Below are 144,179 nucleotides of genomic sequence, written 5' to 3'. Positions count from 1 at the left end.
GAAAGTACTGGACTGTATAGGGAATAGGGTGCCATTTGGGACTTCCACTAGATACCTACTGGCACGTGCATCAAATCAAATCAAATTTTATTTGTCACATTCATGTGTTAATGTTATAGCGGGTGTAGCGAAATGGATCAGTGGTCAACAATCCTGGTCCTGGAGAGCTACTGGGAGTGCAGGCTTTTGTTCCTGCCCGACACTAACAATCTGTTTAAACCAACTGCATCAGATGTTGTGGAGTTGAATCAGGTGTGTAAGTGCTGGACTAGAGCAAAAGCCCACAACACCAGCAGAGCCACAGTTGGTGACCACTAAACTAGGTGACTCAGACCTATGCATAGAGAGCATATAACACATGCTATATGCCTAAATGTCCCTTACTGGTATGTCCTTGTACGGTTCAATCAATTCAACACAAATGTCTCTACTTCATTTCAGAACACAGCCGTTCTCTCCAGTGCCATAATCATCACCCTGGTCGGTATGATGGTTCACATCCACTTTGTGAAGGTGGACCACGAGACGCTGCTCATCATTGGTTCCCTGGGTGTCCAGGTGTCGTCTAGCTACGCCTCCGGCAGGGAGTCGACAGACTTCATAGAGATGGGCAAGATCAAAGACATAGTAATCAATGAAGCTATTCACATGGTGAGGAGATATTAGTTTTTTCCCTGCCAAGCTACATGTCCACAGTTGATTTGATCATCACAAAAGTCATTGACTGCGTCTCGTTCAGGTGAAGCTAGGTGGATCCTGCTATAACGTGTCTTAAGGGGTGATGATTGGCAGGGCAGTCAACAATGTTAACCTAATTTGTTCCAGCAAACAGTCGTCTACTACCTGTGCATCCTGCTGAAGGACCCCACAGATTCTGATGCCGTGTCTTGCGTGGTCCCGCTGTTTCAGGTGAACTTCAGGGTCATTACTGACCTATAAGATACTGTTTACGATGCATTTATGTGTGTAGAGTAAACAACACAAGTGTTCTTGCTGTTGATTTAAAGTTGAATGAAAATGACTACTTTCACCTTTTGAATTGAGGTACTTTTTCCCCTGTTGAATCCTCACCCTATTCTACCTGTTTAATTATAACCTACCTATTGTTATACTTTCAGAGCTCAAAGCCAAGACTGAGCTGCCTTGTCAAAGTGTACAAGAGCTGCCAGGATATTCTAGCAAAGTGCTGATGGTGATGACAACATCCTGGTCATTTGGTAAACCATCTGGGTAAAGCACACTGACGTCATGCTGGGAAAGCACTGTCACTGACTTCACTGCATACCAATGCTTCAAACCACTGACTTCACTGCATACCAATGCTTCAAACCACTGACTTCATTTCATACCAAGTCATGCAACATGTTTAGAATATTTATTTGGTTATGTTATCAATTCTCAATGGAAAGAAACTGATGATACACCTGTCGTCATCAACTGATTGTTTTCTCTACATTTCTCTCTTGAAATATTTTAAGATAATTTTCCGCATGCCAGGTTTCAGTAAAAGAAAAAACCTTTAGGTCGGTCATCCCACTAAAATACGAGTCTCGTAAGAGAATAGTTTATGAATGTAAGTCCTTACTTAGTGTTACCTAATGTTATTTTTTACTCAGATGCCTTAGTATTTATAATCCATCTACTTGAACAAAGTGTTTCCTGTAACCATGTCCTTACTTGATAACTTTAAGGATTTCTTATTGAAACAATCTATTTAGAAATAGTTTTTTGTATGCCTTAGATGCTCTTTTTTATATTATTGTATATTTACAAATAATATTGTATTCCATTTGAAGAGTTAATAGTGTTTATTATCATGTAATAAATTGTTACCATCACTAGCTGCTGTTCTTTCGATCGCCATTAGAGGACAGGACCTACCATCTTTGACTCAAGCAGAACCACTTCCACCTCAGAACCACTTCCACCTCACACATAGGCCTATGGTTGTCATTATTTGGCCAAGCTGCAAAGCTGGAAGTTCTACACTTTTTTTATTTCTGAAAATCTGATTTTAAACTGAACCCTAACCTTAACCAAATTGCTTACCTTATGCCTAACCTTAACCAAATTGTTTACCTTATGCCTAACCCTAACCTTAACCAAATTGCTTACCTTATGCCTAACCCTAACCTTAACCAAGTTGCTTACCTTATGCCTAACCCTAACCTTAACCAAGTTGCTTACCTTATGCCTAACCCTAACCTTAACCAAGTTGCTTACCTTATGCCTAACCTTAACCAAGTTGCTTACCTTATGCCTAACCCTAACATTAACCAAGTTGCTTACCTTATGCCTAACCCTAACCTTAACCAAGTTGCTTACCTTATGCCTAACCCTAACCTTAACCAAATTGCCTACCTTATGCCTAACCCTAACCTTAACCAAGTTGCTTACCTTATGCCTAACCCTAACCTTAAATTAAGACCGAAAGGCTATTTTTGGTTTCCATTATATATTTTTACAATAAAGCCAATTTTGACTTTGCATCTTGGCCACATAGTGGAACCTGGACCTACAGCCACAGCATGCAGATGGTTTAGAAAAGGAAAATACAAAAGGATAAGCTGATCCAGATGGACACTGTGTTAATGATCTAGATAGCCAGCTGATCCAGATGGACACTGTGTTAATGATCTAGATAGCCAGCTGATCCAGATAGACACCGTGTTAATGATCTAGATAGCCAGCTGATCCAGATAGACACTGTGTTAATGATCTAGATAGCCAGCTGATCCAGATAGACACCGTGTTAATGATCTAGATAGCCAGCTGATCCAGATGGACACTGTGTTAATGATCCAGATAGCCAGCTGATCCAGATGGACACTGTGTTAATGATCCAGATAGCCAGCTGATCCAGATGGACACTGTGTTAATGATCCAGATAGCCAGCTGATCCAGATGGACACTGTGTCTGATTGGGAACCACTAGTTGGGACAGTCAGTGCAGCCCTTACATTTTTTAAAATTACACAATATATTTTCTGTCCAAACTGTCCTCTCAGTGTGTTAGTTTGCATAGCAACAGTACTGAGCTTATCTCCCCCAGGGTATCCAGAGGCACATGCTTAGTCCCAAATGGCACCCTATTACCTACATAGTGCACTACTCTTCTGCAGCACTATATAGGGAATAGGGTGCCATTTGGGACGCATGAACTTTCATAACACTGATCACCTCTGGCTCTGTTCTGTAGGCAAAACCAACCTGCTTCATTGACATAACAGCAGCGCTATTAGCATCCCTGTGGCTGTTAGCTTTAGATATGTTAGCCTACTGTTGGTATTTAACACAACAGAAACTGATAAGGACTTAAAGAGGGTCAGAGAGGTTGGAACGCTCAATTAACAAAGATTTAATGAGTGAATGATTAGCTAGTTTGGTGATAGAACTTGTGGAGGTGTGTATGTGTCTATTATACACATGACTGTTTTCATACTAATTTAATATAGCCTTTGTAATTTAATCTAGCCTTTGTAATTTAATCCAGCCTTTGTAATTTAATCCAGCCTTTGTAATTTAATCTAGCCTTTGTAATTTAATCTAGCCTTTGTAATTTAATCTAGCCTTTGTAATTTAATCTAGCCTTTTACCATTTATTTCTAAATGAATAAATATACAGTTGGGACAAAGCTACACTGATGCGTGTATCATAACAGTTCTCTTTTTGTGTGTCCCAAATAGGACCCTATTCCCTATATAGTGTACTACTAAAGTTGTGCACTAAACGGAATAGGATGTGATTTGGGAAGCACCCTATGGCCATGTGGGCCTACTTTATTTTGAGCTCTACCGTCACAGGAGGCTGTCTGATAATGACTGTGGAGAAGCGGCAGTCTGTGGAGAAGCGGCAGTCTGTGGAGAAGCGGCAGTCTATGGAGAAGCGGCAGTCTGTGGAGAAGCGGCAGTCTGTGGAGAAGCGGCAGTCTGTGGTGAAGCGGCAGTCTGTGGTGAAGCGGCAGTCTGTGGAGAAGCGGCAGTCTGTGGAGAAGCGGAAGTCTGTGGAGAAGCGGCAGTCTGTGGAGAAGCGGCAGTCTGTGGAGAAGCGGCAGTCTGTGGAGAAGCGGCAGTCTGTAGAGAAGCGGAAGTCTGTGGAGAAGCGGCAGTCTGTGGAGAAGCGGCAGTCTGTGGAGAAGCGGCAGTCTGTGGTGAAGCGGCAGTCTGTGGAGAAGCGGCAGTCTGTGGAGAAGCGGCAGTCTGTGGAGAAGCGGCAGTCTGTGGAGAAGCGGCAGTCTGTGGAGAAGCGGCAGTCTGTGGAGAAGCGGCAGTCTGTGGAGAAGCGGCAGTCTGTAGAGAAGCGGAAGTCTGTAGAGAAGCGGCAGTCTGTGGAGAAGCGGCAGTCTGTGGAGAAGCGGCAGTCTGTAGAGAAGCGGCAGGCTGAAGAACAGCTCTGTGCCATTTAATGTTTTCAGAGTCAGTTGCGCGTGACTGAAAATGATATTATTATTATTATTATTATTATTATTTTCTGCCAAGCTGCTGAGGTTGTTAGTCATGTCTGTCTCTTCATTCAAATGTGTTTTTATCAGAGCTCTATCTCTGCTTCATAGGATAATATTGTTTGGAAAGATACCTGTAGTTTTTAAGGGAACTTCTCCAACAGAACTGGTATGAACCATAACAACATCCCCTGTAGCACATCAGAGCAGGAATAGACCTGATACCATAACACCACTTAGCCTGTAGGTCAAAGTTCACAAACCTCATTAACTTTCTCAACAGGGGCTTTCCCTCCCCTGGCAGCTCCACCATTCCCTCTTTTTCCCTCCTTCCTGGAGACCATCTGATGCCCCCCAGGCCTGTGATCCCAGACTCCACCTGCCTCCCTATTCCTTCCCCTGTGTTCCCCCCTGCTCCAGCCCTGTGAACCGTGACCCTTTCTTTCTCACCTGAGCTACAGCCCTGCTCTAAGGGCGTCAAAACAAGCAGAAGGGTGTGAGTTGATATCAGTTCAGGTCTAATCTGCCCCCTGCTTGGGAAAGCCACAGCCCCTTTCCTCTGCCCTCCCAGCCTCTCTACCAGCCCTAACCCCCTATTGGTCCTGGTTTAGATCCAGGGGGTGTCTGTAGTTTACAGTGCCTGTTCAGAGGGCCTGAGGTGTTGCTCGGTCACTCCCAGGTTGTCCCCTCTGTCCCTGTGCCTCTGGTTCCTGACTGCTTCACACCTCTTTCCCCCACCTCTCCTCTCCCCCACATCCCCTCTCCCCACCTCTCCTCCCCCCCTTCTCTCCTCTTCCCCACCTCTCCTCTTCCCCACCTCTCCTCTCCCCCACCTCTCCTCTCCCCCACCTCTCCTCTCCCCCACCTCTCCTCTTCCCCACCTCTTCCCCTACCTCTCCTCTCCTCTTCCCCAGCTCTCCTCTTCCCCCACCTCTCCTCTCCCCCCACCTCTCCTCTCCCCACCTCTCCTCTCCCCCCACCTCTCCTCTCCCCCCACCTCTCCTCTTCCCCACCTCTCCTCTCCCCCACCTCTTCCCCTACCTCTCCTCTCCTCTTCCCCCACCTCTCCTCTCCCCCACCTCTCCCTCCCCACCTCTCCTCTCCCCACCTCTCCTCTCCCCCACCTCTCCTCTTCCCCCACATCTCCCCTCCCCACCTCTCCTCTTCCCCCCCTCCCTCCCCCACCTCTCCTCTTTCCCACCTCTCCCCACCTCTCTTCCCCCACCTTTCCTCTCCCCCACCTCTCCCCTTCCCACCTCTCCCCTTCCCCACCTCTCCTCTCCCCCCACCTCGCCTCTTCCCCCTACCTCTCCTCTCCTCTTCCCCACCTCTCCTCTTCCCCAGCTCTCCTCTTCCCCCACCTCTCCTCTCCCCACCTCTCCTCTCCCCACCTCTCCTCTCCCCACCTCTCTCCTCTCCCCCACCTCTCCTCTCCCCCCACCTCTCCTCTTTCCCACCTCTCCCCACCTCTCTCCTCTCCCCACCTCTCCTCTTCTCCCACCTCTCCTCTTCTCTACCTCTCCTCTTCCCCCATCTCTCCTCTCCCCCCCTTCCTCTTCCCCCACCTCTCCACCCCCCTCCCCTCTCCTTCTCTCCAGTAGAGCCCATTATCCTGTCAGAGACCTCTCAGCAGCGTAACACACCACCCCAACCTCCTCTCAGCAGCGTGAACACACACACACACACACACACACACACACACACACACACAGCGCCTCGTCAACTCACACCTTTCTGTTCGCTTTGATGGCCTGAAAAGCTAGGTTCAAATTATGCAATGACTCTTCAATTGAAGAAATAGTGTCACATGAGGTATCCGCGCTGTAACCCAAGAATACATATTATCAAGGTGTTGTTGTTTATTTAGGAATTGTTCAGATTGATAGTGATATGACATCTCAACTTTCATCGTACAGAGAAGAACATCTGTGGTGTCACATCCAATCCGCCTTCTCCTCTCAGTGCCACTCAATGCCTGAAGGGTTTTGGCATTCTTCCATAGGAGTTACTATTTGTTTTACCATGGAGTCCCTTCTTTACTGCTCTGACTGGCAGGCAGATACAGTGAGGGAAAAAAAGTATTTGATCCCCTGCTGATTTTGTACGTTTGCCTACTGACAAAGACATGATCAGTCTATAATTTTAATGGTATGTTTATTTTAACAGTGAGAGACAGAATAACAACAAAAAATCCAGAAAAAAACGCATGTCAATTTTTTTTATCAATTGATTTGCATTATAATAAGTATTTGACCCCTCTGCAAAACATGACTTAGTACTTGGTGGCAAAACCCTTGTTGGCAATCACAGAGGTCAGACGTTTCTTGTAGTTGGCCACCAGGTTTGCACACATCTCAGGCGGGATTTTGTTCCACTCCTCTTTGCAGATCTTCTCCAAGTCATTAAGGTTTCGAGGCTGACGTTTGGAAATTCGAACCTTCAGCTCCCTACACATATTTTCTATGGGATTAAGGTCTGGAGACTGGCTAGGCCACTCCAGGACCTTAATGTGCCTCTTCTTGAGCCACTCCTGTGTTGCCTTGGCCGTGTGTTTTGGGTCCTTGTCATGCTGGAATACCCATCCACAACCCATTTTCAATGCCCTGGCAGAGGGAAGGAGGTTCTCACCCAAGATTTGACGGTACATGGCCCCGTCCATTGTCCCTTTGATGCGGTGAAGTTGTCCTGTCCCCTTAGCAGAAAAACACCCCCAAAGCATAATGTTTCCACCTCCATGTTTGACGGTGGGGATGGTGTTCTTGGGGTCATAGGCAGCATTCCTCCTGCTCCAAACACAGCGAGTTGAGTTGATGCCAAAGAGCTCGATTTTGGTCTCATCTGAACACTTTCACCCAGTTCTCCTCTGAATCATTCAGATGTTCAATGGCAAACTTCAGACGGACCTGTATATGTGCTTTCTTGAGCAGGGGGACCTTGCGGGCGCTGCAGGATTTCAGTCCTTCACGGCGTAGTGTGTTACCAATTGTTTTCTTGGTGACTATGGTCCCAGCTGCCTTGAGATCATTGACAAGATCCTCCCGTGTAGTTCTGGGCTGATTCCTCACCGTTCTCATGATCATTGCAACTCCACGAGGTGAGATCTTGCATGGAGCCCCAGGCCGAGGGAGATTGACAGTTCTTTTGTGTTTCTTCCATTTGCGAATAATCGCACCAACTGTTGTCACCTTCTCACCAAGCTGCTTGGCGATGGTCTTGTAGCACATTCCAGCCTTGTGTAGGTCTACAATCTTGTCCCTGACATCCTTGGAGAGCTCTTTGGTCTTGGCCATGGTGGAGAGTTTGGAATCTGATTGATTGATTGCTTCTGTGGACACAGGTGTCTTTTATACAGGTAACAAGCTGAGATTAGGAGCACTCCCTTTAAGAGTGTGCTCCTAATCTCAGCTCGTTACTTGTATAAAAGACACCTGGGAGCCAGAAATCTTTCTGATTGAGAGGGGGTCAAATACTTATTTCCTTCATTAAAATGCAAATCAATTAATAACATTTTTGACATAAGTTTATCTGGATTGTTTTGTTGTTATTCTGTCTCTCAGTGTTCAAATAAACCTACCATTAAAATTATAGACTGATCATTTCTTTGTCAGTGGGCAAACGTACAAAATCAGCAGGGGATCAAATACTTTTTTCCCCTCACTGTAGGTGGGTAGGTGGTGGGCTGGAACAGTGAGCGCCCCAGGGTTGGAGTGGAGTGTGACTCGGTAGGCTTAGTACCCAGCTGGGCTGGGGAGATTCCCCCTACTTTCTACTGCACACACATCCCTGACCCCCCACCACACACACACACACACACATCACACTCTATGGGCACCCCCTCTCTGTGTGACATTTGCAGGCTTTGAGTTAGGCAGAGCAACAGAGTAGCAACGCAGTGGTGACAGGGTATGAACATGGTATGAACTCTTGGGTATGAACATGGTATGAACTCTTGTATCCACTCTGCTGTCACTTTACGAGGTGCAGGAAAAGGTCACAGTCCTGCGACAAGCCTCCTGAACAGACTCCTGAACAGATTCCTGAACAGATTCCTGAACAGACTCCTGAACAGATTCCTGAACAGATTCCTGAACAGATTCCTGAACAGATTCCTGAACAGATTCCTGAACAGCTAATCATGGCTACCCGGACTATTTGCACTGCCCCCCCACCCCATCCTTTTTACGCTGCTGCTACTCTGTTAATTATTTATGCATAGTCACTTTAACTCTGCCCACATGTACATATTACTTCAACTATCTCAACTAGCCGGTGCCCCCGCACATTGACTCTGCACCGGTACCCCCCTGTATATATAGCCTCCTTACTGTTATTTTATTTTACTTCTGCTCTTTTTTTTCTCAACACTTTTTGTTGTTGTTGTTTTATTTTAAAAAATAAATGCACTGTTGGTTAAGGGCTGTAAGTAAGCATTTGACTGTAATGTCTGCACCTGTTGTATTCGGCGCATGTGACCAATAAAATTTGATTTGATTTGATTTGACATTGTTTTGCTTAGTTAGAGAGTGATAGAACGCTTTGGATAAAAGCGTCTGCTAAATGGCATATTATTATTATTATTATTGAAACCAGTGTTGTCTCTCTCCCTGAGCCCCCTCCCTCTGTCTCTCTCTCTCTCTCTCTCTCCTCTCTCTCAGTCTCTCTCTCTCTCTCTCTCTTCTCTTTCTCTCTCTCTCTCTCTCTCTTTCTCTTTCTCTCTCTCTCTTCCTCTCTCTCTGTGTTTATCTCTCACTATGTTTCCAGTCTATGATGTCTATTAAACTTGTATAAATCAATTCCCTGATTGGCTCATTCTTTTAATGGTGTCCCATGATCATGTGGTGACTGTAGTCTTAACTTATGATGACACATGGTATTGTTTCAAATGAGTCACTCCATTCAAGTCGTTCTGTTCGTCTCCTGATTTGAATTGAGGATGTGTTTACACTCCAAATCCTGTAAACTGAAACTCCCATCTCCCCCCTCCTCCTCCCTATGGCAGGTGTAGCTGAATATCCAGTTGATATTTGGCTCAGGGATTTGTGCATCTCTAAACTGAACTCCTTGTTTCACTGAATGTGAGAGTAAGCTATTGTGCACAGGTTACCGTCTCTCTTTCTGTGTGTTGGGTGTGTGTTTCTCTCCTTCCCTCTCTCCCTTTCTCTCCCTCCCCCTCTCCCTTTCTCTCCCTCCCCCTCTCCCTTTCTCTCCCTCCCCCTCTCCCTTTCTCTCCCTCCCCCTCTCCCTTTCTCTCCCTCCCCCTCTCCCCTTCTCTCCCTCCCCCTCTCTCTTTCTTATTCTCTCTCTCTCTGTATTCACCTGAGCTTGCCTTGGGGATTCAAATACTGTTTCACTTCCACTTTTCTAACTGCCATCACTGTCATCTATTGTGTTCTATTATGTTTGGCTGGTAGCCCAGCGGTTAGAGCGTTGGGCCAGTAACCGAAAGAGCTGACAAGGTGAAAAAGCTGTCAGAATGTGGCACTTAACCCTAATCTGCTCCAGGGGCGCTGTACTGCTATGGCTGACTGTAAAACAACACGTCACTGCTCCTGTCCGGTGTTGTGACAATACAACTATTCTTGGTTTGTTTGTTCTCTCTTTCTCAAAATACATTTGCTTCCTGATTCTAATAATCCCTCCATGTCTCTCTTTCTCTCCTTCCTCCTTCCTTGTCTCTTTCTTCACCTCCATTGTTGGTGAATAGGTATGTCTGTCAGGGCTCTCTAGTCCATTGTGACAGAGAGGCTCATTGAGCACCCTGCGAAGTCTTCATCACCCGTCTGTCTCAACACCCAACTCTCCTCCACATCCTCTCTTATTCAAATGATGCAACTGCTGTCCGACGTCCCAGTACCAGATCAGGGCGTGTTCATACAAGATCACTGAACCTCCACTTTGGTCTGGTGCATCAACATTGACAATATGAACTTTAGAGGAGACAGCTGATGTTTAAATTTTTTTATTTTTTATTAACGTGTGAGTGTGATGACATCATTGTTCGCAGACGGTACGCTACATACAGACAATATGGTTCATCAGCTACAATATTAGGCTTGTGGTACAACAGTAGACCTGGGTTAAATCCCAGTGTGTCACATTGAGCCATAGGCAATGTTCTGTCAGGGATTGAGAGATGAGTCTTAGTAGATTCATTGTTTTCAGAGAGCATAGGTGTATATATATATATATATAGGGCTTCTGTATATCTATGAGCCACAGCAACCCCAACGCCTATGGCCTAGTTTACTTTAGCAGTACAATAGCCTTAATACCCTTGTATTGGTTTTAAACCAGGGTGGTTTTAGTCCTGGGTGATTAATGGGTTGACAGAGGGATTTGGCCTATGTTTACCCAGAGATGGGTTCCCTTCACTTGGAAAGGACAGGAAAGCCTAGTGGCCCGCTGTCAGTCTCAGTGTTGGTCAATGCGGATATTGACATACTGTATTTACCCAGGGTTCTCTGTTCAAACCTCACAGGCTCAGCCTGCTCCACCCACAGTGTCCTGATGTCCAAAGTATACCATTCATTAAGAAGTGTGTGACAGAAAGTTATTGTGATGAGATACGGTAGGGGACTATGTTGTCAGGTTGTCCTTGTGTAGGTCTTCGTGCTCACTGCAACAGTTTTAAACCCTGCCTATGTACAGTCAGGAACCCTTTGTCTAATGTCAGTGTAACTGCCTCAATTGGAATGTAAATTAAGTTGAAATGAAACCCTTCTCAAATAACCTGTTCCTCTCTCCCCACCTCTTCCTTCCCTCCCTCCCTCCCTCCCTCCTCTCTCTGTGAGCTATACCTGTCAGACGGGCTGGGTTACCTCTGTGAGTCTCTGTTCTGCCGGCTGTGGATGGATGATACCACTCAACCTGCCCATCCAGTTTGGTGAGCTGGAGAGAGGAGTGTGCAGCAACGAGGGGCCATAGAGATTAGCCTCATTCTCCATTAGTATCTATGGCAAGAGGCTAATGCTAACGCTATGCCAGCTGAAGTGTAGAACACGTGTGTGATACAGAACTCCTTAGGCACTCCGTCTTCCCCAGACAGTCACATTATTGACAAGCTCCTTATTTGGAGTCGTAGGCCTGCCCACCTGTGCAGGGACTATAGGTGTAGAGCAGTGACTGAGAGCCATACAAAACCCTCCCAGGTCACTCTGGTGAGGAAGTACTGCCACGTGTAAAGCCTGGTCAGATCACTGCATTCTGTTACAGCATAGGATAACGTCAGTGGTGCTGTCAGTCTTTGTTTACGTCCCAAATGACATCCTGTTCCCCGTAAGGCTCTGGTCAAAAGTAATGCACTACATAGGGCCCTCAAACTCAACTCTGGACCTCGACCAGTTCCGCTGCATTTTTTCATTGTCCCCCTCTAATCAGGGACTGATTTAGACCTGGGACACCAGGTGTGTGCTGTTAATTATCAGGTAGAACAGAAAACCAGCAGGCTCCGGACCTCGTAAGGGTCAGAGTTGAGTACCCCTGAAGTAGGGAGTGGGATGCATACTTTGCCTTGAGATAACCACCGCCAAGGACTGCCAAGAATGACTTGACATCAATGACATCATTGACTTAAGGTGAAACCATGATCGATGACTTAGAACACAGGTGTGTACCACAGGGGGTTGGTGGCACCTTAATTAGGGAGGACGGGCTCGTGGTAATGGCTGGAGCGGAATGAGTTTGAATGGTATCAAATACATCAAACACATGGTTTCCAGGTGTCTGATGCCATTCCATTTGCTCCGTTCCAGACGTTATTATGAGCCGTCCTCCCCTCAGCAGCCTCCATTTGTGTGTACCTCAGGTGTGTTGTGGAGCTATTGGGGTATTTCAGTACAGGTGTGTTGTGGAGCTATAGGGGTATTTCAGTACAGGTGTGTTGTGGAGCTATAGGGGTATTTCAGTACAGGTGTGTTGTGGAGCTATAGGGGTATTTCAGTACAGGTGTGTTGTGGAGCTATAGGGGTATTTCAGTACAGGTGTGTTGTGGAGCTATAGGGGTATTTCAGTACAGGTGTGTTGTGGAGCTATAGGGGTATTTCAGTACAGGTGTGTTGTGGAGCTATAGGGGTATTTCAGTACAGGTGTGTTGTGGAGCTATAGGGGTATTTCAGTACAGGTGTGTTGTGGAGCTATAGGGGTATTTCAGTACAGGTGTGTTGTGGAGCTATAGGGGTATTTCAGTACAGGTGTGTTGTGGAGCTATAGGGGTATTTCAGTACAGGTGTGTTGTGGAGCTATAGGGGTATTTCAGTACAGGTGTGTTGTGGAGCTATAGGGGTATTTCAGTACAGGTGTGTTGTGGAGCTATAGGGGTATTTCAGTACACGTGTGTTGTGGAGCTATAGGGGTATTTCAGTACAGGTGTGTTGTGGAGCTATAGGGGTATTTCAGTACACGTGTGTTGTGGAGCTATAGGGGTATTTCAGTACAGGTGTGTTGTGGAGCTATAGGGGTATTTCAGTACAGGTGTGTTGTGGAGCTATAGGAGTATTTCAGTACAGGTGTGTTGTGGAGCTATAGGGGTATTTCAGTACAGGTGTGTTGTGGAGCTATAGGGGTATTTCAGTACAGGTGTGTTGTGGAGCTATAGGGGTATTTCAGTACAGGTGTGTTGTGGAGCTACAGGGGTATTTCAGTACAGGTGTGTTGTGGAGCTATAGGGGTATTTCAGTACACGTGTGTTGTGGAGCTATAGGGGTATTTCAGTACAGGTGTGTTGTGGAGCTATAGGGGTATTTCAGTACACGTGTGTTGTGGAGCTATAGGGGTATTTCAGTACAGGTGTGTTGTGGAGCTATAGGGGTATTTCAGTACACATGTGTTGTGGAGCTGGTTCATTGAGACTGTTATAGAAGTCCCTGGTTCATTGAGACTGTTAAGGAAGTCCCTGGTTCATTGAGACTGTTATAGAAGTCCCTGGTTCATTGAAACTGTTAAGGAAGTCCCTGGTTCATTGAGACTGTTAAGGAAGTCCCTGGTTCATTGAGACTGTTAAGGAAGTCCCTGGTTCATTGAGACTGTTAAGGAAGTCCCTGGTTCATTGAGACTGTTAAGGAAGTCCCTGGTTCATTGAGACTGTTAAGGAAGTCCCTGGTTCATTGAGACTGTTATAGAAGTCCCTGGTTCATTGAGACTGTTATGGAAGTCAAGTGACTGCCGCCACAGTCTGTTAGGCCTTCAGCATCTCTCTCTGCTCCTGTCTCTCTCTCTGCTCCTGTCTCTCTCTCTGCTCCTGTCTCTCTCTCTGCTCCTCTCTCTCTCTGCTCCTGTCTCTCTCTGCTCCTGTCTCTCTCTGCTCCTGTCTCTCTCTCTGCTCCTGTCTCTCTCTCTGCTCCTGTCTCTCTCTCTGCTCCTGTCTCTTCTCTGCTCCTGTCTCTCTGCTCCTGTCTCTCTCTCTGCTCCTGTCTCTCTCTCTGCTCCTGTCTCTCTCTCTGCTCCTGTCTCTCTCTCTGCTCCTGTCTCTCTCTGCTCCTGTCTCTCTCTGCTCCTGTCTCTCTCTCTGCTCCTGTCTCTCTCTCTGCTCCTGTCTCTCTCTCTTCTCCTGTCTCTCTCTCTTCTCCTGTCTCTCTCTCTGCTCCTGTCTCTCTCTCTGCTCCTGTCTCTCTCTCTGCTCCTGTCTCTCTCTCTGCTCCTGTCTCTCTCTCTGCTCCTGTCTCTCTCTCTGCTTCTGTCTCTCTCTCTGCTCCTGTCTCTCTCTCTGCTCCTGTCTCTCTCTGCTCCTCTCTCTCTCTCTGCTCCTGTCTCTCTCTCTGCTCCTGTCTCTCTCTGCTCCTGTCTCTCTCTCTGCTCCTGTCTCTCTGCTCCTGTCTCTCTCTCTGCTCCTGTCTCTCTCTCTGCTCCTGTCTCTCTCTCTGCTCCTGTCTCTCTCTGCTCCTGTCTCTCTCTCTGCTCCTGTCTCTCTCTGCTCCTCTCTCTCTCTCTGCTCCTGTCTCTCTCTCTGCTCCTGTCTCTCTCTCTGCTCCTGTCTCTCTCTCTGCTCCTGTCTCTCTCTCTCTGCTCCGGTCTCTCTCTCTGCTCCTGTCTCTCTCTCTGCTCCTGTCTCTCTCTCTCTCTCTCTCTGCTCCTGTCTCTCTGCTCCTGTCTCTCTCTCTGCTCCTGTCTCTCTCTCTGCTCCTGTCTCTCTCTCTGCTCCTGTCTCTCTCTCTCTCTGCTCCTGTCTCTCTCTGCTCCTGTCTCTCTCTGCTCCTGTCTCTCTCTCTGCTCCTGTCTCTCTCTCTGCTCCTGTCTCTCTCTGCTCCTGTCTCTCTCTCTGCTCCTGTCTCTCTCTCTGCTCCTGTCTCTCTCTCTGCTCCTGTCTCTCTCTCTGCTCCTGTCTCTCTCTCTGCTCCTGTCTCTCTCTCTGCTCCTGTCTCTCTCTCTGCTCCTGTCTCTCTCTCTGCTCCTGTCTCTCTCTCTGCTCCTCTCTCTCTGCTCCTGTCGCTCTCTCTGCTCCTGTCTCTCTCTCTGCTCCTGTCTCTCTCTCTGCTCCTGTCTCTCTCTCTGCTCCTGTCTCTCTCTGCTCCTCTCTCTCTGCTCCTGTCTCTCTCTCTGCTCCTGTCTCTCTCTCTGCTCCTGTCTCTCTGCTCCTGTCTCTCTCTCTGCTCCTGTCTCTCTCTCTGCTCCTGTCTCTCTCTCTGCTCCTGTCTCTCTCTCTGCTCCTGTCTCTCTCTGCTCCTGTCTCTCTGCTCCTGTCTCTCTCTCTGCTCCTGTCTCTCTCTCTGATCCTGTCTCTCTCTCTGCTCCTGTCTCTCTCTCTGCTCCTGTCTCTCTGTCTGCTCCTGTCTCTGTCTGCTCCTGTCTCTCTCTCTGCTCCTGTCTCTCTCTCTGCTCCTGTCTCTCTATCTGCTCCTGTCTCTCTGCTCCTGTCACTCTCTCTGCTCCTGTCTCTCTCTCTGCTCCTGTCTCTCTCTGCTCCTGTCTCTCTCTCTGCTCCTGTCTCTCTCTCTGCTCCTGTCTCTCTCTCTGCTCCTGTCTCTCTGTCTGCTCCTGTCTCTCTCTGCTCCTGTCTCTCTCTCTGCTCCTCTCTCTCTGCTCCTGTCTCTCTCTCTGCTCCTGTCTCTCTCTCTGCTCCTGTCTCTCTCTGCTCCTGTCTCTCTCTCTGCTCCTGTCTCTCTGCTCCTGTCTCTCTGCTCCTGTCTCTCTCTCTGCTCCTGTCTCTCTGTCTGCTCCTGTCTCTCTCTCTGCTCCTGTCTCTCTCTGCTCCTGTCTCTCTCTCTGCTCCTGTCTCTCTCTCTGCTCCTATCTCTCTCTCTGCTCCTATCTCTCTCTCTGCTCCTGTCTCTCTCTCTGCTCCTGTCTCTCTCTGCTCCTGTCTCTCTCTCTGCTCCTCTCTCTCTCTGCTCCTCTCTCTCTGCTCCTGTCTCTCTCTCTGCTCCTGTCTCTCTGCTCCTGTCTCTCTCTCTGCTCCTGTCTCTCTCTCTGCTCCTGTCTCTCTCTCTGCTCCTGTCTCTCTCTCTGCGCCTGTCTCTCTCTCTGCTCCTGTCTCTCTCTGCTCCTGTCTCTCTCTCTGCTCCTGTCTCTCTCTCTGCTCCTGTCTCTCTCTCTGCTCCTGTCTCTCTGCTCCTGTCTCTCTCTCTGCTCCTCTCTCTCTGCTCCTGTCTCTCTCTCTCTCTCTCTGCTCCTGTCTCTCTCTCTGCTCCTGTCTCTCTGCTCCTGTCTCTCTCTCTGCTCCTGTCTCTCTCTCTGCTCCTGTCTCTCTCTCTGCTCCTGTCTCTCTCTCTGCTCCTGTCTCTCTGCGCCTGTCTCTCTCTCTGCTCCTGTCTCTCTCTCTGCTCCTGTCTCTCTCTCTGCTCCTCTCTCTCTGCTCCTGTCTCTCTCTCTGCTCCTGTCTCTCTCTCTGCTCCTGTCTCTCTCTCTGCTCCTGTCTCTCTGCTCCTGTCTCTCTCTCTGCTCCTGTCTCTCTCTCTCTGCTCCTGTCTCTCTCTCTCTGCTCCTCTCTCTCTCTCTGCGCCTGTCTCTCTCTCTCTGCTCCTGTCTCTCTCTCTCTGCTCCTCTCTCTCTCTCTGCGCCTGTCTCTCTGCTCCTGTCTCTCTCTCTGCTCCTGTCTCTCTCTCTCTGTTCCTGTCCCCAGTCTGTTGGGCCTGCTGTCTCTCTCACTGATGTTGACAGTAGTATAGACATTGTGCGCTGGTAAAAGGAGTCCCCTGATATGTCTAGTCGCTGCAGCATCCCAGCTTTGACCCCGTAGGCTCTCTCGCTCACTACGCCCGAGGCCATATGAGGGGACTCCTTTAACATTGGAGACTGCGATGCGTCCCAAATGGCACCCTATTCCCTTTATAGTGCACTACTTTTAACTAGGGCCCAAATGGCTCTGGTCAAAAGTAGTGCACTATGTTGATGTGTGTCAGTGTTTACATGACACACGCCAACATTATTTACCTGGCTTTATTTCCTCGATGCTATGTTCTGTTCTCTTCTATAACTGACTGTATAACTGACTGTAAGCTACTGTAGGCTACATTATGTTATTTGTTGAAAGCAATCGTGTTGTTTTTTGGTCGCTGTGTTCTTCGTTTGAATTTGTGTTGCCGTTCTTGTCCATTAGTGTATTTTGTGAAGTTCTCTGTTTTGTGTGGACCTCAGGAAGAATAGCTGCTGCTTCTTCAATAGCTAATGGGGATCCCATAAAAATCATAAAACATGTGTGCTTATGTTAGAGTTACCTCTATGAGAGTGAAAAGAGATCTAGTCTATTCTATTCAGATGTTCTGTATTGTATTTTAATTGCCTGCCTGCTGATCATCTAGTGAGAGACAATCAATATCTTATTATACTGTAAGTCTATAAGCTCTGGATAAGAGCGACTGCTAAATGACTCAAATGTAAACGTAAGAGGCTGTAGATTTTGTCACATCACTAATCATGACAGATGACACAATGCAGAGACAGAGAGGGAAAGACATGAATCAACCAGAGGAATATGATGTTGTATGAGTAATGTTCACTCAACCAGTCAGTCACAACATGTCATAACATGTCTTTATGTGGAAGTGGGGTGTGTCCTCTCTAGGATGCCGGTTGTTTCGGTCGTGGTGGCATCATGTCCTTACTTGCTGCTGTGCCACTTAGCTAACGTGTGTCCCGAGTTTATCTCACAACACACACACACACACACCCACACCTCATCCCCCAGTGTGAGAACATCACCCCCACCTGATTCCCAGACAAGGACACGTCCAATCTGGGATCTCCCAGCCAATCACGTCCCAGAATGCAAATGTCTCATTATATATTCACAAATAAACATGCATAACTGTCATTTTTCAAGACCCAAGGATCCAACAGACACAAAGCTTCATGTCCCAACAGCTTCCTAGCCCTCGTCTCCTCACCACCTTTCCTTCACGACCAGACACAGAGCTTCATGTCCCAACAGCTTCCTGTCCTCGTCTCCTCACCACCTTTCCTTCACGACCAGACACAGAGCTTCATGTCCCAACAGCTTCCTATCCTCGTCTCCTCACCACCTTTCCTTCATGACCAGACACAGAGCTTCATGTCCCAACAGCTTCCTGTCCTCGTCTCCTCACCACCTTTCCTTCACGACCAGACACAGAGCTTCATGTCCCAACAGCTTCCTATCCTCGTCTCCTCACCACCTTTCCTTCATGACCAGACACAGAGCTTCATGTCCCAACAGCTTCCTGTCCTCGTCTCCTCACCACCTTTCCTTCACGACCAGACACAGAGCTTCATGTCCCAACAGCTTCCTGGCCTCGTCTCCTCACCACCTTTCCTTCACGACCAGACACAGAGCTTCATGTCCCAACAGCTTCCTATCCTCGTCTCCTCACCACCTTTCCTTCACGACCAGACACAGAGCTTCATGTCCCAACAGCTTCCTGTCCTCGTCTCCTCACCACCTTTCCTTCACGACCAGACACAGAGCTTCATGTCCCAACAGCATCCTGTCCTCGTCTCCTCACCACCTTTCCTTCACGACCAGACACAGAGCTTCATGTCCCAACAGCTTCCTATCCTCGTCTCCTCACCACCTTTCCTTCACGACCAGACACAGAGCTTCATGTCCCAACAGCTTCCTGTCCTCGTCTCCTCAACACCTCTGGTCTAAATGGACCCGATGGTTGAAGTAGAAAACCCTGATGTAAAAGCGTGTCATTGACCTAGCAGTTGGTCACGGAAGAGCAAAGATAAAGGAAAGAGGACATCTCTATTATTATTATCTCTGTATTTTAGGAGAATAATGGCTGATATTACAGTAGGAGGAGTCTTTCTCCTAATCAACAACAACCGGTGTGTATCTGACTTCGTTCCCAGAACCAATAGGAAACCAAAAACGTACATTCCCACAACTTCCAAGGAACCAAATGTGCTAGCTGGGGAGTTAGATTGTCATTGTTTCATCATCACCTAGGTGTCAGAAAGTGGAGGCTGCTGAGGGGAGGACGGCTCATAATAATGGCTGGAATGGAGTCATTGGAATGGCATCAACCACATGGAAACCATGTATTTGATGTGTTTGATACCATTCCATTGACTCCATTCTAGCCATTATTATGAGCCGTCCTCCCCTCAGCAGCCTCCACTTTCTGACACCTAGGTGATGATGAAACAATGACAATCTAACTCCCCAGCTAGCACATTTGGTTCCTTGGAAGTTGTGGGAATGTACGTTTTTTGGTTTCCTATTGGTTCTGGGAACGAAGCCATACGTTTCCTGAGCGGTAAAAAGTTTTGTTCTGAGAAGGGAAGTGAAAATATAGCCTGTTCTGAGAACGTTTTACTATGGTTCCCTGAAAGTTTTCCTGGGAGGTTTTACTAACATTTTGAGAATGAAAATTATAGGTTATTTTGAAGTTTTTGAATAACTTCCTTAAAACGTTCACTGTATGTTTCAGTAAGACTAACACTGCTAGCTTAAGGTTAACTGTTTTGAACTCCAAGTGCAGAGAGGACACGTGGAAATTCTATTGTGGCACGGCATCAGTGAGCTTCGAACCTATGATCTTCTGTTCTCTATATATGGAATTTGTCCACTGCCCACCAGCATGGAGCATGCCATGTTTTTTTTTTTTTACTCATACAAAGTTGTTCAATTTAGTCTATTCTAACAGACCCCATTTCAAAGGAAACAAGCATTCATTAAGATCAGGTGTGGCCAATTATTGGGCGCGGCCAACACGCCTAAACACACTTCACAAGATAGAGGATAGAGTTTTGTTGACGCTGAGAATGGAATGTATATGTTTTTAAATAACATTCTTAGAACATTCTTTGAATGTTACTAATGTTTTCTTGTGGTTTTTATGGAAAGTTTTCTTAATGTTCTAAGAACATGAGTTTAAATAGAACCATGAGGAAACCTGTAGGAAACATTATGCTGAAGTACTGAAATTCCCACAGAAGAACGTTGTTTCTCAACGTTCTCTGAACTATTTGAGAACATTCCTAATGCCAAACCAGTTGGAGACAATTACCAAAAAATGTCATTAAATGTAACCATGTTTGAACTTTTAGGAAAGGTTCTGTTAATGTAATGCAATACCATGAAAATATTATATATCGTAAAGTTCCTTAAAGCTGCAATATGTAACTTTTTGGGCGACCTGACCAAATTCACATAGAAATATGTGTTATAGATCTGTCATTCTCATTGAAGTGGTAGATACAGTATATTCTATGTGTGCTGTTTCTATGCTTCCCATTCTTATGTTTCGGTTTTGCATATTTTACTTTTGGTTTTGTACACCAGCTTCAAACAGCTGAAAACACAATATCTTTGGTTATGGAAAATATATTTCTCAGCGGGTTAGATGGTACAATGATTCTCTACACAATACTTGCTTGTTTTGTCACATAAACTGACATTTAGCTAACTATTACAATTTTAGCAACCAGGAAATGTCAGAGCAATTTCTGCATAGTGCATTTTTAAATGTGCTGAGAATGTTCCAAAGCCAAGTATCTATCCTGCACCATTCCCAGAATGTTGTGGGAAGATTGTATGCAAAATAACCATAGGACAACCACGCTTTCACCAAGCACTAAGAAACGTATGGTTCTCAGAACGTTGTGTGCTAGCTGGGTCAGGACAAGGACTCCATACAAGTATTTACATTCAAACACTCTTCAGGTCCCAAGTGTCAGTTCCATCTCTTTCTCTCTGATCAAACTGTCACTGTTCAGGAGCCAAGGTGTCAGGGTCAGAGTTTAAGCTGAGCATAGTTACTGAACAATCTGAACAATCACTGATTAATGAGCAAGTTATCTGATTTAAAGATGTTGAGTGGTTAGATTTGTCCTTTTGGATTGAGGTACTCAGTGTCTGCTGATAAGATTGTGCTGCCATTGAAAGTGGACAGTGTTTCACTCAAACCATGGTTATTCGTTGGTGTTGGGGGTTATGAAAGCTAGGTTGGGGGTAAGGGTTATGGATTGGAGGGGGGTGTATGGGGGTTGGGGGGCTAACAGTAAAATACCATAGATGAGGGAAAACTGGGTGAGAATGTTTTTAGGAAAACATTGTATGATTAACCTTGTGATTGGTTCATAATACACAATAATACAACCATGTAAGAACATGTGCCCTCCAAAAAATAATCCCAGTCATTCAGAATCACGCTTGCCTTGTTATTCGTGTTCTGTTTTCAGCTTTTCACATTGGGTCTGTTAATGTGTTCAATGTCCTTTATATGTCCTTGAGATGTCCTTGGGATGTCCTTGGGATGTCCTTGGGATGTGTGCCCTTGAGCAAGGCACTTAACCCTAATTGCTCCTGTAAGTCGCTCTGGATAAGAGCGTCTGCTAAATGACTAAAAAAAATGTAAAAATGTCCTTGGGATTTCCAGAGATGTCCTTGGGATGTCCAGAGATGTCAGTGAGATGTCCTGAGATGTTCTTGAGACGTCCTTGGGATGTCCAGAGATGTCCTTGGGATGTCCAGTGATGTCCTTGGGATGTCAAGAGATGTCCTTGGGATGTCCAGAGATGTCCTTGGGATGTCCAGAGATGTCCTTGGGATGTCCAGAGATGTCCTTGGGATGTCCAGAGATGTCCTTGGGATGTCCAGAGATGTCCTTGGGATGTCCAGAGGATGTCCTTGGCATCCAGAGACACAACTAAATAACATGTATTCTCAGTGAGTAGTATTGGGACAAATTAATGTGTATTAAAGTAGTAAAATGTTTTGTATTTGGTCCCATATTCCTAATACGTAATGATTACATCAAACATGTGACTCTACAAACTTGTTGGATGCATTTGCTGCTTGTCTGATGGTTGTTTCAGACTATTTTTGTGCCCAATAGAAATTAACGGTAAATAATGTACTGTGTCATTTTGGAGTCACTTTTATTGTAAATAAGAATAGAATATGTTTCTAAACACTTCTACATTTAATGTGGATGCTACCATGATTATGGATAGTCCTGAATTAATCATGAATAATGATGAGTGAGAAAGTTACAGACGCACAAATGTCATACCCCCAAGACATGCTAACCTCTCACCATTACAATAGCAGGGGAGGTTAGCATTTTTTTGGAGAGTATGATATTTGTGCGTCTGTAACTTTCTTTACAGTATGTTCTGATGAGGGCTACAGCAGCTGAGACCTTGTCTGTGTATTGTGGTGCAGGTTTATTGATCACAACACGTGGTAGCAGCATATACAGTGCTATAAAAAAGTATTTGCCCCCTCTCAAATTTTCTCTACTATTGAATAATTTTTAAACTGAATGTTATTAGATCTTCAACCGAAACCTAATATTAGATAAAGGGAACATGAGTGAACAAATAACACAACAATTACATAATTATTTCATTTATTTCATAAACAAAGTTATGCAACACTCAATGCCCCTGTGTGAAAAAGTAATTGCCCCCTTACACTCAATAACTGGTTGTGCCACCTTTAGCTGCAATGACTCCAACCAAACGCTTCCTGTAGTTGTTGATCAGTCTCTCACGTCGCTGTGGAGGAATTTTTGCCCACTCTTCCATGCAGAACTGCTTTAACTCAGCGATATGTGTGGGTTTTCAAGCATGAACTGCTCATTTCAAGTCCTGCCACAACATCTCAATTGGGATTAGGTCTGGACTTTGACTAGGCCATTCCAAAACCTCAAATGTGTATTTCTTTCTTTCTTTCTTTCTTTCTTTCTTTCTTTCTTTCTTTCTTTCTTTCTTTCTTTCTTTCTTTCTTTCTTTCTTTCTTTCTTTCTTTCTTTCTTTCTTTCTTTCTTTCTTTCTTTCTTTCTTTCTTTCTTTCTTTCTTTCTTTCTTTCTTTCTTTCTTTCTTTCTTTCTTTCTTTCTTTCTTTCTTCCTTCCTTCCCTGAACGATGCCTTTCACAGCAACCTGTCTGATGGTCGTGATGATTCATGCTGTGTGTGTGATCAGTCGTGAAGTGCTGCTGAGTCTGGGGGTCGTTCAGGGTCGTCAGTGGTCAGCATCTGATTGGTTGTTTGAAGTGGTAATCAGCTCATCGGTATCTGAGTGTTAAATGTCAAGTAGCCATCTACAGCCTGGGTGGCATACTTATAGCACCACTCTGTTAAATGGCAATTAAATGGCAGTCGTGGTCAAAAGTTTTGAGAATGACACAAATATTAATTTTCACAAAGTCTGCTGCCTCAGTTTTTATGAAGGCAATTTGCATATACTCCAGAATGTTATGAAGAGTGATCAGATGAATTGCAATTAATTGCAAAGTCCCTCTTTGCCATGAAAATGAACTTAATCCCCCCCAAAACAATTTCCACTGCATTTCAGCCCTGCCACAAAAGGACCAGCTGACATCATGTCAGTGATTCTCTCGTTAACACAGGTGAGAGTGTTGACGAGGACAAGGCTGGAGATCACTCTGTCATGCTGATTGAGTTAGAATAACAGACTGGAAGCTTTAAAAGGAGGGTGGTGCTTGAAATCATTGTTCTTCCTCTGTTAACTATGGTTACCAGCAAGGAAACACGTGCCGTCATCATTGCTTTGCACAAAAAGGGCATCACAGGCAAGGATATTGCTGCTAGTAAGATTGCACCTAAATCAACCATTTATCGGATCATCAAGAACTTCAAGGAGAGAGGTTCAATTGTTGTGAAGAAGCCTTCAGGGCGCCCATGAAAGTCCAGGACCGTCTCCTAAAGCGCCAGGACCGTCACCTAAAGTTGATTCAGCTGCGGGATCGGGGCACCACCAGTGCAGAGCTTGCTCAGGAATGGCAGGAGGCAGGTGTGAGTGCATCTGCACGCACAGTGAGGCGAAGACTTTTGGAGGATGGCCTGGTGTCAAGAAGGGCAGCGAGGAAGCCACTTCTCTCCAGGAAAAACATCAGGGACAGACTGATACTCTGCAAAAGATACAGGGATTGGACTGCTGAGGACTGGGGTAAAGTCATTTTCTCTGATGAATCCCCTTTCCGATTGTTTGGGGCATCCGGAAAACACCTTGTCCGGAGAAGACAAGGTGAGCGCTACCATCAGTCCTGTGTCATGCCAACAGTAAAGCATCCTGAGATCATTCATGTGTGGGGTTGCTTCTCAGCCAAGGGAGTGGGCTCACTCACAATTTTGCCTAAGAACACAGCCGTGAATAAAGAATGGTACCAACACATCCTCTGAGAGCAACTTCTCCCAACCATTCAAGAACAGTTTGGTGACGAACAATGCCTTTTCCAGCATGATGGAGCACCTTGCCATAAGGCAAAAGTGATACCTAAGTGGCTCGGGGAACAAAACATCGACATTTTGGGTCCATGGCCAGGAAACTCCCCAGACCTTAATCCCATTGAGAACTTGTGGTCAATCCTCAAGAGGCGGGTGGACAAACAAAAACCCACAAATTCTGACAAACTCCAAGCATTGATTATGCAAGAATGGGCTGCCATCAGTCAGGATGTGGCCCAGAAGTTAATTGACAGCATGCCAGGGCGGATTGCAGAGGTCTTGAAAAAGAAGGGTCAACACTGCAAATATTGACTGTTTGCATAAACTTAATTGTCAATAAAAAGCCTTTGACACTTATGGAATGCTTGTAATTACACTTCAGTATACCATAGTAACATCTGACAAAAATATCTAAAAATACTGAAGCAGCAAACTTTGTGAAGACCAATACTTGTGTCATTCTCAAAACTTTTGACCACGACTGTATATAGCCTGTTGCGTATTACAGTATAGCACTCTACCACGATGTTGATGGGCAGCTTGATGGTCAGTTTGATGGATAGTGTGCTTGATGGGCAGTTTGATGGATAGTGTGCTTGATGGTCATTTCCAAGTGGTTTTTCAAGTGGTTCTGTTTCTTTCACTATTCATGTATTGGATGACGGTTGAAACAGAGAAAAAAACACTACAATTCATGCTTGACTATTTCCTATTGTGATACAAATCATGTTCCTAACCTTGTGTACCACCTATCCAGAGTTACTGTGTTCGTCATCGATGGGTCATGTCATGAATATGTCATATCACTAAATTAATGTTAGATTGATATTACTCTTCATTGATTGTTTTATTCCCATTAATCACACATAAAAACTGTTCCCATGTATCAACTCAAAGACACCACTTAAAAAGATGACAGTTACCACATCACCCTGTGTCAAAACTGGGGTTTCTATCCTTCAGAGTTAGAGAGAGAGGGAGTAGGAGAGGAAGTGGGAGAGAGGGAGAGGGAGAGAGGGAGAGGGAGAGAGGGAGTAGGAGAGGAAGTGGGAGAGAGGGAGAGGGAGAGGGAGAGAGGGAGAGGGAGAGAGGGAGAGGAAGTGGGAGAGAGGGAGAGAGAGAGAGGGAGTGGGGGAGTGGGAGAGAGAGGGAGAGGGAGAGGGAGTGGGAGAGAGGGAGTGGGAGAGTGGGGGAGAGAGTGGGAGAGAGAGGGAGGGAGAGGGAGAGGGAGTGGGAGAGTGGGACACTAATGAATGTTATTGCCTCTAGTCACAGTGAAACTTCCCATGGGCTGTAAGGCAGAGAGAAGAAACTGACAGTGTTTAAAACAGGGTTGATTGTGATTCCAACCAGGACAGTAGATATGACAGGGTTGATTGTGATTCCAACCAGGACAGTAGATATGACTGGGTTGATTGTGATTCCAACCAGGACAGTAGATATGACAGGGTTGATTGTGATTCCAACCAGGACAGTAGATATGACAGGGTTGATTGTGATTCCAACCAGGACAGTAGATATGACAGGGTTGATTGTGATTCCAACCAGGACAGTAGATATGACTGGGTTGATTGTGATTCCAACCAGGACAGTAGATATGACAGGGTTGATTGTGATTCCAACCAGGACAGTAGATATGACAGGGTTGATTGTGATTCCAACCAGGACAGTAGATATGACAGGGTTGATTGTGATTCCAACCAGGACAGTAGATATGACTGGGTTGATTGTGATTCCAACCAGGACAGTAGATATGACTGGGTTGATTGTGATTCCAACCAGGACAGTAGATATGACAGGGTTGATTGTGATTCCAACCAGGACAGTAGATATGACAGGGTTGATTGTGATTCCAACCAGGACAGTAGATATGACAGGGTTGATTGTGATTCCAACCAGGACAGTAGATATGACAGGGTTGATTGTGATTCCAACCAGGACAATAGATATGACAGGGTTGATTGTGATTCCAACCAGGACAGTAGATATGACTGGGTTGATTGTTATTCCAACCAGGACAGTAGATATGACAGGGTTGATTGTGATTCCAACCAGGACAGTAGATATGACAGGGTTGATTGTGATTCCAACCAGGACAGTAGATATGACAGGGTTGATTGTGATTCCAACCAGCACAGTAGATATGACAGGGTTGATTGTGATTCCAACCAGGACAGTAGATATGACAGGGTTGATTGTGATTCCAACCAGGACAGTAGATATGACAGGGTTGATTGTGATTCCAACCAGGACAGTAGATATGACAGGGTTGATTGTGATTCCAACCAGCACAGTAGATATGACAGGGTTGATTGTGATTCCAACCAGGACAGTAGATATGACAGGGTTGATTGTGATTCCAACCAGGACAGTAGATATGACAGGGTTGATTGTGATTCCAACCAGGACAGTAGATATGACAGGGTTGATTGTGATTCCAACCAGGACAGTAGATATGACAGGGTTGATTGTGATTCCAACCAGGACAGTAGATATGACTGACAGCTTGTTTTTTTGTTGTGTGGCTTCTTTCATTGGTTTCCCTGAAACAAAACTCTTATGCAAATATGAGTACAGCAGGGAATTTCAGAGGACTTTTTTAAATTTATTGGCAAATTTCTTACCGATCCCCATAAAAGGTAAAAGACGGTTGCATAAGATTCCCTTAAATGTATCTCTTCATCTGGGCAGGTAAACTCTCCAGCCAAATTAGCAGTGAACCAACCACCTTCCTTACACCACCACCCTCCCCTCTCATAAAGAAACAAACTAGCCTCATATTCCCACTGTCACATGACTCCATTAGAACATCACAGCATCTGTTGGTTCAATGTGGTTTGATTCCAGGCTGTATCACAACCGGCTGTGATTGGGAGTCCCATAGGGGCGGTGCACAGTTGGCCCGGCGTCGTCCGGGTTTGGCCCGGTGTAGGCCGTCATTGTAAATAAGAATTTGTTCTTAACTGACTTGCCTAGTTAAATAAAAGTTAAATAAAATAAACAAATAAAAAATGTCTCTCTGTGTATAAGAAGGTGACGTCAGTGCCAAGTCCAGTCATAACGGTGCCTTGGGGTATAACTGTAACAGTGGATTTGAATGACCAGGTAGTGGGTAAGTAATAGGTATTAGCCAATCGTCTGGAGCCATTGCTAGATATACCTCTTGTTACACCTGTTGTCTAGAGGATGACTGGAGTGAAACTGGAGTATCACACACACAAACGCACGCACGTACGCGCACACACACACACTCATACACACACACACACAAGTGAAACTGGCGCATAGCCAGAGGAGTTGCTTGGGGAGAGGAGCCCTGGGAAAAAGAAAGAGAGGGGGGAGGAGGGAGAGGGGTGGCCCTCCTTGTGGGAGAGGAGAAGAACAAAGGGATGACTAACAGAGAGAGAGAGAGAGTGAGAGAGAGAGTGAGAGAGAGAGTGAGAGAGAGAGAGAGAGAGAGAGAGAGAGAGACAGAGAGAGAGAGAGAGAGAGAGAGAGAGAAACAGAGAGAGAGAAACAGAGAGAGAGAGAGAGAGAGAGAGAGAGAGAGAGAGAGAGAGAGAGCTCATGGGAACCTAAAACCTGTCCGACTTGGCCTTGATTGCTCAATGCGAGTTTGTGTGTGTGGGAATAATGGTGTCGTGGCTGTCAATATGAAATCACATTATTATTGTCATTATTAGTGGCCATATCTTCATGGGAAAACTGTTAACGTATGTTAGGATAATGATGTATGTGTGTGTATTTGAGCCTTTGCCTACTTGTGGAAGTGTGTCATGTATTAGCTGGGACTTCCAGGTGTGGTCCACTCTCTCATGGCCTCTGTGAGCCAGGGTTAAGAACCATTAGAGGGGTTAAAAACTTTTAGAGGGGTTAAGAACCTTTAGAGAGGTTAAGAACCTTTAGAGAGGTTAAGAACCTTTAGAGGGGTTAAGAACCTTTAGAGAGGTTAAGAACCTTTAGAGGGGTTAAGAACCTTTAGAGAGGTTAAGAACCTTTAGAGGGGTTATGAACTCCCTCTGACCTGCCCTCTCTGTAGCCTACAGCTCCAGGTGTTTATAATGGTCATATCAAACAGCATTTTATATTGTCAATCAAATACTGAGGGCATTTGCCTTTCTAAATGAAACATGTTGATATAAACCATAGTGAGAGAATGGCATTCCTACATATGTTTGATTCAAACTTGAAGAGTCCTACTAGTGGTGGTCTGTTTTAGGGTGGTCTGCTTTAGGGTGGTCTGTTATAGGGTGGTGTGAGAGTGTGATTTGAAGGAGTCAGGCGCAGGAGGGTAAATCACCGAACACAGAGTTTATTCCGTAGTACACAGTTACGCTGGATAGCGTCAACAGCACAGGGCGTAATACAGGCGCACTGGAACACAGTACAGGCACACGGGGAGAAATAACCCCGGCAATACGAAGTATGGGTAGCTCAACCGAGCTACACTCATCTTCACATAAAACAATCACCCACAAGGACAAGGGGGCAGAGGGAACACTTATACACAGACTAATGAGGGGATATGAACCAGGTGTGTGTAATTGACAAGACAAGACAAATGGAATGATGATATATGGAGCGGCAGTGGTTAGTAAGCCGGTGACGACGAACGCCGAAACCTGCCCGAACAAGGAGGAGAGGCAGCCTCGGCGGAAGTCGTGACAGGTGGTCTGCTTTAGGATGGTCAGGTCATAGCTATGCTATCTGTCAACAACTGATTTGACCTCTAGCCTAGGGTCAAACCCAGTGCAACATGTGTTCACTTGTGTCAGAGGTGTAGAGTGACACAGTGATATGGTCTATAACCCCTGACCTTTGACCCCTGACATCTCTCGATTGGCTATCTATTGGCTGCGATATCTCTCTGTTGGCTATCCTCAGGTCATCAGCGGTCAGAGGAAGTGGAAAGGTCTGCTTTTCCCCATTGATAACTTAGCCTGGATCCCAGTCTGTTTCTGAGTTGGCAAGAGACCAGAAATAGACTGGCACCCAGGCTACAACTATCCTTTAAACAAAACTGTGACACATTAACGCCTGTTGTGCAAGATGGATCGTACACAGAGAGACAGTGATGATAGCCAGATTGCAGTGATAATGTATGAGAGGTGGGTGAGTTTTCTTCTCCTGTTGTATGACTCATCCCAACAGTCCTTGAACCTTACACAAGGTCTGTCACATCAAGATGAACACACACACACACACACACACGCACGCACACGCACCCAACCACACACACCTGACATTTCACTACCCTACCCCTTTGAATACACATGCTTACCTCTCTGGACAGGAAATACACAGCAGTGTTCATGGCCATCCATCCATCCATCATCCCTCCATCCATCCATCAAACCCCTCCATCCCATCCTATCTCTCAGTGTGAAAACTGGCACAGGATGTTCTCCTAATTTATACATGAAGTGTCAACATTATCATCACAATCAAATCAGATTACACTGGTTGAGTCCCAAATGGCACCCTATTCCCTATGAAGCGCATTACTTTAGACTAGGACCCATAGGACTCTGGTCAAAGGTAGTGCACTATGTAGGGAACAGGGCGCCATTTGGGACTCATTCTTTATTTATTTGTTACGTAACTGCACTTGGTCAAACGTTTATCACTATAAACACGCTGATTCTTCTCTTACCGCTCCCTCAATAACCACTCCCAGCGTGGCATAGCTGCTCCCAGCGTGGCATAGCTGCTCCCAGCGTGGCATAGCTGCTCCCAGCATGGCATAGCTGAGTTACAATGTAAACTCCCCATGTGGATTCCACCCAGCATTTACCCTCTCACCCCCTTCACTCACTTATTACCACATCCCAAGGTAACGTGATGGTCCAGGTATACAATATAAGGCACCTGGGGAGTTTCTACGGAATACTCAGGACCCCCATAGAGAACAATGCTAAACACCCATCAGACTCCAGGTGTGCTCTTCCTAAACAGGCCTTTTACTTGCTTCAACAGTCATTCGAGGTGCTAGACTTGGTTACAGAAGTCTCTGGAATCACAAAATGGAATGTCAATATACACGTGTTTTTTTTTATTCAAATGTAGCAGCGATAAATTGTGACAAAGAATAGACTTTTTAGATTTTCCCCCCAGAATATATTTCCATCACTTTGTTCAAACACAGTATGAAAAAGCATGCTGACAGAGGGTTTGGTTTGAGATTAGTGACAAAAATAGACTGTTCACAGATCTGTAAAATTGCAGACAAAAAAAACTTTCAATGAACTGTTTAAAACAAACAGAAATAGATATCAAATTTACATTCACTCTTCCACAAGAAGCATATAGCCTGGGTGCCAACCCTCATCTAGCCTGGGTGCCAACCCTCATCTCTATAAACCAGCTAGGACTGACTGTCACCAACCATCGGTCGGGCAATAACATCACTGTACAAAAACAACACAGAACCAGACGTGCACGCAAGCTATTTAAAGTGAGTGTTAACATTCAAGAAGGTGCTATTTAGCCTCCTATAATGTACACGTTGTACCCTATAGATTGGGCAGGCTGATTCGTCTGGAGACAGTAGTGTGGTCAGTGTCAACTAACAGAGAATCAGAGACGGACAGGAGTGTCATTCACTGGAGGGTGGCTGGGCTGTCTAGTGTCTACTCCCCACTAAACAAAGAAAGAAATAAACAAATGAGGTCCCAGTGACAGGAGTGTCATTCCCTGGGGTGGCTGGGCTGGGAACTGGGGCGGGGGGACTAGGCTGGGGGTCTCCTCCTCTCTCTACACCCCGTCACAGGCTGGGGCGGGGGACAGGGGCTGGGGCGGGGGGACTAGGCTGGGGGTCTCCTCCTCTCTCTACACCCCGTCACAGGCTGGGGCGGGGGACAGGGGCTGGGGACTGGGGCGGGGGACTGGGCTGCGGGGTCTCCTCCTCTCTCTACACCCCGTCACAGGCTGGGGCGGGGGACAGGGGGCGGGGGGACTGGGCTGCGGGGGTCTCCTCCTCTCTCTACACCCCGTCACAGGCTGGGGCGGGGGACAGGGGCTGGGGACGGGGGGGACTAGGCTGGGGGTCTCCTCCTCTCTCTACACCCCGTCACAGGCTGGGGCGGGGGACAGGGGCTGGGGACTGGGGCGGGGGACTAGGCTGGGGGTCTCCTCCTCTCTCTACACCCCGTCACAGGCTGGGGCGGGGGACAGGGGCTGGGGACTGGGGCGGGGGACTAGGCTGGGGGGTCTCCTCCTCTCTCTACACCCCGTCACAGGCTGGGACGGGGCGGGGGACTAGGCTGGGGGTCTCCTCCTCTCTCTACACCCTGTCACAGGCTGGAGTTGATACTGACAGCTCATTACATCAAAGCCTAACACAGTAATCAACACATAGGCCTGGGAGCCATTCCCAGTTCACACACAGGTAAGACGTTAGCACCTAGCCTAGCGACTTCAGCCTACATACACTGTTGCATATGAATAGGTCTGGGTCTGTTTGACTTGGCAGCACTGAACACAAAGGAGAAAAGGCTAACAACCAACAACCAGCCTTCTCTCTCTCTCTCTCTCTCTCTCTCTCTCCACCTTTTAGCAGACGCTCTTCTCCAGAGCAACTTACAGTTAGTGAGTGCATACATAAAAATATTCATACTGGTCCCCCGTGGGAATCAAACCCACAACCCTGGCATTGCAAGCACCATGCTCTACCAACTGAGCCACATGGGACTATCACACAGAGAAGGTGCAGTGAAGTCTCAGGTTGGAATGGGCACCAATCCAGACCATGTAAATGAGTTCATAACATTTACATGACGGCAGGATGCTTGTGATGTACTTGGTTTAATATTCTCTCTATTCTTTCGCTTCTTACTTGGTTACCTAAACCGTGTAGGCCTACTTGACAGATACTGTACTTTCGTTAGTGACTATCTGTCAACCTGAGCAATCAGGCATGATAATGTGCGCATGTTTTGGTGTAATCAATGTAATCACTAATCAAAGCAGCTCCATCCACAGTGAAAGAGAGCCTGCTCAGACCAGCCCAGAAACACAACCACAGCCTTTTGGCTAAGTGAGAATATCCCAAGCATTTACATTATTATTACATTTTAGTCATTTAGCAGACGCTCTTATCCAGAGCCACTTACAGTTAGTCAGTGCATAAATTGTTTTTTCTTTCATACTGGTCCCCTGTGGGAATCGAACCCACAACCCTGCCGTTGCAAGCGCCATGCTCTACCAACTGAGCTACACGGGACTACTATACCACTGTCCTCAGACCAGGAGTGAAGTAACAAGTTTCATAGGCCCATAGAGCTCAGTCCATTCACCACTGCTGGGATGATTCCAAAGCTCCATCGCTTTTACAAAGTCTTCATAAGTTAATAAATACTCGTCTTTCTGTCCATGACCAATGGGGTCTGTATCTCAGATAAAACAGAAGAACTTCTTCCAGCTGCATTTAGAGAAGGCCTTGGTGCGTCTGTCCGACAGCTGCCTCTTCTTCTCCTTCCTGGCCTTGTGTTTGATGGCAGCAAAGATGGCCGCGTCGAACGCCTCTTTTAAGTTCTTCTGCGTCAACGAAGAACACTCCACATAGGCCGCTGCTCTGATTTTATCTGCCATGCTCTGTGCCCGAGGGGTCAGCACCGGTTTGACCCCGCAGTGGTCCAGGTTGATCAGGACGTTGACGTCCAGCAGGAGGTCGGACTGGGTGCCCACAAGGATGATGGGAGCTGAGGGGTTGCAGGCTCGGATCTCGGGGATCCACTTGTTGGTGACATTGTGGAAGGAGGCGGGGTTGACCACACTGAAGCAGAGCAGGAAGACGTCCGTGTGGGAGTAGGAGAGGGAGCGGAAATCATCAAACACCTCCTGGAAATGTCAAGGTAGAGAGAGAGAGAGCGGAGAGAGGGGTCGGGTTAGCTGATTCAGCAGAGCGTGTGAATGCTGTCTTGGGGGTCTGAACAACAACAATGGACGCCGTGATAGAGAGAGAGAGAGACGATGTCTCACACAGTATGACATGTGGTAGCCTTTAGAACTAATCTACTGCTGCTACATGTGAAAGACTGATCGTTTCCTGTCACTAAATCTGTTTGTCACATTTGTGACTGATTCTACAAAGCACACGGATGTTCCACTCCAACACGTTTCAAACGGTTGTCGTTAAATTGGACTAATGAGATTCAAGAATAACCTATTCAGGCTGATATTCTTACCTGTCCAGCTGTGTCCAGTAGTTGTATTCTGACTGGGGCTCCCTCTACTTCGACTTGACCTGTTGAAGAAAACAGAAGAATACAATTATTTTACAACTCAAGTTTGTACATAGTCTGGGTTTGTAAATCATAGGCCATATTTCCATAAACAATGATCATTTACAATGAATTAACCTAGTAGAAAACAATACATTCAGTTATTAAATTCTTATAAATTAGGCTATTATAAGGTTATAAACTTAGGCTACAAGGTTTATTTTATTTTATGTTTTTGAGTAATTTAAAGGTACTCACCAGAAAAGACGTCAAAGCCTGTCTGTTTGTAGTCCGTGGGGTATCCATTTGTGGTGTAACTGACTATCATGCTCGTCTTCCCCACAGCCCCGTCCCCCACCAGCATACAGCTGATGGCCGCTGGCTCCCTCTCCAACCTGGCCTCTTGGCTCATCAGTCCGCAAGAAGAGGGGACGCGGGATTCTTCACAATAATAATCCATTTGAGGTGGCATGTCCAACAATTAAAATGGAAGAATAGTACCTTTGCAGTGCAGAAGAGATCGGTCTTATTTCGATGTGCGATTCTCTAGAATAGTTTATGTTTCTCCTCAAGCACCACGTTGATGGTTAGTGAATGACGGTGTGAGGCGACTTGGTTTTGAGGGAACTTTTCTGCTCAGACAGGTTGTGATTTGCATAGCCCCGCCCCCGCTGAACGCAGATCAAGAAAAGGTGTGGTCTGACACCTAAGTGATAATGAAACAATGACAATCTATTCCCATGCTAGCACATTTGGTTCCTTGGAAGTTGTGATATGGTTGCCAAAGAATATATATTATTTTTTTGTGGCCCCCACCCCCATCAAAGTTGCCCATCCCTGATATATACCGTCTGACAAAGAACCTTAGATGGTTGGTTAAGTTGTTATATTGGGTGCTATTTTGAGATAATAGGCTACTTCACAAATATTTGCTGTGATATGTGTTTTGAAAGAATTAAGGTAAAAATGCAAAGATAAGGAAATTACAAGAATAAAGTTTACAGAGAAATCTATTTTGCAACGAATCGAAAGTGCAATAATTGATTTGCAGTTGTGTATTTTGACAACGTACTATTGTTATCCATTTAACTGTCTCTTCTTGAAAAACATGTTGGGAAAATGATTTCACCTTAAATTCCTATTGCTAACAACTTTTAAAAAAAAACTTCCATTTGTTTTAACTTGATAACAGAGCTCTACCAAGCGGTTGAGAAGTCAAAAGAGGTCATACCATATTAGAATGGCAGTTTGCATAGCATTTTTACTCATTTCGACGATATTACAAAAAGTACTTTAGGTCTGCTTCAATGGCTTTTTATTGATTCATATTGATTAATGGACCCAATGGGTCATGGAATGTGGTTTAACCAATTTATGTTGCCTAGTGTCAACAATTAAATCATATTTTTCTGCAAAAATACGTATTAGAAAATAAATACAAATTACATAGGGAGTCCACCATACTTTTTCCTGACATTTCAACCGCCTGGTTGAGCACAGTTTTACAAAATTCTTGCTTTTCAGCCTTTTTACATTTTAACTATTTATTTTCATATTCCTACTCTTCAACGTCTCTACTAACAGGAATGGTGCGATATGAATCCCTCACAAACTGAATTCCTGCCTTTAATCCCATACGTTTGGTGACTGATTGTGAGTTTTCTTACAGCCCTCTAAGTGGGCCACAACACTGAACTGCAGCAACCTAAAAGGACACAAATAATGTAAATTGATGCAGGAGGGCTGGGGGAGTTGACCAATGAAGTACAAGTGAAGATTTTTTCATATCTACTTCTAAATCTATTGTCAAAACATGCTCTACCAGCCGGTTGAGGATTGGGTTAAAGTACAATAATGTATATATTTTTTCTTATATGATTTTGCAGTGAATTCAATGTATAATCATTATAAATAGATGGCAGCCCTTTTTGAATATTGGACAAAGTGCGTGTCCTCGTGTCAGACATTAGAACTACAACAGTGTCCTGATCACATGATGACATCCGTGGATCACCTGACTAAACTGGCCCTCCCTTGTTGTGCGTTTGTATATTTTCAGGAAGCTTCACCAAATTAGCATGTTTTGACTGTTTTTAAATGGATGAGATTATACCGTTTTCTTTCTTGTGGGCTACTCTTCTATTCTGAAACATTTCTCACGACACGCAGGCAACCGAATCTGTTTTTTGCAGACTCTAAATAGCTAGCTAGCACAGTCATGCCATCGCATGATCTGAAATTGTAGAAGTTAGCTATTAGCTAGGTTTTCTCTGCTTTAGACGTTTTGCAATGTCTTCTATCCTGGATGAATACGAGGACTCGCAGAACAGCAGACACCCTGTGCAACACAGTAGCCGCCTGTCTGCTGCCAACATCGGCATAACACACTCCGGTACTGGGGAAAGCTACGGGCCTCTCAATTGGGTTTTGTTTATGATAAGGCTAGTTGGGACCATCTATATGGTTGAATCTGCGCACCACATTGCTTTCATATATAGCCAATAGAATCATTATCTATATAATGTTTAGTTAGCTTGCTACCGGGACTCGATTATGTTGGCGATGATGATTGACATACGTAATTCATGATTCGTTGTAGGGTTCGTGAATGTGAGACTGGAGGAGGAGAAGCCGATATTCAACAAACAGAGGATTGATTTCTCACCCCCAGAGAAAATCAACCACTTCGCTGTCTGCAACAATCAGCTATGCATGAGTTTAGGGAAGGACACTCTTCTGAGGTAGGGGACACTTTTATCTGCAACACCCCCCTAGTGATCCAGCGTTATCAGGGTCTTGTGAATAGCCCTGTCACCCATGCCTGTCCATGCCTCTCTGTGTAAGACGAGCAGAATGTGTGAGTGGTGCAGTTTGTATCTTGACGTGATTGCTAAATGATGGGATTAAAAGCCAAATGATGGATTAAGAGTTGACCATGTCAGTCGTTCAGGGTGATGATGTATATTTTTGGATTGGTGTAATGATGAATATTTAATGTGTTGTTGCACAACTTTAAAATATCTTCTGAAATAGCTGTGTGTGTTTTCACATAAGATTGTATACCGTATTGGTATCTAAGATAAGTGAATTTTACTTAATAAAGGTGTTTATAAAGTTTTCCTCTGTATGTTGTTCCAGGATTGACCTTGCCAAGCCAGACCAGCCCAACCAGATAGAACTGGGGAGGAAGGATGACAGCAGAGTACACAAGCTCTTCCTGGACCCCACAGGTGAGAACGAGGGAGCTCTTCCTGGACCCCACAGGTGAGAACGAGGGAGCTCTTCCTGGACCCCACAGGTGAGAACGAGGGAGCTCTTCCTGGACCCCACAGGTGAGAACGAGGGAGCTCTTCCTGGACCCCACAGGTGAGAACCAGCGAGCTCTTCCTGGACCCCACAGGTGAGAATGAGGGAGCTCTTCCTGGACCCCACAGGTGAGAATGAGGGAGCTCTTCCTGGACCCCACAGGTGAGAACGAGGGAGCTCTTCCTGGACCCCACAGGTGAGAACGAGGGAGCTCTTCCTGGACCCCACAGGTCCCTAAAGTAGAATACCTGCACAGTACTCATTTTACATTTACATTTTAGTAATTTAGCAGGCGCTCTTATCCAGAGCGACTTACAGTTAGTGAGTGCATTCATATTTTATTTAATTTTCATACTGGCCCCCCGTGGGAATCGAACCCACAACCCTGGCGTTGCAAACGCCATGCTCTACCAACTGAGCTACATCCCTGCCGGCCATTCCCTCCCCTACCCTGGACGACGCTGGGCCAATTGTGCGCCGCCCCATGAGTCTCCCGGGCCGCGACCGGGAGTAGCGCTGTTGCTACTCCCAGGCAGTAGCAACAGCGCGACTTTAGATCATTAGAAAGCATTTGCCAAAAGCCACAAAATACACCTGAATGGATTTCTGCAAATACTGTATGTAAATATAGAGGGAGTCCTCTTACATTTGGGAACTTTACAGTCCTATTGATCAAACAACCATGAACTAGGTAGGCTCTCTCTCCCTCAGTTATGCACATCAACAACAACAAGATCAACAACTAATGTTAGCCAGAGCGAGATGAGCTAAAATCTAACCAGATAAACCCTCACAAACTTTTTTTGTTGTTGTTGCTTGTAGTTGGCCGTCAAAATTGCGCTGATAAAGATGAGGAATAGTCGCCTCCTCGCCCCTTCTGCAGCTTCTCTGCATGCATGCCCAAACCCACGTTCTGACAACTGAATGGGAAATTGCCTGCCCTCCCATTTGATCGATGCCAAATGCATTTGGTTGACAACTAAGAGATATGCTAACTGTGGATAACAGTGATTCACATTTCTTGCTAGCTAACCAAATGACACTTGCATCTCTAGCTGTAGGCACCGAAAAATGATATGAGGGGGGGGGGGGGAAGTCGGCCACTCACCCACTGGTCCAATGTCATGACATCCTCCCAGCAGTTAGCTAGCTAACGTTAGGCTCCGTGATTTTAGCTTGCTACATAAATAGATACGCTAGCCTATTAGCCACGTTATGACTGACTGATCATTGCCCTTGTTAGTTTGATTGTATTGACATTCCCAGCCTTAGTTACATTCGTCCGTTTTTGTCCAAAATATTGAGTCATTGAAACTTAAACAGTGCATCCCGAATGGAGGCAGCAAACAATGTACCAGGCCAGCTGTGATTTATAACCTGATAGCAATATTTTTTGGACTACCAAGAAATGTATTGGTGAATTATATGAATCATGCATTGATCTGCATCCATCTACTCTGCCAACAATGCCTTAGTGTACGTCATGGAATGTTGAGTCAAAAATAACCTATTTTTAAAACCTCTTATGAAGTTGGTTTTGTAGCATAAACTGGGAACTTGATATTTTCGACTGATATTATGATTTTCTGTCTGTTTCATAACTGAGAAGTAGTTAACGCTGTCAGTTCCACTTTAAATGGACTAACACTGCTCTCCCCTCTCCTCCCCTGCAGGGTCCCACCTGGTGATCTCTCAGTACCAGATCTAACACTGCTCTCCCCTCTCCTCCCCTGCAGGGTCCCACCTGGTGATCTCTCAGTACCAGATCTAACACTGCTCTCCCCTCTCCTCCCCTGCAGGGTCCCACCTGGTGATCTCTCAGTACCAGATCTAACACTGCTCTCCCCTCTCCCTCCCCTGCAGGGTCCCACCTGGTGATCTCTCAGTACCAGATCTAACACTGCTCTCCCCTCTCCTCCCCTGCAGGGTCCCACCTGGTGATCTCTCAGTACCAGATCTAAAACTGCTCTCCCCTCTCCTCCCCTGCAGGGTCCCACCTGGTGATTTCTCTCAGTACCAGATCTAACACTGCTCTCCCCTCTCCTCCCCTGCAGGGTCCCACCTGGTGATCTCTCAGTACCAGATCTAACACTGCTCTTCCCTCTCCTCCCCTGCAGGGTCCCACCTGGTGATCTCTCAGTACCAGATCTAACACTGCTCTCCCCTCTCCTCCCCTGCAGGGTCCCACCTGGTGATCTCTCAGTACCAGATCTAACACGGCTCTCCCCTCTCCTCTCGTGCAGGGTCCCACCTGGTGATCTCTCAGTACCAGATCTAACACTGCTCTCCCCTCTCCTCCCCTGCAGGGTCCCACCTGGTGATCTCTCAGTACCAGATCTAACACTGCTCTCCCCCCCTGCAGGGTCCCACCTGGTGATCTCTCAGTACCAGATCTAACACTGCTCTCCCCTCTCCTCCCCTGCAGGGTCCCACCTGGTGATCTCTCAGTACCAGATCTAACACGGCTCTCCCCTCTCCTCTCCTGCAGGGTCCCACCTGGTGATCTCTCAGTACCAGATCTAACACTGCTCTCCCCTCTCCTCCCCTGCAGGGTCCCACCTGGTGATCTCTCAGTACCAGATCTAACACTGCTCTCCCCTCTCCTCCCCTGCAGGGTCCCACCTGGTGATCTCTCAGTACCAGATCTAACACTGCTCTCCCCTCTCCTCCCCTGCAGGGTCCCACCTGGTGATTTCTCTCAGTACCAGTGAGTGTCTATATCTGAACAGGAACACCCAGAAGGTGAGGTCTCTGTCCCGCTGGAGAGGACACCTCATAGAGAGTCTAGGCTGGAACAAGCTTCTGGGGACCGAGACCAACACTGGGCCCATCCTAGTGGGAACCAGCCAGGGAATCATCTTCGAGGCTGAGATCTCTGCTTCAGAGGGAAGCCTGTTTAACACCAACCCTGACCAGTACTTCAAACAGGTCAGTGGTAGGATCTGGCAATAAACATATGAGATTATACAGGATATCTTCAAGTACATTTAGAAAAAAATACAACACACCCCCAAAATAAGAACTGCTGTTAATACTGTATGCTTTTTTTTAAATATTGAAGTTGAACCCATGGAAAGCCATGCTAATAAAACCTCTTGACATTCTAACTAATCAATCAGTGTTGATATGGTTACATTCATTGGTTACACTCCTTCATGTGAACTTATCCGCAGGCTGCAAGCTTTTGCTAACATCTTTTGTTATCGTATTTGATGTAGCTTTTTGAAAGTACGTTTGCAAAACTAGTTCCTTTATTATGATGAGTAATGTATGTAATTGAAACACAGGTCCATTCCCTGGAGGAGGATGGGAAGCCAGCTCCAGTATGCTGTATAGAGGTGGAGCGAGGTCTGGAGTCTAAAGTCTTCATCATCGCCACCACCAGGAAGCGCCTGTTCCAGTTCGTAGGTCGCGTGGCAGACGGGTCAGAGCAGCAAGGCTTCAGCTCCATCTTCTCACAGAACCAGGTCTGTTAAAACAGCCTTTTTAAAACTACATTGCTGTGTCAGAAATTGCACCCTATTCCCTATATAGTGCACTACTTTTGGTCAGAGCCTGTGAGGTTCTTCATAACTTGTTATAACCGTATATGAACCCTTTTATTGTGTCTTATGACAAGGCTTATAATATGCTATGTCTACTACTACTACTACTAGGAGCTGCTGCCCAGCTTCCAGGAGTTTCCCTTTAACATGGGCTACAGTGAGATCACCTTCTACACCTCCAAGCTCAGGTCCTGCCCCAAGGCCTTCGCATGGATGATGGGTAACGGAGTTCTCTACGGTCAGCTGGACTACGTCAAGCTGGACTCGCTGCTCAGTGATGTGCAGGTACTGTTTTCTATACTATTCTAATATTTTTTTGGCTAGTGTACTTTAAGGTTTGATGTGTTGTATTTATCATGGGCTGTAGTGGTAAGCTCCCCGCAGTTGATATGGGTGTTCTGAAGGTCTATTTGTCACTGGTCTTTCAAAAGAATCCTATTGTATTCTAGAAATTCATATTGCTGCTGCAGTACTTTTTTATATATATATTTTATAACACATTCTTTCCATCTGTCTTTCTCTCCCTCTCTCCATCAGGTGTGGGATTACACCCCAGACATAGACTTCAGTTTCAACAAGCCCATCTCCATCGTGTTGACTCAGTTCCACTTTCTACTCCTCCTCCCTGACCGCGTCAAGGCCATCTGCACACTCAACGGACAGGTGGGCGCACACACATGCACGGACGGGACAGGACGGGACGGGACTCTGCCTTTGCTGCTGCTTGCTCTGTGGGGTCTAGGTCAGGTTACTGTGGGGTCTAGGTCAGGTTACTGTGGGGTCTAGGTCAGGTTACTGTTGGGTCTAGGTCAGGTTACTGTTGGGTCTAGGTCAGGTTACTGTTGGGTCTAGGTCAGGTTACTGTTGGGGTCTAGGTCAGGTTACTGTGGGGTCTAGGTCAGGTTACTGTTGGGTCTAGGTCAGGTTACTGTTGGGGTCTAGGTCAGGTTACTGTTGGGGTCTAGGTCAGGTTACTGTTGGGGTCTAGGTCAGGTTACTGTGGGGTCTAGGTCAGGTTACTGTGGACGGACGGACGGACGGACGTTTTATGAATACATTCAGTTGATTGATTGATTGACAGGTGGTGTGCGAGGACGTGTTCCCTGATAAGTTTGGCACCCTGAAGAAGATGATCAAGGACCCAGCAGGAGGCCTGGTGTGGATCTACACTGAGAAGGCCGTCTTTAGGTATGTTTTGCATTACATTTAGTTTTGTAGTCATTTAGCAGACACTCCTACTCAGAGAGACATACAATCACTGCATTCAACTAGGATCGGTAGAACAACCACATATCACAGCCGTTGCTAATTAAACCTTGTCCAGCCACTATCTGTGAAATCAGACTAGATCTGCCATTGCTAGTTAAACCTTGTTCAGCCACGATCTGTGAAATCAATGCTAGAAACAAAAGACAGGTGTTTTTTTTTCTCTCTCTCTCAATCCAGATACCACATCCAGAGAGAAGCCAGGGATGTGTGGCAGATGTACATGAGTATGAACAAGTTTGACCTGGCTAAGGAGTACTGCCGGGACCGGCCAGAGTGCATGGACATGGTCCTGGCTAAGGAGTACTGCCGGGACCGGCCAGAGTGCATGGACATGCTCCTGGCTAAGGAGGCAGAGCACTGCTTCCAGAACAAACGCTACCTGGAGAGTGCCGAGTGCTACGCTCTGACCCAGAACTACTTTGAGGAGATCGCGTTGAAGTTCATCGAGGCGAAACAGGAAGAAGCTCTGAAAGAGTTCCTTCTAAAGAAACTCAACAACCTGAAACAGGTAGGATGTTTTTGGTGACTTTAGTGTGTCCAAAATGACATCGTATGGGCCCTGGTCAAAAGTAGTGCACTATATAGGGTTCTATTTGGGATGCAGACTTATTTTGTGTGATCTGAGGTAACTTGTAACAACTCTTTTGTGTGATCTGTTTTTAACTCTTTTGTATGGACTGTATTAAAAAAAAAAAAATCATGTTACCCCTGCTTGCAATTCAAATTTCCCCCTGGGGACAAAAACATTTTGATTGATGAATTAAAACAGAGTGAGAAGACCCAGATCACCTTACTGGTCACCTGGCTGACTGAGCTCTACCTGAACCGCCTGGGGCTTCTGCAATCAGACGAGGGGAAACATGGGGTGTTCCAGGAGACGCGTGATGAGTTCCGGAAGTTCCTCAGTAGCTCCAAACACAAGGAGTGTCTCTATAACAACCGTACGACCATCTATGACCTGCTTGCTAGCCATGGCAACGTGGACGACATGGTCTACTTCTCTGTCATCATGAAGGTATCTTATGACGCTATCTATCCAGGCTTGGGCTCAATTCCATTTTCAATTCTAGTCAATTCAGAAAGTGAACCAAATTCCTATATATAGATGGATATACTTGATTATTTAAAACACAATACAACCACACGTGTGGATAATGCATTTAAAATCATTTGAGGATGACAAAAAATAGTTTGAAAACTTCTTTCCATTGGGATCCTCTTAAATAAATGGCTCTAATCATTAACAAACAATAGCATAGCAGGCTGAAGACCTGAAAGTCTCAGTCGGCTTGGGATGAAGTTGAGGCAATTTGGGTTGGAAAGGCTGTGTAGGTTCAGTGGAGAGGGCACCGATGGCACAACCAAGGAGAAACAAAGACGGTCTGAAAGAAATGGCCAAGAGGTCTTCAACACCTGCTTTTCTGAATGGTCAGTCACTCCATTGGAGCCGCTTTTCTGCTACTGGTCCTCCATCGCCAGGAATGTAGCACATTTTACATTTTACATTCATTTTAGCAGACGATCTTATCCAGAGCGACTTACAGGAGCAATTAGGGTTAAGTGCCTTGCTCAAGGGCACATCGACAGATTTTTCACCTGGTCGGCTCGGGGATTAGAACCAGCGACCTTTCGGTTACTGGGCACAACGCTCTTAACCACTAAGCTACCTGCCGCCCGGGTGATGTCACAGCTGCTGAAAAGCGCACGAAAAGCCACCACATCTTGGCAGTGGTTAGGAGCGTTCCCTGAACAGTCCCCGACTTTCCTCTGCTACCTCTGGACACAGCTTGCAGTCCCTGAACAGTCCCTGACTTTCCTCTGCTACCTCTGGACACAGCTTGCATTCCCTGAACAGTCCCCGACTTTCCTCTGCTACCTCTGGACACAGCTTGCAGTCCCTGAACAGTCACTGACTTTCCTCTGCTACCTCTGGACACAGCTTGCATTCCCTGAACAGTCCCCGACTTTCCTCTGCTACCTCTGGACACAGCTTGCATTCCCTGAACAGTCCCCGACTTTCCTCTGCTACCTCTGGACACAGCTTGCAGTCCCTGAACAGTCCCCGACTTTCCTCTGCTACCTCTGGACACAGCTTGCATTCCCTGAACAGTCACTGACTTTCCTCTGCTACCTCTGGACACAGCTTGCAGTCCTTGGTGTAATACTTCCAAACAGATGAAACAAAAAGCCACAGTACTTGAATCCAAACAGCCAGCCAGCTAGCTAGCTAGCAAGCCAAAATACTTTTCATCATGATCCTGCAACTCTGAGAGTCAAGACCATAGGATATAGTGATCAAACCCTAGAGAAGCCAGAACCACCCAAAAACGATTACAAAATGCAACAAGAAACACACAAAAAAAAATAATAGTATCTACAGAGCTCGCCTATGCTGCTTTACGGTGCCATGGCAACCACGGAACCAAATTCAAATTCCACATTGAAAAGCATTGAAGAGAATTGGAATTTCAGTGTACTTCCTGAATTGAAATAGAATTGACCGCGACCCTGCTGTTCATTCATGGTATTGTATTGTAGGATTTATTGCTGCTCTCTATTGGTTGTCTCTAACAGTGTTCATTTTGTCAATAACTATGACGAAAAATACTAATCAACAAGCTATTTTTCCTGACTAAAACTACGGCGATAATGAGACGAGACGCCCTGGAAAAAATTCATAACTATTACAAATGACTTCATTTTAGTAGACAAAAAATGTGACGAGACGAGAATTCCACGGGAGACTAATGGACATTTGTCCCTCGGACTGCTAGATGGTGAAGCGTGATTCATCACTCCATAGAACGCGCTTCCACTACTCCAGAGTCCAATGGCAGCGGGCTTTACACCACTCCAGCCGACGCTTGGCATTGCGCATGGTGATCTTAGGCTTGTGTGCGGCTGCTCGGCCATGGAAACCCATTTCATAAAGCTCCAGACTAACAGTTCTTGTGCTGACGTTGCTTACTGTATAGTGTATGTACATGAAGGCAGGGTAAAGTGACGAGGCATCAGGATAGATAATAATAAGGTGTTTGAGGTAGATATGTACATGAAGGCAGGGTAAAGTGACTAGGCATCAGGATAGATAATAATAAGGTATTTGAGGTAGATATGTACATGAAGGCAGGGTAAAGTGACTAGGCATCAGGATAGATAATAATAAGGTATTTGAGGTAGATATGTACATGAAGGCAGGGTAAAGTGACTAGGCATCAGGATAGATAATAAAAGGTATTTGAGGTAGATATGTACATGAAGGCAGGGTAAAGTGACTAGGCATCAGGATAGATAATAATAAGGTATTTGAGGTAGATATTTACATGAAGGCAGGGTAAAGTGACTAGGCATCCGGATAGATAATAATAAGGTATTTGAGGTAGATATTTACATGAAGGCAGGGTAAAGTGACTAGGCATCCGGATAGATAATAATAAGGTATTTGAGGTAGATATTTACATGAAGGCAGGGTAAAGTGACTAGGCATCCGGATAGATAATAATAAGGTATTTGAGGTAGATATTTACATGAAAGCAGGTTAAAGTGACTAGGCATCCGGATAGATAATAATAAGGTATTTGAGGTAGATATGTACATGAAGGCAGGGTAAAGTGACTAGGCATCAGGATAGATAATAATAAGGTATTTGAGGTAGATATGTACATGAAGGCAGGGTAAAGTGACTAGGCATCAGGATAGATAATACGTGTAAAATAATGAACAGAGTAGCTGCAGCAAATGATGAGTGTAAAAGTGTGTGAATGTGCATGTGTTGTTACCGCTCTCGGGCCCCGGTCCACAAATGCGAGTTGTGGTTGCTTTTTCCAACGGAAAAAAAAAGAGAATGCTATTTGTTGAATGTTAGGTGTACAGTAATATTTCTGGCATTTTTGTAAAGCTCAAATTCTCCCCCTTTTTTTCAAGGAAACCACTGTTATTTATCCCCCCTTTGACGGTTATGATGGGGAGAAAATCAGAGCTGTAAAAAATGTTTAACCTGTAGCCAAGGCTTTATAGCCTTTACGGTTAATAATGTCTGGCATCGGTTACAGTCTGCCACAATATCAATGTTACCAGCTAAGGTATAGGAGGGGTATTAGGCCTAGTTGGACGAGGCTATCTGAATGTTCACATGATGGAAGATAAAGGAGTCATTATTATGTCTGTGACTAAACTTGTCCAGAGTTTTAGTCGATTGATTATAACTAAAAGTAACGGAGGATGAAATGACTAAAATGTGACTTAAGACTAAAAGGTATTTTAAGACTAAATCTAAATCTAAAAATAGCTGCTCAAATTTAACACTGGTCTCTCTAATGGTACGGCAATTTTCTGCCACTTTATTTTCCGTTTTGTATAATAAAACTTGCTGCTGCTGTTTTGACATTTTCTGGGATTTAAGAAAGAATCTACATCTATTTATCTCTCTCTCTCTAGGACTATGAGAGGGTGATCTCCCACCACTGTCAGCATGATGACTATAGCGCCGCCCTGGAGGTGCTCTCTAAGCACTGCGACGAAAAGCTCTTCTATAAGTTCTCCCCCATCCTCATGCAACACATACCTAAGAAGGTGATACGGTGATTTTGCGTTGAAATGTTTTGTTGTTGTTATTATTATTGTCTTTGTGTTCAAGTACAATGCAATTCAGTTTGACATGCCATACATTACCATACTTTATTTTACATTTTCACGGAAATTCATGGCATGTAAAGTGCCGATTTTTGTGTATTTGTGAAAGGGAAATTGAATTAATTTAATGAACAATAACCTTTAATAATCACAAGGTGGTGGATGCCTGGATCCAGATGGGCAGCAGGCTGGAACCTAAGAAGCTGATCCCAGCCCTGGTCAACTACAGTCAGATGGGTTCTACACAACAGATCCACGAGACCATCCGCTACATGGAGTTCTGCGTCTACCAGCTCACGGTGACAGAAGAGGCCATACACAACTACCTGCTGTCCGTCTACGCCAAGTACAAACCTGAGAGTCTCCTGTGGTACCTGGAACAGGTAGGTTCAAGGCTGTGTCCATCCCAAATGGCACCCTGCTCCCTATATAGAGCCCTACTTTCGACCAAGGACACGCAGACCAAATGTCTATTGCTAACTTTAAAAAAAAAAAAATTACCTGTTTATATTTTATTCTAGTTTACTCTTGAGTGTCCTTGGGTATCTTGAAAGTAAATCAAATATAATACATTAAAATGTATTATTATTAACACATAAACATAGGTTATTTTATGATTAATAAATCAAATGTGTTATTGTTATTGACAGGCTGGGACCCACGCTTCAGACATCCACTATGATTTAAAGTATGCCCTGAGGCTGTGTGCTGAACATGGCTACCTCCAGGCCTGTGTTCTGGTCTATAAGATCATGGGGCTGTATGAGGAAGCTGTCGATCTGGCTCTACAAGTGAGTGTCTTGGCTAGTTTTGATTAACATGTAGCTAACTGTTGATCATTTGATATTAACAGGATATTGCAAGATAAGAAAGTGCAAATAGTGGGCTACACCATCAATATATACATACGTTATCTCAATATATATACATACATTATCTCAATATATACACATACATTATCTCAATATATACACATACATTATCTCAATATATACACATACATTATCTCAATATATACACATACATTATCTCAATATATACACATACATTATCTCAATATATACACATACATTATCTCAATATATGCATATATTATCTCAATATCTGCATTAATTATCTCAATATATACACATACATTATCTCAATATATACACATACATTATCTCAATATATACACATACATTATCTCAATATATACACATACATTATCTCAATATATGCATATATTATCTCAATATCTGCATTAATTATCTCAATATATACATACATTATCGAATTTTATTTGTCACATGCTTCGGAAACAACAGGTGTAGACTAACAGTGAAATGCTTACTGACGGGTCCTTCCCAACAATACAGAGAGAAAGAAAACAGAAATAATAGACATTTAACTATTTAGCAGTCTTATGGCTTGGGCGGAGAAGCTGTTCAGGGTCCTGTTGGTTCCAGGCTTGGTGTACTGGTACTGCTTGCCGTGCTGTAGCAGAGAGAACAGTCTATGACTTGGGTGGCTGGAGTCTTTGACGATTTTTAGGGCCTTCCTCTGACACTGCCTATATAGAGGGCCTGGATGGCAGGGAGCTCGGCCCCAGTGATGTACTGGGCTGTACGCACTACCCTCTGTAGCGCCTTGCGGTTGGATGCCAAGCAGTTGCCATACCAAGCGGTGATGCAGCCAGTCAAGATGCTGTCAATCTTGCTTTTTGTATAACCTTTTGATGATCTGAGGGCCCTCTTTCGTGCCCTCTTCACGACTGTGTTGGTGTGTGTGGACCGTGATAGATCCTGAGTGATGTGGACAACGAGGAACTTGGAGCTCTCGACCCGCTCCACCACAGCCCCATCAATGTAAATAGGTGCGTGCTCAGCCCTCCGTTTCCTGTAGTCCACGATCAGCTCCTTTGTCTTACTGACGTTGAGGGAGAGGTTGTTGTCCTGGCACCACACTGCCAGGTCTCTGACCTCCCTATAGGCTGTCTCATCATCGTCAGTGATCAGGCCTACCACCGTCATGTCGTCGGCAAACTTAATGATGGTGTTGAAGCCGTGCACGGCCACGCAGTTGTGGGTGAACAGGGAGTACAGGAGGGGACTGAGCACGCACCCCTGATGGGCCCCTGTGTTGAGGGTCAGTGTGGCGGATGTGTTGTCTACCCTCCCCAACTGGGGGCGGCCCGTCAGGAAGTCCAGGATCCAGTTTCAGAGGGAGGTGTTCAGTCCCAGGGTCCTTAGCTTAGTGATGAGCTTTGAGGGCACTATGGTGTTGAACGCTGAGCTGTAGTCAATGAACAGCATTCTCACGTAGGTGTTCCTCTTGTCCAGGTGGGAAAGGGCAGTGTGGAGTGCAATAGAGATTGCATCATCTTTTGGATCTGTAGGGGCAGTATGTGAATTGGAGTGGGTCCAGGGTGTCTGGGATGATGGTGTTGATGTGATTTAATGACCAGCCTTTCAAAGCATTTCATGGCTACAGATGTGAGTGCTACAGGGTGATAGTCATTCAGACAGGTTACCTTGGCGTTCTTGGGCACAGGGACTATGGTGGTCTGCTTGTAACATGTAGTTATTACAGACTGGGTCAGGGAGAGGTTCTAAATGTCAGAGAAGACACTTGCCAGCTGGTCAGCGCATGCTCTGAGTACACGTCCTGGTAATCCGTCTGGCCCTGCAGCCTTGTGAATGTTAACCTGTTGAAAGGTCTTACTCACATCGGCTACAGAGAGCGTGATCACGCAGTCATCTGGAACAGCTGGTGCTCTCATGCATGGTTCAGTGTTGCTTGCCTCGAAGCCAGCATAGAAGGCATTTTATATCCCGAGTGGCACAGCGGTCTAAGGCACTGCATCTCAGTGCTTGAGGCGTCACTACAGACCCCCTGGTTCGATTCCAGGCTGTATCACAACCGGCCGTGATTGGGAGTCCCATAGGGCGGTGCACAATTGGCCCAGCGTCGTCCGGGTTTGGCCGGTGTAGGCCGTCATTGTAAATAAGAATTTGTTCTTAACTGACTTGCCTAGGTAAATAAAGGTAAAATAAAAAAAACTTTGCTCATCTGGTAGGCTCGCTTCATTGGGCAGCTCGCGGCTGGGTTTCCCTTTGTAATCCGTGATAGTATGCAAGCCCTGCCACATCCAATGTAGTAGGATTCGATCTTAGTCCTGTATTGATGCTTTGCCTGTTTGATGGTTCATTTTAGGGCGTAGCGGGATTACTTATAAGCGTCTGGATTAGTGTCCCGCTCCATGAAAACCGTTCCCCAAGCGGCTGGTGCAACTCTTCTCCTGTGCTGTTTTCCCTCTCCTTCCAGGTGGATGTGGACTTGGCCAAGTCGTGTGCTGACCTGCCTGAGGATGATGAGGAGTTGAGGAAGAAGTTGTGGCTGAAGATCGCCCGTCACGTGGTGCAGGAGGAGAAGGATGTGAAGAAGGCCATGAACTGTCTGTCCAGCTGTAACCTGTTGAAGATAGAAGACATACTGCCTTTCTTCCCAGACTTCGTCACCATAGACCACTTCAAGGTAATACTGGAATCAAATGTTTAGGTCCAGAATCTAAAACAAATGAACAAACAAACAAGCACACACACACACACACACACACACACGCACACACACACACACGCACACACACACACACACACACACACACACACACACACACACACACACACACACACACACACACACAAGACAGTATTTGAGGTGCACTTAATTTACCTTGGAGCTTGCACTTTTGGGACTATTCTATTGGTTCCATTGTACCAGCCAAAGTATGTAATCTCGGCACCCAGAACCAAATCTCAGCTTCTATGTATTTGTGTTTCTATGTCCCTCCACACCATCTCCCCCCATGCCCCCCCCCCCTCCTCCTCCCTCCCTCCCTCCCTCCCTCCCTCCCTGCAGGAGGCTATCTGCAGCTCTTTAGAGGAGTACAACCAGCACATAGACGAGCTGAAGCAGGAGATGGAGGAGGCGACGGAGAGCGCCAAGCGGATCAGAGAGGACATCCAGGAGATGAGGAACAAGTACGGGGTGGTGGAGAGCCAGGAGAAATGCGCTGCCTGCGACTTCCCCCTCCTCAACAGACCCTTCTACCTGTTCCTCTGTGGTCACATGTTCCACTACGACTGCCTTTTCCTGGAGGTCAGTATGCAAACCCATTTTATTTGACCTTTTGACCCTATTTCAAGAACAGTTGGCTAACAGTCTCCCGAGTGGCGCAGCATCGCAGTGCTAGCTGTGCCACTAGAGATCCTGGTTCGAATCCAGGCTCTGTCGTAGCCGGCCGCGACCGGGAGACCCATGGGGCGGCGTCGTCCAGGGTAGGGGAGGGTATGGCCGGCAGGGATGTAGCTCAGTTGATAGAGCATGGCGTTTGCAACGCCAGGGTTGTGGGTTCGATTCCCACAGGGGGTATGAAAAAATAATAATAATGTATTCACTAACTAACTGTAAGTCGCTCCGGATAAGAGCGTCTGCTAAATGACTAAAAATGTAAATGTAACAATATATACCAGTAGGTCAGTAGCACATCATTTTGATCTTGACCTTTGACCCTATTTCAATAAGAGTTAGCTAACAATGTATTGCAGCAAACAGAGGGGCATTGGGTCATTACTACGTATATTTGTAAATTATGTACGCTACACACACAATGAAAATGGCTTGGAGGAGGATATCCCCAAAAATGTACACTAGAGCCAGAGATGTCTTCTTCCCCCAGGAGATTCAATAGTTCAATAGCCTTTTTTAAGTTCACTAGTTACCTTATATAAGGTGAGCCCTCACCTGTCCATCTACGAGCAGACTAAACTAGGTAGCTTTCCTCAGGTGAGCCCTCACCTGTCCACCTACAAGCAGACTAAACTAGGGATCTTTTCCTCAGGTGAGCCCTCACCTGTCCACCTACAAGCAGACTAAACTAGATGAGATGCAGAAGAAGCTGGCTGCAGCCACTCAGACCTCCAAGTCCCGCCACCGCCCCGCCCCCAAGGAGAAGGAGGAGGGGGGTGACACCGCCAGCCTGGGGAAAGGAAGCGCCGGAGTCAGCCGAGAGCAGATCAAGTCCGACATCGATGACATCATCGCCTCCGAGTGTGTGTACTGCGGTGAGCTGATGATCAAGTCAATCGACAAGCCATTTATTGATCCACAGAAGTTTGAGGAGGAGAAGTCCAGCTGGCTCTGAAATGGATGGTTGGACCTGCCTGAAACTGGACAGGCTTGAAATGGCAGACTTGAGGTGGCTGTCTGAAATGAACGGGTCTGAAATGGACTTGAGCTGCCATTCTGAAATGACAAGTGAAATGAAGTGGGACTGTAATTGGTCTGAAATGGGCTTTAACTGTCTGAACTTTTGAGTGAAATAAGACTTGTCTATTTCATAAATGTCTGAAATGATGACTGAGATGCGCTGCTCGTGCTGTCTGAAATGGAAAGGAAACGAGCAGTGAGTACATTGCTGTGTGAGCAGTGAGTACCGTATTCTCTGTGATGATGGGAAGTACACAGCGCCTGGCGATGGATACTCACAGGAGAGGGGAAGAATGCAGGAGCTCCTTTATAACCTCTTAGCCCCTATAATAATATTATTATTACTTCTCTGTAATATCATATGTTCTAGTCTCTCTCTCTCTCTCTCTCTTCCTTCTTTCTCTCTTGTTTTTTCAGCGAAGCTTCAAACTGCACTATGATCGGTTTACTGTCTTTACACTCAAATCTGTCTGAATTAACAAAATAACTCTCACATTTTTCTCTGAAATTAGATTTAGAAATTCAGATTTATAAATATCAACTGGTATTAGTTAATTCCACTGGCTAGTGACATGAATGGTACTATGGAATGTATGTTTATGAATTACTTATGTTTTTGTTGTTAGTGACAGTTATGGCGTCATGACAACTTCCTTCACACCTGTTGCATTGGCTGGCAGTTTATTCTGTTGTGACACCCTCTGAGATCAGGTCAATGTAACCCCACTTTGCTATGGTTTGCTAAATGTGCTTTATGAAAATTAAAACAAATGCTCAAATCGGTCTATGGAATTGTTATATTTCGTGTGTTTGAATGTTATGAATTCCTCTGATGGTGTGAGGGACCTTCTGTCTGAATGCCGAAAGGTGAATATGAAAAATCTTAAGTTATGATATTATTCTGGGGATTGAGTGAGACGCCTTCCTCTCATAAATATGCAGCAACTGACAAGGACAGGGAAATGGCCTAGTACTTCAGTTCAGTGTTTACAGTGTCATCAATGCACAGCAGACTGAGATTTTCACTCAAGCATTTTCTCTGCACTGTTGCACTGCTTTGAAAAGTGAGTGTGAAGGTTGTTTGGGATAAAGTAAAATATATTATGCACATGAGGCTTCTGAAGAACCAGTATCAGGTATATATTGATGTTAACAGTTAAATTGTAACATGTCTTGTGTGCAATGTATAGCTCATATATCAAATCAGTCCTAAAATCGACAAAATAAATTTAACGAAAGAAACCGGCTCGCGATACTTGTTTTACGAGGTTCCCTTTCAGTGACGTAACACGTAGCTCGGTAATCTTCGTGAGTAGCAGACTCCACCAATCGAGTTCGGCTCGGAAACGATAATGTCGTATAAATCCCCTCTAATGGGCAGTTTTTTTTTTTGCCACAACTGACTAGAAAATACTTGTTACAATGTTTCTGTTGATATATTTTACATTTACATTTTTGTCATTTAGCAGACGCTCTTATCCAGAGCGACTTACAGTTAGTGAGTGCATACATTTTTTTTTTCTTCTCATACTGGTCCACTGTGGGAATCGAACCCACAACCCTGGCGTTGCAAGCGCCATGCTCTACCAACTGAGCTACACATTTGAATAAAAAAAAAAAACTGACTGGGAACTTCTAGGCTAATTAGCAAGCTATTTCAAATGTCAAAAACGCCCCAAGATTGACAGTTAACAATTCAAATGTAACGGATCTGATTTCCAGTCAGAAATGACAAAGCTAGCCTGAACTTTTAGGAGGAATTCGTGCCCCCTACTTGGCTGGCCAGTGCCTATTGTAACCACAACATGATGATACCTTGCAAGCTGCATACCTTGACCGTTGATATACATTTCTATCGTGTGTTGTGTAGCTAGTACCGTTAGCCAGGTAACTACAGTTACGCTAGCATGCCATCCAGTTACTTAGGTTTGTCAGCCCACAGCTAATGCTAAGCGCTAGAACACAAGTTATTTTCTTTGCCAGTTAACTAGGTCGCTAGATAACGGTAGCATGCACTTGCAGGCAAAACGTTCATTTAGCATTAATTAGCCAGTTAGTTATGTAAGATAAGATAAGATGTTTTATTGTCACATACACCGGACAGGTGCAGTGAAATGTGTTGTTTTACAGGGTCAGCCATAGTACGGCGCCCTATGTGTTGTTCACCGTTCTGTTCGACAGTTAATTTAGCTGAACGTGCATCAGTCAGTGTTGCCAACTCCTCAGTAAGGAAAGTAGCTATTGGCTGTCCTAAAAGTCGCTAAATGACGTCATCACCTAATTTGCATAATTGGCCATGTGCATGTAATTGTGATGGACGCTGTAGGAGAGAGGAATAACGTCGTGGGAGAGACAAAAAGTGAGTAAAAAACACCCTACATTTACATCCCGCCCTGAATGTAAGCCAGGGCTGCTTCCCGCATGCACCATTCATTTGCAGTCTGGACGCGGAGGGGTGAACATCTCAATCAATCAATCAATCAATCAATTTTATTTTATATAGCCCTTCTTACATCAGCTAATATCTCGAAGTGCTGTACAGAAACCCAGCCTAAAACCCCAAACAGCTAGTAATGCAGGTGTAGAAGCACGGTGGCTAGGAAAAACTCCCTAGAAAGGCAAAACCTAGGAAGAAACCTAGAGAGGAACCAGGCTATGAGGGGTGGCCAGTCCTCTTCTGGCTGTGCCGGGTGGAGATTATAACAGAACCATGCCAAGATGTTCAAAAATGTTCATAAGTGACAAGCATGGTCAAATAATAATCAGGAATAAATCTCAGTTGGCTTTTCATAGCCGATCATTAGAGTTTAAAACAGCAGGTCTGGGACAGGTAGGGGTTCCATAACCGCAGGCAGAACAGTTTAAACTGGAATAGCAGCAAGGCCAGGCGGACTGGGGACAGCAAGGAGTCACCACGGCCGGTAGTCCCGACGTATGGTCCTAGGGCTCAGGTCTCTCAGTTGGCTTTTCATAGCCGATCATTTAGAGTTGAAAACAGCAGGTCTGGGACAGGTAGGGGTTTCGTAGCCGCAGGCAGAACAGTTGAAACTGGAATAGCAGCAAGGCCAGGCGGACTGGGGACAGCAAGGTGTCATCATGCCCGGTAGTCCTGACGTATGGTCCTAGGGGCTCAGGTTCTCAGAGAGAAAGAGAGAACGAGAGAATTAGAGAGAGCATACTTAAATTCACACAGGACACTGGATAAGACAGGAGAAGTACTCCAGGTATAACCAACTAACCCCAGCCCCCGACACATAAACTACTGCAGCATAAATACTGGAGGCTGAGACAGGAGCGGTCCGGAGACACTGTGGCCCCATCCGAAGAAACCCCGGACAGGGCCAAACAGGAAGGATATAACCCCACCCACTCCGCCAAAGCACAGCCCCCGCACCACTAGAGGGATATCCCCAACCACCAACTTACAATCCTGAGACAAGGCCGAGTATAGCCCACAGAGGTCTCCACCACAGCACAAACCAAGGGGGGAGGCGCCAACCCAGACAGGAAGATCACGTCAGTAACTCAACCCACTCAAGTGACGCACCCCCAGGGACGGCATGAAAGAGCACCAGCAGGCCAGTGACTCAGCCCCTGCAACAGGGTTAGAGGCAGAGAACCCCAGTGGAGAGGGGAACCGGCCCGGCAGAGACAGCAAGGGCTGTTCGTTGCTCCAGCCTTTCCGTTCACCTTCACACTCCTGGGCCAGACTACACTCAATCATATGACCTACTGAAGAGATAAGTCTTCAGTAAAGACTTAAAGGTTGAGACCGAGTCTGCGTCTCTCACATGGGTAGGCAGACTGTTCCATAAAAATGGAGATCTATAGGAGAAAGCCCTGCCTCCCCGCTGTTTGCTTAGAAATTCTAGGGACAATTAGGAGGCCTGCGTCTTGTGACCGTAGCGTACGTATTGGTATGTACGGCAGGACCAACTCGGAAAGATAGGTAGGAGCAAGCCCATGTAACGCTTTATAGGTTAACAGTAAAACCTTGAAATCAGCCCTTGCCTTAACAGGAAGCCAGTGTAGGGAAGCTAGCACTGGAGTAATATGATCAAATTTCTTGGTTCTAGTCAGGATTCTAGCAGCCGTATTTAGCACTAACTGAAGTTTATTTAGTGCTTTATCCGGGTAGCCGGAAAATAGAGCATTGCAGTAGTCTAACCTAGAAGTAACAAATGCATGGATTAATTTTTCTGCATCATTTTTGGACAGAAAATTTCTGATTTTTGCAATGTTACGTAGATGGAAAAAAGCTGTCCTTGAAACAGTCTTGATATGTTCGTCAAAAGAGAGATCAGGGTCAAGAAGAGATCTCCTGCTCTGACTGCAGCTGGGAGGGACTGCTGCGCGAGGACTGGGCCGCCTGTGAGTGCTTTGGGACGGGGGTGGGGCACACGGCAGCACCCGCTGCTCGTTGAGAAGAGTAAGAACGATACGTGCTTTCACGTCAGAGTCTCCAAAAGTCTCCAATAACACCAGAAAAAGTTGCTAGATTTGTCACTAGTCGCTTTTTAGAAAATGTGTCGCTAGAGGGGTCTGAATACTCGCTAAATATAGCAACAAAGTCGCTAAGTTGGCAACACTGGCATCAGTAGTGTGGTAGAAATGTTTAACTCAAAAATATCTCTCAAAAAACCGGAGCTTGTGAATTCAGAATAGACTTTATTAAAGCGTAACAAAGCCGAGCCGGCTATACACAAATGCATAGTCATGTTTATACAACCTACACAGTTACTCCATTATATGTACATGATTAACATCCTTCGGTGTCACATGTTGTTTACTCACGAAGGCTAGGTGCGCTTCTCTAAATGGGGCCTCTGTCGCTTATCTCATTATATTGGTGGCGTGACTCGGACACGCTCTCAAAAAATAATATACATACCTACGTTAAAGAACAATCACACTCTGTATTGACTATATTCACTATCCAGGCATGCATCTGGAGTACAAAGTGTCAATCATGTTCATTCTGTTTTACCCTTATCATTTCATAACACATTATAAAACATATCAATTTAATACTTAAACATGGTTTACACATGTCATGTCCATAACATACATTTAAGCCTTTCCCAACAGCCATCCTCCAAGGACCCTGAGCCACTATGGTTTTTCCTTGTGACTATGTGCATGTGGCTATGTGTGTTAGGTCATAAGCACAAACAAGTGATAACACTAGTTCCATTGTTTACTCCAATCTTCACACAGCCACAACGAGAAGTTTTATCTCCGTCACATGTCATTGACATACCCAGACCAGCTGCGGGGGAGTTAGAGGAAACCATTCTTATCAGAAGCACAGCATTTGCACTGAAGAAATGTCTCTGTCTCTGTTTTAACCCTTTTAATTGGTTCTTAATCCATAAGCATTTAAGGCATATAGGCGTTTCGTTCTACAACATATGTACTAGAAAATCATCCATATATTCCCCCCTTTGGGACTTTCTAAGTCCCAACCAATAAAACAAAAGTTAACATGTAATGAGTGTAAGCATGTGCATATACTTATTCTTAGCCTTGCCTTCTGTGATTTCATTTTATAAGAATATATATATATTCAGACCATTGTATCTTCCTCATTGTCTGACCCATGACGATGAGGACGAGGAGCCCAGTCGGGTACTGGGTACAAATCCGGAAGGTTTCCCTCTAAGCTAACCTCCAATTGTTGCTGTTGAGCTTTGTAACCATGACAGGCCCTTCCACCCCCAGGGACAACACCATACAGACATTCAGGATTCCCAAATGGGCAGTCCATTGGTCCTCCTTTAATACTACAGGGCTTTCCATATTCATTAACATACTGTCCTGGAGCTCCCTGAACAGGGTGTATTTCTTTGGTTGACTTATTAACAATTGTCTCTACAGTAATTTGCTTTACTGTGGTTTGGATCAAAAGTGATTTCAACAAAGGCAGTACACAACAAACTACCATTCCCATTACTACAAGTGCTATGCCTATCATAATTGCCATTTTTGTAAACATTGCTCCCCACTTTCCCAAAGTGAAGTCCATCCAATCCCAAGTGTGAGCGTCATGCCCAGCATTGTCCTTAACTTCTTTTCGTAGTCCTTTGAGCTTATTCATTGCTTCAGTGAATGAACCACCCGGAGCAGTATTATTGGGAATAAAGGTACAACATTCATCCCCAAAAATTACACAAACTCCACCTTTTTCTGCCAACAGCCAGTTTAAAGCCTGCCTATTCTGCCATGCCATTCTACTTGTAGCCTGTACTTGCTCTCCCAGAGCTGTTAACGCAGAGTCTGTGTAATTAATAAACCTTTGTTGATTATAGTAAATATAATTGATCCATTCTAGGTTTTTGTTAGGTGATATCCAGACAAATATTGATTCAAATCCTGCTTTAATTTCATCTCTTGCCTTATATTCATTTGGAATTCCTCTGGGTTGACCTATTGCATCTAAATATACATTGGGGTCATGTTCATACGCTCTTTTTACCCTTTTATTGTTATTCTGTGTGTCCTGGTTTGTTGTTTTTACTACCTCCCATTCTGATATAACTACTTCCTGAAGCATTTGTACTCTAGCACATATTCCCATCCATCCTCTAGGCAAAGTGGCTCTAATTCTTTGTTCTCCACATACCCAAAAGAAATCTGCCACTGCCACCGATTGCTCCTCATAAGGAGAGATCAGTGGCAGTGATAGTGTTTGCTTCTCGCATTCCCCAGGGGTCACCAGGCCCTCCATTAGTAACTATCATCCCAGGGCCGCCTGATAGATTGCTCTTCGAGGAGTGTCTGCATTCCAAGACATATGATTTTTTTAAATGCCATGTGGTCTCACACTTTCCCATACAGTTTCCCAAATCATGTTCCCCGTTTGTTTTGTTATAGCATTCATACTTCTGCTCATAATCTATTCAATATTTCTCAGGTGTTTCCATTTTTCCTAGTTCTATTCTGACATCACATTTTTTACACCACTCCCCCCATCCTGTTTGATTGTAGTATTTGTGATGGTCAGGACTTCCTAAGAAGGGTAAGCATTCTGCAGGGCAATAGGGTCTCTCTGATCTTTTGAGATGACAGAAGTTTAGTTTAAAGTCAGCACAGTCCCTGTGGCTACATACAGTGGGGGAAAAAAGTATTTAGTCAGCCACCAATTGTGCAAGTTCTCCCACTTAAAAAGATGAGAGAGGCCTGTAATTTTCATCATAGGTACACGTCAACTATGACAGACAAAATTAGAATTTTTTTCTCCAGAAAATCACATTGTAGGATTTTTAATGAATTTATTTTTGTAAATTACAGTGGAAAATAAGTATTTGGTCAATAACAAAAGTTTCTCAATACTTTGTTATATACCCTTTGTTGGCAATGACACAGGTCAAACGTTTTCTGTAAGTCTTCACAAGGTTTTCACACACTGTTGCTGGTATTTTGGCCCATTCCTCCATGCAGATCTCCTCTAGAGCAGTGATGTTTTGGGGCTGTCGCTGGGCAACACAGACTTTCAACTCCCTCCAACGATGTTCTATTGGGTTGAGATCTGGAGACTCGCTAGGCCACTCCAGGACCTTGAAATGCTTCTTACGAAGCCACTCCTTCATTGCCCGGGCGGTGTGTTTGGGATCATTGTCATGCTGAAAGACCCAGCCACGTTTCATCTTCAATGCCCTTGCTGATGGAAGGAGGTTTTCACTTAATTCATTCTTTCCTTTACACAGATCAGTCGTCCTGGTCCCTTTGCAGAAAAACAGCCCCAAAGCATGATGTTTCCACCCCCATGCTTCACAGTAGGTATGGTGTTCTTTGGATGCAACTCACCATTCTTTGTCCTCCAAACACGACGAGTTTAGTTTTTTACCAAAAAGTTATATTTTGGTTTCATCTGACCATATGACATTCTCCCAATCCTCTTCTGGATCATCCAAATGCACTCTAGCAAACTTCAGACGGGCCTGGACATGTACTGGCTTAAGCAGGAGGACACGTCTGGCACTGCAGTATTTTAGGCCCTGGCGGCGTAGTGTGTTACTGATGGTAGGCTTTGTTACTTTGGTCCCAGCTCTCTGCAGGTCATTCACTAGGTCCCCCCGTCTGGTTCTGGGATTTCTGCTCACCGTTCTTGTGATCATTTTGACCCCACAGGGTGAGATCATGCGTGGAGCCCCAGATCGAGGGAGATTATCAGTGGTCTTGTATGACTTCAATTTCCTAATAATTGCTCCCACAGTCGATTTCTTCAAACCAAGCTGCTTACCTATTGCAGATTCAGTCTTCCCAGCCTGGTGCAGGTCTTTTGTTTCTGGTGTCCTTTGACAGGTCTTTGGTCTTGGCCATAGTGGAGTATGGAGTGTAACTGTTTGAGGTTGTGGACAGGTGTCTTTTATACTGATAACAAGTTCAAACAGGTGCCATTAATACAGGTAACGAGTGTAGGACAGAGGAGCCTCTTAAAGAAGAAGTTACAGGTCTGTGAGAGCCAGAAATCTTGCTTGTTTGTAGGTGACCAAATACTTATTTTCCACCATAATTTGCAAATAAATTCATAAAAAATCTTACAATGTGATTTTCTGGAAAAAAAAATGCTCAATTTGTCTGTCATAGTTGACGTGTACCTATGATGAAAATTACAGGCCTCTCTCATCTTTTTAAGTGGGAGAACTTGCACAATTGGTGGCTGACTAAATACTTTTTTCCCCCACTGTATGTGGACTTGGTATTACCATCAGTTCCTTTAATGGGGAGGGGGAGCATACTAGACAATCCGTTATCTTATCAATTACTTTAGCAGAATACTGTGCCCATCTGTACCAATCATTTTGTAATGCTCCCTCCCATAGTCTCCTTAGCTTTGTTGGTGCTTTCATTATTTCCGGTATTACTGCTGGGGCTGAGCTAGATTGTTTATTTTCCTGGTTTCCCCAATTAGTCAAAGACTCCCAGACATTTTGAAAGAACCCAGTTGATTCTGTTGTTTCTAATTTTGTCATTATTGGTTTAGTTGTTACACTAATTGACGGTCCTTGGGTGATTGACATGGTTGCATTATCTGTCCCTATTTTTCTTTCCTGTCTAGGCTGACGTGTGGAATTAGGAGTAATATCAATCGTTGTTATATTGTTCCCTTCTGACCATTTAGTGCTGACCATTTTCCAAAACATATTTTGCATCATTCTCTTGTGTCAACTCCTCTAAGGTACTTTCCCAAGTAGTGTTTCCCTTGCCAATTTCTATTTTACAGCCGTATTCATTCCAGATTGCTTCTCCCATTGTTTGATGATTAGCCCACCCACAGAGGGATAGTTCTGGCAGATGTTTGATCCTCCGTATTGAAAAGGATCTTTTGAGTTTCTGTTGCTGTCATTTCTTGGGCTGGAATAAAAATACTAGTTCGAGCTGTTTCCAATGGTACCTGCTTTTTTATTCTATATTTTATTCTTTCCCGATTCCTTTTCCGTTTGGCTAGTTTCATATCCATTATCTTTACACATCTATTCCCTACAAGTTTTCCATTTTTATTTATTTTTGGCATAACTTCCACACAATGATTTTTTTGGCATTTTATTTTAAACAGTGCATATCCTTCTATCTGACATATACCTAGTCTAGGCCAGCCTGTGTACAATATTTGGTCTCTGTTCACAACAGATACTCTTCCTGGCTCAGTAAGGCTATCTCTAGAATACTGTATACAGTGAGGGGAAAATGTATTTGATCCCCTGCTGATTTTGTATGTTTGCCCACTGACAAAGAAATTATCAGTCTATAATTTTAATGGTAGGTTTATTTGAACAGTGAGAGACAGAATAACAACAACAAATCCAGAGAAACACATGTCAAAAATGTTATAAATTGATTTGCATTTTAATGAGGGAAATAAGTATTTGACCCCCTCTCAATCAGAAAGATTTCTGGCTCCCAGGTGTCTTTTATACAGGTAACGAGCTGAGATTAGGAGCACACTCTTAAAGGGAGTGCTTCTAATCTCAGTTTGCTACCTGTATAAAAGACACCTGTCCACAGATGCAATCAATCAATCAGATTCCAAACTCTCCACTATGGCCAAGACCAAATTGCTCTCCAAGGATGTCAGGGACAAGATTGTAGACCTACACAAGGCTGGAATGGGCTACAAGACCATCGCCAAGCAGCTTGGTGAGAAGGTGACAACAGTTGGTGCGATTATTCACAAATGGAAGAAACACAAAAGACGTGTCAATCTCCCTCGGCCGGGGCTCCATGCAAGATCTCACCTCGTGGAGTTGCAATGATCATGAGAACGGTGAGGAATCAGCCCAGAACTACACGGGAGGATCTTGTCAATGATCTCAAGGCAGCTGGGACCATAGTCACCAAGAAAACAATTGGTAACACACTACGCCGTGAAGGACTGAAATCCTGCAGCGCCTGCATGGTCCCCCTGCTCAAGAAAGCACATATACAGGCCCATCTGAAGTTTGCCAATGAACATCTGAATGATTCAGAGGAGAACTGGGTGAAAGTGTTGTGGTCAGACGTGACCAAAATGGAGCTCTTTGGCATCAACTCTACTCGCCGTGTTTGGAGGAGGAGGAATGCTGCCTATGACCCCAAGAACACCATCCCCACCGTCAAACATGGAGGTGGAAACATTATGCTTTGGGGGTGTTTTTCTGCTAATGGGATAGGACAACTTCACCGCATCTACGGGACGATGGACGGGGCCATGTACCGTCAAATCTTGGGTGAGAACCTCCTTCCCTCAGCCAGGGCATTGAAAATGGGTCGTGGATGGGTATTCCAGCATGACAATGACCCAAAACACACGGCCAAGGCAACAAAGGAGTGGCTCAAGAAGAAGCACATTAAGGTCCTGGAGTGGCCTAGCCAGTCTCCAGACCTTAATCCCATAGAAAATCTGTGGAGGGAGCTGAAGGTTCGAGTTACCAAACGTCAGCCTCGAAACCTTAATGACTTGGAGAAGATCTGCAAAGAGGAGTGGGACAAAATCCCTCCTGAGATGTGTGCAAACCTGGTGGCCAACTACAAGAAACGTCTGACCTCTGTGATTGCCAACAAGGGTTTTGCCACCAAGTACTAAGTCATGTTTTGCAGAGGGGTCAAATACTTATTTCCCTCATTAAAATGCAAATCAATTTATATCATTTCTGACATGTGTTTTTGTGGATTTTTTTGTTGTTATTCTGTCTCTCACTGTTCAAATAAACCTACCATTAAAATTATAGACTGATCATGTCTTTGTCAGTGGGCAAACGTACAAAATCAGCAGGGGATCAAATACTTTTTTGCTCTCCTCCCAGAACCTCTTCTATGAACAGCAGCGCCACCTGCTGGGCTCCAAGTAGAAGAAGATCAAGGAGGAGAAGAAATTCAAAGGTAAGAATGATAGGAAACATGAGAAATATAGTTTATTTATATTTTATCTTGCATTCATTTGTTGAATGAGTGTCCTTTTTCATGGATGACTTATGGCCACAAACCAATTTACCTTTTGGCAATAATACAGATTCCACTACTGCTGCTAGTGAATCGGTTTACTAACAGCATGGAAAATGTTTGAGGTTTTCCTCTCATTGATGTCCGTCCCCACATCCCCTCCGTCTCTCAGTCGAAGAAGAAGAAGAAGAAGACAGGAGAGGGGGAGTTTTTGGGCGAGGGACGTCCGTGTGTCACTAAGATCTTTGCCAAGTTCTCCCATGATGCCCCTCTCCCCATGTTGAAGAAGAAGCACCTCACTGTTGAGCAGCTGAACGCACGACGCCGCAAAGTCTGGCTCACCATCGGCAAGAAGGAGTGCCCCAAGGTACGCTGGGTAGTGTAGTCTGAGAGGGCTGTAAGAGTCATGGTGATAAATGTAGGAGTGGATGTAGGTCTTTGTGAATCTGTGAGTTGTTGTGAACTCTCCTCCGGTCCCGTATACAAAAAGCATCTCAGGACTGCTGATCTAGGATCAGCACTCCTGCTCTTGGATGCTTTGTGGATTTCTTGGAGGGGCTAAAGTTCATAGTAGATTCAATGTAGAGAATGTTGAATTGGTTTTATTAATGATAATAGAGTAATGTATTCATAATTGCCTTATCTTTCCTCAGGCATTCAAGCAAAAAAGCATCAGCCAAGAACGTTGTCCTAACCAATGGCAAAAAGGTAATGCATGCGATGTGTATTTTTCCTCAGTAGTGAGTACAGTATCTGTGTATTAATGTGTCTGTTCTCCCCATCTCCAGCTGGCTCACCAGTGTATGCGTGAGGTGTGTAGGGCAGCCGTTCAAGCCCAGAAGGACTGTAAGGAGACCCTTCCCCCGGGCCAGGAGACCGACCAAGGAGATGACGCTCTACTGGAAGAAATATGAGAAGGAACGGAGAAGGAACACAGGAAGAGAGCTGAGAAGGAAGAGGCTCTGGAACAACGCAAGCTGGACGAGGAGATGAGAGAGGTCAGACTGGGGGGAGCGCAACCTACTATACAAACAATAGTTATACTGACCTCTATATGTCACACAGGGTTTACTCAATGAGCTCCTAAACAGGCAGTACACCAGTACAATAACCGAGGTGGCCTGTAAAACAGCTGGCCTGTAAAAATGAACGTTTGCTTAATTCCATAATACACCATAAAACTTACCTCAGTGTCAGAGGACAACCCTCACATCTCTACTTCTCTCCCTCCCAGGCGAAGCGTCAGCAGCGTAAACTGAACTTCCTGATCACCCAGACGGAGCTGTACGCCCACTTCATGGGGGGGCAAGGGTCCTGGGGCGGAGGGAGACGACGAGGAGGGACAGGACAAGCTGGATGATACCTCCTCTCACAAGCAGATGGACGTCGGGGGAGGGGTGACGTTCAACGTTGGACAGGATGACTACAGTAATGATTGTTACTTTATCATTCTAAATGACACATTCAGGTTACTTAATCTGCATCTCAATAGTCAAATCCAATCATGATTGCTTGGACCTCAAGTGGTTTCTTCTTGTGTGCTTGATTGTGAAGAGGTACATTACTGTTTTAGTGCAATTAAGTTCAGTTGTCATGGCGTTGAATTGTTGTCCATCTCAGATGGTGAATACTACAAGGAACGCTAAAGAGGCCTATGAGATGCATCAGGCCAGAGTAAGTACCAGCAGTACCCCAACACTCCATCATCATGAGGTCCATAATGATGACCCACGTAGACCAGAGGAGACCGGTGGGAGGAGATATAGGGGGACGGGCTCATTGTAATGGCTAGAATTTGTAATGGCTAGAATGGAATTAATGGAACGGTATCAAACATATGGAAACCACGTTTGACTCTGTTCCATTTATTCCATTCCATCCATTACAATGACTCCGTCCTCCTATAGCTCGTCCCACCAGCCGCCACTGACAGACATAAACACAGCATTCTCAATGCAGATTGTCCCCTCTTTCTCCCTCTAGACGCGTCTCTTTGACGAGGAGGCTAAGGACAGTCGCTGTGCCTCTCTCCACCAGGCCAGTGGGGGGTCAGGGGTCAGGGTTCGGGGAGAGCTACAGCCTGTCTAACCCTTCTATCCAGGGTCAGGGTTCGGGGAGAGCTACAGCCTGTCTAACCCTTCTATCCAGGCCGGGAAGGACATCCCCCAGCTGAAGGTCTACCAGCTCAAAGGTATGAACTGGCTGGCTGACCTCTAACCTCTACGGACAGGGGATGGACACAAGCTTCAACAGATCAACTTCTTCTCTGTCTCTGTGTCTCTCACTCGCTCTCTCTATCTCTCTCTGAGATAGATAGATAGATAGATAGATAGATAGATAGATAGATAATCTATCTATCTATCTATCTATCTATCTATCTATCTATCTATCTATCTATCTATCTATCTATCTCTCTATCTCTCTATCTCTCTATCTCTCTATCTCTCTATCTCTCTATCTCTCTATCTCTCTATCTATCTATCTCTCTCTCTCGGTCCCTTTGTCACTTTCTCTCGGTCCCTTTGTCACTTTCTCTCGGTCCCTTTGTCACTCTCTCTCGGTCCCTTTACCGGTCTCTCTCTCTTTGTCACTCTCTCTCGGTCCCTTTACCGGTCTCTCTCTCTTTGTCACTCTCTCTCGGTCCCTTTACCGGTCTCTCTCTCTCTTTGTCACTCTCTCTCGGTCCCTTTACCGGTCTCTCTCTCTCTTTCTTTCTTTGTCACTCTCTCTCGCTCTTTCTTTGTCTCTCTCTCTCGCTCTTTCTTTGTCTCTCTCTCTCGCTCTTTCTTTGTCACTTTCTCTCGGTCCCTTTACCGGTCTCTCTTTCTCTCTCTCTCTCTCTCTCTCTCTCTCTGTCTCTGTCTCACTCCCATCTCTCTCTCTCATCTCCCTCTTGACTTAAATTTTTTCATGTAATGACTCTTTGTGATGTGATTCCTGTTTCTTTCTCCGTAGGGTATCAATGGTATCCTAGCAGATGAGATGGGTCTAGGGAAAGACCCCTGCTGGGTTGCCTGGCTGAGGTAAGCGCTCACACCTAGCTCAGATACAAACTGTATGTGAAATGCTGGAGCTGTGCTGGATTCAGTCTGCCTGGTGTAATGGAACAAACGAACCTACCAAAAATGGCATGAACTCAGAAGTACTCGATTGTGTTTGCGCGCTTGGCATGGAAAAGCTGTAATGTCTCATTGTGAGAAAGAATGAGTCAAAAATGTGTAATGTTTTTTTTTTAATGGGCAATTGTTGATGAATGGGACCATTCCAGCTGCATCCATGACATGATTACATGTGTCTCTCTGGCCCTAAGTTGTTTTAAATGCAAAGGGAAGTAGAGGGTCATTTGAGGAATGTCAGTCCACTGTTTCAAGCCCTTGTCCCGTAGGAAGACAACTGTGCCTTGTAGCCAAGTGTTTTCTGTTTTTAATGCGCGCACACACACCTGTTGTGGTGACTGACTAAGTGTGTCCCTGTCCTGTCCAGTGTGAAATCTGGGGTCCGTTCCTCATCATCTCTCCTGCCCCCCACGCTGAATAACTGGCACCAGGAGTTTACACGCTTTGTCCCCAAATTCAAGGTGAGACATCAGGCTCCCAACGCTAACCTGACACCAACAGCGCTGTAGGAGACACCTGGATACAGCAGGGAAATGTTCCCCTCTTTCATCTCCTCAGCTGTTTTCTTCTTTCATTCTCCTTCCATGACCTCATTGAACCTCTCTTTCTCTGTTCATTCACTGTGTTGTACATGTGAGGGGTTAATTCACTGTGTTGTACATGTGAGGGGTTAATTCACTGTGTTGTACATTTTACATTTACATCATTTTTACATTTTAGTCATTTAGCAGACGCTCTTATCCAGAGCGACTTACAGTTAGTGAGTGCATAAATTTTTCATACTACATGTGAGGGGTTAATTCACTGTGTTGCACAGTACATGTGAGGGGTTAATTCACTGTGTTGTACAGTCCATGTGAGGGGTTAATTCACTGTGTTGTACAGTCCATGTGAGGGGTTAATTCACTGTGTTGTACAGTCCATGTGAGGGGTTAATTCACTGTGTTGTACAGTCCATGTGAGGGGTTAATTCACTGTGTTGTACAGTCCATGTGAGGGGTTAATTCACTGTGTTGTACAGTCCATGTGAGGGGTTAATTCACTGTGTTGTACAGTCCATGTGAGGGGTTAATTCACTGTGTTGTACAGTCCATGTGAGGGGTTAATTCACTGTGTTGTGCAGTCCATGTGAGGGGTTAATTCACTGTGTTGTGCAGTCCATGTGAGGGGTTAATTCACTGTGTTGTACAGTCCATGTGAGGGGTTAATTCACTGTGTTGTGCAGTCCATGTGAGGGGTTAATTCACTGTGTTGTGCAGTCCATGTGAGGGGTTAATTCACTGTGTTGTACAGTCCATGTGAGGGGTTAATTCACTGTGTTGTACAGTCCATGTGAGGGGTTAATTCACTGTGTTGTACAGTCCATGTGAGGGGTTAATTCACTGTGTTGTGCAGTCCATGTGAGGGGTTAATTCACTGTGTTGTACAGTCCATGTGAGGGGTTAATTCACTGTGTTGTACAGTCCATGTGAGGGGTTAATTCACTGTGTTGTACAGTCCATGTGAGGGGTTAATTCACTGTGTTGTACAGTCCATGTGAGGGGTTAATTCACTGTGTTGTGCAGTCCATGTGAGGGGTTAATTCACTGTGTTGTACAGTCCATGTGAGGGGTTAATTCACTGTGTTGTACAGTCCATGTGAGGGGTTAATTCACTGTGTTGTGCAGTCCATGTGAGGGGTTAATTCACTGTGTTGTACAGTCCATGTGAGGGGTTAATTCACTGTGCTGTACAGTCCATGTGAGGGGTTAATTCACTGTTGTACAGTCCATGTGAGGGGTTAATTCACTGTGTTGTACAGTACATGTGAGGGGTTAATTCACTGTGTTGTACAGTCCATGTGAGGGGTTAATTCACTGTGTTGTACAGTCCATGTGAGGGGTTAATTCACTGTTGTACAGTCCATGTGAGGGGTTAATTCACTGTGTTGTACAGTCCATGTGAGGGGTTAATTCACTGTGTTGTACAGTCCATGTGAGGGGTTAATTCACTGTGTTGTGCAGTCCATGTGAGGGGTTAATTCACTGTGTTGTGCAGTCCATGTGAGTGGTTAATTCACTGTGTTGTGCAGTCCATGTGAGGGGTTAATTCACTGTGTTGTGCAGTACATGTGAGGGGTTAATTCACTGTGTTGTGCAGTCCATGTGAGGGGTTAATTCACTGTGTTGTGCAGTACATGTGAGGGGTTAATTCACTGTGTTGTACAGTCCATGTGAGGGGTTAATTCACTGTGTTGTACAGTCCATGTGAGGGGTTAATTCACTGTGTTGTACAGTCCATGTGAGGGGGTGCGACATGTCAACCGGCTTGTATCAGAAGGTGGAAGAGAGTCATTGGATGTTGAGATGATGATTTAGACTGACCTTTAGGGGCCAGCATTGTATTGTGAGACTTTTGGTGGCTATGAATCAGAGGCATGGCATCTTACCACACACCCTCCTCCTCCTCTCTCCTCCTCCTCCACACCTTCCTCCTCTCTCCGCCTCCTCCACACCTTCCTCCTCTCTCCTCCTCCTCCACACCTTCCTCCTCCTCCTCCACACCTTCCTCCTCCTCCTCCACACCTTCCTCCTCTCTCCTCCTCCTCCCTCCTCCTCTCTCCTCCTCCTCCACACCTTCCTCCTCTCTCCTCCTCCTCCACACCCTCCTCCTCTCTCCGCCTCCTCCACACCTTCCTCCTCTCTCCTCCTCCTCCACACCCTCCTCCTCTCTCCTCCTCCTCCATACACCCCCCCCTCCCTCCTCCACATACCCTCCTCCTCCTCTCTCTCTCCTCCTCCTCCTCTCTCTCTCCTCCTCCACATACCCTCCTCCTCCTCGTCCACACACCCTCCTCCCCATCCTCCCAACAATTCACTGCAAATCCATCATTGTTGGCTGTTTCTCAGAAGATAGTAAATCAACAGGTTCACCATAGTAATGAGGTGTTAACAAATGTCAGATAAATATCAGTTAGTGCCTGGGAAGGAGACAGGCAGAGAAACTGACCCAAGAACAATGGAAACACACACACAATGGAGCCTCAGCCAGTATGAGTGATTCATTACGGTCACATATTTTCACATTACGTCTCACATCAACAATCTCCAGTCAGAGTTCAGATGTTTTCTGACTAAACAAGAAGGAGATTTTGTAAAAGGACATAAAAACTGCAAAGTTCCTTTTTCTACTGAAATAAGTATTGTTTCAGCTTGTAAATGTAAAAACACTGTTGTGATAAGACAAACTTTTTTTTTTACACAGGAGAACTCCTTTTGATCTGCTATTTAAAAACGCTGAGTCAATAGTTACTATAGAAACATTAAAACACCTTCCTAATATTAAGTTGCACTTCCCCCTTTTGTCCTCAGAACAGCCTCAATTCGTCGGAGCATGGACTCTACAAGGTGTCGAAAGCGTTCCACAGGGATGCTGGCCCATGTTGACTCCAATGCTTCCCACAGTTGTGTCGAGTTGGCTGGATGTCCTTTGGGTGGTGGACCATTCTTGATACACACAGAAAACTGTTTAGCGTGAAAAACCCTGCAGCGTTTTGGTTCTTGACCCAAACCGGTGCGCCTGGCAACTACTACCAAACCCCGTTCAAAGATACTTAAATATTTTGTCTTGCCCATTCACCCTCTGAATGACACACATACACAATCCAATTGTCTCAGGGCTTAAAAATCCTTCTTTAACCTGTCTCCTCCCCATTCATCTACACTGATTGAAGTGAATTTAACAAGTGACATCAATAAGGAACTATAGCTTTCACCTGGATTCACCTGGTCAGTCAATGTCATGGAAAGAGCAGGTGTTCTTGCATACGGCGTTTTGTATTCTCCGTGTGCTTACCTTGTGTAATGTTTGTCCTTCAGGTGTTGCCATACTGGGGGAACCCTCACGACAGGAAGGTGATCAGGAAGTTCTGGAGCCAGGTGAGCCAATGGCACATTCACGATGCATTATTCGAAGAGAAATCCTAGAACTAGAAGTTGTATGTGTTCTGTGAGAGGGCTGAGTTGGTAACTGGATCTAAACCAAATCATCCTACTGAACCTCCTGTGCCCTCCTTTGTCCCCCCTGTAGAAAACCCTCTACACCCAGAATGCTCCATTCAACGTGGTGATCACCAGTTACCAGCTGGTAGTTCAGAATGTTAAGTACTTCCAGAGGGTGAGTGTACATGGTTCTGGAGGAGGCCCAGGCACTGAAGAGCAGTACCAGTGTTCGGTGGAAGATCCTGCTGCAGTTCCAGTGTAGAAACAGACTGCTGCTCACTGGAACACCTATACAGAACACCATGTCAGAGGTGAGAGGTTGTATCACTGGAACACCTATACAGAACACCATGGCAGAGGTGAGAGGTCGTATCACTGGAACACCTATACAGAACACCATGGCAGAGGTGAGAGGTCGTATCACTGGAACACCTATATAGAACACCATGGCAGAGGTGAGAGGTCGTATCACTGGAACACCTATACAGAACACCATGGCAGAGGTGAGAGGTCGTATCACTGGAACACCTATACAGAACACCATGGCAGAGGTGAGAGGTCGTATCACTGGAACACCTATATAGAACACCATGGCAGAGGTGAGAGGTCGTATCACTGGAACACCTATACAGAACACCATGGCAGAGGTGAGAGGTCATATCACTGGAACACCTATACAGAACACCATGGCAGAGGTGAGAGGTCGTATCACTGGAACACCTATACAGAACACCATGGCAGAGGTGAGAGGTCGTATCACTGGAACACCTATACAGAACACCATGGCAGAGGTGAGAGGTCGTATCACTGGAACACCTATACAGAACACCATGGCAGAGGTGAGAGGTCATATACCATGGTCACACTATTGTGAAGACACAGCTGTATTCTAATGGCTTGGGTACTTATCAAGTATTGTTCTTTCTGGTTCTAAAAACTTTTGTGGAACGTAACTTAAGCCGGGGAAATAAAGCCTGTCTTAGCTTGGCTCAGTGTGAATCAAGTCAACCCAACCCAAAGAGCCATGTCTATACCCTGAAAGCTTATCTAGACTGTATGGAACAGAAGTGTGTGTGTCCTGGGCCTAGATTCACAAAACCTCATTTATTCTTAACTGCCATTTTTTCCTTAACTATAGGCTTATGAAGAAAGTTAAGCAAAGTTGCTATTCCTCAAAAGGGTTCTTGGAAATGTTATTGCGCTATTTCTTATGTTTCTCCTTAAGCAAAAGGTTAAGAAGAATGTGATTCTTGAAAATAATGTTATTGGATTTATTCTTACTTCCAAGATAGATAAACCCTTGTCTTAAACTCAGGGCAGTGAGAGAATAAGCTCATGAAAGCAATTGAACATGTTTAATTCACTCACAAACTTCATCTGAAAGTTTCAGTATTGATTATTTTAAACCCAAGAACATGTTTTAGAACAGTAATCTCAGTAGGAAATATGCTAACATGATTGCCATTGCTAGCTAGATAGCTAGCTAAATCGGTTGCCTAGCAACAAACATCTTAAGAAGATTCGTAAGAAGATATTTTAGGACTTCGTAAGAAAATCTTAAGATATTGTTGTGGAATTGCATATTAACTTTTTTTTTCTTTTCTTTTCTTAAGCAGCTTCTTAAGTTTTTGCATGAGAAGTGTTTTGTATGAGAAGTGTTTTGTGAATCTGGGCCCAGGTCCTGACATGTTCTCTACTCCTCTCTCTTAGTTGTGAGCCCTGCCCCATTTCATCATGCCTACGCTGTTTGACTCCCATGAAGAGTTCAACGAGTGGTTCTCTAAAGACATCGCGAGCCATTCAGAGAACAAGTCTGCCATCGACGAGAGTGAGGAGGGTACACGCACATCCCCTGCAATTATATTTCACTGGCGTTTGATATTTTATGTACTTACAAAGGACATTAATACTTAAGAAAAGTGTTCAATTTCTCTTGTCTTAATGTAATTATTTGTAGCTGAATGTTTCTTTGTTCAGACCATATCTCTATTTGTAACTTGTTTGTTTATGTTTTTTATTGTTGTTGTTTAGACCAGCTGAATGTTTACATGTTGATGTTTAGATCAGCTGTCCAGGCTCCATATGATCCTGAAACACTTCATGTTGAGGAGGATCAAGAAGGACGTAGAGAACGAGCTCTCTGACGAGGTATTGACTGACCAATCACAGTAGTTCGTCTTACTTCACTGACCAATCACAAAACTTGTTCTTACTTCACTGACCAATCACACACAGAAGTCTAGATCACTTTAGACGTCCTGTCCAATCGTCCTCACCCCACCCCAGGGTGTATATCTCTCCTGGCCTACACTCTTAAGTTCACTAGGAAGGTAGCTTTCCTTTCTTTACCCCCCTATCCCCGTGTACTCTCCGGGTGGCAGAGGAAATGCTGTTACAATCCCATGAGTGATGTTAGACCTGACAGAAACCCTTGATAGTTTGTGTGTTTAGGATTCAGGACGGAAACACACACACACACACACACACACACACACACACACACACAGGTTGACAGGAGAGCATGATAAATACGCAATGGGATGACAGAGGTCACTTTGCCCTACATCCATCTCTTTCACTTTCTCTCTCACCCACACTCTCTCTCTCTCTCTCTCTCTCTCTCTCTCTCTCTCTCAGCCCCTTTCGCTTTCCCTTTATCTCTCTCACCAGCCCCTCTCGCTTTCTCTCACAAATATTGCTGCTGTGATGGCACACTGTGGTATTTCACCCAATAGATAAACTCCCTTATCAAAATTGGGTTTGTTTTCGAATTCTTTGTGGATCTGTGTAATCTGAGGGAAATATGTGTCTCTAATATGGTCATACATTCGGCAGGAGGTTAGGAAGTGCAGCTCAGTTTCCACCTCATTTTGTGGGCAGTGTGCACATAGCCTGTCTTCTCTTGAGAGCCAGGTCTGCCTACAGCAGCCATTCAATAGCAAGGCTATACTGACTGAGTCTGTACATAGTCAAAGCTTTCCTTAAGTTTGGGTCAGTCACAGTGGTCAGGTATTCTGCCACTGTGTTCTCTCGGTTTAGGGCCAAATAGCATTCTAATTTGCTCAGTTTTTTTGTTAATTCTTTCCAATGTGTCAAGTAATTCTCTTTTTGTTTTCTCATGATTTGGTTGGGTCTAATTGTGTTGCTGTCCTGGGGCTCTGTGGGGTCTGTTTGTGTTTGTGAACAGAGCCCCAGGACCAGCTTACTTATCCCACTGTGACATATCTCTCTCTCCCTATCCCACTGTGTCAGATCTCTCTCTCTCTATCCCACTGTGACAGATCTCTCTCTCTCTCTATCCCAAATTAACAGATCTCTCTCTATCCCACTGTAACATATCTCTCCCTATCCCACTGTGACATATCTCTCTATCCCACTGTGACAGATCTCTCTCTCTATCCCACTGTGACAGATCTCTCTGTCTATCCCACTGTGACAGATCTCTCTCTCTCTCTCTCTATCCCACTGTGACAGATCTCTCTCTCTCTCTCTATCCCACTTTGACAGATCTCTCTCTCTATCCCACTGTGACAGATCTCTCTCTATCCCACTGTGACAGATCTCTCTCTCTCTCTCTATCCCACTGTAACAGATCTCTCTCTCTCTCTATCCCACTGTAACAGATCTCTCTCTCTCTCTCTCTATCCCACTTTGACAGATCTCTCTATCCCACTATAACAGATCTCTCTGTCTATCCCAATGTAACAGATCTCTCTGTCTATCCCACTGTAACAGATCTCTCTCTCTCTCTATCCCACTTTGACAGATCTCTCTGTCTATCCCACTGTGACAGATCTCTCTCTATATATATACAGTGGGGAAAAAAAGTATTTAGTCAGCCACCAATTGTGCAAGTTCTCACACTTAAAAAGATGAGAAAGGCCTGTAATTTTCTTCATAGGTACACGTCAACTATGACAGACAAATTGAGATTTTTTTTCTCCAGAAAATCACATTGTAGGATTTTTAATGAATTTATTTGCAAATTATGGTGGAAAATAAGTATTTGGTCACCTACAAACAAGCAAGATTTCTGGCTCTCACAGACCTGTAACTTCTTCTTTAAGAGGCTCCTCTGTCCTCCACTCGTTACCTGTATTAATGGCACCTGTTTGAACTTGTTATCAGTATAAAAGACACCTGTCCACAACCTCAAACAGTCACACTCCAAACTCCACTATGGCCAAGACCAAAGAGCTGTCAAAGGACACCAGAAACAAAATTGTAGACCTGCACCAGGCTGGGAAGACTGAATCTGCAATAGGTAAGCAGCTTGGTTTGAAGAAATCAACTGTGGGAGCAATTGTTAGGAAATGGAAGACATACAAGACCACTGATAATCTCCCTCGATCTGGGGCTCCACGCAAGATCTCACCCCGTGGGGTCAAAATGATCACAAGAACGGTGAGCAAAAACCCAGAACCACACGGGGGGACCTAGTGAATGACCTGCAGAGAGCTGTGACTAAAGTAACAAAGCCTACCATCAGTAACACACTACGCCGCCAGGGACTCAAATCCTGCAGTGCAGACGTGTCCCCCTGCTTAAGCCAGTACATGTCCAGGCCCGTCTGAAGTTTGCTAAGAGTGCATTTGGATGATCCAGAAGAGGATTGGGAGAATGTCATATGGTCAGATGAAACCAAAATAGAACTTTTTGGTAAAAACTCAACTCGTCGTGTTTGGAGGACAAAGAATGCTGAGTTGCATCCAAAGAACACCATACCTACTGTGAAGCATGGGGGTGGAAACATCATGCTTTGGGGCTGATTTTCTGCAAAGGGACCAAGACGACTGATCCGTGTAAAGGAAAGAATGAATGGGGCCATGTATCGTGAGATTTTGAGTGAAAACCTCCTTCTATCAACAAGGGCATTGAAGATGAAACGTGGCTGGGTCTTTCAGCATGACAATGATCCCAAACACACCGCCCGGGCAACGAAGGAGTGGCTTCGTAAGAAGCATTTCAAGGTCCTGGAGTGGCCTAGCCAGTTTCCAGATCTCAACCCCATAGAAAATCTTTGGAGGGAGTTGAAAGTCTGTGTTGCCCAGCGACAGCCCCAAAACATCACTGCTCTAGAGGAGATCTGCATGGAGGAATGGGCCAAAATACCAGCAACAGTGTGTGAAAACCTTGTGAAGACTTACAGAAAACGTTTGACCTGTGTCATTGCCAACAAATGGTATATAACAAAGTATTGAGAAACTTTTGTTATTGACCAAATACTTATTTTCCACCATAATTTGCAAATAAATTCATTAAAAATCCTACAATGTGATTTTCTGGATTTTTTTTCTCATTTTGTCTGTCATAGTTGACGTGTACCTATGATGAAAATTACAGGCCTCTCTCATCTTTTTAAGTGGGAGAACTTGCACAATTGGTGGCTGACTAAATACTTTTCCCCCCCACTGTATATATCCCACGGTGACAGATCTCTCTCTCTCTCTCTCTCTCTCTCTATCCCACTGTAACAGATCTCTCTCTCTATCCCACTGTAACAGATCTCTCTGTCTATCCCACTGTAACAGATCTCTCTCTCTATCCCACTGTAACAGATCTCTCTGTCTATCCCACTGTGACAGATCTCTCTCTCTCTCTCTCTCTGTCTATCCCACTGTAACAGATCTCTCTCTAGTCCTGTCTTCATAAAGTCTCAGCCGACCACCACATTACCCTTACACCCCTGGCTAGCCCCTGTCTTCACACCCACAATAGTTTTAACACACTGTGGGCTGGGGAACTGTCTTGGCCCAAACAGTATCATGTGAAGTATTTAAGTGGTTGAGTATTTGGAACAGGGTTGAGAGAAGTGTGAAGTTCTGAGTCCCAACACTAGGTGGTGCTGTGGGTCTGTCACAGCCATTCTGATAGTCATTCCACTGCCAACAGAAGTTAGAGGGAGTGAATGACTGGTTCGTTAGATGGTTTTATTGATTGTGTGTCTCTGTCTCCAGCACCTGGTGTTCACCTGTCACAGCCCAGGTCTGATGGGTCACAGTGATGTTCTGGTCCACAGTCAACGCTCTGCCAACTCCCCCATCCTACAACCATACCAACCCACACAACCACCCACGTTCCTGCTCACTGCCATGCCCAGGGTAAGGCCTCACTGTGTGAGAGAGAGAACAAGACAGAGATGTATGTGTGTGTGTGTGTGTGTGTGTGTGTGTGTGTGTGTGTTAGGAAGGTAAATAAATACGTGGTCCAACAGATGAAAAACAGAACGCTGGAGACGTTTTTTTAGAAGTCACTGTTTGTTTAGATTGCAGCTGGAAGCCACCGCAGGGGTCCACACACACATAACACACACACACACACACACATAACACACACACACATAACACACACACACATAACACACACACACATAACACAACACATGTTATGCAGATATCAGGCTGCTCATTGTTGCACGTTTCCAAAGACAAAACATCCCTCCCCCTTCCCTCCCTCAAACACCCAACTTGCGCACACACACACACACACACACACACACACACACACACACCCTGGTGATTCTCTGATCACAGCTTCCACATCAACAAAGACACCAAGAAACATTGCTCCCTCCCTCCCTCCCTCCCTCCCTCCCTCCCTCCCTCCCTCCCTCCCTCCCCTCCCTCCCTCCCATCCATCCATCCCTCCAACCCTTCTTGGATGACCACAACACAGGGGTCAACTCCATTCTAGACCCCTCTGTCTCTGTGGACCATTTTGTGTTAATTAGTTTGACCACAACAACAACATCAAAGAATCCCCCTAGCTATCTTCAACACTCTGTTTTGACCTAATAAATCCCTCCGTTTTGCAAGCCTTTTCCTTTTGAGCTTGTGCAGTCCGCTCTTTAGACCCATAGTTGACAGAACAGAGACCCAGGCAGGCGCCAGAGTGGTAGCACGTCCATGGGAAACCCGATAACACATTTTATTTATTATCACAGAGAACTAGGGCCTGTGACCTCGCTTGACCTTTGTGGCATAGCTTGTCATGGTGTCCCCCTTAGGCCTGTGAGCCAGTCGTAATCCCATCTCTCTGTGCCAAATACTGCTGTAATGTGTCTGAGATAAAACAAGATGGAAGGGGGATTGTATCCTCCCTCTGTCAGTTAACTGGCTGATGAGAGAGCGTGAGGAGACCATAGTATGGATACAGAGAAGGACACAGGATGACCTTTATGAATCACCCCAGCAGGAAATATTGTTAGTGCTTAGTTGGTGAGCCAAAAAACCCTGTCATGTTTTCCGCTGTGGAACAACAAATAGTAGATTTGTCAAATTGGAGTCGTCGAGACCTGACCTGGGGTCCTGGCTAGCTGGCAGAATGAACCAATGATAGGTGACATTCATGTTTATAGTGACATATCGAGGGTTGCTCTGAAAGGAGATTTTAGAAGGGGAGATCAATAATCAAAGTGATCAAATCAACATCTGAACATTTCATCGGAATGACAAATAATTGTCCTGTTTGGTTCCCTAGGTAACAGCGGTTCCCATGGAGCGCTACTGTGATGACCGCAGTGCTGAGTACGAGTGGCGGGTGACACGGACGGAGGGGGCTTGGCCGCCAAGCAGTGCTTCCTGTATGGCTCCCCTGATTTGGCCTCTGATTGGCTGTCTAGAGCCAATGCCTTTTACCCACGATGCCCTGGGGGAGTGATGGCGCTCTACCCCAGCCATGGCTGGTCCTACATCAGAATACCAGGTACGGAGATGGAGAGAGAGAGAGTGTGTGCGAGTGCGCGTGCTTGTATTTGCGTTGGAACTAAAAACAGTCGAAGGAAACACTTTCCCTAGTCTTGCCGCCCTGCAATCAGACGACACATAATGTGAGCCAGAGGAACTAGGGCCTGCCAGCTCTGGGAGGGTAAAGCTCTGGGAGAACCACCTCAGGTCACAGCTAGAAGCAGGATAGTGATAGCCTGGGTTCAGGAGTTCAGCCTATGGGTCATTCCAGAGTACAGCAGAGCCAGCCTAGTATATTCTGCCACTGCCAGCCAGTGGTGTGTCCTGCCGATCCTCAGCCTCTCTATCAAACACACACAGGCTACTGAACACCTGTTACTGTGGGTGTCTTTATCACAGAGCTGCTACGGTAGTTCAGATAGAACGGTCTCTGTCAAACCAGATGACTGATGTGTAGTGAGGGTTAGAGGTTCACTTCCCAACTCACAGACCTAGCAACCTACACTTTACATTATCATGACATCTCACTTTTGGCCCTGGGAATGGTGTGTCTGTGGGAAGGGGGGGGAGGACCTGACTTGTTGTGTGAGAACAGGCTGAGAGCTTGTGAAGTTTTCAGGGGGAGGAGGACAAAGTGAGGAAGTTTAACTGTTGGTCATTGTGCCAGTGCTTAGGCCGATAGACTGTGAAGTACTGTGTGTGGCTAAAGTCTCATAGTGATGTCTCACCTTGCGCAGAAATTCTTCCTCTTTCTGTGTGTGAATGCGCTTGCATGCGTCAATGTCTGTGTTTGCACAATGTGTGTCCGGGGGTGTGTGTGTGTGTGTGTGTCCGAGGGTGTGTGTGTGTCCCCGAGGGTGTGTGTGTGTGTGACTAATATTCAGACCAGTTGAGGTGTCTCACTTCTCCTCTCATAGTCTCCCAGACACTTTCTCTGTGTGTGTGTTGGGTGTGTGTGTGTGTGCGTGTGTGTGTGTTGACGTGTCTCACCTCTCCTCTGTCTCTCGCCCAGCCACTTTCTCAGAGCGATGTGAAGGAAGTGACCCAATGCTCCACCAATCTGACTGAGCTATTGTTGCCACATCAAGGCTCAAATATGTTCAGTAGTTCACCCTTTTTCCCACACCCCTCTCTCTCGCTCTCTCTCTCTCTCTCTCTCTCTCTCTCGCACCCTTTGTTCCTTTTCAACCCTCTCTCCCTCTGCCACCTTCTCACCCCTTCCCCTCTCCAACCCTCTCTCTCCCTGTCTCAACCTCCCTTTCCTACCCTCCCTCCCTCTCTCTTAAATCCCAGTCCCACACCTTTTATTATACACATAAGATGAATAGTATTTGTTTGAGCATGGCGTGAGCTACCAACCAATATCGGCCAACACATCTAATCGTGAGAACCTTAAGGAATCAAGCCCGGGTGAGAGAAAACAATGGAGTCAGTGGCTTCAGTTGATGATGATGATGATGATGATGATTGAAGGAAGAGTTTTGACCATAAATACATCCCGTTGAGCTTTGTTTGTTTGGTAAACATGAGGTTAGTCATTGCTATTTCTCTTGAAGGTCCAATGGAGCCATTTTATCTCAATATCAAATCATTTCTGGGTAACTTACTATTAATGTCACGGTTCTCTAAGACAGAACCCAGAAGCAGACCAGGACAAGGTGAGTTGAACGAAGGTGAGTGTTTATTTACAGATTCAAAAGATGCAGAATAATCCAGGAGACGAAGCGGGTGGCGGAGATGAGTAGGTGGAGGTGAAGTGGCAGATTAACTGATGGCACGGCAGGGGTTGGGGGAAGGTTCCGGGAGAATGACTGTAGACAGAAAAAAACGGAGGTAAGTACAAGGCAGGTCAACAAGGTGCAAAAACAACAAAACTAACGCTAGTACTCAGAGGCTGATACGCTGACAAAACATACTGTTAATGGCTAACGATCCGGCAGGGAATGGATGTCAGGTCAGAGCTTATGAAGGGGTGATGATCAGGACCAGGTGTGCCGAGGCTGATGAGAAGCAGGTGCGGGTAATCGAGAGATCACCCGCCTAGCAACGTCGCCCGGCAACCGGACAGGGTGCGTTCAGGAACCTTCAGGAAACAGGAGATACCGAGCAGAAAAACGGCAACACAGGCAGGAACAGACTCAGGACGCAGGGTTCATGACAATTAACTGTTCAGGGACACTTGATCCCACTGTAAAACAACTTATTAAAACAACTTAGAAAGACTCCAGCGCATTCATAAAGTCTTCATAAGCACTACATAGGCTAAATAATGCATTTATAAGCAAAGTCATATGATATACAGTGAGGGAAAAAAGTATTTGATCCCCTGCTGATTTTGTATGTTTGCCCACTGACAAAGAAATGATCAGTCTATAATTTTAATGGTAGGTTTATTTGAACAATGAGAGACAGAATAACAACAACAAATCCAGAAAAACGCATGTCAAAAATGTTATAAATTGATTTGCATTTGAATGAGGGAAATAAGTATTTGACCCCCTCTCAATCAGAAAGATTTCTGGCTCCCAGGTGTCTTTTATACAGGTAACGAGCTGAGATTAGGAGCACACTCTTAAAGGGAGAGCTCCTAATCTCACCTTGTTACCTGTATAAAAGACACCTGTCCGCAGAAGCAATCAATCAATCAGATTCCAAACTCTCCACCATGGCCAACACCAAAGAGCTCTCCAACGATGTCAGGGACAAGATTGTAGACCTACACAAGGCTGGAATGGGCTACAAGACCATCGCCAAGCAGCTTGGTGAGAAGGTGACAACAGTTGGTGCGATTATTCGCAAATGGAAGAAACACAAAAGAACTGTCAATCTCCCTTGGCCTGGGGCTCCATGCAAGATCTCACCTCGTGGAGTTGCAATGATCATGAGAACGGTGAGGAATCAGCCCAGAACTACACGGGAGGATCTTGTCAATGATCTCAAGGCAGCTGGGACCATAGTCACCAAGAAAACAATTTGTAACACACTACGCCGTGAAGGACTGAAATCCTGCAGCGCCCGCAAGGTCCCCCTGCTCAAGAAAGCACATATACAGGCCGTCTGAAGTTTGCCAATGAACATCTGAATGATTCAGAGGAGAACTGGGTGAAAGTGTTGTGGTCAGATGAGACCAAAATCGAGCTCTTTGGCATCAACTCAACTCGCCGTGTTTGGAGGAGGAGGAATGCTGCCTATGACCCCAAGAACACCATCCCCACCGTCAAATATGGAGGTGGAAACATTATGCTTTGGGGGTGTTTTTCTGCTAAGGGGACGGGACAACCTCACTGCATCAAAGGGATGATGGACGGGGCCATGTACCGTCAAATCTTGGGTGAGGACTTCCTTCCCTCAGCCAGGGCATTGAAAATGGGTCGTGGATGGGTATTCCAGCATGACAGTGACCCAAAACACACGGCCAAGGCAACAAAGGAGTGGCTCAAGAAGAAGCACATTAAGGTCCTGGAGTGGCCTAGCCAGTCTCCAGACCTTAATCCCATAGAAAATCTGTGGAGGGAGCTGAAGGTTTGAGTTGCCAAACGTCAGCCTCGAAACCTTAATGACTTGGAGAAGATCTGCAAAGAGGAGTGGGACAAAATCCCTCCTGAGATGTGTGCAAACCTGGTGGCCAACTGCAAGAAACGTCTGACCTCTGTGATTGCCAACAAGGGTTTTGCCACCAAGTACTAAGTCATGTTTTGCAGAGGGGTCAAATACTTATTTCCCTCATTAAAATGCAAATCAATTTATATTTTTTTTTACATGTGTTCTTCTGGATTTTTGTTGTTGTTATTCTGTCACTCACTGTTCAAATAAACCTACCATTCAAATTATAGACTGATCATGTCTTTGTCAGTGGGCAAACGTACAAAATCAGCAGGGGATCAAATACTTTTTTTTCCCTCACTGTAAAAGGTCCTTCCACCAGTGGAACATTTTCTGGAAAATTCCAAACACCAAGGCCAGGCTGTTTCAGTCAGTCAAATGTAATTAGAACAGGCTGGCTAAATCAGTGGTACCCAAACTTTTTCAGTTACTGTTTCACCAACTGAATTTTGCTCTGCCCTTAGTACCCCTGAAGTATCCCCTCGTGCATTTTACCAGTAGGTCTATGGTCTTATGAGTCTTCTCAAGTGCCCCCTGTGGATAGACCAAATACACTCAGGGGTCCTAGTACCCCTTTTTGGGAACCACTGGGCTAAATGACTGGTCTCTCACAATAGCTTCTGTTTTCTGTTTATTGTTAGCTGTGGGAGCCTTCACTGTTGCAATGAGGTGTGTGTGTGTGTGTGGGAAACAGCGTTTTTCCTTCCTGTCCCTTCAAATAATCTCAGCTCTCAATAAAAAAGGCAGGAAACCTCCCTGGCCTTCTGATAGAGGGACAACACACGACGACACACTCCTCCTAGCAGTACGCCGTTAAGGCTTCCCACCCGAAACAGTTCATGCATATATTATAACATTTTGTGACGTTTTTGTTTGTTTTGGTCTTTAGCAAGGTTTTTTTTCGGCTGTTCGTGTGCACAAACATTTTTCTCGAGCTAAGCTGAAGTTGGTAGCCGACGTCTACGCCCCTTCATCGGTGATTGGTCAACAATCACCTACGGATTCTTCAACGAGAGACGGATGGTTTTCATGCAAACATTTTCACTTGAGAAATACTGCACCAAACATCTTAGTTAGATATAAAATTGCGTGACTAAGATCTCTTCAGCAAAAACGTCAAAATTAATGATTCCTTTTTTTAGGAAATGTGTACTAGCTACGGCATCTCAAGATGGACAAACAGTACAATTGCTGCTTTTTTCTCGTTTTTTCAAGCAAAGGTGTTTTAAGGGAGTATGCGATCACACTAGTTCGGTTCGCCTAGCTAGGCGCCAGCCTAAACCGAAGCATGCTCTACACACCTTACGCACTTTATGCAAACGGAGCGGAACGCAGTACGTTTTGGTTTGGTTTATACGGATCCCAGTTAGCTTTTCAATGCATTTACGTTTTGGTTTGGTTTATATGGATCCCAGTTAGCTTTTCAATGCATTTACGTTTTGGTTTGGTTTATACGGATCCCTGTTAGCTTTTCAATGCATTTACGTTTTGGTTTGGTTTATACGGATCCCCGTTAGCTTTTCAATGCATTTACGTTTTGGTTTGGTTTTTACACGTTACATGAATGTCATTTTTCGTCACAAAATAGGTAGGCCTGCCTACGCCACTTCCTATGTCGCTTTGTTTCCGCTCGATGCAAACCTGAGCTCCATCCTACACTTACATTTACGTCATTTAGCAGACGCTCTTATCCACAGCGACTTACATTATCTTTTTATTTTTCATACTGGCCCCCCGTGGGAATCGAACCCACAACCCTAGCGTTGCAAACGCCATGCTCTACATCCCTGCCGGCCATTCCCTCCCCTACCCTGGACGACGCTGGGCCAATTGTGCGCCGCCCCACGGGTCTCCCGGTCGCGGCCGGCTACGACAGAGCCTGGATTCGAACCAGGATCTCTAGTGGCACAGCTAGCACTGCGATGCAGTGCCTTAGACCACTGCGCCACTCGGGAGACTACACACCTGATTCAGTTTATCCAGGTCCTGGGCAGCTTATTAGTAAAAACAGGTGTGTGTTATAGTAGGGATGGAACGACATTATGCAGGATTGTTGGCCACCGTTTGAAATCCATTTGTACGTCATCAGGCCTACAGGGGGCGAGCTTACCCGCATGCCTGTCTGGCCCACTGGGTGTGGCTGAGGTTTGGGATTTGGAGGGAAACACTTCTAGGGCTTTCTCTCCGTCTACACCAGCGTTGATGGCCAAGGCCTCCCTATGTGACACTGTGTAAATGATCTTACTGACAGTATTCACTGCTCTGCCTTGTGGTGGGACCCTAACCCCACTATGGTGTGTCTCCCACTAATCAGAGTGTAGTGGGACCCTAACCCCACTGTGGTGTGTCTCCCACTAATCAGAGTGCTTGGGACCCTAACCCACTGTGGTGTGTCTCCCACTAATCAGAGTGTAGTGGGACCTTAACCCACTGTGGTGTGTCTCCCACTAATCAGAGTGCGTGGGACCCTAACCCACTGTGGTGTGTCTCCCACTAATCAGAGTGCTTGGGACCCTAACCCACTGTGGTGTGTCTCCCACTAATCAGAGTGTAGTGGGACCTTAACCCACTGTGGTGTGTCTCCCACTAATCAGAGTGCTTGGGACCCTAACCCACTGTGGTGTGTCTCCCACTAATCAGAGTGTAGTGGGACCTTAACCCACTGTGGTGTGTCTCCCACTAATCAGAGTGCGTGGGACCCTAACCCACTGTGGTGTGTCTCCCACTAATCAGAGTGTAGTGGGACCTTAACCCACTGTGGTGTGTCTCCCACTAATCAGAGTGCGTGGGACCCTAACCCACTGTGGAGTGTCACCCACTAATGAGAGAGCGTGGGTGACACTCACCCACTGTGGTATGTCTCCCCACTAATCAGAGTGCGTGGGACCCTAACCCACTGTGGTATGTCTCCCCACTAATCAGAGTGTGTGGGACCCTAACCAACTGTGGTATGTCTCCCACTAATCAGAGTGTAGTGGGACCCTTACCCACTGTGGTATGTCTCCCCACTAATCAGAGTGTGTGGGACCCTAACCAACTGTGGTATGTCTCCCACTAATCAGAGTGTAGTGGGACCCTTACCCACTGTGGTGTGTCTCCCTCTAATCAGAGTATAGTGGGACCCTAACCCACTGTGGTGTGTCTCCCACTAATCAGAGTATAGTGGGACCCTAACCCACTGTGGTGTGTCTCCCACTAATCAGAGTATAGTGGGACCCTAACCCACTGTGGTGTGTCTCCCACTAATCAGAGTGCGTGGGACCCTAACCCACTGTGGAGTGTCACCCACTAATGAGAGAGCGTGGGTGACACTCACCCACTGTGGTGTGTCTCCCACTAATCAGAGTGCGTGGGACCCTAACCCACTGTGGTATGTCTCCCCACTAATCAGAGTGTGTGGGACCCTAACCAACTGTGGTATGTCTCCCACTAATCAGAGTGTAGTGGGACCCTTACCCACTGTGGTATGTCTCCCCACTAATCAGAGTGTGTGGGACCCTAACCAACTGTGGTGTGTCTCCCACTAATCAGAGTATAGTGGGACCCTAACCAACTGTGGTGTGTCTCCCACTAATCAGAGTATAGTGGGACCCTAACCCACTGTGGTGTGTCTCCCACTAATCAGAGTGTAGTGGGACCCTAACCCACTGTGGTGTGTCTCCCACTAATCAGAGTATAGTGGGACCCTAACCCACTGTGGTGTGTCTCCCACTAATCAGAGTGTAGTGGGACCCTAACCCACTGTGGTGTGTCTCCCACTAATCAGAGTGTAGTGGGACCCTAACCCACTGTGGTGTGTCTCCCACTAATCAGAGTGTAGTGGGACCCTAACCCACTGTGGTGTGTCTCCCACTAATCAGAGTGTGGTGGGACCCTAACCCACTGTGGTGTGTCTCCCACTAATCAGAGTGCGGTGGGACCCTAACCCACTGTGGTGTGTCTCCCACTAATCAGAGTGTAGTGGGACCCTAACCCACTGTGGTGTGTCTCCCACTAATCAGAGTGTAGTGGGACCCTAACCCACTGTGGTGTGTCTCCCACTAATCAGAGTGTAGTGGGACCCTAACCCACTGTGGTGTGTCTCCCACTAATCAGAGTGCGGTGGAAGAGTGGAACTAGTACCAGAGAGAGCAGTAGACCATTTCTATCTGTCTCTCTTGTCACAAACACTGAGAGCAGAGAGGAGTTGCAGTCAAGTGTTTTGGCATCGGCAGAGAGTCATCCTTCTTTAATGTATCCCTAAACCCAAAGTGCTGGGGTTGGAGCCACTGTGCCATAAACATACAGACATCAGCATCATCACCCCTCACCATAGGATTATCCCTTAAGACATCAGCATCATCACCCCTCACCATAGGCTTATCCCTTAAGACATCAGCATCATCACCCCTCACCATAGGCTTATCCCTTAAGACATCAGCATCATCACCCCTCACCATAGGCTTATCCCTGAAGACATCAGCATCATCACCCCTCACCATAGGCTTATCCCTTAAGACATCAGCATCATCACCCCTCACCATAGGCTTATCCCTGAAGACATCAGCATCATCACCCCTCACCATAGGCTTATCCCTTAAGACATCAGCATCATCACCCCTCACCATAGGCTTATCCCTTAAGACATCAGCATCATCACCCCTCACCATAGGCTTATCCCTGAAGACATCAGCATCATCACCCCTCACCATAGGCTTATCCCTTAAGACATCAGCATCATCACCCCTCACCATAGGCTTATCCCTGAAGACATCAGCATCATCACCCCTCACCATAGGCTTATCCCTTAAGACATCAGCATCATCACCCCTCACCATAGGCTTATCCCTTTGCCTGCTTCACTCTTTTGGATCTTCTTTAAAGAAATTAAAGAGGAAAATACAGTTTTCCTGACCACTGTTGATCATGGACACCTGTTGATCATGGACACCTGCAGAACCTTGGTCTGATGGATGCTATGAGTGGAATGCCTGTTTTCTCCCTCTCTTTTCTCCCCTCTCTTTTCTCCCTCTCTCATTTTCTCCCTCTCTCTTGCCCGTACCCTAGCAGTGAAATGGGGATATACAGTAAGCCTATATTATTAATGAAATCAGGCGATGAGTTGTAATCAGGCAGCAGGTCTAAGCTAATGGGCTAGTTATCTGCCCCTGGCTGGGCGCAACAGCGTTGTAATTGGGTCAGGGCCGGGTCAGGACCAGGCTCTGGTCCACAGGGATTGGATTACACCACCTGGATAGGAGAGGGGACAAAGGAGGGAGGGGAGAGAGAGAAGGAAGGAGGGGAGGGAGAGAGAGAGAGAGAAGGAAGGAGGGGAGGGAGAGGGAGAGAGAGAATGAGGAAGGAGGGAGAGAGAGAGAGAAGGAAGGAGGGGAGGGAGAGAGAGAGAGAAGGAAGGAGGGGAGGGAGAGAGAGAAGGAAGGAGGGGAGGGAGAGAGAGAGAGAGAGAAGGAAGGAGGGGAGGGAGAGAGAGAGAGAGAGAGAGAAGGAAGGAGGGGAGGGAGAGAGAGAGAGAGAGAAGGAAGGAGAGAGAGGGAGGGAGAGAGAGAAGGAAGGAAGGAGGGGAGGGAGAGAGAGAGAGAAGGAAGGAGGGGAGGGAGATAGAGAGAGAGAAGGAAGGAGGGGAGGGAGAGAGAGAAGGAAGGAAGGAGAGAGAGAAGGAATGAAGGAGGGAGAGAGAGAAGGAAAGAGGGGGGGAGAGAGAGAGAAGGAAGGAGAGAGAGAAGGAAGGAAGGAGGGGAGGGAGATAGTATGGTGAAGGGGTAAGGACTAGGCTAACGTGTCTGAAGAGGGTTGGATAGGGTAGTGGGGACAGAGGTCAATGAGGAGGTGACATCACATTGCATGGTATCCATAGTAACATTACATCAGTGTGTGTACAGACTATCCCAGTTTGGGTGGAGTGTACTTTCTTTGATTGCAGCCATAAAATTAAGTAACCTTAAAGCGGCAATATGTAACTTTTTGAGCGACCCGACCAAATTCACATAGAAATGTGAGTTATAGATCTGTCATTCTACTTGAAAGCAAGTCTAAGAAGCTGTAGATCTGTTCTATGTGCGCTATTTCTATGCTTCCCGTTCGTACATTTTTTGCGTCTTTTACTTTTGTTTTTGTACACCAGCTGAAACAACAATATTGTTGGTTATGGAAAATATATTTCCCAGCGGTTTAGATGGTACAATGATTCTCTACACTATACTATCTTATTTTGTCACGTAAACTGAAATTAGGTGAACTATTTTTTTTGAATCCCTCTCCCTTTTTAAGAAATGACAGTTATGCCAGTTGTGTTTAAAATAACACTTCCATATACAGCTCAGATTGCCTGTGAGGACAGTGGGGTTTAGGGAAGGTGGCTGTTTGGAATGAGGTTGGAATGCTTCTTTCCTTCTAATGTGGTGAGAGTAGAGTTGGAAGGGTGCTGTTTGCATGCAAGTGGAAAGGTCAAACACAAAGCACACAAAACATCTCCCTCAAGTTTATCCTACTCTCCTTCTTTTGCCAGAGCTGTAAAAACTCCCAAGGGGTTAATGGAGATGTTGTGTGTTTGCCAAAGTAGGGGATTATGATATGATTATGATGAGAGGGTTGGAGCTGTAGGATTTGTGGAGTGTGGCTAGGGGGTACTATTGCTGGGTCTGGGTGGCACCATGGTCTGCTGGGTCTGGGTGGCACCATGGTCTGCTGGGTCTGAGTGGCACCATGGTCTGCTGGGTCTGGGTGGCACCATGGTCTGCTGGGTCTGAGTGGCACCATGGTCTGCTGGGTCTGAGTGGCACCATGGTCTGCTTCTAACCGACACATCACCAATAGTACCCAACAGAGATATTGGTTGAACCACAATTCCCTGAATTTCCTCTCTCCCTCAACTTGTGTCATAAGCTCAGTAATCATCTGTCCCAACCACAGTCTCCTCTGCCCCCTCTCCCTCTCCCTCTCTCCCTCTCCCTCTCTCCCTCTCCCTCTCCCTCTCCCCCTCCCTCTCTCTCCTCTCTCTGACGCCAGAGCCTATTACAGGTATTTGATGGTGTGGGGCATTACAATTCATTTCAGTCATTTAGCAGACGCTCTTATCCAGTGCGACTTACAGTTAGTGAGTGCATACATTTTCATACTGCCCCCACCCCCCATGGGAATCGAACCCACAACCCAGGTGTTGCAAGCGCCATGCTCTACCAACTGAGCTACAGTTGGGGGGCATGCTGTGGGGCATGCTGTGGGGCATGCTGTGGGACATGGTGTGGGGCATGTTGTGGGACATGGTGGGACATGGTGTTTCATGGTGTTTGTCATAGAGGCCTGGTGTGGTTACACACCCTCAGACTTGGGTCAGTCTCTCCCTCCCCAGAATTCCCTGCTTCCACTGTGTTCCAGTATCTCCCTCCCCAGAATTCCCTGCTTCCACTGTGTTCCAGTCTCTCCCTCCCCAGAGTCCCCTGCTTCCACTGTGTTCCAGTCTCTCCCTCCCCAGAGTCCCCTGCTTCCACTGTGTTCCAGTCTCTCCCTCCCCAGAATTCCCTGCTTCCACTGTGTTCCAGTCTCTCCCTCCACAGAATCCCATGTTTCCACTTTGTTCATCTGTTCTATTCGTTTCTCAATGACTTGGCTAAATAAGGAATGAACAACATGATTACATAGACTCAATAGACCCTGTGGATATGATTAGAAACCCAACAAATCCCCTTTTCACACTGACCACTCCCTTCCTTTTCACACTGACCACTCCCTTCCTTTCACACTGACCACTCCCTTCCTTTCACACTGACCACTCCCTTCCTTTCACACTGACCACTCCCTTCCTTTCACACTGACCACTCCCTTCCTTTCACACTGACCACTCCCTTCCTTTCACACTGACCACTCCCTTCCTTTTCACACTGACCACTCCCTTCCTTTTCACACTGACCACTCCCTTCCTTTCACACTGACCACTCCCTTCCTTTTCACACTGACCACTCCCTTCCTTTCACACTGACCACTCCCTTCCTTTCACACTGACCACTCCCTTCCTTTCACACTGACCACTCCCTTCCTCTCTCCTTCCTCCTCTCATCCTCTCTCTCTCTCTCTCTCTCTCTCTGTTCATCTGTTCCATTAGATTCTCTTCAACACTTCACTAGGGTTCTAGAGGTTAGCAGCACGACCTCTCTGGGGTCAGGGGCTTGGTAGCTAACAGCAGCTATAGCCTCTGGAGCTTGTGGTGATGAGGTATCTCTCTATGTTGTTTCCGCTCTACAAGTGGACTAGTCTAAAACAACTTTCTCCATTCTCACACTTTTACAGCTGTGTGTGTCCCAAATGATGGATTGGCTTTGATTCCATTTAGGCTAGGTAGCGGTTTACATTTACATTTACATTTTAGTCATTTAGCAGACGCTCTTATCCAGAGCGACTTACAGTTAGTGAATACATATATATATATTTTTATACTGGCCCCCCGTGGGAATCGAACCCACAACCCTGGCGTTGCAAACGCCATGCTCTATCAACTGAGCTACATCCCTGCCGGCCATTCCCTCCCCTACCCTGGACGACGCTGGGCCAATTGTGCGCCGCCCATGAGTCTCCCGGTCGCGGCCGGCTGCGACAGAGCCTGGATTCGAACCAGGATCTCTAGTGACACAGTTAGCACTGCTATGCAGTGCCTTAGACCAGTGCCTTAGACCACTGCGCCATTCTAGCTGGATCCTAGCTAGAAACTGCTTTGGTTTCCTTATTGGATTACAAACGTCCTAATGGCTTTAACCTGACGGGGGTCAGACTCACAGTATAAACGGCCTGGGAACCAAAACCACTGCTGAGAGTCAGCCTGGGCCTGAACCTCCCTTGGGGACTCCTAACCCGGGCCGCAGCCCTGCTCCGTCACCCCTCAACCCTGACCCCTGACTCTGAGTGGTGACCTGGAGGTCAGACCATCATAGTGTGACTGTCAGAGGTGGGCAGGAGACACACGTCCTCTACATAGTGTTGCCTGACGTTAATACTTCACCTAGCTGCTGGAGGGCCAATCGGACCTTAACTACAGATCCTGGGTCAGATGAGAGATTACCCAGCCCATAGAGATACAATGTATTCTCTATGGGCTGGGTATGTTGGTCTATTTAACTCTGTGACCTTTGACCTACCCCCCAATCCTAACCTTCACCATTAGGGCAATGATGAAATAGATACCTGACTCTATCGCCTACAAAATCCTGTGTGCAACTCAGTTTCAGCTGTCCAGCTAACAGTGCCACTGAGGAAAGGATTGACTGAATTTTGTTTACGTAACGACAGTATAGCTGTCATCTAACAGGGGTCAAAGAGATCAGTTTAGCAGTCATCTAACAGGGGTCAAAGAGATCAGTATAGCTGTCATCTAACAGGGGTCAAAGAGATCAGTATAGCAGTCATCTAACAGGGGTCAAAGAGATCAGTATAGCTGTCATCTAACAGGTCAAAGAGATCAGTATAGCTGTCATCTAACGGGTCAAAGAGATCAGTATAGCTGTCATCTAACAGGGGTCAAAGAGATCAGTATAGCTGTCATCTAACAGGGGTCAAAGGGATCAGTATAGCTGTCATCTAACAGGGGTCAAAGAGATCAGTATAGCTGTCATCTAACAGGTCAAAGAGATCAGTATAGCTGTCATCTAACGGGTCAAAGAGATCAGTATAGCTGTCATCTAACAGGTCAAAGGGATCAGTATAGCTGTCATCTAACAGGTCAAAGAGATCAGTATAGCTGTCATCTAACAGGGGTCAAAGAGATCAGTATAGCTGTCATCTAACAGGGGTCAAAGAGATCAGTATAGCTGTCATCTAACAGGGGTCAAAGAGATCAGTATAGCTGTCATCTAACAGGGGTCAAAGAGATCAGTATAGCTGTCATCTAACAGGGGTCAAAGGGATCAGTATAGCTGTCATCTAACAGGGGTCAAAGAGATCAGTATAGCTGTCATCTAACAGGGGTCAAAGAGATCAGTATAGCTGTCATCTAACAGGGGTCAAAGAGATCAGTATAGCTGTCATCTAACAGGGGTCAAAGAGATCAGTATAGCTGTCATCTAACAGGGGTCAAAGAGATCAGTATAGCTGTCATCTAACAGGGGTCAAAGGGATCAGTATAGCTGTCATCTAACAGGGGTCAAAGAGATCAGTATAGCTGGCATCTAACAGGGGTCAAAGAGATCAGTATAGCTGTCATCTAACAGGGGTCAAAGAGATCAGTATAGCTGTCATCTAACAGGTCAAAGAGATCAGTATAGCTGTCATCTAACAGGTCAAAGAGATCAGTATAGCTGTCATCTAACAGGGGTCAAAGGGATCAGTATAGCTGTCATCTAACAGGGGTCAAAGAGATCAGTATAGCTGTCATCTAACAGGGGTCAAAGGGATCAGTATAGCTGTCATTTAACGGGTCAAAGGGATCAGTATAGCTGTCATCTAACAGGTCAAAGAGATCAGTATAGCTGTCATCTAACAGGGGTCAAAGAGATCAGTATAGCTGTCATCTAACAGGGGTCAAAGGGATCAGTATAGCTGTCATCTAACAGGGGTCAAAGAGATCAGTATAGCTGTCATCTAACAGGGGTCAAAGAGATCAGTATAGCTGTCATCTAACAGGGGTCAAAGAGATCAGTTTAGCAGTCATCTAACAGGGGTCAAAGAGATCAGTATAGCTGTCATCTAACAGGGGTCAAAGAGATCAGTATAAATGTCATCTAACAGGTCAAATAGATCAGTATAGCTGTCATCTAACAGGGGTCAAAGGGATCAGTATAGCTGTCATCTAACAGGGGTCAAAGAGATCAGTATAGCTGTCATCTAACAGGGGTCAAAGGGATCAGTATAGCTGTCATCTAACAGGTCAAAGGGATCAGTATAGCTGTCATCTAACAGGGGTCAAAGAGATCAGTAAAGCTGTCATCTAACAGGTCAAAGGGATCAGTATAGCTGTCATCTAACAGGGGTCAAAGAGATCAGTAAAGCTGTCATCTAACAGGGGTCAAAGAGATCAGTATAGCTGTCATCTAACAGGGGTCAAAGAGATCAGTATAGTTGTCATCTAACAGGGGTCAAAGAGATCAGTATAGCTGTCATCTAACAGGGGTCAAAGAGATCAGTTTAGCAGTCATCTAACAGGGGTCAAAGAGATCAGTATAGCTGTCATCTAACAGGGGTCAAAGAGATCAGTATAGCTGTCATCTAACAGGTCAAAGAGATCAGTATAGCTGTCATCTAACAGGTCAAAGAGATCAGTATAGCTGTCATCTAACAGGGGTCAAAGAGATCAGTATAGCTGTCATCTAACAGGTCAAAGAGATCAGTATAGCTGTCATCTAACAGGTCAAAGAGATCAGTATAGCTGTCATCTAACAGGGGTCAAAGGGATCAGTATAGCTGTCATCTAACAGGTCAAAGAGATCAGTATAGCTGTCATCTAACAGGTCAAAGAGATCAGTATAGCTGTCATCTAACAGGGGTCAAAGGGATCAGTATAGCTGTCATCTAACAGGTCAAAGAGATCAGTATAGCTGTCATCTAACAGGGGTCAGAGGGATCAGTATAGCTGTCATCTAACAGGGGTCAAAGAGATCAGTATAGCTGTCATCTAACAGGGGTCAAAGGGATCAGTATAGCTGTCATCTAACAGGTCAAAGAGATCAGTATAGCTGTCATCTAACGGGTCAAAGAGATCAGTATAGCTGTCATCTAACAGGTCAAAGAGATCAGTATAGCTGTCATCTAACAGGGGTCAAAGGGATCAGTATAGCTGTCATCTAACAGGGGTCAAAGAGATCAGTATAGCTGTCATCTAACAGGGCTTGATACAAAGCTGATTTACACGACAGACAGACAGACAGACAGACAGACAGACAGACAGACAGACAGACAGACAGACAGACAGACAGACAGACAGACAGACAGACAGACAGACGGACGAGGATCAGGGTATTGAGGTCTATCTGGTGTTTATCTGTCTCTATACAGGCTTATGGGTGACTCCTATTGATTAGTTACTGGATATAATCATCTTTGATCCAGAACTCTGCTCTGTTGAATGATATCCAGATAATCCTATAGCTTTTGAATTATGATATTTAATGATGTCATGGAGGTAACCTGTAGCCTGAATTGTAGCCTACACTACATGACCAAAAGTATGTGGACACCTGCTCATCAAACATCTCATTCCAAATTAATTAGCATTAATATGGAGTTGGTCCCCTCCTTTGCTGCTATAACAGCCTCCACTTTTCTGGGAAGGCTTTCCACTAGATGTTGGAACATTGCTGCGGGGACTTGCTTCCATTCAGCCACAAGAGCATTAGTGAGGTCGGGCACCGATGTTGACCAATTAGGCCTGGCTCGCAGTCGGCATTCCAATTCACCCCAAAGGTGTTCGATAGGGTTGAGGTCAGGGCTCTGTGCAGGCCAGTCAAGTTCTTCCACACCGATCTCGACAAATCATTTCTCTATGGACCTCGCTTTGTGCACAGTGGCATTGTCATGCTGAAACAGGAAAGGTCCTTCCCCAAACTGTTGCCACAAAGTTGGAAGCACAGAATCGTCTAGAATGTCATTGTATGCTGTAGCATTAAGATTTCCCTTCACTGGAACTTAGGGGCCTAGCCCGAACCATGAAAAACAGCCCCAGACCAATATTCCTCCTCCACCAAACATTACAGTTAGTCCTATGCATTCGGGCAGGTAGCGTTCTCCTGGCATCCGCCATCCCAGATTTGTCTGTCGGACTACCAAATGGTGAAGCTTGATTCATCACTCCAGAGAACTTGTTTCCACTGCTCCAGAGTCCAATGGCGGCGAGCTTTACACCACTTCAGCCGATACTTGGCATTGCGCATGGTGATCTTAGGCTGCTTAGCCATGGAAACCCATTTCATGAAGCTCCCGATGAACAGTTATTGTGCTGACGTTGCTTCATGAGGCAGTTTGAAACTCGGTAGTGAGTGTTGCAACCGAGGACAGATGATTTTTACGTGCAACGTGCTTCAGCACTCCCGTTCTGTGAGCTTGTGTGGCCTACCACTTCGCAGCTGAGCCGTTGTTGCTCCTAGACGTTTCCACTTGACAATAACAGCACTAACAGTTGACCGGGGCAGCTCTAGCAGGGCATACATTTGACAAACTGACTTGTTGGAAAGTTGGCATCCTATGACGGTGCCACGTTGAATGTCACTGAGCTCTTCAGTAAGGCCATTCTACTGCCAATGTTTGTCTATGGTGATTGCATGGCTGTGTGCTCGATTTTATACACCTGTCAGCAATGGGTATGGCTGAAATAGCCGAATCCACTAATTTGTGTTCACATACTTTTGTATGTATAGTATAAATGTTTGTCCTTCAACTAAATCCAACATGCACATCCAAATAGTCTACTATTAATGAGAATATTGATCAAGACAAGACTTAAAGAATCCTAAGATGCTGAACATTTAACAGATTTGTCCTCTTGCCCCTGTGATCCAGACAAGGAGACCCTGATCACTGGGAAGCTTCACACTCTGGACCTGCTGCTGTGTCGCCTCAAGGCATGAAAGACCTGCTGGAGGTGAGTAGAGTACAGTAGAATATAGTACAATACCGTAGAGTACAGTAGAATATAGTACAATACCGTAGAGTACAGTAGAATATAGTACAATACCGTAGAGTACAGTAGAATATAGTACAATACCGTAGAATATAGTACAATACCGTAGAGTACAGTAGAATATAGTACAATACCGTAGAGTACAGTAGAATATAGTACAATACCGTAGAGTACAGTAGAATATAGTACAATACCGTAGAGTACAGTAGAATATAGTACAATACCGTAGAGTACAGTAGAATATAGTACAATACCGTAGAGTACAGTAGAATATAGTACAATACCGTAGAGTAGCAGTAGAATATAGTACAATACCGTAGAGTACAGTAGAATATAGTACAATACCGTAGAGTACAGTAGAATATAGTACAATACCGTAGAGTACAGTAGAATATAGTACAATACCGTAGAGTACAGTAGAATATAGTACAATACCGTAGAGTACAGTAGAATATAGTACAATACCGTAGAGTAGCAGTAGAATATAGTACAATACCGTAGAGTACAGTAGAATATAGTACAATACCGTAGAGTACAGTAGAATATAGTACAATACCGTAGAGTACAGTAGAATATAGTACAATACCGTAGAGTACAGTAGAATATAGTTCAAGGTTCACTCATCTACTCTTAGATGACATCATGGTCTTCAGCAGAGTGGACGGAAATGCCGTTCCTCCTTCACAAAAGGAAACTGCCTGCTCCAAATTCGCTCCATTCATTTTTGTTTTGTTTAAAATCACCATTTAACCAACACCCACCTATTTTTTGTGACTACCTGGACCTACCATTTGGTTTTGAAGTATTGAGACCAAACCATATGATTCGAATGAAAAATCATTTGAATAAACAATATGCAAAGGTGACTTTAAGAAGCGCTCATCATTTCAAGTAGGCTACATGTCTTATTAAACAGCATGTAAACACTCTAAATAGGTCAGGATCCAGACAGGTAGCCTATTTATTTATTTAGGCTATATCATTAGCTTGTTATTTCAATTATTTCAAGGCTATAGACTACAAGGAAATACATTGTGGAGCATTAGCGAGTGCGACACACTAGGCTGGCAGGAACATAAAGCGCTCAGCATTTAAACAACATTTCGTTGTATTAAGTCATTATAGTCCGTAAATTGCGCATATAGACTGTTACTTACTTAGAATTATAGAAAAATCGAACAAAAAATGCCTTATTAGGCTCAGTGCCTTTAAATTCATTTTTAGAAATACGAGTTTGACCAGAGTCTGTGGCTTCAGGCTCATGCGATGGTGCCTGGAGATCCGGCTAGCAGCGGAGAGTACCACTGCAGAGCCACATTGGGATGCTAAACACCTGTCACCTTGATTTTTGCACCTGTGTATTTTTTTTTCAGTTTCTTTATGAAAATATTTATCGAACTCCATGACAGTAGCTAAAGCAAGGGTCTATAAGCAGCACACAAGTAGCTTTTAAATGAATGCTGGGCCGGGCACGCCCTGAGCTGGTGAAGTGAGCGCTACTGGAGCGAAATTGGAGCGGGTGAGAAGTTAAATTGGGCATGCTCCGCTACTCACGCCGCTCCGCTACTCACGCCGCTCCGCTACTCACGCCGCTCCGCTCACATACTCTGGTCTTCAGTGAGAGACATCCTCAGAAACAGTGGATCTGACATAAACAAAATATTTAAAAAATAGCTACCGGTAAGTTGTTGTTTCAGTCTCTCCACTAGAGGGTCCAGGTACAGCAGCTCTCAGACTCTCCCTCTGCCTTGTTAGAGACCAGAGAGCTAATTATAATTACTCTGACTAATTATCAGGTCACAGTAATCAGCCAGGCCTCAGTAATCAGCCAGGCCTCAGTAATCAGCCAGGCCTCAGTAATCAGCCAGGCCTCATCTGTAGCGGGAGGGAGAGGAGAGAGGGTCTGGTAGGAGGGGGAGGGGAACAGTGGGCGGGGCGGAGGGAGAGGAGAGAGGGTCTGGTAGGAGGGGGAGGGGAACAGTGGGCGGGGGGAGGGAGAGGAGAGAGGGTCTGGTAGGAGGGGGAGGGGAACAGTGGGCGGGGGGAGGGAGAGGAGAGAGGGTCTGGTAGGAGGGGAGGGGAACAGTGGGCGGGGGAGGGAGAGGAGAGAGGGTCTGGTAGGAGGGGGAGGGGAACAGTGGGCGGGGGGGTTGGATGAGAGAAAATGGAGAAAAACAGGAAAACAAACAGAGAAAGCAACAAAGAAGAGAGGGTTTGAGCGAGAAACAGAACAGAGAGGTCTGTTTTTTCAGCGCATGGGAAGGTCTCTTGTTGATTTGAAAGCCAGGCGGTCGTGCCGTGGGAATGGGAACGCGCACAGCGTTGAATAACAATGGCACTCAATCACTCCTAGCTCTGTCTAACTCCCAGCTCTGTCTAACTCCCAGCTCTGTCTAACTCCTAGCTCTGTCTAACTCCCAGCTCTGTCTAACTCCCAGCTCTGTCTAACTCCCAGCTCTGTCTAACTCCCAGCTCTGTCTAACTCCTAGCTCTGTCTAACTCCTAGCTCTGTCTAACTCCTAGCTCTGTCTAACTCCTAGCTCTGTCTAACTCCCAGCTCTGTCTAACTCCCAGCTCTGTCTAACTCCGTCTAGCTCTGTCTAACTCCCAGCTCTGTCTAACTCCTAGCTCTGTCTAACTCCCAGCTCTGTCTAACTCCTAGCTCTGTCTAACTCCCAGCTCTGTCTAACTCCCAGCTCTGTCTAACTCCTAGCTCTGTCTAACTCCCAGCTCTGTCTAACTCCTAGCTCTGTCTAACTCCTAGCTCTGTCTAACTCCCAGCTCTGTCTAACTCCTAGCTCTGTCTAACTCCTAGCTCTGTCTAACTCCTAGCTCTAACTCCTAGCTCTGTCTAACTCCTAGCTCTGTCTAACTCCTAGCTCTGTCTAACTCCTAGCTCTGTCTAACTCCCAGCTCTGTCTAACTCCTAGCTCTGTCTAACTCCTAGCTCTGTCTAACTCCCAGCTCTGTCTAACTCCCAGCTCTGTCTAACTCCTAGCTCTGTCTAACTCCCAGCTCTGTCTAACTCCTAGCTCTGTCTAACTCCTAGCTCTGTCTAACTCCTAGCTCTAACTCCTAGCTCTGTCTAACTCCTAGCTCTGTCTAACTCCTAGCTCTGTCTAACTCCCAGCTCTGTCTAACTCCTAGCTCTGTCTAACTCCTAGCTCTGTCTAACTCCCAGCTCTGTCTAACTCCTAGCTCTGTCTAACTCCCAGCTCTGTCTAACTCCTAGCTCTAACTCCTAGCTCTAACTCCCAGCTCTGTCTAACTCCCAGCTCTGTCTAACTCCCAGCTCTGTCTAACTCCTAGCTCTGTCTAACTCCTAGCTCTGTCTAACTCCTAGCTCTGTCTAACTCCTAGCTCTGTCTAACTCCTAGCTCTGTCTAACTCCCAGCTCTGTCTAACTCCTAGCTCTGTCTAACTCCCAGCTCTGTCTAACTCCTAGCTCTGTCTAACTCCCAGCTCTGTCTAACTCCCAGCTCTGTCTAACTCCGTCTAGCTGTGTCGCCATTGTTGTCCTGCACTGTGTTGCAAATACCGCTTTTAGTCTGGAAGGCGCCTCCCGTGGCGCCTCCCGTGGCGCCTCCCGTGGCGCCTCCCGTGGCGCCTCCCGTGGCACCTCCCGTGGCACCTCCCGTGGCACCTCCAGTGAAGTCAACGGGCATTCTCTCATGGTTGGCTGGGATCTTTCCACGATGAGAGGTCTTTGATGGCTGGGACTAATGCCATTGGGGGGAAAAAAAAGCCAAACAACAAAGCGATGTGAGGATTTATGACCTGTCACTCACTGGACATCATCAATGCAACATGTTACATTACATGGGCAGGGAGGGAGGGACTAATACCAGTGGTGGGGAAAAAGCACAATAAAAGACTTTACTTTACAAATAGATTATTTCTGACCACTGACTAACTGTACATTGGCAGGGAGGGAACATAGAAGGCCATTGGTGGTAAAATACCAGAACAATAAAGAAAGGTGGTTTATATTTGGTCTTTAAAAGAGAGATGGTTTGTGACCACTGACTTAGTCTTTGTACTTGTCTGCTCTTTTAATATACATGGTGGGAAAGTAGCACAAACAGCACCAAAACAATGACAAATGTGCTATGCTTTGCAAAGAGAGATGATTTGTGACAGGCACTGACCGACTGCACTTAATCATCTTCGGTCTTTAATCTTTCATTTTGCACCTTTGCTCACCAACAGGGGACAGATCATATAGAGATTTTTCTGAAGTTGAGACGTTCATAAATTAAATCATACAGTAGGTTCTGTCTCCAGTTCTCCTCCTTCCATCCTTCTTTCTCTCTCTCTCTCTCTCTCCTTTCTCTCTCTCTCTCTCTCTCTCTCTCTCTCTCTCTCTCTCTCTCTCTCTCTCCTTTCTTTCTCTCTCTCTCTCTCTCTCCTTTCTCTTTCTCTCTCTCCGTTCTCCCTCTCTCTTCTTTCTCTTTCTCTCTCTTTCTCTCTCTCTCTCTCTCCTTTCTCTCTCTCTCTCATTTCGCTCTCGCTCTCGCTCTCTCCTTTCTTTCTCTCTCTCTCTCTCCTTTCTCTTTCTCTCTCTCTCTTTCTCTCTCTCTTTCTCTCTCTCTCAATTCAATTCAATTATAATTCAATTCAATTTAAGGGCTTTATTGGCATGAGAAACATATGTTACCATTGCCAAAGCAAGTGAAATAGATAATTAACAAAAGTGAAATAAACAATAACAAAAATTAACAGTAAATATTACACTCACTAAAGTTCCAAAAGAATAAAGACATTTCAAATGTCATTATGTGCAAATAGTGAAAGTAAATATGGGTTGTATTTACAATGGTGTTTGTTCTTCACTGGTTGCCCTTTTCTTGTGGCAACAGGTCACAAATATTGCTGCTGTGATGGCACACTGGGGTATTTCACCCAGTAGATAAGGGAGTTTATCAAAATTGGATTTGTTTTTGAATTCTTTGTAGGTCTCTGTAATCTGAGGGAAATATGTGTCTCTAATATGGTCATACATTTGGCAGGAGGTTAGGAAGTGCAGCTCAGTTTCCACCTCATTTTGTGGGCAGTGTGCACATAGCCTGTCTTCTCTTGAGAGCCATGTCTGCCTACGGCGGCCTTTCTCAATAGCAAGGCTATGCTCACTGAGTCTGTACATAACTGTCAAAGCTTTCCTTAATTTTGGGTCAGTCACAGTGGTCAGGTATTCTGCCACTGTGTACTCTCTGTTCAGGGCCAAATAGCATTCTAGTTTGCTCTGTTTTTTTGTTAATTCTTTCCAATATGTCAAGTAATTTAATGGCTCTTTTCTGGATTTTGATAATTAGCGGGTATCGGCCTAATTCTGCTCTGCATGCATTATTTGGTGTTTTCCGTTGTACACTGAGGATATTTTTGCAGAATTCTGCATGCAGAGTCTCAATTTGGTGTTTGTCCCATTTTGTGAATTCTTGGTTGGTGAGCGGAGCCCAGACCTCACAACCATAAAGGGCAATGGGTTCTATAACTGATTCAAGTATTTTTAGCCAGATCCTAAATGGTATGTCAAATTTTATGTTCCTTTTGATGGCATAGAAGCCCCTTCTTGCCTTGTCTCTCAGATCGTTCACAGCTTTGAGGAAGTTACCTGTGGCGCTGATGTTTAGGCCAAGGTATGTATAGTTTTTTTTTGTGTGCTCTAGGGCAACGGTGTCTAGATGGAATTTGTATTTGTGGTCCTGGCAACTGGACCTTTTTTGGAACATCATTATTTTTGTCTTACTGAGATTTACTGTCAGGGCCCAGGTCTGACAGAATATGTGCAGAAGATCTAGGTGCTGCTGTAGGCCCTCCTTGGTTGGTGACATTAGCACCAGATCATCAGCAAACAGTAGACATTTGACTTCAGATTCTAGTAGGGTGAGGCCGGGTGCTGCTGACTGTTCTAGTGCCCTCGCCAATTTGTTGATATATATATGTTGAAGAGGGTTTGGCTTAAGCTGCATTCCTGTCTCACCCCACGGCCCCGTGGAAAGAAATATGTGTGTTGTTTGCCAATTTTAACCGCACACTTGTTGTTTGTGTACATGGATTTTATAATGTTGTATGTTTTTCCCCAACACCACTTTCCATCAATTTGTATAGCGGACCCTCATGCCAAATTTAGTCTTTAGCGTTCTTGAAATCAACAAAGCATGAAAAGACTTTGCCTTTGTTTTGGTTTGTTTGTTTGTCAATTATGGTGTGCAGGGTGAATACGTGGTCTGTCGTACGGTAATTTGGTAAAAAGCCAATTTGACATTTCCTCAGTACGTTGTTTTCACTGAGGAAATGTACAAGTCTGCTGTTAATGATAATGCAGAGGATTTTCCCAAGGTTGCTGTTGAAGCATATCCCACGGTAGTTATTGGGGTCAAATTTGTCTCCACTTTTGTGGATTGGGGTGATCCAAATATTGGGGAAGATGCCAGAGCTACGGATGAAGTTAAAGAGTTTAAGTATAGCTAATTGGAATTTGTGGTCTGTATATTTTATCATTTCATTGAGGATACCATCAACACCACAGGCCTTTTTGGGGTGGAGGGTTTGTATTTTGTCCTGTAGTTCATTCAATGTAATTGGAGAATTACATCCAGTGGGTTCTGGTAGTCTTTAATAGTTGATTCTAAGATTTGTATTTGATCATGTATATGTTTTTGCTGTTTGTTCTTTGTTATAGGGCCAAAAAGATTGGAGAAGTGGTTTACCCATACATCTCGGGCGGCAGGTAGCTTAGTGGTTAAGAGCGTTGTGCCAGTAACCGAAAGGTCGCTGGTTCTAATCCCCGAGCCGACTAGGTGAAAAATCTGTCGATGTGCCCTTGAGCAAGGCACTTAACCCTAATTGCTCCTGTAAGTCGCTCTGGATAAGAGCGTCTGCTAAGTGACTAAAATTATTATAAATTATCTCAGTTTTGGATAGAGAACACTTTGTGTTGTTTGTTTAGTGTTTTCCAATTTTCCCAGAAGTGGTTAGTCTATGGTCCCTCTCTCTCCCTCCCGCTCGATCGCTCTCTCTCCCTCCTCCTCCTCTACCTCGCCCCCTCTCAAACTACCTCTACCTCCCTCCCTCCTTCCCCATATATGAGCTCTCTCCAGCTGGGGTAGATTTCCCGTACCCTCTGCCAGTTCTCTTTTGGAGAATAAAACCCCCAGAGATAATGTCATCTGTGTTTATTAGTGTCATTGTTTTCGTTGCCGGTCGGGCGGTTCTCTTTGTGTGACATCACTGATTGATCTCCTAGATCGGAGCGGGAATGACGTCAGCTGTTCTGTCAGTGCAGAAGTTCTCTCTAGTGGCAGGTCATGTGTTTGTTACTCCTCTGCATTGTCTGAACAGTTGTGGAAAAGACAGGAGAGCCAAGGGGTAGCTGTTTGCCAGCTCAGATACGTAGCAGTGAACTATTTCTCACTCAAACACACACACGGTTGCGTCATGGTTATCTCATGGGGCCTTTGCTACTTTTGACATTTTCCATCAGATGTAGCTAGTCTTTAATTTATGGGTCCTTTTATGCCAAGTGCTCCCCCTTTTGAGACCGTATAAACAACTACATTGCTTCTGCTGAGTAGATTACTAGAGCAGCAGGCAATACAAATGTAGTAGAGATCTGGGACTGAAGTAAAGTTGCTTTATAGATGTGTGATGCAAAAGATGTCTTATTTATTATTATTGCCCAGGAGTCTGGAGGCTGATGAGAGAGACGTAGAGGAACTGCTAAATCACTGGGCTCTGGCAGTTTGGCGCGCACTGCTGGCCAGGAGGAAGAAGGTTATGTCCTAGCAAGTCCTCATGGGGGTTGGTAGGGCAGGCATGGGAGATGGGGAGGATGGAGTAGCTCGGGGAGGCAGGAAAAGAGAGGGAGACAGGTTAGAGGGGAGGTTTGGAAGAGGATGGGTGTGTGGGGAAGGCAGCTCTCACTGTGACGTCCCATTGGCTAGAGCCCCAGAGCCAATCAGAGGTGGTTAGCATCAGAGACAAGGGCCTAATGGTCCTCATGTAGTCTTCACCAGGACCAGAGCCAGACACAGGATACGTCCCAAATGACACCTTATTCCCCAGTGCACTACTATGGGCGCTGGTCAAAAGTAGTGCCCTATATAGGGAATAGGATGCTATTTGGGACACAACCACATAGGGCTGGCACAGTTACCGTATAACAGACAGTTATGGACGAAGACCGTCAGGAAAATAGAATAACCGTCATAACCATTTAAATGTTTTTGATTTTTTTCCAATTGTTTTACAGCTGTCTGAAGACGGGACGGCCGGGCGTTTGTGCGGTTGAGTCCGTTTCTGTGGAAACATGGACTTAACAACGTGATGAAAATGTGTTGCTCCTTGCTGAAACATGCAAGGTGTTGTAGTAAACAGTCTACATTCCATGGTAATTATGATTTTTGTTTTGTTTATTTGCTATTCGAGCGGTTATTACAGTGACCGCTGTCATTTGGCTGGCCAATAACCATCATCCAGAATTCCATGACCGTCACGACCCTACAACCATAGTCAGCGCTGAGACTGGAGGACTGGAGCTGTGGGTGGCACAGTGGGAGGGTGGTGGGCTTGGAAAGGGATATGAGGAGGAGGAAGGGACTATAGTGTGTGAGAGTTGGTAAGTGGTCTTGGAGAGAGTTTGAGGTCTGGAATTAGGTGGAGGTGACCGTGAATCATAGGGGGGGGGGGGCTGTGGAATGTAGCCTTGTGCCAGGGGGGTAATGTTGAACAGACCAAGTGTTGGAGTGAGAGTAGATGGAGATCAACATATCACCTCATCACCAGACTATGTATAAACTAGACTTTATAAGCTAAAGAGTAATGGCGCAAAGGGGACCCCCATCGTACTCACACTGTCCTCCTGACACCTGTGCTACATAGAGGACGTTAGAGAACCCCCAAATAGGTCAAAAAATACTTTTTGGGGGACCAATATGTTGTAAAACTAGCATATAAAATGTGATTAAATCAGTGTCACCTCATCACACTGTCTGACCCCTGACCTACATAGAGGACCATAAAGGAACAATATGTTGGGGGTTCCCAATTGTCACGGTTTCGGCCGAGGCGGCCCCTCCTCCTTGTTCGGGCAGGTTTCGGCGGTCGTCCTCTCCGGAGTACTAGCTGCCACCGTTCTATGTTTCTTGTTTGATTGGTTTTGTCTGTTTGTCACACCTGTTTTGTGTTATGTCTCATTAAGCACCCTATTTAGTTCCTTGTTGTTAGTTAGGTGTTGTGTGTAATTGTTTCCTTGTCGTGTTGCTGCGCTACCTATTTTGGTGCGCTATTTAGTCAGTTTGCCTCCCTTGTTGTTTTTAGGAGAGATTTACGCACATGTTTAGTGCGCCCGTTTGGTTACGCCTGTGCTCGCTTTTCTCGCCTCCGGGCTGTTCTTGGATTATTTTGTGTTGATTCTACTAAAGACTTTGTTTGGATATACTTATGCGTCCTGCGCCTGATTCCACACCACACCTACCTACAGCAACTCTTGACAGAATTACACACCACATATGGAATCAGCAGGAGCACCCACCGACATCATGGAGGAGCGTCTTCGTGGTCAAGAGGATCGAATCAACCAGATCGGGCACGCCTTGGACCGCGTCATGAACACCCTCCATCGATGGGAGACAAGCGGGTACCCACACCCCCACCTATCGCACCATCACCATCGGACAGCCCGCCCGTCCCAACTACCGGAACCCAGTGGGATTCGGCTCTCGCTCCCGAGGGCGTACGACGGCACCGCTGCCGGGTGTCAGGGGTTCCTATTACAAGTGGAACTCTACCTTGCCACCATACACCCGGGCGCCCTCGGGATACGAGCGTTTCCGCCCTCATCTCCTGTCTCACCGGCAAGGCGTTGGAGTGGGCCAACGCCGAATGGAGGGGAATAGACGCCGCCACAGTCACCTATGCGGGAGTTCTCCCGCCGCTTCGTGCTGTCTTCGACCATCCACCAGAGGGAAGGCGGCGGGGGAGCGTCTATTCCACCTCCGACAGGGGATGAGGAGCGCTCAAGAGTTTGCGCTGGAGTTCCGGACTCTGGCGGCAGATGCAGGGTGGAATGAGAGGGCCCTCATAGACCACTTTAGATGTAGCCTTCGGGAGGACGTCCGCAGAGAGTTAGCGTGCAGGGATACTACACTAACATTTGACCAGTTGGTGGACATGGCCATTCGGCTGGACACCCTGCTCGCGACCCGCGGACGTCCCAGGTGGGGGGCCTCCCATTCCACCCTCCAGCGCCTCCCGAGCCGAGCCCGATGGAGCTTGGAGGTGCTGGCGCTAGAGGGAGGAGAGGAAGGAGCCCGAGGGGGCAGTCTCCTGCACCAACTGTGGCCGCGGAGGGCACACCGCAGCTAGGTGCTGGGGAGGGTCCCCTGGTGAGAGAGATGGCAGGTCACACATTGGGGAGTCCTCCCAGGTGAGTAGGCGCCCTACTTACCCAGAGCTTTCTGTCGTACACATTACATTACCTGTTTGTTTCCCACAGGTTGCACCTCGTTCCCAGCATAAGGCGCTAGTCGATTCAGGCGCAGCTGGGAATTTTGTAGATCGTAAATTCTGTGTTAAGTTAGGGATTCCCCTCCTTCCAGTCGATAAGCCCTTCCCTGTACATGCCTTAGATAGTCGTCCGTTAGGATCTGGGTTGATTGGGGAGGTCACAGCGCCACTTAGGATGATGACGCAGGGGGGTCATGAGGAGACGATTCAACTCTATCTGATCGACTCTCCTGCGTATCCGGTGGTACTGGGGCTTCCCTGGTTGATTACCCATGATCCTACGATTTCTTAAAGGGTGGTCTGCTCAGTGTGAGGGGCTATGTCTGGGTGTTTCCGTAGGGGCGACCTCGGTGGAGAGCCCGAACCAGATGCCAGCACTGCACATTCCGCCTGAGTATGAGGATTTGGCACTCGTGTTTAGTAAGACCAGAGCGGCACGGTTGCCGCCTCATAGACAGGGGGATTGTGCGATAGACCTCCAGATAGGAGCTGCGCTCCCGCGGAGCCGTGTGTATCCTTTGTCACAGGAGGAGAAAAGGGCAATGGAGACTTACATTGCCGAGTCTCTGAGACAGGGATACATACGGCCTTCCACTTCTCCCGCGTCCTCGAGCTTCTTTTTTGTGAAGAAAAAGGATGGAGGTTTGCGTCCGTGTATTGATTACCGCGGTCTCAATCAGGTGACTGTGAAATATAGTTATCCACTCCCGCTGATTGCGACCATGACGGAGTCATTACACGGGGCACGGTTCTTCACAAAATTGGACCTCAGGAGCGCATATAACTCGGGTGCGCATTAGGGAGGGCGATGAGTGGAAGACAGCATTTAGTACTACCTCCGGCCATTACGAGTATCTCGTCATGCCATATGGGTTAATGAATGCTCCATCAGTCTTCCAATCGTTTGTAGATGAGATTTTCCGGGACATGCAGGCGCAGGGAGTAGTGGTGTACATAGATGATATTCTTGTGTACAGTTCTACTCGGGCCGAGCATGTAGCCCTGGTGCGCAGGGTATTGAGGAGACTGTTGGAGCATGACCTGTATGTCAAAGCCGAGAAATGTCTGTTCTTTTCAGGAGTCAGTTTCCTTTTTGGGTTACCAGTTGTCTGCGTCAGGGGTGAGAATGGAGGTGGACCGAGTGTCTGCCGTGCGTAATTGGCAAACCCCAACTACAGTTAAAGAGGTGCAGCGGTTCTTGGGTTTTGCGAATTACTACCGGAGGTTTATCCGGGGTTTTGGACAGGTGGCAGCTCCCATAACGTCTCTTCTGAAGGGGGTCCGGTGCGCTTGCAGTGGTCGGCTGAGGCGGACAGGGCTTTTGGGAGACTGAAGGACCTGTTTACCTCGGCTCCGGTGCTGGCGCACCCGGATCCCGCTTTACCCTTCCAAGTAGAGGTGGACGCGTCTGAGGCCGGTATCGGGGCAGTTCTTTCACAACGGTCCGGCACACCACCTAAGCTCCGCCCCTGTGCTTTTTATTCTAAGAAGCTCAGTCCGGGCGGAGCGGAATTATGACGTAGGGGACAGGGAGCTGTTAGCCGTAGTACAGGCCCTAAAGGTGTGGAGGCATTGGCTTGAGGGGGCTCAACACCCTTTCCTCATTCTGACCGACCACCGTAACCTGGAATACATTCGGGCAGCTAGGAGACTGAATCCTCGCCAGGCTCGATGGACTATGTTTCTCGCCCGGTTTGTGTTCAAGATCACTTACATCCCTGGGTCCCAGAACGGGAAGGCAGATGCCCTGTCCCGGCGGTATGACACGGAGGAGAGGTGCGTGGAGCCCATTCCCATACTACCGGAGTCTTGTCTGGTGGCACCGGTGGTGTGGGAGGTCGATGCGGGAGATCGAGCGGGCATTACGCACCGACCCTAGCCCTCCACAGTGTCCGGTGGGTCGGACGTACGTCCCGCTCGAGGTCCGGGGATCGGCTGATTTATTGGGCTCACACGTCACCCTCCTCTGGACATCCAGGTATTGGCCGGACAGTGCACTGCCTTAGTACGAAGTACTGGTGGCCAACGTTAGCCAGGGATGTGAGGGTTTATGTCTCCTCCTGCTCAGTGTGTGCCCAGTGTAAGGCGCCCAGACACTTGCCCAGGGGTAAATTACAACCCCTGCCCGTTCCACAGCGACCCTGGTCTCACCTCTCGGTGGATTTTGTTACCGACCTTCCCTCCTCACAAGGGAATACCACCATCCTGGTCGTTGTGGATCGGTTCTCGAAGGCCTGTCGTCTCCTTCCCATGCCGGGTCTTCCTACTGCCCTACAGACCGCTGAGGCTCTATTTACTCACGTCTTCCGGCATTACGGGGTACCCGAGGATATAGTGTCCGATCGAGGCCCCCCAGTTTACCTCCAGAGTCTGGAGAGCCTTTATGGAACGGTTGGGGGTCTCGGTGAGCCTTACCTCGGGTTACCACCCGGAGAGTAATGGGCAGGTCGAACAAGTCAACCAGGATGTGGGTAGGTTTCTGAGGTCATATTGTCAGGGCCGGGCCGGAGGAGTGGGCGAGATATGTGCCGTGGGCCGAGATGGCACAGAACTCTCTCCGCCACTCCTCCACTAGACTAACCCCTTTCCAGTGTGTGTTAGGGTACCAGCCGGTTCTGGCACCTTGGCATGAGAGCCAGATCGAGGCCCCTGCTGTGGATGAGTGGGTGCGGCGCTCGGAGGAGACGTGGAACGCTGCACACGTCCATCTGCAGCGAGCCATCCGTCGACAGAAGACGAGCGCCGACCTACACCGGAGTGAGGGGCCAGTGTACGCACCTGGAGATCGAGTCTGGCTCTCAACCAGAAACCTGCCCCTCCGCCTGCCCTGCCGGAAGCTGGGTCGGCGGTTTGTGGGGCCTTTTAAAGTCCTGAGGAGATTGAACGAGGTGTGTTACAGGTTACAACTGCCCATTGATTACAAGAATATTAACCCCCTCGTTCCATGTGTCTCTCCTCAGGCCGGTGGTAGCTGGTCCACTCCAGGACTTTGAGATTGAGGAGACTCCTCCGCCCCGTTGGACATCGAGGGGCTCCGGCGTACACTGTTCGGACCATCCTGGATTCGAGACGCCGGATGGGGGGTCTCCAATATCTCGTGGAGTGGGAGGGGTACGGTCCGGAGGAGCGGTGCTGGGTGCCGAGGAGGGACATTCTGGATCCGTCCCTGCTGACCGAATTCCATCGTGGTCATCCTACGCGCCCTGCTCCGCGTCCTCCTGGTCGTCCCCGAGGCCGGGGGCGGCGCACGGCTGGAGCCGCGCGTCAAGGGGGGGGTACTGTCACGGTTTCGGCCGAGGCGGCCCCTCCTCCTTGTTCGGGCAGGTTTCGGCGGTCGTCGTCTCCGGAGTACTAGCTGCCACCGTTCTATGTTTCTTGTTTGATTGGTTTTGTCTGTTTGTCACACCTGTTTTGTGTTATGTCTCATTAAGCACCCTATTTAGTTCCTTGTTGTTAGTTAGGTGTTGTGTGTAATTGTTTCCTTGTCGTGTTGCTGCGCTACCTATTTTGGTGCGCTATTTAGTAGTTTGCCTCCTTGTTGTTTTTAGGAGAGATTTACGCACATGTTTAGTGCGCCCGTTTGGTTACGCCTGTGCTCGCTTTTCTCGCCTCCGGGCTGTTCTTGGATTATTTTGTGTTGATTCTACTAAAGACTTTGTTTGGATATACTTCTGCGTCCTGCGCCTGATTCCACACCACACCTACCTACAGCAACTCTTGACACCAATGTCATGCAACACTTGAGGAACGTCAGTTGTACAGTCGTGGTCAAAAGTTTTGAGAATGACACAAGTATTGGTCTTCACAAAGTTCGCTGCTTCAGCGTTTTTAGATATTTTTGTCAGATGTTACTATGGTATACTGAAGTATAATTACAAGCATTCCATAAGTGTCAAAGGCTTTTATTGGCAATTACATTACGTTTATGCAAAGAGTCAATATTTGCAGTGTTGACCCTTCTTTTTCAAGACCTCTGCAATCCGCCCTGGCATGCTGTCAATTAACTTGTGGGCCACATCCTGACTGATGGCAGCCCATTCTTGCATAATCAATGCTTGGAGTTTGTCAGAATTTGTGGGTTTTTGTTTGTCCACCCGCCTCTTGAGAATTGACCACAAGTTCTCAATGGGATTAAGGTCTGGGGAGTTTCCTGGCCATGGACCCAAAATTCCCTGAGCCACTTAGTTATCACTTTTGCCTTGTGGCAAGGTGCTCCATCATGCTGGAAAAGGCATTGTTCGTCACCAAACTGTTCTTGGATGGTTGGGCGAAGTTGCTCTCGGAGGATGTGTTGGTACCATTCTTTATTCATGGCTGTGTTCTTAGGCAAAATTGTGAGTGAGCCCACTCCCTTGGCTGAGAAGCAACCCCACACATGAATGGTCTCAGGATGCTTTACTGTTGCCATGACACAGGACTGATGGTAGCGCTCACCTTGTCTTCTCCGGACAAGCTTTTTTCCGGATGCCCCAAACAATCGGAAAGGGGATTCATCAAATAAAATGACTTTACCCCAGTCCTCAGCAGTCCAATCCCTGTACCTTTTGCAGAATATCAGTCTGTCCCTGATGTTTTTCCTGGAGAAAAGTGGCTTCCTCACTGCCCTTCTTGACACCAGGCCATCCTCCAAAAGTCTTCGCCTCACTGTGCGTGCAGATGCACTCACACCTGCCTGCTGCCATTCCTGAGCAAGCTCTGCACTGGTGGTGCCCCGATCCCGCAGCTGAATCAACTTTAGGTTACGTCCTGGCGCTTGCTGGACTTTCCTGGGCGCCCTGAAGCCTTCTTCAATTGAACCTCTCTCCTTGAAGTTCTTGATGATCCGATAAATGTTTGATTTAGGTGCAATCTTACTAGCAGCAATATCCTTGCCTGTGAAGCCCTTTTTGTGCAAAGCAATGATGACGGCACGTGTTTCCTTGCAGGTAACCATGGTTAACAGAGGAAGAACAATGATTTCAAGCACCACCCTCCTTTTAAAGCTTCCAGTCTGTTATTCTAACTCAATCAGCATGACAGAGTGATCTCCAGCCTTGTCCTCGTCAACACTCTCACCTGTGTTAACGAGAGAATCACTGACATGATGTCAGCTGGTCCTTTTCTGGCAGGGCTGAAATGCAGTGGAAATGGTTTTTTGGAGATTAAGTTCATTTTCATGGCAAAGAGGGACTTTGCAATTCATCTGATCACTCTTCATAACATTCTGGAGTATATGCAAATTGCCATCATAAAAACTGAGGCAGCAGACTTTGTGAAAATTAATATTTTTGTCATTCTCAAAACTTTTGACCACGACTGTATATAAGCTGAAGAGTAAAGGCCCTAAGATGGTTCCCTGGGGGACCCCCATTTTACAGTTGCTAGAAGATGAGGCTTTCTGGTTGATTCTAACTCACTAGTAAAATTATGCCTAGCATTTGACATGCGACTAAATCAGTGTTCTGTGAACTGTCAGTGCAGTCAGCTGTTCCAAGGTCCCGAGGTTGAGAAATACTGGAATACAGCTGTTTCTCAACAACTGTCAGCACCAGGGGCTGCTATGCTGGGGTTACCCCCTGTGTGGAGTCTGTCAGCACCAGGGGCTGCTATGCTGGGGTTACCCCCTGTGTGGAGTCTGCGGACCATTAAAAGGAAAGTGGTCACTTGGAAACCGATTCTTCTGGTGTCTCTTGCCAGGTCCCAGACTCAAGCTGCGACCCAAAAGGACTTAACTGCCCTATTGTCTCTCTTCATTCCAGTTGTTCCTAGATATTCTGTGTTGTGGCCCACTTCAAGCTTTCTGAGTTGTCCTGAGACTCAACAAGAACCAGGAAATGCTGGTAACATTTGGGAAACCCTTTCTCTCCTTCCCTCATCCCTCTCTCTCTCTCTCTCTGTCTCTGTCTCTCTCTCTCTCTCTCTCTGTCTCTCTCTCCTGCCCTCATCCCTCATCTTGCTCTCTCTCTCTCTCTCTCTCTCTCTCTCTCTCTCTCTCTCTCTCTCTCTCTCTCTCTCTCTCTCTCTCTCTCTCTCTCTCTCTCTCTCTCTCTCTCTCTCTCTCTCTGTCTCTGTCTCTGTCTCTGTCTCTGTCTCTCTCTGTCTCTCTCTCTCTCTGTCTCTCTCTCTCTGTCTCTCTCTCTCTCTCCTGCCCTCATCCCTCATCTTGCTCTCTCTCTCGCTCTCTCCCTCTCCCTCCCTCCCTCCCTCCCTCCCTCCCAGGAGTACATGGTTTATCGCAAACACACCTAAATGCGTCTGGATGGCTCCTCCAAGATCTCAGAACGCAGAGACATGGTGGCAGACTTCCAGAGCTGGTGAGTAGACCGACAGGCAGCCAGGAGAGTGAGTGTGTGTGTGTCTGTATCTTGTGTGTTCTGGTTAGCATTAGTCCTGCTCTCTGTGGGCCTATGGTACTCTGCCTCTGGTTGTGGTGAACGTGTGGTATATTGAAGTTTTATTAGTCACATGTACAGGATACACATTCGTCCAATGAAATGCTTACAGGTTCCTTCTGGACAATGCAACAACAATAATAATTAATACAATGTAAGAATAGGAACATAAAGTCAATGTCTCAGTAGAACAGAATAAACATGTTAGCATCAGTAGAATACAGGAAGGAACAATTTATAGTCCAATATTTACACATGTATCAGGGAAGGGGGCATGAGGGGGGGGGGGGCAGTGTTTACATTTTGCGGTATTGGCAATAGCATATAACAGTCTGGTAGCAGCAAGTGTGTGTGTGTGTGTGTGTGAGTGAGTGCATGTGTGCTAAGGTTTGGAGAATCAGAGCAGGTGATCAGTCCAGTTCAAGTGTTCAGCAGTCTGATGGCTTGTTCAGTAGATAGTGTCTGAGCCTGTTGGTATCAGACCTCATGCTTTGATACAGTCTGCCCGACGGTAAGGGAGGGAACAGCTGGTGGCTGGAGGGTGTGTGGGGGTCCTTGACGATGCTACGGGACTTCCTCAGGGCACCGTTTCAAGTAGATGTCCTGGATGGGTGGGAACACGGCCCCAGTGATGTCCTGGGGCCTTGCGGTCATGGATACCCGTACCAGGCTGTGAAACGTCTCTCTGGATGTAAAATCTGCTGACCAGCATGTTAATAATGTGTTTCTCTCTCATTTCAATTCAATTTCAATTTCAATTTAAGGGCTTTATTGGCATGGGAAACGTATGTTAACATTGCCAAAGCAAGTGAAGTAGATAGTAAACAAAAGTGAAATAAACAGTAAATATTAACAGTAAACATTACACTCAGAAGTTCCAAAAGAATAAAGACATTTCAAATGTAATTATGTCTATATACAGTGTTGTAACAATGTGCAAATAGTTAAAGTACAAATGGGAAAATAAATCAACATAAAAATGGGTTGTATTTACAATGGTGTTGCCCTTTTCTTGTGGCAACAGGTCACAAATCTTGCTGCTGTGATGGCACACTGTGGTTTTTCACCCAGTAGATAAGGGAGTTTATCAAAATTGGGTTTGTTTTCGAATTCTTTGTGGATCTGTGTAATCTGAGGGAAATATGTGTCTCTAATATGGTCATACATTTGGCAGGAGGTTAGGAAGTGCAGCTCAGTTTCCACCTCATTTTGTGGGCAGTGTGCACATAGCCTGTCTTCTCTTGAGAGCCAGGTCTGCCTACGGCGGCCTTTCTCAATAGCAAGGCTATGCTCACTGAGTCTGTACATAACTGTCAAAGCTTTCCTTAAGTTTGGGTCAGTCACAGTGTTCAGGTATTCTGCCACTGTGTACTCTCTGTTTAGGGCCAAATAGCATTCTAGTTTGCTCTGTTTTTTTGTTAATTCTTTCCAATATGTCAAGTAATTATCTTTTTGTTTTCTCATGATTTGGTTGGGTCTAATTGTGTTGTTGTTGTTGTCCTGGGGCTCTGTGGGGTCTGTTTGTGTTTGTGAACAGAGCCCCAGGACCTGCTTACTTAGGGGACTCTTTTCCAAGTTCATCTCTCTGTAGGTGATGGCTTTGTTATGAAAGGTTTGGGAATCGCTTCCTTTTAAGTGGTTATAGAATTTAATGGCTCTTTTCTGGATTTTGATAATTAGCGGGTATCGGCCTAATTCTGTTCTGCATGCATTATTTTGTGTTTTCCGTTGTACACAGAGGATATTTTTGCAGAATTCTGCATGCAGAGTCTCAATTTGGTGTTTGTCCCATTTTGTGAATTCTTGGTTGGTGAGCGGACCCCAGACCTCACAACCATAAAGGAAAATGGGTTCTATAACTGATTCAAGAATTTTTAGCCAGATCCAAATTGGTATGTCAAATTTGATGTTCCTTTTGATAGCATAGAAGGCCCTTCTTGCCTTGTCTCTCAGATCGTTCACAGCTTTGTGGAAGTTACTTGTGGCGCTGATGTTTAGGCCGAGGTATGTATCACATTTTTTTGTGTGCTCTAGGGCAACGGTGTCTAGATGGAATTTGTATTTGTGGTTCTGGCAACTGGACCTTTTTTGGAACACCATTATTTTTGTCTTACTGAGATTTACTGTCAGGGCCCAGGTCTGACAGAATCTGTGCAGAATATATAGGTGCTGCTGTAGGCCCTCCTTGGTTGGTGACAGAAGCACCAGATCATCAGCAAACAGTAGACATTTGACTTCAGATTCTAGTAGGGTGAGGCCGGGTGCTGCAGACTGTTCTGATCACCCTCTTTTCTCTCTCATCACCCTCTCTCTTTCTCTCTCATCACCCTCTCTCTTTCTCTCTCATCACCCTCTCTCTTTCTCTCTCATCACCCTCTCTCTTTCTCTCTCACCACCCTCTCTCTTTGTCTCTCACCACCCTCTCTCTTTGTCTCTCACCACCCTCTCTCTTTGTCTCATCACCCTCTCTTTCTCTCTCACCACCCTCTCTCTTTCTCTCTCATCACCCTCTCTCTTTGTCTCTCATCACCCTCTCTCTTTCTCTCTCATCCCCCTCTCTCTCTCACCACCCTCTCTCTTTGTCTCTCACCACCCTCTCTCTTTGTCTCATCACCCTCTCTCTTTCTCTCTTACCACCCTCTCTCTTTCTCTCTCACCACCCTCTCTCTTTCTCTCTCATCACCCTCTCTCTTTGTATCTCATCCCCCTCTCTCTAATCCCCCTCTCTTTCGCTCTCATCACCCTCTCTCTTTCTCTCTCATCAACCTCTCTCTTTCTCTCTCATCACCCTCTCTCTTTGTCTCTCACCACCGTCTCTCTTTCTCTCTCATCACCCTCTCTCTTTCTCTCTCATCCCCCTCTCTCTCATCCCCCTCTCTATTTCTTTGTCTCTCATCACCATATATATTTCTCTCTCATCACCCTCTCTCTTTCTCTCTCATCACCCTCTCTCTTTCATCACCCTCTCTCTTTCTCTCTCATCACCCTCTCTTTCTCTCTCATCACCGTCTCTCTTTCTCTCTCATCCCTCTCTCTTGCTCTCTCATCACCCTCTCTCTTTCTCTCTCATCACCCTCTCATCACACTCTCTTTGTCTCTCATCACACTCTCTTTGTCTCTCATCACCCTCTCTCTTTCTCTCTCATCACTCTCTATTTCTCTCATCACCCTCTCTTTGTCTCTCATCACCCTCTCTCTTTGTCTCTCATCACCCTCTCCCTTTCTCTCATCACCCTCTCTCTTTCTCTCTGATCACCCTCTCTCTTTCTCTCTCATCACCCTCTCTCATCACCCTCTCTTTCTCTCATCACCCTCTCTCTTTGTCTCTCACCACCCTCTCTCTTTCCCTCTCACCACCCTCTCTCATCACCATCTTTATCTCTCACCACCCTCTCTCTTTCTCTCTCATCACCCTCTCTCTTTCTCTCTCATCACCCTCTCTTTTTGTCTCTCATCACCCTCTCTATTTGTCTCTCATCACCCTCTCTATTTCTCTCTCATCACCCTCTCTCGTTCTCTCTCATCACCCTCTCATCACACTCTCTTTGTCTCTCATCACACTCTCTCTTTCTCATCACCCTCTCTCTTTCTCTCTCATCACTCTCTATTTCTCTCACCACCCTCTCTCTTTCTCTCTCATCACCCTCTTTCATCACCCTCTCTCTTTCTCTCTCATCACCCTCTCTTTTTGTCTCTCATCACCCTCTCTCTTTGTCTCTCATCACCCTCTCCCTTTCTCTCATCACCCTCTCTCTTTCTCTCTGATCACCCTCTCTCTTTCTCTCTCATCACCCTCTCTCATCACCCTCTCTTTCTCTCATCACCCTCTCTCTTTGTCTCTCACCACCCTCTCTTTCCCTCTCACCACCCTCTCTCATCACCATCTTTATCTCTCACCACCCTCTCTCTTTCTCTCTCATCACCCTCTCTCATCACCCTCTCTCTTTCTCTCTCATCACCCTCTCTTTTTGTCTCTCATCACCCTCTCTATTTGTCTCTCATCACCCTCTCTCTTTCTCTCTCATCACCCTCTCTCATCACCCTCTCTCTTTCTCTCTCATCACCCTCTCTCTTTGTCTCTCATCACCCCCCCTCTCTCTCTTTGTCTCTCATCACCCTCTCTCTTTCTCTCTCATCACACTCTCTCTTTCTCTCTCATCACCCTCTCTTTGTCTCTCATCACCCTCTCTATTTCTCTCTCATCACCCTCTATTTCTCTCATCACCCTCTCTCTTTCTCTCTCATCACCCTCTCTCTTTCTATCATCACCCTCTCTCTTTCTCTCTCATCACCCTCTCTCTTTCTCTCTCATCACCCTCTCTCATCACCCTCTCTCTTTCTCTCTCATCACCCTCTCTATTTGTCTCTCATCACCCTCTCTATTTGGCTCTCATCACCCTCTCTCTTTCTCTCTCATCACCTTCTCTCTTTGTCTCTCATCACTCCCCCTCTCTCTCTTTGTCTCTCATCACCCTCTGTCTTTGTCTCTCATCACCCTCTCTTCGTCTCTCATCACCCTCTCATATCACCCTCTCTCATCACCCTCTGTCTTTGTCTCTCATCACCCTCTCTCTGTCTCTCATCACCCTCTCTCTTTGTCTCTCATCACCCTCTCTCCTTCTCTCTCATCACCCTCTCTCTTTCTCTCTCATCACCCTCTCTCTTTGTCTCTCATCACCCTCTCTATTTCTCTCTCATCACCCTCTATTTCTCTCATCACCCTCTCTCTTTCTCTCTCATCACCCTCTCTCTTTCTATCATCACCCTCTCTCTTTCTCTCTCATCACCCTCTCTCTTTCTCTCTCATCACCCTCTCTCATCACCCTCTCTTTTTGTCCTTCATCACCCTCTCTATTTGTCTCTCATCACCCTCTCTATTTGTCTCTCATCACCCTCTCTCTTTCTCTCTCATCACCTCTCTCTTTCTCTCTCATCACCCTCTCTCTTTGTCTCTCATCACCCCCCTCTCTCTTTTCTCTCTCATCACCCTCTCTTCGTCTCTCATCACCCTCTCATATCACCCTCTCTCATCACCCTCTTTCTCTCTCATCACCCTCTGTCTTTGTCTCTCATCACCCTCTCTCTTTTCTCTCATCACCCTCTCTCTTTCTCTCTCATCACCCTCTCTCTTTCTCTCTCATCACCCTCTCTCTTTGTCTCTCATCACCCTCTCTATTTCTCTCTAATCACCCTCTATTTCTCTCATCACCCTCTCTCTTTCTCTCTCACCACCCTCTCTCTTTCTCTCTCACCACCCTCTCTCTTTCTCCCTGAAATTGGAGCCATTTGTAAAGTAAAATATGTATGTATGTATGTCTAAATAAGCTGCTGTAAATGTTTCTCCGAACAGAGGCCCATAACTGTCTTGACTGTTTAACTGTCTGACTGTATGACTGTTTAACTGTATAACTGTCTGACTGTTTAACTGTCTGACTGTTTGACTGTCTTACTTTATAACTGTCTTGACTGTTTAACTGTCTGACTGTATAACTGTTTAACTGTATAACTGTCTGACTGTTTAACTGTCTGACTGTTTGACTGTCTTACTTTATAACTGTCTGACTGTTTAACTGTCTGACTGTTTGACTGTCTTACTTTATAACTGTCTGACTGTTTAACTGTCTGACTGTCTTACTTTATAACTGTCTGACTGTATAACTGTCTGACTGTTTGACTGTCTTACTTTATAACTGTCTTACTTTATAACTGTCTTACTTTATAACTGTCTGACTGTTTAACTGTCTGACTGTTTTCCCCAGCTGATCTTCTAGAGGGCTGTGTGTTTGATGTATACATATTTTTTTCTTTCTATCTTTCCCTCTCTCTCTCTCTCTCTCTCTCTCTCTCTCTCTCTCTCTCTCTCTCTCTCTCTCTCTCTCTCTCTCTCTCTCATCAGACCAGAGAATCTTGTTTCTAATGGTCTGAGAGTCCTTTAGGTGCCTTTTGGCAAACTCCAAGTGGGCTGTCATGTGCCTTTTACTGGGGAGTGGCTTCCATCTAGACATTCTACCATAAAGGCCTGCTTGGCAGAGTGCTGAAGAGATGGTTGTCCTTCTGGAAGGTTCTCCCATCTCCACAGAGGAACTCTGGAGCTCTGTCAGAGGGACCATCGGGTTCTTGGTCACCTCCCTGACCAAGGCCCTTCTCCCCTGATTGCTCAGTTTGGCCGGGCGGCCATCTCTAGGAAGAGTCTTGGTGGTTCCAAACTTCTTCCACTTAAGAATGATGGAGGCCACTGTGTTCTTGGGGACCTTCAATGCTGCAGAAATGTTTTGGTACCCTTCCCCAGATCTGTGCCTCGACACAATCCTGTCTCTGAGCTCTACGGACAATTCCTTCGACCTCATGGCTTGGTTTTTGCTCTGACATGCACTTTCCGAATGCACTGTATATCAATACACCCAGTCACTACAAAGACACAGGCGTCCTTCCTATCTCAGTTGCCAGAGAGGAAGGAAATGTGGCAAAGTAATTAACTTTTTGTCCTGAATACAAAGTGTTATGTTTGGGGCAAATCTTATACAACACATTACTGAATACCACGCTCCATATTTTCAAGCATAGTGGTGGCTGCGTCATGTTATAGGCATGCTTGTAATTGTTAAGGACTAGGGAGTATTTCAGGATAAAAATAAACGGAATGGAGCTTAGCCTCAGGCACAGTCTGCTTTCTACCAGACACTGGGAGATTAATTCATCTTTCAGCAGGAAAATAACCTAGAACACAAGGCCAAATCTACACTGGAGTTAATTACCAAGAAGCCAGTGAATGTTCCTGAGTGGCCGGGTTACAGTGTTGACTTAAATAGGCTTGAAGATCTATGGCAAGACTTGAAAATGTCTGTCTAGCATTCATCAACAACCAACTTGACAGAGCTTGAAGAATTTTAAAAATAATAATGTGCAAAAATTGTACAATCCAGGTGTGCAAAGCTCTTAGAGACTTACACAGAAAGACTGACAGCTGTAATCACTGCCAATGGTGCTTCTACAAAGTATTAACTCAACCCCTTATTATGTGACTTGTTAAGCACATTTTTACTCCTGAACTGATTTAGGCTTGCCATAATAAAGGGGTTGAATACTTAAGACATTACAGCTTTTCATGTTTTATTACAGTTTTTTTTGATTGCTTAAGCACGATTTTCAAAACAGGGCCCGTGTTTTCAAAACACTACACACAATTAGCACAACCACACACCCAATTAGCAAAACACTACAGATCCTTTGCAAAATTAAACACTCTTGTAAAAACTATACACTTCTTTTTAAAAACCACACTTTGTTACCATATGAAACACACACGTTTCACATTACTATACTCTGTTTGCACGAGTTACACTCTGCTGTGATAAACCAAAAACACTTTTAGCACTTCTACTTCCCTATGATTAGAGTAGGCTACTATCAACAAAGTACAAATATAATGTAAATTCACCAAACACTACACAAGACCAATGTTGCAGACTGAAGAAACTCATTTATTTCTCAACACGCCCAAAATGTTGACATGGAGATTCATAATACTGTAACCAAACGTCACTTTACGTATTGTAAGTTTAAAAAAAATAACTAGACATTGTCTCTTCGCCTAGCTGGATCTGGCCAGAGAATTTCATCAACATCGCAGGCAATGTTGTCATTAGCAAGACACCTTGGAAAGAAACGTCTTGAATGACGAATCCATCCTTGCATTGCTGCTACCTCCATCTGGTCACAGGCCTCCTCCATGGCTTGGATGAGGGGTACCTCAGCCTGGAGACGGAGATCATATACCTTCCACCGCCATGCCGAGAAAAACTATTCTATAGGGTTGAGGAATGGAGAGTATGGTGGAAGATATAGGACGGTGAAATGTGGATGTTGCTGAAACCAGTTCTGAACCAGAGCAGAGCGGTGGAAAGACACATTGTCCCAGACAACAATGTATTGCATATGATCGATTTGATTTGCTGCTGTTATGTTGTGCAATTGGTCCAAGAATGTAAGTATGAGTGCTGTGTTGTAAGGGCCCATATGGGCATGGCGGTGGAGGACCCCATTCTGTGTAATGGCTGCACAGAGTGTTATATTACCCCCACGTTGCCCTGGGACATTGACTATAGCCCTGTGGCCAATGATGTTTCTTCCCCTCCTTCGTGTTCTCGTCAGGTTGAACCCAGCCTCATCTACGTAAATGAAATCATGCTGGATCTCCTCTCCATCAATTCGTAAAACTCTCTGAAAAACAGTGTCAGGCAAAATTGTGTAGTTCAGTGTAGATCTAGTATACATATTACAGTACAGTAAAAGATTATGAGACAGTATGCAAGATCACACTGCTAAAGTGAATACATACCTCTGCATAATCATGCCTCAGTCGTTTCACCCTTTCGAATTGCGCTCGAAAGGCACTCGATAAATTTGCTTCATTTGAATATGTTTTTTTTTAGGATGCGTGCCAGTGTTGATGTTGAGACCTGATGGATATCGTTGAAAATGGCGTGGTTATTGACAATGTTAGCTTGGAGCTGCTTGAGTGTTATAGCATTGTTGGCCAAAACCATGTTTACTATCTCCCTCTCTTGCTGTTCTGTGAACATAGGAGGCCTTCCCCTTGTCGTCCCTGACCCTCAATCCTACAGTGGGGAAAAAAAGTATTTAGTCAGCCACCAATTGTGCAAGTTCTCCCACTTAAAAAGATGAGAGAGGCCTGTAATTTTTATCACAGGTACACGTCAACTATGACAGACAAAATGAGAAAAAAAATCCAGAAAATCACATTGTAGGATTTGTAATGAATTTATTTGCAAATTATGGTGGAAAATAAGTATTTGGTCAATAACAAAAGTTTCTCAATACTTTGTTATATACCCTTTGTTGGCAATGACACAGGTCAAACGTTTTCTGTAAGTCTTCACAAGGTTTTCACACACTGTTGCTGGTGTATTGGACCATTCCTGCATGCAGATCTCCTCTAGAGCAGTGATGTTTTGGGGCTGTCGCTGGGCAACACAGACTTTCAACTCCCTCCAAAGATTTTCTATGGGGTTGAGATCTGGAGACTGGCTAGGCCACTCCAGGACCTTGAAATGCTTCTTCGAAGCCACTCCTTCATTGCCCGGGCAGTGTGTTTGGGATCATTGTCATGTTGAAAGACCCAGCCACGTTTCATATTCAATGCCCTTGCTGATGGAAGGAGGTTTTCACTCAAAATCTCACAAAACATGGCCCCATTCATTCTTTCCTTTACACGGATCAGTCGTCCTGGTCCCTTTGCAGAAAAACAGCCCCAAAGCATGATGTTTCCACCCCCAAGCTTCACAGTAGGTATGGTGTTCTTTGGATGCAACTCAGCATTCTTTGTCCTCCAAACACGACGAGTTGAGTTTTCACCAAAAAAGTTATATTTTGGTTTCATCTGACCATATGACATTCTCCCAATCCTCTTCTGGATCATCCAAATGCACTCTAGCAAACTGCAGACGGGCCTGGACATGTACTGGCTTAAGCAGTCTCGCACTGCAGGATTTGAGTCCCTGGCGGCGTAGTGTGTTACTGATGGTAGGCTTTGTTACTTTGGTCCCAGCTCTCTGCAGGTCATTCACTAGGTCCCCCCGTGTGGTTCTGGGATTTTTGCTCACCGTTCTTGTGATCATTTTGACCCCACGGGGTGAGATCTTGCGTGGAGCCCCAGATCGAGGGAGATTATCAGTGGTCTTGTATGTCTTCCATTTCCTAATAATTGCTCCCACAGTTGATTTCTTCAAACCAAGCTGCTTACCTATTGCAGATTCAGTCTTCCCAGGCTGGTGCAGGTCTACAATTTTGTTTTTGGTGTCCTTTGACAGCTCTTTGGTCTTGGCCAAAGTGGAGTTTGGAGTGTGACTGTTTGAGGTTGTGGACAGGTGTCTTTTAAACTGATAACAAGTTCAAACAGGTGCCATTAATACAGGTAACGAGTGGAGGACAGAGGAGCCTCTTAAAGAAGAAGTTACAGGTCTGTGAGAGCCAGAAATCTTGCTTGTTTGTAGGTGACCAAATACTTATTTTCCACCATAATTTGCAAATAAATTCATTAAAAATCCTACAATGTGATTTTCAGGATTTTTTTTCCTCAATTTGTCTGTCATAGTTGACGTGTACATATGATGAAAATTACAGGCCTCTCTCATCTTTTTAAGTGGGAGAACTTGCACAATTGGTGGCTGACTAAATACTTTTTTTCCCCACTGTATGTAGAAAAAATAACAGTATACAATAGTACAGTAATTTCACAGGAAAAGGTAACAGAAGTGCTGATAGTGCATATAATATAGTACTGTAAGCAGTTACTGAAACCGTGCAGATGTTTTTGATATGATGATATTTTTACAATACCTATTTTCCAGTCGAAATGTTCTCATCACACTTGCCACTGTATATCGGCTTAGATTTGGCTGTACTCGCAGTCCAGCCTCCCTCAGCGTCAGGCCGTGGTTGACAATGTGGTCAACCAGTGTTGCGCGGATCTCATTTGTCAGATTCGGTCCTCTTTGAGCACCTTCTTCTCTTCCTCCCCTTCGTCCTCCTCCTCGTCCTCCTCGTTCTCCTCGTCCTCCTCGTTCTCCTCGTTCTCCTCCTCGTTCTCCTCGTCCTCCTCCTCGTTCTCCTCGTCGTCCTCCTCCTCCTCCTCGTCTTACTCTTTCTCTGACTCTTTCCATTGTGCTTGAAGACCGATGAACTCACCTGCTGCTTTTTATAGTGCTTATACACCTGATTGGTGTGTCTACAATTAAGCAAACGAGTGTTTGCACACCTGATGACTGTGTTGAACCAATTGGTTGGACGGTGTGGTAATTTGACAGTCAGTGCTTTGGCATTGCAAGGACGTGACTTCATGATAGATTTTTGTGTGTAATGTATGTTAAGTGTGTTTAGTGTTTTGCAAATCACTGTGTGTAGAGTTTTGCAACAAGTGTAAGGTTGACAATGTGCTTATAGTTGTGCAAATATGGGCTGATGTTTTGCTTCTTGAGTGTAAGGTTTTGCTAATAGTGTACTACTTTTAATTTGAGTGTGTAAGCAATCCAAAAAAACTGTAATTTGTAAACATTTCTAAAAACATAATTCCACTTTGACATTATGGGTTATTGTGTATAGGCCAGTGACACAAAATCTCACTTTAATCAATTTTGAATTTAGGCTGTAACAACAAAATGTGAAAAATGTCAACGGGTGTGAATACTTTCTAAAGCCTCTGTGTGTGTGTGTGTGTGTATGTGTATATACACTGCTCAAATAAATAAAGGGAACACTTAAACAACACAATGTAACTCCAAGTCAGTCACACTTCTGTGAAATCAAACTGTCCACTTAGGAAGCAACACTGATTGACAATACATTTCACATGATGTTGTGCAAATGGAATAGACAACAGGTGGAAATTATAGGCAATTAGCAAGACACCCCCAATAAAGGACTGGTTTTGCAGGTGGTGACCACAGACCACTTCGCAGTTCCTATGCTTCCTGGCTGATGTTTTGGTCACTTTTGGCACATCAATGCGAGCTGTGGCAAGAAGGTTTGCTGTGTCTGTCAGCGTAGTGTCCAGAGCATGGAGGCGCTACCAGGAGACAGGCTAGTACATCAGGAGACGTGGAGGAGGCCGTAGGAGGGCAACAACCCAGCAGCAGGACTGCTACATCCGCCTTTGTGCAAGGAGGAGCAGGAGGAGCACTGCCAGAGCCCTGCAAAATGACCTCCAGCAGGCCACAAATGTGCATGTGTCTGCTCAAACGGTCAGAAACAGACTCCATGAGGGTGGTATGAGGGCCCGATGTCCACAGGTGGGGGTTGTGCTTACAGCCCAACACCGTGCAGGACGTTTGGCATTTGCCAGAGAACACCAAGATTGGCAAATTCGCCACTGGCGCCCTGTGCTCTTCACAGATGAAAGCAGGTTCACACTGAGCACATGTGACAGACGTGACAGAGTCTGGAGACGCCGTGGAGAACGTTCTGCTGCCTGCAACATCCTCCAGCATGACCGGTTTGGCGGTGGGTCAGTCATGGTGTGGGGTGGCATTTCTCTGGGGGGCCGCACAGCCCTCCATGTGCTCGCCAGAGGTAGCCTGACTGCCATTAGGTACCGAGATGAGATCCTCAGACCCCTTGTGAGACCATATGCTGGTGCGGTTGGCCCTGGGTTCCTCCTAATGCAAGACAATGCTAGACCTCATGTGGCTGGAGTGTGTCAGCAGTTCCTGCAAGAGGAAGGCATTGATGCTATGGACCACCCGTTCCCCAGACCTGAATCCAATTGAGCACATCTGGGACATCATATCTCGCTCCATCCACCAACGCCACGTTGCACCACAGACTGTCCAGGAGTTGGCGGATGCTTTAGCCCAGGTCTGGGAGGAGATCCCTCAGGAGACCATCCGCCACCTCATCAGGAGCATGCCCAGGCGTTGTAAGGAGGTCATACAGGCACGTGGAGGCCACACACACTACTGAGCCTCATTTTGACTTGTTTTAAGGACATTACATCAAAGTTGGATCAGCCTGTAGTGTGGTTTTCCACATTAATTTTGAGGGTGATTCCAAATCCAGACCTCCATGGGTTGATAAATTTGATTTCCATTGATAATTTTTGTGTGATTTTGTTGTCAGCACATTCAACTATGTAAAGAAAAAAGTATTTAATAAGATTATTTCATTCATTCAGATCTAGGATGTGTTATTTTAGTGTTCCCTTTATTTTTTTGAGCAGTGCTTTGCTGCATAAGGGACTGGTGCACTTCACAAAATAGATGGCATCATGAGGAAGGAAAATTATGTGGATATGCTCAAAAAATATATACACTACCGTTCAAACGTTTGTGGTCACTTAGAAATGTCCTTGTTTTCAAAAGAAAAGCATTGTTTTTGTTTGTTAAAATAACATCAAATTGATCAGAAATACAGTGTAGACATTGTTAATGTTGTAAATGGTTTTTGTAGCTGGAAACGGCTGATGTTTAATGGAATATCTACATAGGCGTACAGAGGCCCATTATCAGCAACCATCAGTCCTGTGTTCCAATGGCATGTTGTGTTTGCTAATCCAAGTTTATCATTTTAAAAGGCTAATTGATCATTAGAAAACCCTTTTGCAATTATGTTAGCACAGCTGAAGTCTGTCTCTCTGTCTGTCTGCTACAACTAAAGACAGATCTTTCTCTCTCTCTCTCTTTTTCTCCAGAGGAAGAAGGATGATGAGGATCCTAAGAGGAGAAAATAAGTGAACCAGTCCATGGTACCCTATTTGAATGGAAGCAAAGACCTGATTATTTAAGCCTATGCCATTTGATTGTTGCTGAAAGCTACAGTGGGGAGAACAAGTATTTGATACACTGCCGATTTTGCAGGTTTTCCTACTTACAAAGCATGTGGAGGTCTGTAATTTTTATCATAGGTACACTTCAACTGTGAGAGACGGAATCTAAAACAAAAATCCAGAAAATCACATTGTATGATTTTTAAGTAATTAATTTGCATTTTATTGCATGACATAAGTATTTGATCACCTACCAACCAGTAAGAATTCCAGCTCTCACAGACCTGTTAGTTTTCCTTTAAGAAGCCCTCCTGTTCTCCACTCATTACCTGTATTAACTGCGCCTGTTTGAACTCGTTACCTGTATAAAGGACACCTGTCCACACACTCAATCAAACAGACTCCAACCTCTCCATAATGGCCAAGACCAGAGAGCTGTGTAAGGACATCAGGGATAAAATTGTAGACCTGCACAAGGCTGGGATGGGCTACAGGACAATAGGCAAGCAGCTTGGTGAGAAGGCAACAACTGTTGGTGCAATTATTAGAAAATGGAAGAAGTTCAAGATGACGGTCAATCACCCTCGGTCTGGGGCTCCATGCAAGATCTCACCTCGTGGGGCATCAATGATCATGAGGAAGGTGAGGGATCAGCCCAGAACTACACGGCAGGACCTGGTCAATGACCTGAAGAGGGCTGGGACCACAGTCTCAAAGAAAACCATTAGTAACACACTACGCCGTCATGGATGAAAATCCTGCAGCGCACGCAAGGTCCCCCTGCTCAAGCCAGCGCATGTCCAGGCCCGTCTGAAGTTTGCCAATGACCATCTGGATGATCCAGAGGAGGAATGGGAGAAGGTCATGTGGTCTGATGAGACAAAAATAGAGCTTTTTGGTCTAAACTCCACTCACCGTGTTTGGAGGAAGAAGAAGGATGAGTACAACCCCAAGAACACCATCCCAACCGTGAAGCATGGAGGTGGAAACATCATTCTTTGGGGATGCTTTTCTGCAAAGGGGACAGCACGACTGCATCATATTGAGGGGAGGATGGATGGGGCCATGTATCGCGAGATCTTGGCCAACAACCTCCTTCCCTCAGTAAGAGCATTGAAGAAGGGTCGTGGCTGGGTCTTCCAGCATGACAACGACCCGAAACACACAGCCAGGGCAACTAAGGAGTGGCTCCGTAAGAAGCATCTCAAGGTCCTGGAGTGGCCTAGCCAGTCTTCAGACCTGAACCCAATAGAAAATCTTTGGAGGGAGCTGAAAGTCCGTATTGCCCAGCGACAGCCCCGAAGGTCTGTATGGAGGAGTAGGCCAAAATCCCTGCTGCAGTGTGTGCAAACCTGGTCAAGACCTACAGGAAACGTATGATCTCTGTAATTGCAAACAAAGGTTTCTGTACCAAATATTAAGTTCTGCTTTTCTGATGTATCAAATAATTATGTCATGCAATAAAATGCAAATGAATTTCTTAAAAATCATACAATGTGATTTACTGGATTTTTGTTTTAGATTCCGTCTCTCACAGTTGAAGTGTACCTATGATAAAAATTACAGACCTCTACATGCTTTGTAAGTAGGAAAACCTGCAAAATCGGCAGTGTATCAAATACTTGTTCTCCCCGCTGTATGAAGAACTACTCAGGTTTTCAGTGCTGTTGCGTATGTCCCTAGGAAATGTTCCACCTTGATTATTTGAGCTTATACCATTTAAATGTTGCTGAAAGCTATGAAGAATGAGACACAGGTTTCTAGTGCTCCCTAGACCTACAGTATATCCCTCTTAGCCTTTGTCTGTCCAGTACTTTATTCAGAACCACTACTGATTAACCATCTACAGTACTTTATTCAGAACCACTACTGATGACCCATCTACAGTACTTTATTCAGAACCACTACTGATTAACCATCTACAGTACTTTATTCAGAACCACTACTGATTAACCATCTACAGTACTTTATTCAGAACCACCACTGATGACCCATCTACAGTACTTTATTCAGAACCACTACTGATGACCCATCTACAGTACTTTATTCAGAACCACTACTGATTAACCATCTAAAGTACTTTGAAAGTATCTTGTGACCCACCTGATTACTAAAACAATATTTAAAAGCAGCGTTAATGCTTTAGCTACAACCCAAGATGATCTAGCTAAGCCCAACACACCTCTCCTCTACATCTCTCCTCTCCTCTACATCTCTCCTCCCCTCTACATCTCTCCACCCCTCTACATCCCTCCTCTCCTCTCCATCTCTCCTCTCCTCTCCATCCCTCCTCCCCTCTACATCTCTCCTCCCCTCTACATCTCTCCTCACCTCTCCATCTCTCCTCTCCTCTACATCCCTCCTACCCTCTACATCTCACCTCCCCTTTCATCTCTCCTCTCCTCTACATCTCTCCTCTCCTCTACATCCCTCCTCCCCTCTACATCTCTCCTCCCCTCTACATCTCTCCTCACCTCTCCATCTCTCCTCTCCTCTACATCTCTCCTCCCCTCTCCATCTCTCCTCACCTCTACATCTCTCCTCTCCTCTCCATCTCTCCTCACCTCTACATCTCTCCTCACCTCTACATCTCTCCTCCCTTCTACATCTCTCCATCTCTCCTCTCCTCTACATCCCTCCTACCCTCTACATCTCACCTCCCCTCTCATCTCTCCTCTCCTCTACATCTCTCCTCTCCTCTCCATCCCTCCTCCCCTCTACATCTCTCCTCCCCTCTCAATCTCTCCTCTCCTCTACATCTCTCCTCCCCTCTCCATCTCTCCTCACCTCTACATCTCTCCTCTCCTCTACATCTCTCCTCCCCTCTACATCTCTCCTCCCTCTACATCTCTCCTCCCCTCTACATCTCTCCATCTCTCCTCTCCTCTACATCCCTCCTCCCCTCTACATCTCTCCTCCCCTCTACATCTCTCCATCTCTCCTCTCCTCTACATCTCTCCTCACCTCTACATCTCTCCATCTCTCCTCATCTCTCCATCTCTCCTCTCCTCTCCATCCCTCCTCCCCTCTACATCTCTCCTCCCCTCTCCATCTCTCCTCCCTCTACATCTCTCCTCACCTCTACATCTCTCCTCACCTCTACATCTCTCCTCTCCTCTCCATCTCTCCTCCCCTCTACATCTCTCCTCCCTCTACATCTCTCCTCCCCTCTACATCTCTCCATCTCTCCTCTCCTCTACATCTCTCCTCACCTCTACATCTCTCCACCCCTCTACATCTCACCTCCCTATACATCTCTCCACCCCTCTACATCTCTCCTCCCCTCTACATCTCTCCTCTCCTCACCTCTACATCTCTCCATCTCTCCTCACCTCTCCATCTCTCCACCCCTCTACATCTCTCCTCCCCTCTCCATCTCTCCACCCCTCTACATCTCTCCTCCCCTCTACATCTCTCCTCTCCTCACCTCTACATCTCTCCATCTCTCCTCACCTCTCCATCTCTCCACCCCTCTACATCTCTCCTCACCTCTACATCTCTACATCTCTCCTCCCCTCTACATCTCTCCTCACCTCTACATCTCTCCTCCCCTCTCCATCTCTCCTCACCTCTCCATCTCTCCACCCCTCTACATCTCTCCTCCCCTCTCCATCTCTCCACCCCTCTACATCTCTCCTCCCCTCTACATCTCTCCTCACCTCTACATCTCTCCTCCCCTCTACATCTCTCCTCCCCTATCCATCCCTCCTCCCCTCTCCATCCCTCCTCCCCTCTACATCTCTCCTCACCTCTACATCTCTCCTCCCCTCTCCATCTCTCCTCCCTCTCCATCTCTCCTCCCTCTACATCTCTCCTCCCCTCTACATCCCTCCTACCCTCTACATCTCCCTCCCTCTCATCTCTCCTCTCCTCTCCATCCCTCCTCCCTCTACATCTCTCCTCCCTCTACATCTCTCCTCACCTCTCCATCTCTCCTCTCCTCTACATCTCTCCTCCCCTCTCCATCTCTCCTCTCCTCTACATCTCTCCTCCCCTCTCCATCTCTCCTCACCTCTACATCTCTCCTCTCCTCTCCATCTCTCCTCACCTCTCCATCTCTCCTCCCCTCTACATCTCTCCATCTCTCCTCTCCTCTCCATCTCTCCTCCCTCTACATCTCTCCTCCCCTCTACATCTCTCCATCTCTCCTCTCCTCTACATCCCTCCTACCCTCTACATCTCACCTCCCCTCTCATCTCTCCTCTCCTCTACATCTCTCCTCTCCTCTCCATCCCTCCTCCCCTCTACATCTCTCCTCCCCTCTACATCTCTCCTCACCTCTCCATCTCTCCACTCCTCTACATCTCTCCTCCACTCTCCATCTCTCCACACCTCTACATCTCTCCTCTCCTCTACATCTCTCCTCCCCTCTACATCTCTCCTCCCTCTACATCTCTCCTCCCCTCTCCGTCTCTCCTCTCCTCTACATCCCTCCTCCCCTCTACATCTCTCCTCCCCTCTACATCTCTCATCTCTCCTCTCCTCTACATCTCTCCTCTCCTCTACATCTCTCCTCCCCTCTCCATCTCTCCTCACCTCTACATCTCTCCTCTCCTCTACATCTCTCCTCCCCTCTACATCTCTCCTCTCCTCTACATCTCTCCTCTCCTCTCCATCCCTCCTCCCCTCTACATCTCTCCTCCCCTCTACATCCCTCCTCACCTCTCCATCTCTCCTCTCCTCTACATCTCTCCTCCCCTCTACATCTCTCCTCCCCTCTACATCCCTCCTACCCTCTACATCTCACCTCCCCTCTCATCTCTCCTCCCCTCTACATCTCTCCTCTCCTCTACATCTCTCCTCCCCTCTCCATCTCTCCTCTCCTCTACATCTCTCCTCCCCTCTCCATCTCTCCTCCCTCTACATCTCTCCTCACCTCTACATCTCTCCTCACCTCTACATCTCTCCTTACCTCTACATCTCTCCTCTCCTCTCCATCTCTCCACCCCTCTACATCCCTCCTCCCCTCTACATCTCTCCTCCCTCTACATCTCTCCTCCCCTCTACATCTCTCCATCTCTCCTCTCCTCTACATCTCTCCTCACCTCTACATCTCTCCATCTCTCCTCACCTCTACATCTCTCCACCCCTCTCCATCTCTCCTCCCTCTACATCTCTCCTCCCCTCTACATCTCTCCATCTCTCCTCTCCTCTACATCCCTCCTACCCTCTACATCTCACCTCCCCTCTCATCTCTCCTCTCCTCTACATCTCTCCTCTCCTCTCCATCCCTCCTCCCTCTACATCTCTCCTCCCCTCTCCATCTCTCCTCTCCTCTCCATCTCTCCTCACCTCTCCATCTCTCCTCTCCTCTACATCCCTCCTCCCCTCTACATCTCTCCTCCCCTCTACATCTCTCCATCTCTCCTCTCCTCTACATCTCTCCTCCCCTCTACATCTCTCCATCTCTCCTCTCCTCTACATCCCTCCTACCCTCTACATCTCACCTCCCCTCTCATCTCTCCTCTCCTCTACATCTCTCCTCTCCTCTCCATCCCTCCTCCCCTCTACATCTCTCCTCCCCTCTCCATCTCTCCTCTCCTCTCCATCTCTCCTCACCTCTCCATCTCTCCTCTCCTCTACACCCCTCCTCCCCTCTACATCTCTCCTCCCCTCTCCATCTCTCCTCCCTCTACATCTCTCCTCACCTCTACATCTCTCCTCTCCTCTACATCTCTCCTCTCCTCTCCATCCCTCCTCCCCTCTACATCTCTCCTCCCCTCTCCATCTCTCCTCTCCTCTCCATCTCTCCTCACCTCTCCATCTCTCCCCCCCTCTACATCCCTCCTCCCCTCTACATCTCTCCTCCCTCTACATCTCTCCTCCCCTCTACATCTCTCCATCTCTCCTCTCCTCTACATCTCTCCTCACCTCTACATCTCTCCATCTCTCCACCCCTCTACATCTCACCTCCCTATACATCTCTACTCCCCTCTACATCTCTCCTCCCCTCTACATCTCTCCTCTCCTCTACATCTCTCCACCCCTCTACATCTCTCCTCCCCTCTACATCTCTCCTCCCTCTACATCTCTCCTCTCCTCTACATCTCTCCTCTCCTCTACATCTCTCCACCCCTCTACATCTCTCCTCTCCTCTACATCTCTCCTCTACATCTCTCCACCCCTCTACATCTCTACTCCCCTCTACATCTCTCCTCCCCTCTACATCTCTCCTCTCCTCTACATCTCTCCTCTACATCTCTCCACCCCTCTACATCTCTCCACCCCTCTACATCTCTCCTCCCCTCTCCATCTCTCCTCCCCTCTCATCTCTCCTCCCCTCTACATCTCTCCTCCCCTCTACATCCCTTCTCTCCTCTACATCCCTCCTCCCCTCTACATCTCTCCTCACCTCTACATCTCTCCTCCCCTCTACATCCCTCCTACCCTCTCCATCTCTCCTCCCCTCTCCATCTCTCCTCCCCTCTACATCTCTCCTCCCCTCTACATCTCTCCTCCCCTCTACATCCCTCATCTCCTCTACATCCCTCCTCCCCTCTACATCTCTCCTCCCCTCTACATCCCTCCTCTCCTCTACATCCCTCCTCCCCTCTACATCTCTCCTCACCTCTACATCTCTCCTCCCCTCTACATCCCTCCTACCCTCTCCATCTCTCCTCCCCTCTACATCTCTCCATCTCTCCACCCCTCTACATCTCTCCTCCCCTCTACATCTCTCCTCCCCTCTACATCTCTCCTCCCCTCTACATCCCTCCTACCCTCTACATCTCACCTCCCCTCTCATCTCTCCTCTCCTCTACATCTCTCCTCTCCTCTCCATCCCTCCTCCCCTCTACATCTCTCCTCCCCTCTACATCTCTCCTCACCTCTCCATCTCTCCCTCTCCTCTACATCTCTCCTCCCTCTCCATCTCTCCTCACCTCTACATCTCTCCTCTCCTCTCCATCTCTCCTCACTTTTACATCTCTCCTCCCCTCTACATCTCTCCTCCCCTCTACATCTCTCCATCTCTCCTCTCCTCTCCATCTCTCCTCCCTCTACATCTCTCCTCCCCTCTACATCTCTCCATCTCTCCTCTCCTCTACATCCCTCCTACCCTCTACATCTCACCTCCCCTCTCATCTCTCCTCTCCTCTACATCTCTCCTCTCCTCTCCATCCCTCCTCCCTCTACATCTCTCCTCCCTCTACATCTCTCCTCACCTCTCCATCTCTCCTCTCCTCTACATCTCTCCTCCTCTCCATCTCTCCTCACCTCTACATCTCTCCTCTCCTCTACATCTCTCCTCCCTCTACATCTCTCCTCCCTCTACATCTCTCCTCCCTCTACATCTCTCCATCTCTCCTCTCCTCTACATCCCTCCTCCCCTCTACATCTCTCCTCCCCTCTACATCTCTCCTCACCTCTACATCTCTCCTCTCCTCTACATCTCTCCTCCCCTCTCCATCTCTCCTCACCTCTACATCTCTCCATCTCTCCTCATCTCTCCATCTCTCCACCCCTCTACATCTCTCCTCTCCTCTACATCTCTCCTCCCCTCTCCATCTCTCCTCTCCTCTACATCTCTCCTCCCCTCTCCATCTCTCCTCCCTCTACATCTCTCCTCCCCTCTACATCTCTCCTCACCTCTCCATCTCTCCACCCCTCTACATCCCTCCTCCCCTCTACATCTCTCCTCCCTCTACATCTCTCCTCCCCTCTACATCTCTCCATCTCTCCTCTCCTCTACATCTCTCCTCACCTCTACATCTCTCCATCTCTCCTCACCTCTCCATCTCTCCTCTCCTCTACATCTCTCCTCACCTCTACATCTCTCCATCTCTCCTCACCTCTCCATCTCTCCTCTCCTCTACATCTCTCATCCCCTCTACATCTCTCCTCCTCTCTACATCTCTCCTCTCCTCTACATCTCTCCCACCCCTCTACATCTCTCCTCCCCTCTACATCTCTCCTCCCTCTACATCTCTCCTCTCCTCACCTCTACATCTCTCCATCTCTCCTCACCTCTACATCTCTCCTCCCCTCTACATCTCACCTCCCTATACATCTCTCCTCCCCTCTCCATCTCTCCACCCCTCTACATCTCTCCACCCCTCTACATCTCTCCTCCCCTCTACATCTCTCCTCCCTCTACATCTCTCCTCTCCTCTACATCTCTCCTCCCTCTACATCTCTCCATCTCTCCTCACCTCTACATCTCTCCACCCCTCTACATCTCTCCTCCCTCTACATCTCTACTCCCTCTACATCTCTCCTCCCTCTACATCCCTCCTCCCCTCACCTCTACATCTCTACATCTCTCCTCCCCCTCTACATCTCTCCTCCCTCTACATCTCTCCCTCCTCACCTCTACATCTCTACATCTCTCCTCCCTCTACATCTCTCCTCCCCCTCTACATCTCTCCATCTCTCCTCTCCTCTACATCTCTCCTCACCTCTACATCTCTCCACCCCTCTCCATCTCTCCTCTCCTCTACATCTCTCCTCACCTCTACATCTCTCCATCTCTCCTCACCTCTACATCTCTCCACCCCTCTACATCTCTCCTCCCCTCTCCATCTCTCCTCCCCTCTACATCTCTCCTCCCCTCTACATCTCTCCTCCCCTCTACATCCCTCATCTCCTCTACATCCCTCCTCCCCTCTACATCTCTCCTCCCCTCTACATCCCTCCTCTCCTCTACATCCCTCCTCCCCTCTACATCTCTCCTCACCTCTACATCTCTCCTCCCCTCTACATCCCTCCTACCCTCTCCATCTCTCCTCCCCTCTACATCTCTCCATCTCTCCACCCCTCTACATCTCTCCTCCCCTCTCCATCTCTCCTCCCTCTACATCTCTCCTCCCCTCTACATCCCTCCTACCCTCTACATCTCACCTCCCCTCTCATCTCTCCTCTCCTCTACATCTCTCCTCTCCTCTCCATCCCTCCTCCCCTCTACATCTCTCCTCCCCTCTACATCTCTCCTCACCTCTCCATCTCTCCTCTCCTCTACATCTCTCCTCCCCTCTCCATCTCTCCTCACCTCTACATCTCTCCTCTCCTCTCCATCTCTCCTCACTTTTACATCTCTCCTCCCCTCTACATCTCTCCTCCCCTCTACATCTCTCCATCTCTCCTCTCCTCTCCATCTCTCCTCCCTCTACATCTCTCCTCCCCTCTACATCTCTCCATCTCTCCTCTCCTCTACATCCCTCCTACCCTCTACATCTCTCCTCCCCTCTACATCTCTCCTCACCTCTCCATCTCTCCACCCCTCTACATCCCTCCTCCCCTCTACATCTCTCCTCCCTCTACATCTCTCCTCCCCTCTACATCTCTCCATCTCTCCTCTCCTCTACATCTCTCCTCACCTCTACATCTCTCCATCTCTCCTCACCTCTCCATCTCTCCTCTCCTCTACATCTCTCCTCACCTCTACATCTCTCCATCTCTCCTCACCTCTCCATCTCTCCTCTCCTCTACATCTCTCATCCCCTCTACATCTCTCCTCCTCTCTACATCTCTCCTCTCCTCTACATCTCTCCACCCCTCTACATCTCTCCTCCCCTCTACATCTCTCCTCCCTCTACATCTCTCCTCTCCTCACCTCTACATCTCTCCATCTCTCCTCACCTCTACATCTCTCCTCCCCTCTACATCTCACCTCCCTATACATCTCTCCTCCCCTCTCCATCTCTCCACCCCTCTACATCTCTCCACCCCTCTACATCTCTCCTCCCCTCTACATCTCTCCTCCCTCTACATCTCTCCTCTCCTCTACATCTCTCCTCCCTCTACATCTCTCCATCTCTCCTCACCTCTACATCTCTCCACCCCTCTACATCTCTCCTCCCTCTACATCTCTACTCCCCTCTACATCTCTCCTCCCCTCTACATCCCTCCTCCCCTCACCTCTACATCTCTACATCTCTCCTCCCCTCTACATCTCTCCTCCCTCTACATCTCTCCCTCCTCACCTCTACATCTCTACATCTCTCCTCCCCTCTACATCTCTCCTCCCCTCTACATCTCTCCATCTCTCCTCTCCTCTACATCTCTCCTCACCTCTACATCTCTCCACCCCTCTCCATCTCTCCTCTCCTCTACATCTCTCCTCACCTCTACATCTCTCCATCTCTCCATCTCTCCTCACCTCTACATCTCTCCACCCCTCTACATCTCTCCTCCCCTCTCCATCTCTCCTCCCTCTACATCTCTCCTCTCCTCTACATCTCTCCTCACCTCTACATCTCTCCTCACCTCTACATCTCTCCTCCCCTCTCCATCTCTCCACCCCTCTACATCTCTCCACCCCTCTACATCTCTCCTCCCCTCTCCATCTCTCCACCCCTCTACATCTCTCCTCTCCTCTACATCTCTCCTCCCCTCTCCATCTCTCCTCTCCTTTACATCTCTCCTCCCCTCTACATCTCTCCTCCCCTCTACATCTCTCCTCCCCTCTACATCTCTCCATCTCTCCTCTCCTCTACATCTCTCCTCACCTCTACATCTCTCCATCTCTCCTCACCTCTACATCTCTCCACCCCGCTACATCTCACCTCCCTATACATCTCTACTCCCCTCTACATCTCTCCTCCCCTCTACATCTCTCCTCTCCTCTACATCTCTCCACCCCTCTACATCTCTCCTCCCCTCTACATCTCTCCTCCCTCTACATCTCTCCTCTCCTCACCTCTACATCTCTCCATCTCTCCTCACCTCTACATCTCTCCTCCCTCTACATCTCTCCTCCCCTCTACATCTCACCTCCCTATACATCTCTCCTCCCCTCTCCATCTCTCCACCCCTCTACATCTCTCCACCCCTCTACATCTCTCCTCCCCTCTACATCTCTCCTCCCTCTACATCTCTCCTCTCCTCTACATCTCTCCTCCCCTCTACATCTCTCCTCTCCTCTACATCTCTCCAACCCTCTACATCTCTCCTCCCCTCTACATCTCTCCTCCCCTCTACATCTGTCCTCCCTCTACATCTCTCCTCTCCTCACCTCTACATCTCTCCATCTCTCCTCACCTCTACATCTCTCCTCCCTCTACATCTCTCCTCCCCTCTACATCTCACCTCCCTATACATCTCTCCTCCCCTCTCCATCTCTCCTCCCTCTACATCTCTACTCCCCTCTACATCTCTCCTCCCCTCTACATCCCTCCTCCCCTCACCTCTACATCTCTACATCTCTCCTCCCCTCTACATCTCTCCTCCCTCTACATCTCTCCTCCCCTCTACATCTCACCTCCCTATACATCTCTCCTCCCCTCTCCATCTCTCCACCCCTCTACATCTCTCCACCCCTCTACATCTCTCCTCCCCTCTACATCTCTCCTCCCTCTACATCTCTCCTCTCCTCTACATCTCTCCTCCCTCTACATCTCTCCATCTCTCCTCACCTCTACATCTCTCCACCCCTCTACATCTCTCCTCCCTCTACATCTCTACTCCCCTCTACATCTCTCCTCCCCTCTACATCCCTCCTCCCCTCACCTCTACATCTCTCCTCCCCTCACCTCTACATCTCTCCTCTCCTCTACATCTCTCCTCCCCTCTACATCTCTCCTCCCTCTACATCTCTCCTCCCCTCTACATCTCTCCATCTCTCCTCTCCTCTACATCCCTCCTCCCCTCTACATCTCTCCTCCCCTCTACATCTCTCCTCACCTCTACATCTCTCCTCTCCTCTACATCTCTCCTCCCCTCTCCATCTCTCCTCACCTCTACATCTCTCCATCTCTCCTCATCTCTCCATCTCTCCACCCCTCTACATCTCTCCTCTCCTCTACATCTCTCCTCCCCTCTCCATCTCTCCTCTCCTCTCCATCTCTCCTCCCTCTACATCTCTCCTCTCCTCTCCATCTCTCCTCCCTCTCCATCTCTCCTCCCCTCTACATCTCTCCTCACCTCTACATCTCTCCTCCCCTCTACATCTCTCCTCTCCTCTACATCTCTCCACCCCTCTACCTCTCTCCTCCCCTCTCCATCTCTCCTCCCTCTACATCTCTCCTCCCCTCTCCATCTCTCCTCCCTCTACATCTCTCCTCACCTCTACATCTCTCCTCTCCTCTACATCTCTCCTCACCTCTACATCTCTCCTCTCCTCTACATCTCTCCTCACCCCTACATCTCTCCATCTCTCCTCTCCTCTACATCTCTCCTCTCCTCTACATCTCTCCTCTCCTCTACATCTCTCCTCCCCTCTACATCTCTCCATCTCTCCTCCCCTCTCCATCTCTCCTCTCCTCTACATCTCTCCTCACTTCTACATCTCTCCTCTCCTCTCCATCTCTCCTCCCCTCTACATCTCTCCTCCCCTCTACATCTCTCCTCCCTCTTCCCCCCTCTCCTCCTCTCCAGGTGTGTCTACTCAGGACACCTCCAGTCGGGGCAGGTCAGTTAGGAGCCGGGGGAAACCCAAAGGTTCTGGAGGTGGGGCCAAGTGTGCAGGAAAGGGGCGTGGCAGGAAGTCGACAGCGGGCAGCGCGGCAGCGTGGCAGCCAGGGCAGGAGCGATGGCAGGGGAAGCAGCAGCCTATGCAACCTATGGATACAGTGTGTCTAAAGGTCGGAGAGAGAGGGAACACGGCCTCAGTAGATACAGTGTGTCTAAAGGTAGGAGAGAGAGGGAACACGGCCTCAGTAGATACAGTGTGTCTAAAGGTAGGAGAGAGAGGGAACACGGCCTCAGTAGATACAGTGTGTCTAAAGGTCGGAGAGAGAGGGAACACATAGCAGTAATCGCTTTCCTGTACAGGCAGGGGGGTGTAATTATTTGTAATTCTTTCAGGGGGTGTAATTGTTTATACATAGTTAGTTAATGCTGATAAGGCATATTTTACATATTTGTATTCCAATTAGTATTAGAATGTTTGGAACATGGTAAAAAAAAAAATCTATACAATAGCATTAAGCCATGACCCTATCTCTCTCCATAGAGTTCATCCCAACACGATGAGAAATGGAGTGATAATATATATATTTTGTCTGATGAGAAACTGATTTGAAGGGTTATTTTGTGGTAGATTGAATGAAAATTGAATTCCAAAGTGGTGAGCGCTGCTTAATAAAGATTTGTTGCTGATCTGTGTGGTACCCTGTTCCCTATATATGGCATCTTGTTCCCTATATATGGTATATTGTTCCATATATATGGCATCTTGTTCCCTATATATGGCATCTTGTTCCCTATATATGGCATCTTGTTCTCTATATATGGTATATTGTTCCCTATATATGGCATCTTGTTCCCTATATATAGCATCCTGTTCCCTATATATGGCATCCTGTTCCCTATATATGGCATATTGTTCCCTATATATGGCATCTTGTTCCCTATATATGGCATCCTGTTCCCTATATATGGCATCCTGTTCCCTATATATGGCATATTGTTCCCTATATATAGCATCCTGTTCCCTATATATGGCATCCTGTTCCCTATATATGGCATATTGTTCCCTATATATGGCATCTTGTTCCCTATATATGGCATCTTGTTCCCTATATATGGCATCCTGTTCCCAAATATGGCATCTTGTTCCCTATATATGGCATCCTGTTCCCCAGATATGGCATCCTGTTCCCTATATATGGCATCTTGTTCCCTATATACAGTGGGGGAAAAAAGTATTTAGTCAGCCACCAATTGTGCAAGTTCTCCCACTTAAAAATATGAGAGAGGCCTGTAATTTTCATCATGGGTACACGTCAACTATGACAGACAAATTGAGATTTTTTTTCTCCAGAAAATCACATTGTAGGATTTTTAATGAATTTATTTGCAAATTATAGTGGAAAATAAGTATTTGGTCACCTACTAACAAGCAAGATTTCTGGCTCTCACAGACCTGTAACTTCTTCTTTAAGAGGCTCCTCTGTCCTCCACTTGTTACCTGTATTAATGGCACCTGTTTGAACTTGTTATCAGTATAAAAGACACCTGTCCACAACCTCAAACAGTCACACTCCAAACTCCACTATGGCCAAGACCAAAGAGCTGTCAAAGGACACCAGAAACAAAATTGTAGACCTGCACCAGGCTGGGAAGACTGAATCTGCAATAGGTAAGCAGCTTGGTTTGAAGAAATCAACTGTGGGAGCAATTATTAGGAAATGGAAGACATACAAGACCACTGATAATCTCCCTCGATCTGGGGCTCCACGCAAGATCTCACCCCGTGGGGTCAAAATGATCACAAGAACGGTGAGCAAAAATCCCAGAACCACACGGGGGGACCTAGTGAATGACCTGCAGAGAGCTGGGACCAAAGTAACAAAGCCTACCATCAGTAACACACTACGCCGCCAGGGACTCAAATCCTGCAGTGCCAGACGTGTCCCCCTGCTTAACCCAGTACATGTCCAGGCCCGTCTGAAGTTTGCATTTGGATGATCCAGAAGAGGATTGGGAGAATGTCATATGGCCAGATGAAACCAAAATATAACTTTTTGGTAAAAACTCAACTCGTCGTGTTTGGAGGACAAAGAATGCTGAGTTGCATCCAAAGAACACCATACCTACTGTGAAGCATGGGGGTGGAAACATCATGCTTTGGGGCAGTTTTTCTGCAAAGGGACCAGGACGACTGATCCGTGTAAAGGAAAGAATGAATGGGGCCATGTATTGTGAGATTTTGAGTGAAAACCTCCTTCCATCAGCAAGGGCATTGAAGATGAAACGTGGCTGGGTCTTTCAGCATGACAATGATCCCAAACACACCGCCCGGGCAACGAAGGAGTGGCTTCGTAAGAAGCATTTCAAGGTCCTGGAGTGGCCTAGCCAGTCTCCAGATCTCAACCCCATAGAAAATCTTTGGAGGGAGTTGAAAGTCCGTGTTGCCCAGCGACAGCCCCAAAACATCACTGCTCTAGAGGAAATCTGCATGGAGGAATGGGCCAAAATACCAGCAACAGTGTGTGAAAACCTTGTGAAGACTTACAGAAAACGTTTGACCTGTGTCATTGCCAACAAAGGGTATATAACAAAGTATTGAGAAACTTTTGTTATTGACCAAATACTTATTTTCCACCATAATTTGCAAATAAATTCATTAAAAATCCTACAATGTGATTTTCTGGAGAAAAAAAATCTCAATTTGTCTGTCATAGTTGACGTGTACCTATGATGAAAATTACAGGCCTCTCTCATCTTTTTAAGTGGGAGAACTTGCACAATTGGTGGCTGACTAAATACTTTTTTCCCCCACTGTATATGGCATCCTGTTCCCTATATATGGCATCCTGTTCCCTAACTTTAAGCATCAGTTGTCAGAGCAGCTTACCGATCACTGCACCTGTACACAGCCATTCTGAAATTAGCCCACCCAACTACCTCATCCCCATATTGTTATTTATTTTGCTAATTTGCATCCCAGTATCTCTATTTGCACGTCATCTTTTGCACATATATCATTCCAGTGTTAATACGAAATTGTAACTATTTTGCACTATGGCCTATTTATTGCCTTACCTCCATAACTTACTACATTCGCACACACTGTATATATATTTTCTGTTGTATTTTTGACTTTATGTTTTGTTTACCCCATATGTAACTCTGTGTTGTTGTTTTTATCACACTGCTTTGCTTTATCTTGGCCAGGTCGCAGTTGTAAATGAGAACTTGTTCTCAACTGGCTTACCTGGTTAAATAAAGGTGAAATATAAATAAAATATAGTGCAGTACTTTTCTGCTCTGGTCAAAAGTAGTGCACTATATAGGGAGTAGGGTGCCATTTCGGCAAAACGCTTTGATTTTTAAATGTACCATAGAACTTAAGTTAACTTAAAAGTGGGTAATAATTTATGAGAATTCATGTGATTGTGAACATTGTATTTTTATTTATTGAAGTCATTTAAAAAAAAAAAAAGTTATACTTCTGATCAGAGAAGTCCATGATTCTTTGTGATGTCATTCAGTGATGTTTTGGGTATGATGGCTCTCTCTCTCTCTCTCTCTCTCTCCCTCTCTCTCTCTCTCTCTCTCTCTCCTCTCTCTCTCTCTCTCTCTCTCTCTCTCTCTCTCTGTCTCTCTCTGTCTCTCTCTGTCTCTCTCTGTCTCTCTCTGTCTCTCTCTCTCTCTCTCTCTCTCTCTCTCTCTCTCTCTCTCTCTCTCTCTCTCTCTCTCTCTGTTTTCCAGAAATCCCAGTTGGAGGATTCTCTTATTTTTTTCCGGCTTATTCATTCCCTCGAAGTTCCATTAATCATCCAACCATGATTTCTGGAAAACCGGGGAATTTTGGAAAAGTTACTGGAATTTTGGGTTTTGCAGTTCTGTTCTGTGTTGGATACTTCAGTGTGATGATCTCTTCTCCTATTACATGGGAACAGGCCTTCCAGGGATTCTCCATCGCTCCCGGGGAACAGGCCTTCCAGGGATTCTCCATCGCTCCCGGGGAACAGGCCTTCCAGGGATTCTCCATCGCTCCCGGGGAACAGGCCTTCCAGGGATTCTCCATCGCTCCCGGGAACAGGCCTTCCAGGGATTCTCCATCGCTCCCGGGAACAGGCCTTCCAGGGATTCTCCATCGCTCCCGGGAACAGGCCTTCCAGGGATTCTCCATCGCTCCCGGGAACAGGCCTTCCAGGGATTCTCCATCGCTCCCGGGGAACAGGCCTTCCAGGGATTCTCCATCGCTCCCGGGGAACAGGCCTTCCAGGGATTCTCCATCGCTCCCGGGGAACAGGCCTTCCAGGGATTCTCCATCGCTCCCAGGGAACAGGCCTTCCAGGGATTCTCCATCGCTCCCGGGGAACAGGCCTTCCAGGGATTCTCCATCGCTCCCGGGAACAGGCCTTCCAGGGATTCTCCATCGCTCCCGGGAACAGGCCTTCCAGGGATTCTCCATCGCTCCCGGGAACAGGCCTTCCAGGGATTCTCCATCGCTCCCGGGAACAGGCCTTCCAGGGATTCTCCATCGCTCCCGGGAACAGGCCTTCCAGGGATTCTCCATCGCTCCCGGGGAACAGGCCTTCCAGGGATTCTCCATCGCTCCCGGGGAACAGGCCTTCCAGGGATTCTCCATCACTCCCGGGAACAGGCCTTCCAGGGATTCTCCATCGCTCCCGGGAACAGGCCTTCCAGGGATTCTCCATCGCTCCCGGGGGAACAGGCCTTCCAGGGATTCTCCATCGCTCCCCGGGAACAGGCCTTCCAGGGATTCTCCATCGCTCCCGGGAACAGGCCTTCCAGGGATTCTCCATCGCTCCCGGGAACAGGCCTTCCAGGGATTCTCCATCACTCCCGGGGAACAGGCCTTCCAGGGATTCTCCATCGCTCCCGGGGAACAGGCCTTCCAGGGATTCTCCATCGCTCCCGGGGAACAGGCCTTCCAGGGATTCTCCATCGCTCCCGGGAACAGGCCTTCCAGGGATTCTCCATCGCTCCCGGGAACAGGCCTTCCAGGGATTCTCCATCGCTCCCGGGAACAGGCCTTCCAGGGATTCTCCATCGCTCCCGGGGAACAGGCCTTCCAGGGATTCTCCATCGCTCCCGGGGAACAGGCCTTCCAGGGATTCTCCATCGCTCCCGGGGAACAGGCCTTCCAGGGATTCTCCATCGCTCCCGGGGAACAGGCCTTCCAGGGATTCTCCATCGCTCCCGGGGAACAGGCCTTCCAGGGATTCTCCATCGCTCCCGGGGAACAGGCCTTCCAGGCTCCCCACTAGCAGGTTACGTAAGACCTAGGCAGCGTCTGACTTGAGTTACGTCCAAAAGGACGCTGTGTGTTCAGCAGCCAATGGGAGGACTGTATTTGGTCTGGGCTGGCACCTGTGTGTTCAAGTTAGAGGTATGGGAGTGCTGTGTACACGAGGAAGCGTATTTGGTCTGGCTGACATTAACCCTGGCAATGTGTACTGTCAGTTTTACCAATTCATATTTATCAGCAGCACACGTATCATGTTCACGCACAAATTTATCCAAACATGGGTGGAGTAAAATTTTTATTTTACATCTAGTGCAGTGTACGGTCAGTCATTGATGTGGAACCGTATAGATTTTCCCTCCAAGTTGAACGCTGCCTAGTAGTGTCTGGTCTCAGACTATAGATGCTGACCATGAAGTGGAATGGAGATGGCAACAAAGCACGTTTCACCATTTATTGGGATCTGCTGTTATTGGATGGAAACGGTGCCAAAAGCAAGCTTTAACAGGCCTATAAGTGACATCACAGTAGGCAGTTGGTAAATTCAGTGTGATTAATTGGGAAGTTGACAAAACACCAGATATGGCTACTAAGTTGTTTCACTGATGGGCAGTGAAATTGAGAACCGTTAATGCATTGTACTACTTGGGATCAGCCAGCGGCGGCTTCCCGCATGCGCGATTAATTTGCAGTCTGGACGCGGAGGGGTGAACATCTCCTGCTCTGACTGCAGCTGGGAGGGACAGCTGCGCGAGGACTGGGCCGCCTGTGAGTGCTTTGGGACGGGGGTTGGGGCCCACGGCAGCACCCGCTGCTCGTTGAGAAGAGTTAGAACGATATGTGCTTTCACGTCAGAGTCTCCAAAAGTCTCCAATAACACCAGAAAAAGTCGCTAGATTTGTCGCTAGTCTAAGGTTTTTAGGAAATGTGTCCCTAGAGGGGTCTGAATACTCGCTAAGTTGGCAACACTCCTGATAACAAATGGTGGAGTCTCATAGAGTTTTTATAACCAAAAGCCTAAATGGGTGTGTCACTGTGACTGAGTTTTCAACCAATGATATATCAGAAGGTTGGTTTTAATGCAGTGGTAGCTAATCAGAAATGTGTGTCCCAAATAGGGAGGAATTCCAAACCATGCTCAAACTCCTATTGCCTTTGAGGTCATAACTAAACCACGCCCATACCTTGCAGCGATTGGCTTGTAAAGCATCAATCACAACAGACAAACCTCTGAGTAGTTTTGCTCTCACTCCAGATAACTATGCATCTCATTATCCTTGGCTGGCTCATCAGGGTTGCCATGTCCCCCAGTTTTGCGCTAATTGTCTACTTTGAAAACGATGTTTAGGGGTGAAAATGTATTGGTTGTGGGTCTTTGGGCTACTTTAAAATTGCACCGCAGTCGCCATACCATTTTTCTTAAAAATATAGATATTTCACTGTGACCTGCTGCTGCTAACGATCAGGCAGTGAGGCAGCCTGTTGATGAGTGGTGGGGAGGGGGAGGGGTGTGTGTGTGTTGGACTGAGCGCTGCTGCGTGCAGCTGAGTCACGAGACTGGGTTGGTGTGAGAGGCAGATACCTTTAAAAAGGTAAGGGGTGTGGATCAGAACCAGTCAGTATCTGGTGTGACCACCATTTGCCTCGTGCAGCGCGACACATCTCCTTCGCATAGAGTTGATCTGGCTGTTGATTGTGGACTGTGGAATGTTGTCTCAATCCTCTTCAATGGCTGTGCGAAGTTGCTGGAT

At 46.5% G+C, this 144,179-nt stretch overlaps 3 protein-coding genes and 1 pseudogene across 4 annotated transcripts in view; 3 read left to right on the top strand and 1 right to left on the bottom strand.

Annotated features, from left to right (window-relative positions):
• The window catches only part of LOC121552488 (phosphatidylinositol N-acetylglucosaminyltransferase subunit H-like), a 2,465-nt gene extending 619 nt beyond the window's left edge, over positions 1–1,846 (top strand). The window contains exons 2-4 of the mRNA XM_041865432.2: positions 442–651; positions 826–909; positions 1,119–1,846. Coding sequence (XP_041721366.1) covers positions 442–651; positions 826–909; positions 1,119–1,190 — 366 coding nt within the window. The 3' untranslated portion in view covers positions 1,191–1,846. The remainder of the gene's footprint in view (positions 1–441; positions 652–825; positions 910–1,118) is intronic.
• A 29,838-nt stretch (positions 1,847–31,684) lies between these two features.
• On the bottom strand, positions 31,685–33,839 carry LOC121552721 (rho-related GTP-binding protein RhoV). Its single transcript, XM_041865736.2, has 3 exons — positions 33,531–33,839; positions 33,237–33,295; positions 31,685–32,889 (listed from the first exon to the last, which is right to left on the bottom strand). Exons 1-3 carry the CDS (start codon positions 33,742–33,744, stop codon positions 32,443–32,445), a joined length of 720 nt encoding a protein of 239 aa, XP_041721670.1. The 5' UTR covers positions 33,745–33,839; the 3' UTR covers positions 31,685–32,442.
• Positions 33,840–35,291: 1,452 nt separating this feature from the next.
• On the top strand, positions 35,292–52,057 carry LOC121552138 (vacuolar protein sorting-associated protein 18 homolog). Of its 2 annotated transcripts, XM_041864870.2 has the most exons (17): positions 35,292–35,664; positions 35,872–36,013; positions 36,411–36,502; positions 39,256–39,506; positions 39,866–40,045; positions 40,235–40,408; positions 40,661–40,786; positions 41,205–41,311; positions 41,570–41,675; positions 41,724–41,900; positions 42,162–42,407; positions 45,830–45,964; positions 46,180–46,407; positions 46,675–46,815; positions 49,331–49,540; positions 49,925–50,164; positions 50,907–52,057. In XM_041864870.2, exons 1-17 carry the CDS (start codon positions 35,562–35,564, stop codon positions 51,207–51,209), a joined length of 2,961 nt encoding a protein of 986 aa, XP_041720804.1. In that variant the 5' UTR covers positions 35,292–35,561; the 3' UTR covers positions 51,210–52,057. The 2 variants fall into 2 exon arrangements, with proteins under 2 accessions (XP_041720804.1, XP_041720802.1); XM_041864868.2 differs by having other exon boundaries at positions 41,570–41,900.
• A 4,822-nt stretch (positions 52,058–56,879) lies between these two features.
• LOC121552518 lies at positions 56,880–94,620 on the top strand (annotated as a pseudogene).
• The last annotated feature ends 49,559 nt before the right edge of the window (positions 94,621–144,179 follow it).

The sequence above is a fragment of the Coregonus clupeaformis genome, chromosome 36, assembly GCF_020615455.1.
Source record: "Coregonus clupeaformis isolate EN_2021a chromosome 36, ASM2061545v1, whole genome shotgun sequence".
Lineage (NCBI taxonomy): Eukaryota > Metazoa > Chordata > Actinopteri > Salmoniformes > Salmonidae > Coregonus > Coregonus clupeaformis.
The sequence above is the reverse complement of the archived record's forward strand: the minus strand, read 5'-3'. Positions and strand labels throughout refer to the sequence as shown.

Coding starts and splice junctions, on each gene's coding strand:
- LOC121552721 (XM_041865736.2), bottom strand. CDS start 33,744: ATGCCACCTCAAATGGATTATTATTGTGAAGAATCCCGCGTCCCCTCT. Junction 33,296..33,530: donor AGGCTTTGACGTCTTTTCTG/GTGAGTACCTTT, acceptor TTTCTTCAACAG/GTCAAGTCGAAGTAGAGGGA. Junction 32,890..33,236: donor TACTGGACACAGCTGGACAG/GTAAGAATATCA, acceptor TGACATTTCCAG/GAGGTGTTTGATGATTTCCG.
- LOC121552138 (XM_041864868.2), top strand. CDS start 35,562: ATGTCTTCTATCCTGGATGAATACGAGGACTCGCAGAACAGCAGACAC. Junction 35,665..35,871: donor CATCGGCATAACACACTCCG/GTACTGGGGAAA, acceptor GATTCGTTGTAG/GGTTCGTGAATGTGAGACTG. Junction 50,165..50,906: donor ACGACTGCCTTTTCCTGGAG/GTCAGTATGCAA, acceptor TCTTTTCCTCAG/GTGAGCCCTCACCTGTCCAC.